Source organism: Anabrus simplex, chromosome 8, assembly GCF_040414725.1.
Source record: "Anabrus simplex isolate iqAnaSimp1 chromosome 8, ASM4041472v1, whole genome shotgun sequence".
Classification (NCBI taxonomy): domain Eukaryota; kingdom Metazoa; phylum Arthropoda; class Insecta; order Orthoptera; family Tettigoniidae; genus Anabrus; species Anabrus simplex.
In genome coordinates, this window is record NC_090272.1 from 96,910,109 (window position 1) to 97,054,287 (window position 144,179).

Below are 144,179 nucleotides of genomic sequence, written 5' to 3' on the forward strand. Positions count from 1 at the left end.
TCCTGGACAACCTCGGAAGAATACATACGGCTTAAAGAATCTGCTAACACATTATCCGACCCCCGGATGTGCCGCACTTCAAACTGAAAGGCCGAGATCCTGATCGCCCAACGGGCTAATCGACCAGTTCTCCGTGGTCTTCCCAGGACCCAACTCAACGCCTGGTTGTCGGTTTCCAGTTCAAATTTTACGTGTTCTAGGTACATCCTGAATTTCTCAAGGGCAAATAATACCGCCAACCCTTCAAGCTCGTATACAGAATATTTCGACTCTAGAGCGGACAGAGTCCTGGATGCATAAGCGATCGGGCGTCTACCGAATTCTGAGTCCTGTAACAATACGGCAGCCACGGCGGATGCAGAAGCATTGGTTTGCACAATAAAGGGCTTGGAAAAATCGGGCATGGCTAAGATAGGAGCGTTGGAAATTGCTAACTTAAGGTCTTCGAAAGCGGCCTGCTGAGATGGTCCCCACACAAATTTAACCCCTTTCCGACGTAGGGAGTTAAGCGGGGCCGCACGATTAGCAAAATCCGGAATAAACTTCCGAAAAAATTTATCATGGCCACAAACCGGGCTACCCCTTTCACATCTCGAGGAGGACAGAACTCACGAATAGCCAGGGTGCGCGAAAGGTCCACAGAGACGCCGTCAGGGGACACAACATGTCCTAGGAACGACATCTGGGGCTTGGCAAACGAGACCTTAGAAAGCTTGACGGTAAGCCCAGCCTTCCGGAGCCGCGTCAAGACTTCTTTAAGATGCAACAGATGCTCCTCAAAACTCTCGGAATAAATCACTAAATCATCCAAATAATGATATAAGTAATTGAAGTTGATATCCGAAAATAGTTTATCTAAAAGTCTAGTGAGGACGGCAGCACCTGTAGAAATTCCAAAGGGCATGCGACGAAATTCATATAAATTCCAGTCGGTGGCAAACGCTGTCAGATGCCGCGACTCGGGGGCAAGAGGAATCTGATAGTAGGCTTGGTTCATATCCAATACGGTGAAATATCTAGCCCTCCTAAACCAGGAGAAACAAGAGTGTATATCTGGGAGCGGGACTGACTGCAACACAATTTTCTTGTTTAGAAGCCTATAATCCAGGACAGGCCTAAACCCGCCCTGAGGTTTGGGAACGAGAAATATGGGCGAAGAATACGCAGAAGTAGAAGGTTGAATAATCCCCTGGTCGAGCATCTTATCGATGATTTCTTTCAAGGCCTTCATTTTAGGCGGCCACAAACGGTAAGGGGGAATTCTAACGGGAGTCGAATCAGATACTTCAATTTTGTATTCCAAAATGTTGGTCATGCCCAATTCCTCAGAGAATACATCCGAAAAGGTGTCGCACAGCTCCCTAACACTCTGCGCCTGATCCTCAGGCAGATGGCTAAGATCACTCGCCATCTCACTCTGAGGGCGCACAATCGAACGAAGGGACACAGAATTAGATATGCACAAGGGAATTTTTAATGACTGACAAAACTTGAACCAACAAACAGCATTCTGTAAGTCCAGAACTAATCCGGAGTAGGAAAAGAAATTACTTTCCAAAATAACGGGACACGACAAATCCTTGGCTACACAAAAGGAAAACTTCCACGAAAAATTAGAAACACGGATTTTACTAGTAAAGGACCCCATAACATCGACCCTAGAGGAATTGGCCGATACACACGAAACCGAGACCGGTTCTAAATCAGGAAATTTACATATCGCTTTATAGGCGGCATACCAGTTCTCGCTAACCAAGGATAGCACACTTCCCGAGTCCAGTAAGGCCGACACGGGTTCGCACCCCATTTCTACTTTGATAAAGGGGACACTCGCATTCATATCCGCGGAGATCCGTAAGCACTCCGATGGACAGGTACCCGATAAATGATGAATAGAGGCGCCATGAGTGCTATTATCCACTGGGGGATCGTGAGCCACGAAACCCCCCTTACCTAGTCAGCTGGACGCTGACATTTCAACACAATTCCTCACCAAGTGTCCCGCAAGTCCACACTTGAAACAGACGACATTGCCACTCCTAAGGGGGACTATGGCATTGGTTCCCCTGCCCGCTGGGCGGCTGCCCGAAGGCCGAGAAGGGCAACGGTTACGCAAATGCTCACGTGATCCGCACTCGTAACATTTCCTCTGATTACCTGGTTTTCGTGACTCAGGAGCGTCGGGTGCATTGGGCAATGACAAAATACTCCCCGTACGTAAGGTGTCCGCGTGACGAACCCCTTCAGCGGCGACAACCATCGCCTCCAATTCCGTAGAATTGCGGGGATGAGCCGCGAAACATAAGCACGAACGATACAAAGGGTTTATGCCCTCAACGATGGTCGAGACAATCTGTTCTTCTGAAAAATGGAGGGCGAAAACCCTGGCGTAACTTTTGATGTCCAAAATAAAATTGGCTAGCGATTCATCATTATGCTGGACTCTGAAATAGAATTTCTGGACAAACGAATGTAAAGCCCTAGCCGGGATGAAATGAGTTAATAAATGAGCGTGGAATTGTTGGAGGGTTGTTTGTTCAGCGATAGCCTTAACAATCCCATGAGACAAAACCCCAGTCGCCAAAGGATAAATGATCTGTAAAATATGGGTATGCGAAATACCAAAAACCAGAGCATGGTCCTGGAACTCCACCAGAAAGCGAAGAAAGGCTACCACGTCACCAGCAGAATTGACGGAATAATATGGGGCATCCTTCAACATTAACATAAAGGGATGAGAGATATTTTAGAAGGTAGAAATATTCGATGTTAAATTAGATTGCAAGGGTAACTGCTGTCCGACCTCCACATTCCCTATGGATTTACCAGAGTCGTCTCCACTTACAGAGGGGACCGAAGGGAGAGATTTATTTTTGACTAACAGCTTCGCTAACCACAAATCAACTTTCTCCAATAATTTAACCGCTTTCTCTTCCAAGTCTTTCATCTGGCCCCTCACCTCATCATTTAGCTCTAATGACAAAATATCCCCAATTCGCTGAACATAATGCATGAGCCGACCTTGAACCCTTCTCAACTGGTGACTGGATGCAAAATCGCTCTCCAAAAATTCCATAACCGAGATAATATCAGTTAAGTTGGTGTCTATCAGGGACGCGGCACCGCCCACCTCGCCGTCAGTATAGCGAGGCACAATAACAGGCTTGTCTAAATTAGATCGCAATAATGCCTCATCATTTTTGACGGTACCTCGAGACTCGAGGTTACGAATGGTCAGTTCATAAAGCAACTTCTCCTTTCGGAGAGACCCCGGGTAGGCTACATCACGGGTAGTCATTATAGCAGTGGAAAAAAACAAACCGAAGTACACCGTGACGGAAGGACACCGAGAGAACACCTCTCTAGAACGATCGAGTACATCCAACACTACACCAGCCCCATTCAACCACTCTCTGCTACCAGTTGTGTTCCGTAAATAATCTTCCAATAGCAGCGTATAAGAAGCGGTAGGCCTAGGGGCTGGATATTAAGGAGCCATGAATAAAATATGCTCAAAGTTTTATTTTACAAATAAATAAATTGCCTTCCTCCGTTTTCACAGAATTGCATCATACAGATTTTCTACACTGCACTGAATTCCCATTTAGTCCTTTGTTCAACTGTCTAATTTAACATCTTTAAACCACTCACATTTAAGTAATGCTAAAACACGATAATACATAAAAACCACCTTAAAACAATGAGGGAACCAGCCCTCATGAACAGGTACCAATAAACGAGGAAAAGGTTTCTTTCTGCGAACAATTAGGGCATACTCTGGCTATCTGACCACATTACAACAGAACTTACAAGGCGCTCCAAACTAAACGGAGAACACTAAACAAATTGCATACCAAAGTGGAGCCAGGGTTTCCACTGAACTAGTTAATAGCCTCCGTTTTTTGAACTTCAATTATCCAAGGTATAAATTTACAGTAAATAACATTCTACACTAAAAGGAACCTTCAAAGTTACACGACCTAGCAGAGGGTTACTCCTCTACACACGGAGGTTACGGATTGCCCATAGCACAGTCACTTCCCTGAAGGGGAAAACCTTAAAAATACCAGTTGTTTCTAAACACCAATGAGTTTACCCCGTTAGAGCACTGAAAGAGTAGGTAAAACGTTACCAGTTTACAATAGATACATGTTAATAAAGGCGTTTTCTAATACCTCAGGCCTATCCAATACGTAAACATTACAAGGAAGGAAACGAAGTCCCACTCTCTTACCTTCACGCTATGTGACCGGGGACGAAAGGCCAGAGAAAAGAGCCCGTCAAGGGAGCTCACAGCTCAGGTGCCAGCAAGCAATTGCACGAGGCAGAGGCTACACCACGAGTCGCCGGCAAGGTCAAGTCTGACCCAACTCCTCAGGGGGCGAGGAGAGAGAGGAAGAGCCGTAAGGCACAGAGAGGGGGACCTCGATCCAAGGGCGGTGCTTCAGAGCGAGAACTTTCTCGATTACTCTGAAGCCATGCGGGGGGGGGGGGGGGAACAAGGGCAAAATTTATTATTTAAAAGGTAACCGCATAGCTGAATAACAAATACATTTAAAATACAAACAACAAGTACACAATACACAAGGCAGCTTGCAAGCATTATAAGGCACATAAGAACAACCAAACGATGGGAGGGGAGAGTAAAAGTTTTTCATGGCACAAAAATCATTAGAGAATGCAAAAGAACTTATAAAGGAGGGTTTTACTGCAAGGCGTGGGTGGATAAGGAAATTTTATAGAAGAAATGGATTGTGCATATGAAGCCGTACATCTATTTTACGTCTCACTGGTGCCTAAAAAGAGAATTTGCTGTGTGTTTTGAAATACCACTAGACAGTACGGTTCACATTAAGAGTTCTAAAAGCATTACCATCTGAACAGGTGATAATGAAAAGCAACACTGCATAGTGATGTTATGCGTGATAGCTGATGGAACTCCCTCCATTTGTGGTTTAAAAAAAGGAAACTTGCCATCTGGTATTTTTGTTCAATCCAAGAATCCTGGCTGGATGGACAGAGTGCTAATTAAGGATTGGTGACTCTGAAGGAAATGTTAAGAAAAGGAAGAAAAATCTGATATTGCAATAATTCCAGGAGGGCTGACCTCCATGCTACAGCCATTGTTTGTTTTTGTGAACTGGCTTTTTCAAAACTGTATGAAAATAACTCCACACTGAGTGGAGGCGTCTGCCAGTGATCACACATTGATACCAACTGGACGAGTGAAACAACACGAAATGGAACTTCTATGCAGCTAAATAAAGATTGCATCCCCGACGACTTGGTGAGGAAATGTTTCAAGAAATGTGTAATTTCAACTTCTGTGGATGGTAGTGAGGATGGCAATGCCTGGGAAGGTGACAGTGATGAGAGTTCCGATAGCAGTTACTCTGATAATGTTTAATTGTGACTTATTTGTACATTGAACTCATTTATGTGGTGTTTTTATTACTCGTTAAGTGTTTGAAATGAGCTATTTTTTGACACATTTGCAGAAATTTAATCAAATTGGTAAGTAAACATGTGATTTGTTTTGCAAATTTTGTCATTAGAAATCATATCCAGTGGCAGGTGGTGGATTATATGGCAAGTCATCCTTGAATAACTTCAAGCTCTGTCTCAGTTTCTCTTTCGTGGAACCTTTCAAATGACTGCTAAACTTGTTTAGTGAATGCAGTGAACTTTTCTGCAAAGAATCTTTCCTTCTCTCCCACACTCTGTTAGTCCATAATTTCATGCCCTCATGTGAAATCGCACTGGTTCTGATGTGTGTAAATGATATTCCTGATGATATTTACAATAATATGCTCCCAAATTTTGAGAGTGTGTGAAGTGTGTTTGATGTTTCTGTAGTTCCCACATTCTCTGACGTCTCCGTTCTGTTTGAAGATTGGCACAAGGTAGCTTTGACAAAACTGTTCTTCAACTTCATCTTTGACATGGCTGCTTGGATTCCAGCTGAAGTGATTTTGGGTAAAGGTCCTCAAACAGGAAGCTGCGGAGTTGTTAATCCCTTGGAAATTATTCATTTAGCAACTCAGTGACGTAATTCTTCCAGCGGTTGTTGATAGTATTGTCTTGTATTTGCAGCTTCCCCTTATTGTCATGTATATATTTAGTGGTAACTACGTCCTTGGAGTGCTTGTCACTCTGGGTGGCAACTTTGTAGATTTATTTTGCACCCTCTGGTGTCTCCAGGTCTCTTGCACTGCTTCTCCTTTAGCTTCTGCAACTACTGACTTTGTAGCCTTGTACCTCACCATCACGCATGTCTTATCCTGGTATATTTCCACCCCTCCTTGAAAGCAATTTTATTTTCCCTGAGTGCCTCTTGGACTTTTTCTTTCCACCACCACATCTTCATGGCAGTCTTCAGTCCCTGTTTTGAGACCCTCCAGATGTTGGCTTATTTTGTCAGTGCAGTAACTATGGAAACAATCCAATTTATGGTTTGGGCTGTCTGTGTTATTTGCCTCCAGATCCTGGACAATATAGGTCCTGATGTCATTGCCTCTTTTAGCTTAAATTATTTGATCTTCTCTGGTAAGGTGGCTTCAGTATGCATACGGTATAGTTTAACTCCCCAATGAGGAGCGTATGTTATGATATGAGAGGTTCACCTGGAATTACAATCAACAAGCTGTTTGAGCAAGTCATGATTGCAAAAGATGTAATCGATCTGACTTGTTTTAATTGTTACAGTTTTATAACATTTTGTGGCAATAGCTCTGTTATTCAGTACATTATATGTCGAAGGAATTCTATCTATATTTACAATTTGTCTTAGTCTTTTAGTCCAACCCTTTGTAAGGGTGTAGTGGCATCATGCAACAATCCTTTTGGTGATCTTCCTCCAGGAGCCTCTGCTTTGGGCATGGTGACTTGCTTGCTGTAAGCTCATCCTGGTCAAGGTCTTGATCTGGTCCATCCATTGTAACGGTGCACATTCTCTAATATACCAATATACTCTTCATTAATTCCTGTCACTTAAAAGAACATTTCAGGTAAGTCACCTAAGTATAAGAGAATAAAATCTCCTCGGCCATATCAAATGTATTTGCACATACTAAATATGACTACAATACATTCTGTGGACAATATAGATTTTCTCATTAAGGTGTTATCGTTTATTTCAATGGTATCAGTTATCTCAACAAACAACTACAATCATTTCGGGACATTCTTACTGAAACTTGTCTTTTACAAGCAGTTATATAAGGCCCATGTAGGAAGTAAGTTCTAATGGTCTGTAAGGGGAAACAAGAACATTGAAAGATGATTTTTTTTTTTGTAGATTCAGTGATAAATTACCTACTTTTCTACTTATGCATACCCTAGTGTAAGCACTGGTAGCGTGGCACCAACTTTAGAAAGCCTGTGTCATATGAGTTTGCCACCGATGACCTGAACTACAATGTAACTGCTATCTGAACGGCAGCGTTACTGTCAAAACATTGTCTTTCCAGGAATCTCTTCAGTTGGAAAAAGAGATAAAAGTCACTGAGCACAAGGTTGGGTCTGCATGGGGTATGGTCAAAGATGCCCTACCCAAATTGCTGCAGAATAGGCTGCACGTTCCTCACTGTAAGGTCTGTGGAAGAATGTTATGCATGCACTCAGATTTTCACCTCTCTTATTGTATTGACCTCCGCAGTTTCCACACTGTGTCACAATAACTGTGGATACCTCGTAATTGGCAAGAGACAGTTTAAGAGCGGCAATCTTTACCTTCGCATAGCTCTATCACAACTACTGTTGCCACATATTCCTCCTTTACCTCTGCATAAGGTTGTCCCGTGCAGACTACCTACTTTGTCATCCAGCTCTTTCTGAACTTACTTCCTGAATGAGCACCTTAGTTGCTACTTAATGAATATGATTTAAAATCCATTTTCTTATCCAGTATGTCCTTTTCATTCCCAAATGTCTTCTTCTTTATCTTCACAATAATATAGGATTTAAGCAAGTAACAAACAGCACTGTGTTGTTAGGGCTGATGTCCCCGATGTGATGCACAAACAATATCAGATATGCATAGAGGTGAAAGTGTGGAGAATTGTACCACATACACGGCTTCCTGAAAACACTCACTGCAACATTTATTTGGTTGTGTCATGTTCTGTGTAAGCTACACAAAATTGTATGTTAGTTAAATTGCCTTGTAAACAAGTTCCATCAGGTTGGAGAAACCAAAGAATAGACTAGCTATAATGCCAGATTAAGAAAGAAATGTACTTTTATTTATTCGTATCTTCATTAGATTACAAACAATTCATTATTTCAAAATACATTTTAAAAACTTTATATACACTATAATAATTTACTTTGCACAATTTGGATTTATTTGTTATAAAATTGAGGACTAGTGTATAATAGTACACAAGCAACAAAACACTATAGGATCATGACTGGAATACTGAAATTTAATAAGACCTTAAATAAAATAATCTGCATTACCACTTGGTACGGTATATGAAGTGTATTGCCAATTTCTGAGAGGAATTACAACTGTTACAGAAAGGGGCAGGACAAGGAATGAAGACGTTAGGAATACAGTGTATTAAGTGTTACACTATTAGAAGAAATTGTGAAGAGGAAACATTACTGAGATATGAGCATGTGTTAAAAGTGAAAGATTACAGAATGTCTAATGGATCCTTTCAAAGAAAAGAAAAAAAAAAAAAAACTTTTTTAATGGCCATGGTTCAGATGGAAGGATCAAACGCAGAGGGATATACAGACCATTGATGCAGATTGGAGACTGATGGAAGTGAAGCTTTATGGTTGTTACAATATAGTATTAATCAATTTATATGCCGCAATGTTATGCAGTCATATTTATTGATCTTTTGTTTTAGATTGTATTAGCCCAGCTAACGTGGCAAACATATGCCTGCTGTGTCTGCTCGGGGCTCTCTTCGCATTGAACAGATAAAGTAGAGAGGGGAAGGCTGCCAACACATCAGGAGTATGGTCTGTTACTTTAGCCCACCTAACTTACTGAGCACCAGGCGAGTTGGCCATGTGGTTAGGGGCATGCGGCTGTGAGCTTGCATCCGGGAGATAGTGGGTTCGAATCCCACTGTCGGCAGCCCTGAAGATGGTTTTCTGTGGTTTCCCATTTTCATACCAGGTACCTTAATTCCAACCTTAATTAAGGCCATGGCCACTTCCTTCCAACTCCTAGGCTTTTCCTATCCCATCGTCACCATAAGACACCTATCTGTGTCGGTGCGACATAAAGCCACTAGCAAAAACAACTTACTGAGCTATACATATCTGAAGCATGCTGTACAGTTTCTGGCTGAAACAATTCGCAGGTTTGAATCACTAATTGTTTTCTGTATTCTGTACATCAGGTAACATGAAGGAGAGATGTTGAAGCATATTTATAAAAAACAGTGGTCTTTATCTGACGGTTTAGTTAGCCTTAGAGTATGGACAGCCTTGTTTGGTAATAATTGGAAATATCTATGTTGCTAAAATCAATGCACAAAAGGTGAAAATTACTCCATCACTGTGCAGTTAAAATACTGCAACTGTAACAGAGTCCATCATGTGCAACTGTCCTGTTTGTTAAATATTGTAGTACGACAATCTAATTTATCAGAGTATAATTTGAAAAGTATGAGTTAAATAATTTTATGAATTGAAAGAGACAACTAGCATTGTTGACAGGACTTCCTGCAGGCGTGCAACATATAGTTGGGGTTTGCTTGACACTGTCCTGTCTTTGCCCAGGCTGCACAGTATTTGTTCTTATCCACACAGTTATCCAACTCAGCTGGTCCTGTAACATGAGAATACACTTTTCTTTAGCACGAGATGTACATACACATTCTAATAACTGACTCATACTACTGGACTATTTTCACACAATTAAAACATGACAATTCAGCCCAACCTGGATGACAGTGCCTCTTGTTTTAAGCAGGTTAAGATATATATAATATATATATAATTATATGGTACTGTTTGTTCAAACTCTCTCGACTTGACCAATACAAACCTTTGTCATAAAGATTCTGTATTTCAGAAACTCTGCCACTAGGAGCCATCACAGGACTCCTAATGCCAGCCCAAGCATGGATAAATTAGAGGATAGGCATTAAACTCTGCAACAAGTCTACGGATTTCTTTGTCACACTGAGCACAAAACCCAAATAAGTTTGCAGTTAGAACATCTCGCAGAAGCAATGTTCTCTGACCTTGCTCAATCATGGTGAATAGTGGGCAAGGACTAGACCTACTTGCCCCAGCCTGTGAGACAGGCTGAAAAAGCAAGGCTAAATTGCCCAATTTGCAACCATCAACATCAGAACCCTGACTTGACAAAGTCTGAAGCTATCCAAAGTGTTTAGACAGAAACAGATTGGCTTACAAGGAAATATTTGAACCATATGCATCTGTTCTGCTGATGATGCAGATCAGAAAAAGAGTAGGGCGAGATGCAGGCAGGCAGGCAGACCCCACATCTAAGTAGAACAATGTGAGAAAGAAGAAGACGAAATATCTCACAAGCAAACCTTCTGATAAGGCAGATAAAAAGTATAAAATTTTACATTGTTTATTTCTACTTACATAGTATATCTATCTACACATTTTTGTAATGTAGAGCTGAATATTTTACAAGAAAACAGAATGAAAAAATTGTAAGAACATGCTTCGTAGTTTGTGAACATGTACCTATGTTATCAAGAGATGTTACATCTTGAGCTGCAAGGTTACTTGTATTTACATGGTGTGTTGGTTACCAGTGTATCAGGATGAGAGTCGGTGTGCAGTGGTGTAGGTGTTGGGGACAAAATGAATTTATTAAATATGGCTGGAATACTTGTAGAAAAGTTTGAAAATGAGGGTTATAAAAGTTCAAATGCTTCAGAGGCAGAAATTGAGGTAGTGAACAAAGTGTGAGAAGTGTTGAAAAACTGTTTCTGAAACAATGGAAAGTGAAATAATACTACACGTTGATCATATCGAGTCCCAGGTGATTCATGCTATTATTTACAAACAAAGTCGTCTTCCAAAGAGGAGTCCAGTAGCTGGCAATAGTCAGGGTCATTTTATGTGCCTTCTCTATATATATTAAAAAAAAAAAATCCTAGAGAAATATCTTTTGAAGAAAAAGAAAAATTGTGAAGTATTGGGTACTTCTAGGAACACCTAAACATCACTAGAAGAAATTTAATCATAGATCCTGGTCATCAATGAAACATATACATGGCTCACTAGTAGAAGGCTTTGTTGAACATGTAAAGACAATCAGGGATAAAATGAAGGAAATAAATTAACTTTCCAGGAATTCATGCAGCAACGATCAGAAAATCAAATAGTGATCAAGGCTCGTGAGTTACAAGTGGATGTGAATTCTTCCATTTTGCATTATTTAGTCATAAAATCATAATCTACATAATTGAAAGACAAGTTAAAGAAAATATCAAAGATGGTCAAGTGATTCAAGTATTTAAAATTGACTGCAATTTATTCATGAAGAACTTAAATGAGGATCAGATATACATTGTGGACAAATGTGGCTTTAATAAAGAAATGCCAATGGGAAGAGCTCTAGGGGTTAAAGACACATCTGAAGTAGGAGGTGTTGTACAGTCAAAGGGTGCAACCACACACTTGCAACTTTTGCCTAACTATTTTTCCTTTTATACAAGCCCTCTGATATAAATAAAAAGAGTTGAGGAAAATATGTTCAAGGCTGAAAATGTAATTGTAAAGTGGATTTAGTTAGGGAAGATGACAAAAGCATTGTTCACATCATTTTTGAAAGAAGCATTCCTCCATTATTCAAGTGCATGAAACTTACTCTTTCAGAACTCTTACAGTGCCCATAATGATGTTGAAAATTTATAAAAAATTGTTGAGGAAGAACATTACGATCCTGGAAAGCTAACAATACTGCCAAAACTACCCATGACCTTCAGTTTCTAGACACATTTTTTTCCATATGTGAAACTATCACATAATGTTGATTTTGATCTGGCAGCGGGCATTTTACAACAGTGGGACAACATCCTGAAGCTACAATCCTTGGCATTCCAGCAGTTCCTTCCTCTGCGATTTTAACCTGCACACCAGTACGGTTGGGTTCTGGTTGGATTATCAGGAAAGAACCAAAACCATTTCCAAAACACAATGGACTGTTGCTTTAAGAATTTGAGAGGTGTATGTGATAAATGTGGAAAAAATGGCAGTTATTAGGTGTGGATGGTACACATTGAAATTTCATACTTTTTTGTAGGATATTTTCACTGCAGGTGGAATGTTCAGAATGAACCACATTTGGAGATGTATTGTATTCCTGAAAAGCTTCAATTCACACTAGAAATTTGATTTCTTCTCACTTAAAACCAAACATCACCCCCTCTTATTATTATTATACAATTAAGTTGCAAAGAAACCATACTCACATTGCTAAAATTTGTATAACCACTTATTTTGACATTACAAACCATTACAAACATGTTTGAAGAAAACCTTAATTTTTTTTAATCTGCCCCATCAGAAGGTTTGCTTGTCAGTTGTTCCTGCAGAATGTACTCAGGCATAGGCAATTCTATGAATGTTATTTGTGACTTCTGGGCATTGGAGCTTAGGTCATATTGCATGATAGTACATGACCACACACTATTTTGTTGGTCCTGGAATCTCTTGCTAAAAACTAAATGGCATCTCTTCCATCTTCTCCATATTTTCCTGATATGTCATAATGTAATTTCTTCCTCTTTCCCCAGCTGCAAGGGACCCTAAAGGAAAGTTGTATAATGGAAATGCAGTTATTAAGTAGACTGCTGAAAAGTATACTAGAAGCAACTGCATTCAAAACCGTTGAAACTTTGGTGGCAATATTTTATTGCAGAGGAGACTACTTTGAGTTGTTAAGTTGAATATATTATTCCTTACAGTGTCTGTCAAGGAATTTTTATGATGAGGACTGCCCATACTGATAAGGTTTGGAGGTTTACATTGTGTTGTTAGCCTTACTTATACGTACTATCTCAGTGTTGAATTTACTTTTACTGACCTGTAGTACAGGTGTGACATGCAGCAGGGCAGAAAATGACCATGTAGTCTGGGTTCTTCTCACATTCTCTCAGTGCAGCCCACTGATTGCAGAGATTATTGTAGTTTGCACATGCTCTTCCTGGAAAGGGAAAAACTGCTACATTTAGATAGATCATCTTTGAATTTTGGCTAGGTGTATAATATTTTAATACAAATCAGTAAAGTGTAAATAATTAAACAATAAAATAACACAGTATAATGACTAAAATAAATAAATAAATAAATAAATAAATAAATAAATAAATAAATAAATAAATAAATAAATAAATAAATAAATAAATAAATAAATAAACAAATCAATCAATCAATCAATCAATCATCTTCTTTCTGGTCTTATTCCTAATTTCTTGGGGTTGGCACTTTGGTGTGGACTTGGCCCAGTTTTACAGTTGGATGCTCTTCCTGATGCCTACATACATGGGGGGATGTATTCACTATTGCATGGTAGTGTGGTGTGTTGTGTTTAGATGATGTGATGTGTATTAAGGCAAACTCAGACACTCAGTTCCTAAGGTGGAGAAATTAACTGCATATACACTAGTGTCCAAAAGTTAAGCATAAGTTACGAGTAAGCAGGGCAACAGGAAATAGACTGCAAATCGCACGACATATGCACCTACCAACCTTACGTGTTCACCCTGTATAGGAAAGGAGTGTTCCCTGCTTTGACTAGCAGCGTAACTGCAAGGTAAACACAGCCAGTGCCTGCGCCCCATATTCCCTCAGTCGTGTTTGCCCTGTTATAGTGTGCGGAGTGTAGCCTCGTGGTGAACGTGACAACATAATGGCACAACGACGCCATTTAAACCCCACTTTGCAGGGTAGAATACTCGGCCGTCTGGAAGCAGGCCAGACACAGACTGAAGTCGCCATATCCTTGAATGTGCCACAAAGTGTCATTTTCAGGCTTTGGAGACGATTTCGAGACACAGGAGATGTTAGTCATAGGCCAGTACCAGGTCGATCAAGGGTAACCACCCCACAGCAGGACCGATATCTGGCCTTAACCACCCGACGAAATCGGAGTGCACCTGCAAGACAATTGTCGGCAGAGCTTGCAGCCGTCTCAGGGGTTGCCGTTTCCCGGCAAACTGTGTACTGGAGGTTCAGAACAGCAGGGCTGTTTGCCCAACGACCAGCAGTGTGCGTTCCGCTCATTCCAGCACAGAGACGGGCCCGTTTACTGTGGAGCCTTCAACATCGAAACTGGACCATGAATGAATGGAGGCATGTGCTCTTCACAGACGAATCCCGCTTCAGTTTGCAGAACGATTCCCATCACACATTAATCTGGAGAGAACCGGGTAAGTGATACAACCACAGGAACATCGTGGAATGGGACCAGTATTGTGGTGGTGGCGTCATGGTGTGGGGCGGTATCACGTTGAATGGCCATACAGACCTGCACATCTTCATGGGTGTTCTGAGGAACACTGTTAATGCTCAGAGATACAGGACTGAGGTACTAAGACCACATGTTCGACTCTTCAGGGGTGCGGTTGGTCCAGACTTCCTCTTAATGGACGATAATGCCCGACCCCACCGCGCTGCTCTGGTGGATGAATTTCTGGCTGGGGAAGACATTCATCGCATGGAATGGCCAACGAGTTCTGCAGATCTGAATCCTGTAGAACATGCTTGGGATACAATGGGGAGGCGAATTACATCCCATCAGCCTCCACCATGGACCCTTCAAGACCTTCACATTGCCCTTTTGGAGGAATGGGATCGACTGCCACAAGAGCTCTTGGACCATCTGATAGAGAGCATGTCACGTCGCTGCAAAGCATGTGTGGCCGTTAGGGGTAACCATACACCTTATTAACAGCATATTTTGTTGTGGAAGACATTTCCAAGTTTTGTTAGTTGTTGTCAAAGGTGTACCTTAGCTATCAGAACCTTTCTGACACTGCTTTTTGGACAAGTTGTGTGACATATGGTGTGTGAGTCAGCTTCCGTTTGTTCAGCAATCCGTCTGACATTCCTATCAGGCAGTATGGCCTCATTCAGTGATTATGCTTAACTTTTGGACACTAGTGTAGTTGAAATCCCCAACCTGGCCAGTAATCAAACCCGGGGCTCATTGAAGCGAAGGCTTGTACACTGACCATTCAGCCAAGTTGCTGGACACAGTAAATAAATAATAAATTACAAAATTTTACTAATTACATTTCTTTTAGATTCGCACAATATAAAAGGGCAACGGATGAATATACATTGACCTCCCTCAGTGCCATCCCCTGTAGTTTGCATGAAGTTAAATAAATAAAGATTGGTGAATTGTACTGATAAGAGGAACATCGACCAATCTTATTTTATTTGCACACCATCAATACATAACAGAAGCTTATAAATTACAAAGTTTGCATGAAGGTCGTAAATCACTTGTGGTTCGTGAACCAGAAAATTTTAATGCATGCTATAGGAATGAATTGGTTTCTATTTCTCTATTCTGCCCAAGAGCTTTTGTTGTACTCTATTGTAATTTAACCTAGACTCATCAAACAGAGCCCATAGGTGTAAATACAGGCTGTAAGAGCTCTAAATTTCTGTAGCACATCTGAGTGAACTAGAGAGAGAATTTGCATATACACTTCCATCATACATCTTTATTATTAATAAATCAATAAGTAAATAAATAATTAATGGATCTGTAAGTAAATATGTAAATGGAATTAGGAAAGAAAGGCAGCCTTGTAGTTTTACATGACTGTGGGGTAAGTCTTTGGTCTTTATTTATTATTTTTATTTTATGCCTTTGTATGTGGCGAAGTTAGGGCTCACGGCCCTCTCTTACACTTAACCACTACGTACAGTACATAATCACATACTTAGGAAAATAACATTAGCAGAACCTAGGAGCTACTTAAATTTATGGAGTAATATTATAATAGATTATAATTGTTATTTTTAATGATTAATATTATCTAGCCTATCTACATCTACATCTACATCACCTAACAATAGTTCTAAATCATAATTGCACTCATACACACTAACATTCATACAAGCTGGTCACGTATTTAAGAGGAAATCTCGACAAGACCGTTTAAATGAGACTGTTGAAGTGCTATTACGTATACTGACAGGGAGTGTGTTCCATAGCCTTGCCCCAGACACTTGGAAAGAGTGGCTGTATACGGATGAATGATTAACAGGTATCATAAGGGTAGAAGTCGATCTGGTATTATGTTCATGGAAAGATGAGAGGAAGTTAAAATGTGAGGATAGGTATTCAGGTGTAGATTCGTTCAGAAGTCGGAAAATTAGTGTCGCAGTATGTAAATTCCTTAGTTGATCAATTTTCAGCCAGGATAGCTTCTCATAATAAGGGGAAATATGTGTCCTAAAGTTCAAAGAAAATATAAATCGTATGCAAGAGTTCATTGCCCTTTGAAGTTTCATAGTTTGTTCTGCAGTTGCATCGGTTAATACGACATCACAGTAATAAATTATTGGAAAAATGAGGGTTTGAATAAGTTTTATTTTCATGCTGTGTGGAAGAATGGATTGTTTCATTTTTAGGGGGTGAAGAGATGCATATACTTTTCTGCAGACACTTGTTATATGGTCATTCCAGTTTAATGAGTCATTCATGACAACGCCTAGGTTTTTTACAGACTTCTGAAAAGGTATAGCTTCACCACAGAGCATGAGGTTAGGCTGCTGTATGGTGTTTAGCGTATTTAAAAGTCTAGTTTGTCCTATTATGATTGCTTGGGTTTTCTTCGGGTTAATTAATAGGCAGTTATCTTTAGCATACGAGCTAATTGAATTTAAAGTCGAGTTCATATGGTGGATTGCTTTGTCAATGTCAGGGACCTTAAAGTGTGAGTATATCTGAAGATCGTCGGCATAAAGATGATAGTTGCAGTCGTTCAGATGAGAAGAAATGTCATTAATATAGATTAAGAATAAAAGAGGTCCAAGAATAGACCCTTGGGGAACGCCAGATAGCTTAGTCCTCCATTCAGTAGTCTTCATGTTTGATACAACTTTCTGTCGTCTATTTTTGAGGTATGAGCCCAAGAGCTGAATAGCAGAATGAGCCAAGTGAAGTTTTTGTAACTTAGCTAAAAGTATGTCTATATTTACAGTGTCAAACGCACTGCTAAAGTCTAGAAGGATAAGTATAGTCAGTTTTCGTTCGTCCATAGCCCGTCTAATGTCATCCGTGATTTTTATTAGTGTAGTTGCAGTACTGTGTCCTTTCTTAAAACCAGACTGTAAGGGATCAAGTACAGAATATTTTTCCAAGTATTTAACAATTTGTTTATGCATTATCTTCTCCAGAACCTTAGAAAGTGCTGTGAGGATGCAGACAGGTCGGTAGTCAGATGCATTGCTTGCAGGAGAGATTTTTGGGACAGGCACAATGAGTGCATCTTTCCATTTAATTGGGATTTTGCCGGAAGTAAGACAGGTATTAAGTAAATGCGTAAAAATGGGCAGTATTATGTCGATTATGTAAGTCACAAATGAAATGGGAATTTCATCAGCTCCTGTTGCGTGAGATTTTATTGAATTAACTTCCCTTCTTACTTCATGTTCTGTAACAATATCAAATTCGAATGCAGGACGGACTGGGGATTGTTGCCTTAATATATTGTCAATGGTGTTTTGTACTGTCGTTGTGTCAGGAGTTAGACGTTCCGTGGAGAAATATGTATTTAGCTCATCAAGGGACACCTCGGGATCAGTATGCTTCGCAAGTGGTTTGCCAATACCCAGTGACCGAAGTTGTCGCCATGTGGAACCAGTGTTAATGCTTTTGTTTAAATGCTGGAAATAATTAAATTTCTTGTTACGAATTACAAGCTTAATTCGGTTTCGAAGAACACGGTACTGCTCATGTACGTCAGCTAGTTGAGTCTGCTTATAGCGTCGGTGTAGTGCGTCTCGTTCTTTCATCATAGTCTTAACATCAGCAGTCAGCCAAGGGCAGGGTGGACGTGTTACTCTCACAGAACGCTTTGGTGCATGTTTGTTGTACAATTCATGTAAATGTGAATTAAATATTTCCACTTTCTCGTTAATGTCACTCTTCATCATTATGTCATTCCAGGGGCAGAGTTGTGCATCTTGTCTCAGTTGTATTAAATTCATCCTTTTAAAGTCTCTAAACGTTACATATTTCGTTCGGTACTTCGGCACGCGAAGAGAGTATGCTAAGTATATGAGGTCATGTTTAGATATGTCAGGAACAGATACTTGACCGTGGTGAAGGATTTTTTGAGGGTTATTTGTTATTACTAGGTCTATGAATGTATCAGCGGAAATAGTGGAAGTATGGACATGTTTATATGTTTATATGTTTTAATGTTTATATGTTTGTCCTTGTATTTTTTTTTTTTTTTCTGTTGCTACCTCTGCCTGTACTGGCCTTTCATTGTGAAGAGATGAATCAGACTGTTCAACGCATTATATTTGAATGTGGCATAAGAACTTCACTGGAAGTACTGATGACTTGGTCACTTTATATTAAGAGACTTGACAGTGGTTGGAAATTTTAGACTTGGGATTACAATGCTCAGATGATGTGAACCTTTTACTTTTAGAAATTATTGTTATATTTTTGTATTTGTGGGGGGAGGCAAGATTAGCAAGTGGCTTAGCTGCTAGTTTTTCAACAGAATGGCTGAGGTTTCAATCCCAGTCGATCCTGGGTAGGAATTTTCACCTAATAGAATCATTTGGTATCAGGAAGGGCATCAGGCCTTAAACCCTCCAGCTAAAACCAAAATTAGCTAGAGTGGCTCCAGCGCCTCCAGAAATAAGTAAAGAGCTGAAGAAAGTTTGATGATGATGTTGATGATGATGATGATGATGATGATGATGCTTGTTGTTTAAAGGGAACTGACATCTATCTGAAGAAAGTTCCTTTTTCACATTTCAATATATATACTTACAATTTTCAACTATTCATGTGTTTGTATACCATAAGACAGATACATGGGCAGATAGATAAATTTAGTTTATTCTTTTGCATTTTCATATCCTCCTTTGTAACTTCCTATCTCTGATGATTTACATACAATGATAGGTCAGTGTAGATACAGGAAGTCATTAAAGGAGAGATGAGGACAACTTTATTTCATAGAAGTACAGGGATTGTAGGGACTAAAGATTTTCATTAGTAGCTATTAGGTGTAAAAATTTATATTGTAATGTTAGGTATAGGAATATCTGTCAGCTCATACTCTTTGAAATTACTCCTAGGTTTAAGCATGATATCTTTGTACAAAGAACATAGAATAAAATTGTGTAAGTAAAACTTTTTAATGTGTGTTTGTGTTTCTACCCTGCAAATCAACTTTTTGGTGCTGAACACATGGGGAAAACAAATGGTGTTGTGAAGGAATTTTGTACAAAATGGATGGCGACTTCCACATCTTTAGCCAATCTCACTTTGAGGGAAGAAAACAGTATATCCTTACCACGACTTACCACCTCACACTGCTGAAGGAGGCTTGCTACACAGCTAAGTTGCATCCTCATTACTACTGAGGAAAACCAGTAAAATATATTAAGCATAGTGCACAAATGCAATTATCAGGAAGAGAAGTGATCAGTAGTTCATCATTTTCATCAGTGCTGTAGTAACACTGCCAATTACTAAAACTAAAGCATGAAACTAGCACAATGTAAGAGCATGCCTGTTATGTACTAATTTATTAGTAGTTACGCGGCAACACTAACGTCCTGCAGGAACTCCTTGACAAATTTTGCAACTGCTGTGCCATCCATCAGTATTACCTAATATTACACCACTATCCCTTCCCAAAGTCTTTCTGTGCCAACATCCAGCAGTCAAGAGTACTGCAATCCCCCTTATAATCCCCATACATTTCCAATGACATTCTGTCTAGCAGTTACCCGCACAGCCAACACTAAGATGGGAATCATTCACACCCCATTGGGTCTGACTCGTCTAATTACTATTTGAGGATATCAGCTGATCGATAGACCATGGCCCAACACCAGCCTGATTTATAACTGAGGAACTTGAAAAGGAAAACGGTGAGGACATAGCACACTAAACTTAGCATGACAATTAATGAGGCTACAGTGGACATAGTTGTTGACTATGAATACAGGAGACAAGACTTCAAGACACAATAGATAACTTCATCCTCTTAACTCTGCAATTCACATCTTCTTACCTGGCAAAGATTCTGATGCTGCCAGGTGTGACAAGCACATTGATACTGCAATCAGCGCAATTCTAAAAGAAACGTGCATGATTGATGAAAATCACTCCTGTTGTACCAACTCTATAACTCTAACACATACCATGATTAGAGCCATTTTCAGAGAACATAGGGAATTGCTATCAGTTTTGAAAATGGTTTCAATCCCTCTATCACTACATGAAGGATGAGCTGAAAGCCAAATAACTCTGAAGATAATTCAGGAAAAATATTTCAGATTCCCTATGGGAATCAATATCATTAACTCTGAAGAACTTAATGGAACTTGGGAAAAGAGTTGACTATGGATGGATGTTGGAGCCAAAGATCTTAATGATGTTTAAATGATGAAACAAACGATTTCATGGCATGGCAATAAGAACCATATCACTCAAGCTCTCATAGATTACCTGGAGACCCTTAAACTCATGTCACACATCTTAACTGATATCTTGAATACCATGTTTATAGAAGGTTACCGACACATCATACAGGCCTTAAAGGCTCTTGGTAAAAGAGTTGGCTATAGACGGATGTTGGCGCCAAAGACCTTAGGTGCCTTTCCAGAGGATATCGTCTGCTGATGGATAATCTACTCTAGAATAGAAAGGATTCCAGAGAGTCATATCAGTAAATGAATGTACTTCCTTAACGATGAGGTGGAAGGGGTCATGACTACACAAAAAATAAGGAGAGACTGTTTCACACCAGACACGTTCACATCCATGTATTGCTACTCTTTAAGCGGACCCAAAATCAGAGAAGACAGTAAGAAGAATAATGAAGGAGCCATCATCGTTCTGTGTTTCCTGAGATTCATGAATCCATTGTGCTCAAGACTGCTAAGGATAAGGGATGTATAGAACAAAATCGTTATTTTCTGAATCTTAACAGAGGACATAGTGTAAAGGTCTGTACAAAGAAGGGAAAAGTGTCATGTTCTCAGCACAGAAAGAACCATAGATGTACTTTTAACACTCTGGATGTTCCTACTTCCCCACAAAGTTCCACAGACACACTTCAGTCATAAAAGTAGCTGTCACATCTCCAGGATTTACCTATCTTCAAACAGCTAGAATATGGGTCATTAGCCTACTGGATTGTGCAAGCTTACTTGTTGCTTTTTGGATGGAGGCAGCCAGGCCAGTTCCATTGGGAATCATTTCTGTAACTGTTATGATTGACATATAGAAATCCTATTTACCATCTGATTATAAGAGGTACTCTTAATTTATATGTTCAGAATGCTTTGCCTACTGGGCCACCTCTATTTAGGGAAATCTGAATAACATGCTGCTGAAAATAATAGTACCTATATTTCAGATTTCTTTTAGGAATGAGTCCCTCAGAACCATGGACTGGTATCTGATTGATATGCATAATTTATTTGACCCAGATTAGGATTTAAAAAGCAAATGCTAGGAACATATGCTAGGAAAGAAGAAGAAGGATTTAAAAAAAAGATGCTGATGATAGTATGGACAAATCAACATTACCACATTGATTGCAAGAGTTGGCACAGTTGACTAGCATCCACGTAGGATTCTTCTGACATTCACCAATCCGTGCCCAGTACCGGCAAAATCTGTTATTATCAGAACATGCACCTAGAAATAAAAATACATATTAGAAGATCATTCAGGACTGAAGATCTCTTAATAGTCATAACCTAAGATGGAATGTAGAAAGAGAATATCCAAGTATGTTTTACAGTGTACTCACTAGGTTTTGTTGGTATCGGTTGAGGCGGCCTTGGATTTATCACATCAACATTTTTACACTCATAAAGGATGTTCACTTTCCTTAGATCAATCTGAAATGGATATAAGTTAAAGAATGAAAACTGTATTCATTTTTTGGTATTCTGTATTACTGACTTATTACAAAAAAGTTATTTCAATTCCAAAAGTCAGCTGGGGCAAATTTCACTACTAGACTCAGAACTGTTGAGTTATGAGATATGGCAGATTTTAGTTGCAACAGAAAAAAATGACTTTCTGTTGGAAAGGTAGGTAACTGGTAATGCTGAACTCCTCATTATTAATGGTAACTTTCTTTCTATTCTTCACTGGGCCTATACAGCGTCTCTCATATAAACTCAGACCAAATGCATGCTGTTTGTACTCTGCACTACAGCAGCTGCTTCAGCCGAACTTATGTCACGCATGGCTGCCCTACTGTAAGTGTGTATGCAATCTTATATAAAATCTTACCTTATAAAAGATGCTGGAAGTGTCGTCCTTCCTGGGTTATACATGCATTGTATCTGGTAACCACATTCTGGCTGACACGAGTGAGTTCTGACACTGTAATGTTTCTGATTTCATTAATAATGTTTTTGCAGTTCCTTCAATGTGTGAGGATCTCTTCAATTCACTTTTTCTTTCGGTTTATCCTACAAGTAAATATCACTCGCTATTAGATCTGGAGAACGAGGGGAAAATATACCAGCACTGATCACTGTGTCTGCAAACACTTCCGAGATTATAAGAAGAGAATCTTCTGCTGTATGAGCAGGGGCTGAATCTTGTTGAAACCACCCACACAAATTTTCTTTTTCCATTAACTGATGGAAGAACGGCGTGAAAATGTCATCTTGGTACCTTTCTGCATTTACTGTTGTCTCGAAAAAAGAAAAAAGGCCCATTTATTCTTCTTGCACTAACAGCACTCCAAACACCAATCTTCCTATCATAATGAGAGACTTTATAAACACCATTAGGATTTTCTGCACACCAATAGTGAAAGTTATGACTGTTCACATGACCATTAAAATGAAACCAGAACTTTTGTATATAAAAATACAGTGTTGCAATGATAACTGTCTCACCAAGTTAACAGCTGAGATTCAGACTGGCAACTCATGCTTGCCAGGTCGAACACGTGCAGGCTGCTTGAAAGGTCAAGAACTATGTGCGCGCCTCCCATTCTGCAGTTGCCGTAGTCCAGAGTACAAACACCGTGCGTTTGATCTGGGTTTATATGAGACCCTGTAGAACTCCCTCTGTGGGTCAATGGTAAATTGTCACCCTCCTGATCCCAAGACTGTGCGTTCAAACGTGGCGGATGTAGCCACGGAAACACATCACCGACCTACAGTCGTACAAGTATCCATGGCCAGTAAGCAGTAATGATTGGTCTTTGAATGTTAGAAACTTAGCGTAGTGTTCACAAAATGTCATATATATATATATTTACTCCATTATGACAAACCACACTAACATTCTTATCACAAGTGGCAAAATACTGGAAAGAATATAAGAGAGTGAGAAGAAAGGTAGGAGAGTTGTAAGAGGAACAGTATGGCTTTAGAAGTGGAATATCTACAATGGACCCATTCTTCAGCATGAGTCAATTAAGGGAAAAGAGTTTGAAGTATGCAAAGGATCTGCTCATGACATTCATAGATCTGACAAAGATGTACGATAGTGTTCCCAGGGAGAAGGTGTGGGAATCCATGGTCAAAAAGAGACTAATAATAATAATGCTATTTGCTTTACATCCCACTAACTACTTTTATGATTTTTGGAGACGCTGAAGTGCTGGAATTTAGTCCTGCAGGAGTTCTTTTATATGCCAGTAAATCTACCAACACGAGGCTGACGTATTTGAGCACCTTCAAATACCACCAAACTGAGTCAGGATCAAACCTGCCAAGTTGGGGTCAGATGGCCAGCGCCTCAACCGTCTGAGCCACTCAGCCCGGCCAAAAGGAGACTGGGTGCACAAACTGTAGAAATGGTGCAAGCAATGTACTAAAACTGTGTCAGCAGTGTACAGACACCATTTGAAAAGACAAAATGGTTTGGGAATGAAACTGGACTAAGACAGGGGAGTGTGTTGTTGCCTTTTTTGTTTCTAAATATTTATCGATGAAATTGTAAAGGAGACAAAGGAACCATATGGGAATAGGAAGATGAAGTTATTACTATTACCAGACAAAATTTTGCTCTGGGGAAGACAGAAGTACAAGAGCAACTTGATGCACTGAACATGAAAATTGAGAAGTATGGTATGACTATCAGCACAGAGAAAAGCAAGACCATGGTGATATCAAGAGGAGAAAGGCAAGGGAGAAGCATTGTGAAAATTGGTGGTCAAAGCCTTGAAATTGTTGACAGCTTCAAATACCTAGGGAGTGAATTAATGCAGAATACAAGGCTGTACATGGAGATTAGCAAGAGGGTGCAACAGGCCAAAGTTTCTACCAGAGTGTAGGGAGGAGAGTAGAATTCAAGCCAGTGAAATGAAATTCCTAAGAAGTCTGATAGGAAAGACAAGGAAAGACAGATTAAGAAACAAAAATGTGAGAAAGGAGGTCAGAATGGATAGTTTAAATGAGAGAATGGATAGGAGTAAACTAAGATGGTTTGGGCATGCAGAAAGGATGGAGGAGGAAAGAATATCAAAACAGATGATGGAGATGAAGTTCGAGGGAAAGAGTGAGAAGGAGACCTAGAACAAGGTGGTTTGATTCAATAGAGAGGAGTGCAAGAAGAAGAAACCTGCACTGGGTTAAAATGATGGAAGAGGAATGATGAAAGAAAAGAGGAAGGTGGAGAAGTGCCAAAAATGCCCTGACGTGGCAGGAGCTGGATGAGAGGAAAGGAGAATGATGATGTGGCAAACCACATCACATGCAAGTGTTAAGGTAATAGTTCTACTTAAGAATTGTTGGTAGATCTAAGACACTAAATGCAAGTTGAAGTTTAAAGCTTGACATTTTTGTCACCAAATGTACACGAAAAATAATTAATGCAATAAAGGGTTAATAAAGTGCATCATAACTGGACCTGCTTCCAAAAAGTCACAAAGTTTGCTTTTGTAGGAGCTTAAAGAATACTCCTCTACTATATAGAGATGCTCTGCTAGGGAGCTCCACAACTGCTTTCTGGGGAACGAGCTTGTCTCAACTTGTTGAGGAGATCAACAAATCTGCAGTGATTTGTCCTAATCCTGTTTAGAGTTGACCATGTTCTTTGAGGCAGTTCCAAACCACTTGGTTTTGTTATGATATCTGTGATACTTGGGAATTGAGATGGAGAAATTTTAGCCAATTCTTGCATCCAGGTCTGCAGAAGGTTGAATTCACTGTTTATCAGATTTCTTGCTGTTTTGACTAGTGGATTTGAGGATCGCAATCTGTTGATTTCGGTAGTGGTGATGTCCTGATGAACTGGCAGCTGGTCGTTGGCAGTTATCTTCTTATACTCTCCAACCAGGGAATATTTACATCTAAGTTCAGCTGGTGGGATGAGTCACACTGGAGAGCAATACTCAGCTGTTGAGAAAACCAGATGGAGGTTGTGGTATGTTGATGCTGCTCACGTCCATAGGTTTAACCCTAAGCTACCCTACACATGTCTCCTTGGTTGTGCTAAGTGAGCAACAAATTCCTGGAAATCAGACAATCCTTGTGATCTCCTGGCTAATATATGACAACCATGCAGATATATTTTCTATTTTTTAATTTTTTTAGAATTTGTTTTATGTCACACCAACACAGATAGTCTTACGGTGATAATGGGATAGGAAAGGCCTAGGAATGGGAAGGAAGTGGCTGTGGCCTTAATTAGGGTACAATTCCAGCATTTGCCTGGTGAGAAAATGGGAAAGCACGGACAACCATCTTTAGGGCTGCCGACAGTGGAGTTCAAACCCACTGTCACCTGGATTCAAACTCACAGCTGCACACCCCTAACCACACGGCCAACTCGCCCGGCACAGAAATCTTACATATGTAAATGATATGAGTAAAGAACTGGAATCACAGATAAAGATTTCTGCAGATGATTTTAAACTCTATAGAAAAGTAAATAAGTATGGTAACAGGACTGTGAGTACGAAAAGACCTAGACAATGTTGTGAAATAGACAGCAGACCAATCAACAGAACCCAGGAAATTGGAACTGTAAACTGATGATGATGATGATGATGATGATGATGATGATGATGATGAATGAGCTGCAATAATATGTTATTAAGGACAAATGTAGCCATTTATTGATGTTACTGGTTTAATGTGTCACTAACAGTTTTATGGTATCTAGAAATCCAGAGGTGCAGGAATTTTGTCCTGCAGGAGTTCTGTAATTTGCTAAGAGGGTGACATGTTTTGGTAAGCAAATACAGTACCACTGGACTGAGCAGAGATCAAACCTGCTATCTTGAGCTCAGAAAAACAACTCTTCCATTTGAGCTGATAAGCCTGGCATCTAGACATTTATTTCTAGGTGTATTTAATGTCAAAGACTTAAGAATTATTATTCTTTTAGATCCTTTGTACTAATATTAGGAAGCATAGATATATTACCTTGCTAAATCCTTTTCTTTGTCCAATTTGCACTCCTTGTTGTCTTGGAACTATTGTTGGCAAATGCCCATCTTTGGAAAAGGCTCTCATTCCATAATGCATTATAGAACCTTGAAAGAGAAAAGTAAATGTTCATCTTATCAAGATTGCTTCAACTCTAATGTAATCAGCTGTAAGTAGTCTGCAGAAAATAGGACTAAAACATTTTTCTTATTCTCCTTCCTGAACCCTTTTTTTATTTTATTGGGGTCAACACTTGATGCAGATTTGACTCACTTTTACAGCTAGATGCCCTTCCTGATGAAAACCTTATGTGGAGGGAAGTATTTACTATTGAATACTTCTGTGGTGGTTGGTATAATACTGTGTTGCATGTAGATAAAGAAAAGTATATTAAGGCAAACAAAAACACCTCCCCTCCACAAATCCAAAGAAATTAACTATACACAGTTAAAATCCCCAGCCTGCCTGGGAATCAAACCCAAAGTCCTCTGAACCGAAGGCCAGTACACTGACCATTCAGCCAAGGAGCCAGACAGGTAGAACTGAAACATAATACCTTATGACAATTTTAGATATGGAAGATCTTTAGAGAGTGGTTATAAAACTAAATTTATATATATTAGGAAAGCCGAGGAGAAATTCATGTGGGTTGGAAGAACAGCTTAAAAACACAATGCCACCTCCTCCACAAGGAGTAGCCATTAATAATATTCTATTGCTTGTTGTATTCTGATTTATTTAGTGACATGTTTGTAACAGACATGTTTGAATAAATACAGTATCTATACATGGCAACACCATCCTATCTTTTGATTGACAGCAATTCTCTTTATTAAATGTATTGATTGCATTTTGCATATCAAAAAATGGAGATGGCTTTGCAGGAGCATTATACAACAATAATAGTCTGTTTCTGTTTAAAATGCTCCAAAAAGTTTTCTGGCTTAGTGCACTTTTCCTTTTGCTGTGTTTATGTATGTGCATTATACATTATAAAGGGTACCATACAAAGCTAAACAACATGCAGTCAGCTATGTAAAAGCAACAAAAGCATGAAAATGATAATGTTGGATTTTGAACACAAAATGTGGCAGATCATTATCATGTACAGCCACCTCAGGTGCTGAGGTTTGCTTGAACATGATGAGGTATAGTCAGCACCAAGGAGTCCAACTTGTTCTGGGGCACCTATTCTTGGATAGCAGCTCACTCAGTTGCTGAAGGTGGAGGTGTAGGATAATGGACAATTACTATCTTCACACCATGCAAACTATGCTGGCCATACCATTTGCTGTATGCCACGCATCTCAAGGAACTCACTGACCACTCTGACTCAGTGGGCACGAGCGTTATCATCTACTAGTGTAAAGCATTTGCCCACAGTGGCAACAAATTCTGTGACTACAGGTTGGAGGATGTTGTCTCAGTATATCAGACCAGTGGTGTTACCCCAGGTAGGAATTAAAAGCATACGTTGATCAAACATGATCCTACAACAAAACATGAAGGAAACCCACTTGTTGCTGACGGTGCTCCAGGATGAAGGGCTCTTTCCATCTTTCAATGGATCGTCTCCAGACTCTAATACTCCTTTTGTATGGATGCACGCTTATGATTTATTTATTTACTTGTGTCAGAAGCATAGTTAATTATACAGTTAAAAATAAAATAATAATTAAACTATTTACAAAAATTAACAGACAAAGGAAATTGACCAAGATAGATGGTGTTTTTCCAAAACTGAGTCACACCTAGGGCGTTGTTATCAGCAAGCATTAAATCTTGCTCTGAGCATGAAAATGGGCAGAGAGGACATTGATATACATGTGGTTCAGTGTTTGCTCTTCACCACAGTCGCACTTGCTGTCCTCTCATGTGAAGCCTCGTAACTTAAGTGAGGACTTAGACCTGCTGACACCAGTTCTTAATCGGTTAAGGGACCTTCAAACACTCCAGTCTTCATTGTAGTCAGTCGAAAGTTGTTCATGCGGCTCCATCCATTCTTGCTGCTTAGATTTCCACAAAGAAAGTCTTGCCTTATCTGGTGGTCCTTTCAAGGGCTTTGATGTCTGGTGGAAGCTTTTCCTGGATTTCAGCCTGGATTGAGATTGTTGATGACCAAACAGCGGGTGAGCTTCAACGTTCTAAACCTTCAGTCGTTCTTGATCGGCAGTGACTTCTCGATGAATACTTGGAGGTGCAACGCCAACAAGACAGTATAGCTTCTCAACAGGGGTAGGTTTCAGGCATCCTGTGATTAATCTACAAGTTTCATTCAGGGCAGAGTCCACAGTCTTGGCGTGGGATGATCTACACCACACAGGGGATCCGTATTCTGCAGCAGAGTAACACAGAGCCAATGCAGTGGTTCTAAGAACTTGTGGCTTTGCACCCCAGTTTGTACCTCTCAGCTTCCTCAGGATGTTGTTTCTGGCGCTGACTTTGTATTTAATGTTGGAACAGTGTTTTCTGAAAGTGAGGGAGCGGTCCAGCGTTACCCTTAGGTACTTTGGGGTGAAAGAATGTTCCAAGGGGGTTCCATTCCAGAAGACATGTAATTTCCTTGATGCCTCTCTGTTCTAGAGGTGGAAAGCACAAACCAGAGATTTCGATGGATTCGGCTTTAGGTGGCTAGTCTTGTAATATGTGCCTAATTCCTTTAGAGTGCTGTCAAGAGTGAGTTCTACCTCTTCAAAAGTTGCACTCTGACAGACTAGTGCAAAGTCGTTTGCATATTGAAACAGGAACGCCCGTACTTCAGTTTATCGGAGAGCATGAGAAACGACAAGGCGTGTACGGCCCATGCTAAGAGAGTGAGAGAGAGAAGGGTAGTGAAAATTTTTTTTCATGATTAAGTGGATCCTTCAGGTTATTCAATAGATATGCAAAGAATTATGTCACCTTTTACAGCTGAATCGTGGAGTTGTCCTTGAAGGCGTGGAGGGGACGTCGTCCTGCGGCGGCTGCGTCGTCTTGCGGTCGGCGTCGGCGTTGTCTTCCGTCGTTGGTGTTTTCTCTGTATTAGTGTTGATGGCGACTCGAACCTGAGGCAGGAACGGGGAAATGTGGAGCTTCCACATCGGACGTCATGGGACTCTGGTGTGACACCTCTCTAAGGCGAAGCACACCGAAATAGTTCCCACAGTCAATGATATTGAACGCACTTTAGCAGCAAGGATAAAGTCAGAGTCACAGTTCCATGAGAATAAGATGGAAGGAATTATCGTATTTGGAATAATAAACAAACGAAAACAATCTAGGACCTTCCGAGGTGCAGTGACTAAGCACTTCACAAAGAAAATTAAATTCACCGGGTACAGTCTCTGCACTGTACACCATGAGCACAATATTCACACACTTGTTGAAATAAACGACAGTCCAAGTTCTGTTACGTCGTAATTTTCAGAAGATTATCACTGGTACTTAAGATCATACGTGATTCTGAACAGGTTATGATGGGAATTGGCATGGTCCCTCGGAAAGAAATTACCGTACGATACCGTATTCCACAAGTTAATACTATCTTTAAGAGGGAATGTTGGCACAGTTTATTACGAACACAGTTCAATGGATAGACACAGTCTTTAAATGAAATGAAGGTCGGCACAGTTTTATTACGAACACAGTTCTGAAAAATGGATAAACACAGTCTTTAAATGAAATGCAGGCTGGCACAGTTTTATTACGAACACAGTTCAATGGATAGACACAGTCTTTAAATGAAATGCAGGCTGGCACAGTCTATGCTAGAAACACTATCGCTGTTTTCACACAGTCTTTAAATGAAATCAAGGTTGGCACAGTTTATGCTAGAAACACTATCGCTGTTTTCACACAGTCTTTAAATGAAATCAAGGTTGGCACAGTTTATGCTAGAAACACTGTCGCTGTTTTCACACAGTCTTTAAATGAAATCAAGGTTGGCACAGTTTATGCTAGAAACACAGTCTTTAAATGAAATCAAGGTTGGCACAGTTTATGTTAGAAACGTTCATAGTCCACAAACGAAATATAATCGCCCAGTCGTACAGACTGATAAAGACGAAATTACGTTTTTGTTCATGCACAAAGTTCAAGCCCACGGAGAAGGCTTCCAACACTAACGTTTCCGAACTCAAGTACACAGCCGGACCGAGTGACAAATTATATCGCGACGTGCTTACTTGCACACACACACTGAACTCACGGCTTACTGCCGACTCCCCTCACTCTCTCGGCCTACGACACACTTCAGCTGCACACTACCCACACTCTCTGCTTTACCCCAGGCTGGCGATTCGCTTATATTGCCGAAGGTCGGTGGGCGTGGCTACACATGTGGGCCCCAAGAAAATTTTATATCTTGGCCATCTTTACACCGATTGACACGAAATTTCGGCTAGCAGCGTTCATTATTCCTGCCTGCAAGATGACGTTATTGAAATATTGATATTACATTTCGTTCATGCTGCAATGCTATGGAACACGAAAGAACCTTCTGCGTGACGTCGCTTGACCTTGGCCGGTGTTCTGGAACAGCGCGAGCTTGCTTGCAGTTCCCACTATGCCTGTGCGCTCGGCGCAAGTTTTAAATGCTTACGGCCGGGTGTTAGCGAGTTCCTCTTAATAAATGAATGAAACGTGAATGCTCGTAGGGCATTCCCGTTTCATCATGAAACTTATTGTTTTGTTAGGGAGTGGTTGGTCATTGGTATAAATATTAAATAGCAATGGAGCCAGTACACTTCCTTGGGGCAATCCATTTTTCTGTGATCTTCATCTCTTTCTTTGTCCTTGAAAGTCAACAAAAATCTTGCGGTTCTGCAACAAGGTTGACATCAATCTGGTAAGTTTTAAATCTTTTGTGAGTGTAAAGATCTTATGAAGCAGTACACTGTGGTTCACTGAATCATATGCAGCACTGAGGTCAATGAAAGCTACCCCTGTAATTTGTCGATTTTCAAAACCATCCTCAATGTTCTGCATGAGGTTGAGAACTTGTGCAACAGCATTCTTGCCTGGTCTAAAGCCTGCTTGTTGTGGAATGAGGTTTTAGTTGATAGTGTGGATGAGTGTGTCGAGTATCATCCTTTCTAAAATCTTATATAGGTGACACAGGAGAGATATTAGTCTGTAGTTCCTGGGGTCTCTGCTGTCCTTTCCAGGCTTCAGAACAGCAAATACATGTGCTTTGCTCCACAATTTTGGAATCTTAGACATCTCTAGGCAGTTATTATAAAACTGTAGCAGCCATTCTTTCGTGTTTCTTCCGAAGTTCTTTATTTGCTCAACTCGCATATCATCCAATATCACCCGCAGCTTTACCTGATTTGCACTTGATTATTGCATTTTCCAACTCAGTGAAATTGAAATGTTTCATGAGCTCAGATATTTCTTCATCCCTACCTGCTGGTACTTTCAACATAGCTCTCTGGGTTTTGGCATCTTGTTTTATTTTGCCATCCATGAGAAGTTGGTGGGCAATCTGATTGGCTGTAACAAAAGAATGTGTGTTACTCATGGTTGGATCTCTGCTCAGCTTCTTTAGGAGTCTCCAGGCCTTTTGGTTGCTCTGCGTCATATCCAATTCTTCCATTAATTTTGACCTGCTCTTTTTTCGATGAGGCTGTTAGAGAAGTTAGGGCGTGTGCTGCTTTAATAGTTTCCTTGCCCATTGGGTTCTGTTCAAATAGCTTGTAGTAGTCTTCTAATTGCGAGATTGCATCCATATGTAATTGGTGCAACATCCACGGGGAATAGATTTACAAGAACTTTTCTTAACAGCCACAGTGAAATGCTCATATGCTTCAGGAACTGGTTTGATGTTTTGGACCATATCATCCAGTACAGCAGATAATTTTGACCAGTCTGCTTTTTGAAATTGTATCTATGACAAAAGGGAATACTGAGGTCGGATAGCAGAGTAAAACTGGCATAGAATTGGTCTGTGTTGAGACTTGGGGACTGGGTTACATACTCTCTTGCTGCATTGTTGTGCTATGTTATTAGTGACAAAGATCAAATCTGGATTATATCTTCTTCTCCAACGGCCACTGTTAAAAGGTGGCAGTTTACTATATGAATAAGAGTTCCATAGCATCTGCTCAGTGTTGTAATAGCTCGCCATTGTCATCACTGTGTTCATATCCCCATTCGGTACTGTGACAATTAAAATTCCCCACCACAAAATTCACTTTCTGGTTTCTAAAGTTCACTGGTTCTTTGGAGGAGAAATTGGAGGCTTGTAGATTGATGTAACTGTACAGTTGGAAAGTTCATTTGTTATAATTTCAATCTCATTCTCTATTATAAATGCCATTGACAGAATCATGGTGTCAGGTTTTGTAAATATGGCACTTTCATATTTGCTATGAGGTATTTCAGCAATAAGTTGCATGCCATGAATTCTGGGTCGCACCTGGTTAATATCTCTGTGGGATTCTTGGACGCACACAAAGGCAACGTTTTGCTCTCTACAAACTCGGCTCAGCAACTCTTCTTTACAAGATGATATGATTTCAGTGTTAAAAGACATTATTGTAAAGTCCTGAAAAGGACTTACTTTGATATTTCCTTGCTGTCATGTTAAATTCTAGGTGGTCATCTGAATTAAATATGTTTACAAAACATGCTTCTGGTGTGAGAGAATCAGCCATCTAGGAAATGTCCTAGTCCGTTGCTCAGGGAACGCCCAGCTGAATTTAATTAATATTCTTAACATATCCTGCGGGGAGGCTTCTCTCTTGTTCCCCAAGCTTATGGTGATCTAATCAGAAAAGGGCATATGCTCCCACTGTTCTGATGGGCTGTGATTTGTTGTCCAACTCACACGAGGTGTCCTATGACATGGTTTAAGAGGGCCTCCTCAATATTAGCCCTCCATTATGCAGCTGATTTCACCCTGTTTGTTTTGATATATTCACTCCAATGGTCCTCTGAAGATCTTGGTGAAATACGGTGGCAGTAGTAGTGGGCCTACAATGTGCTGAAGGTAACAAATACCAATCCTCCCTCTGAGTTGTTGATCAGCAATTGTTTGTGTCCCTCTAAACATTTCTCCACACTCTGGAGACATCACTCTGATTCACTCCAATACGAGCGGCAACATCCTATTGTTGCCATTCTTCTTGTAGAAATGTCACAATTCTAATGAGGTCAGTAGCAGAAATGGGTATTTTTGCTATGTTTACCTCAGTCCTATGCATGCTGTCTATACTCCACTGACCTTACAAGGGATATTGTTAAACTGAGTGACACAATAAATGCCTTCTGTCGGACAGATATCAATACTTATCTGGGTTTAGCGTCACTGGCCTACAACATGTTTGAAATGTGAAATCTATGTGCAAAACTTTTTTTGAGCCCTGTACAGTCTTTAGTTGGTTTAAAAATGATCAAGAACTCTCCAGTGTTCAGCAAGGTTGTCTGGTATTTTTGTGTGATCTGCTGTTGTTGGCCTCCTAGCTGAGTCTGACGTTGCTTCTACATACATATGCCAGGCTCTTCACGTTCATCCTTCCTGTCTGACTTCCTTTGATAAATTCTCGTTCTCTTCTGACCAGTGGCATCTACTGGGGGCTACGAAGGTTATCGGTGAAGCTCAAATCTCAAATGAGAACGATGGACGTCTAAAGCACATTATATGTTTGCATGTATATGAAAAGGGAACACATGTTGGGTATTCAGATAAAGGTACTGTCGTTTTCCATAATATGTAACTAATATCATGTAAGTGAATTGAATGCCTCCGAAATAAATTAAGGTCTTAAATTAGCATGTAATGTTACAACATAACATTTCATTACTTTTCAGTAGAGCTGTTTAAAAATTTGGTTACTTTGTGACACAAATAACTACTAAACTATTTGGAAGTTATGCTGGCGTTTACATTTTCATGTTCACCAGTATTCTGACAGACTTTTTAAAACAAAAATTACCAGCAGATATTATTGAAGGACTAATTCTTTTTGTGGAGATCTATCTATCGATTTATTGAAGTCTCTGAGGTTTTATGACTTGCAGAAGGTCACTGAAGGCAACTAATTGCAACTCTACTGCAATTTACAAAAGTTATCACATACCTTAATGATCATCAATCACAGCCAGCGTAAGACAGGAATATCACTTATTCATGCTGAAGCCTGCATTTTGGGCATATTATGTGCCCTTTCACCATCTGGTCCTGATGCCCTGCCTCTCCACAGTAGCTGCAAGTGGGTCGAGACCTCTTCTTTGGGGAGAATTTTCTCAGAGTTAGTGGTTTTCTCTTCTTAGCCTTACTTATTTTTTTTTAGGCGTTACACTTTTTGAAGAAGATGATGATGATATAATTATTGGCAGAGGAGGAGAAACAGAAGCTGGCTCTGTAAGATTGAGGTAGTTGGTAAAGATGGACATTGCAGATCGGAAAAGAACACTGGAGGATGTCATTAACAATAGAACATATCTCAGTAAGACAGAATGGAAGAGGCTCGCCAACAGTACCCGAGAAACTGGAACTGTAAAATGATGATGATGATGATGATGATGTGGTTGGTGGCAGCGTTGTTGGAGCAGGGAAAGATTTTACAACAGTACAAAGTAATCTTCTGATACGAAGGGTCTAATTTTTTCATGGAGATACATCTTTCTGTTGATGCTAAGTCCTTGAGGTTTGATGACTTGTGGAAGGTCACTGAAGTCAGATGGTGAATCTTCCAGAAGGATGGTGTAGGGTACTTCATAAGAAACTATTGATTTCTTTGTCAGCACTACACCAAAGTGCTCTTTCATATACACAGAGTGATGTATCTGGGTTATTTGTGGAATGTTTATTTCATTCCAGCATGGAACTTGTTTTGCCAGTCATAAGTAGGAATTGTTACATTGCCAACAGTGACAGGAATAATAGAGCTAGAAACCTGACAAATTTTACGGACGACAGTAATTACATCTTCAATAACTTCATTTTCATTTTTCTGGAATTCTCTATTGAAACAACCAAAATACAAATCAGGTTGAAATTTCGTGTGTCCCACTGGCAAAAATGAAATTTTGCAACTTTCCTGTCATAACTCTCCACATGAGGTATCTCATAAGATGTTGTTTTTATCTTGCCCAACACAGTTATCAGCATGGAATTCTAAATGCTCCTCACCTTATGAAACATTTTCCAAAAAGTGATGTACAAGGGATAAGACAGTATTTACTCCTTTACCTGCAATACAAGCTTCTGGAATAATGTACAAAACAAATTTGTTAATTGGTTCACACGCTACATCAAAGAGACCCAGTTTGTAACCTGTAAGAAAGAAACTGGGTCCAACTTGTTGCGGATTTTATGGTAAGTGCACCTGTTGGGCAAAATCAGAACTATAATGTATTGTGCCTTTGTATGTGTTACAGATATGTGGCTCAAGAAACAAAGGAGTTTCCAGTTGTCTAATCCTTTGTCTACAATTGTTTATGGTGTTTTTATAAGCAGTCCGCTCTGCTTGGACGTGATTAAGATGTTGTATAGCTTTCTCTATCAGATTTCCTTTTTTCCTCCTCATTCATAATTGGCAGTTTCCCTATTACAGTTTAATTGTTTCTACAAGTCATACAAAGATCAGTCTTGGGTTTCTGAGCTACTGCGTTACTGCAAAATGTACGCCAGATGGAATACCAGGATGAGAGTGATACAGGAATTCTCTCTAATGATTTACAACTGTCAGAGTGTAATGTATGAACGTACTTCTTAGACATGCTGGTTGGGAAGATAAATTCTTCGTTGTGTAGGGATCCGGCCTGGCATGACAAGTGCATTTTGTTCATTGAAATTATTCATAAAGTTGACTGCATGTTTACGATCATCAAAAGGAATAGATTTTATCTGAGGAGTCTTTAATATGTTTTGGTGAATTCTAGGCTGCACCCCTTCTTTCTTGAATTGTTAATTTAATTTTTTTAGCCTCTTAGAGCCACAGGTGAATACAAATTAAAAGAATGACTGACACACCTCCTGCTCTCTGAAGTGATAAATTGTGTAAGTTTCTTTCCTGTCATAATTTTTTCTCTTTGTAGCTGCCGTCATTGGCTGGTTTCATACTAATGTGTTCATGGCACCCATCATTAATATGTGGTGGTGGTTGATATGTTCTCCACAATTGTAATCCAGTTCCTGACATTCTATTCTTGAAGAATAAATGAAGCTATCAGGAAAAAGACCAATGCAATTTCTTGTACTGCCACAAACCTTGTTTACAAATTCTTTAACCTCCTTTGTGTATTTGGAGGATGTTTGAACTTTGCAAACATCATGTAGAACACTTACATCTGCATCAACAGAGTCCTCCTGCAACTCATCTGTTACGAAAATTTCAAAAGGTTCACTTTCCTCAAAATCACTATCCTCACCAGAATATTCATTTTTCAAACTCGAGGGGTGCACTGAAGTATTCTGAAATAACATTCAATAGTTCCGGCGGCATGTCACTGCCTGCATATTGTTTTAAAGCTTTTGCAATAATATCTGCTGCATCATTAGGCCCTGCCATAATGAGAATGATTACTCTTTATTTTGGAACCTAATCTAGTTTAAAACGTTTTAATAAACTTAAATTCACAACTATACGAATATTGAGGAAAACACCACACTTCTCCACACTATGAAATACACTGAAAGACTGCATCGGTATTGGAAATGTTTGACGCAGACAGGATGTTTATGAAACCTATTGCCTTTAAAAGTGCCCATCTAGGGTTTGTTTATCATAAGATAAGCTATCCGAGTCATCATATCTTATGTTCGCGCAGCTATGAGCACGAGTGAGTAAGTGTGTGGAGCCTCGCTTATGATGCGAAAAGTGGTCCCTTTACTTAATATTAAATAAACCTCATGTTTTAGCAGTGATTATTGTCAGAGGGCTGTTAAATTCATGCAGTGAGTAGATGACGGTCTAAGCAATACATAGGTAAATAATCAAAAACGAAAAATCCACATTTTACTCCCTTGAGTAGTTTTTTACAACTATTTTGTGAACTTTACCGAGAAGTGGTCTCTTTTCTTATGCACGCACACATATGGAAGCATCTGACACATTGTTCCATTTACAAAACTTGAAAGCAATGAGAAAAAAAAAGTTGTATGTACTTCTGAAAGCAAGGCATTGGAGACTGATCTTGCAGCCAAGGATCTGCGTTCCTTTCTCCTTGACTCACCTCATGCGGCTTGCTTCTGTACGTTCGATAGCTGCGGGGACCGGGGGAGGGACAGGTGTGCTAAGTTTTGCTCCATCAGATTGCCACTGCTAACAACCATGTGTTCCTCATCGTATATACTTCCTCACCTCGTACTTCTGACTTAATTATATAGATAACAGAGTGCTGGTATTTCACTCCCATTTACTTCTACGTCCTTGCAGGAATACACTGCAGGGCTGCTTTTATAGGAGTAATATAGTTTTCTGTTTTACAGGTTGATTTGCTAAAATGAAATGCAGTCTTTCATGTTTACTGTTCTCTTTTGTTGTTTGGAATCGAATCCATGATCGCAAGTTGGACACCACCACTGATCTCCCAAGGAAGCTAATAAACCAGTGAATGATGGGTATGACTGCTGTAAAATTCAAAATGTTTAATTTATAATAATAATAACAATAATAATGGTGCATGACATCTGTATAGGCTTGGTGGTGACCTAATGAGGATGAAATGAATGGCTAAGACATCATAAACACCCAGTCCCCAAGCCAGGGGAATTAACAGTATGAGGGGTTTATTCAGAGAATTGAATCGGGGCCATCAGACCAAAGGCAAGCATTTTATCCATTTAGCTACAAAGCCGGACTTTAATCTGCTAAACCTTAGGCTATATCTCTACTGATCAGATGTTGAGTATTGGCAGTAGCAGAGGCCAGGGCAGTAGCTTGTGAAACAGCCTTGACAACACACCAAGCTTCACCATTGGCTATTGGCTGCAGCTTAAAACGTGTAATAAGATGTGACATTCTCTAAACCAACCATCGAAAAGGAGTGATCTGAGTGGTAGCCACATCTTGATCCCAGCACATACCACTGCTTCTGACCATTAGGTTTTCAAGGCCTAATGAGTCTCATTTTCTTGGACTTTGTGGCCCTAACCTTTCTTTTGCCAATATCTTTATTCTTTAAAGGGTCAGATCTTCCATTTTCTTCTCTGATCAGTGCTAAGGGAGGATGGTTGCTCAGCTGTACTTCCTCTTAAAACAATAAGCACCACCATCACCACAGTGTATTGTTTTGTCAAAGTATATTGTACATTTTTAATGACTGAGGCTAATATTAACTGCTAAATATTTTTGAGTGTTCAGTGTAGAAATTTCACTTCCTGAGCATCAAATAACCAGATCTGCTTTATATAATCCTGTTAATAACTCACCAGTATCATATGGCATTCCCAAGTTCTGTACTATATTCCAACTGTACTTTTGGAAATTATGCTCTGCTCCTGAAAAATAAGAAAAATGAAAAAAATGGATGTCAGAGTTATTCATTTTCTATGCATTGTCACTTCACTTAGGTATAGACTGTATAAATGAATTGGCTGTTCACTGTGCAAGATTAAATGTTACACTTTGAGAATTTGTAAATATTTTCCTTTTAAAATCATAACACTGTTAATTCAAGATTAGATAATTATGTATTGTACATACTAGTGGCTTGTTGAGGCAAGATCCCCAGTTTATTGAGCATTTTAATGAAATGGAAAACCAATTTATTTCAATGCATTGAAATCTTCTGCCATCATGTTCATATGCATCACTTCCTTGACCTGCTTGTAAAACTGGTCTACCTTCTCATCATAGTCCTTGTCTGCAGTTGAAGCATATACCTGAATGATGTTGACATTAACAGGACTATCAGGGGATATAAACTTCATGGTTTTGATCCGTATTGAATTGTCATCTCAGTAATAATTATAAAATTAACATCATAATGGTCTACCTTTTCAATACTATAATATGCAATATTTTGAATTACATTACTAAACTATTTTTGGCCTTGGCTGGCCATCATCAGCCTTAATGTAATACATCTAATAACTAAACAAATGTACAAACACATAATTGACATAAAAACAAATGTACAAACACACTATAGACATTAAGAATCTAGGATGAGCTATGTGTAAAATTTGAGGTACAAAAAAGTGGGGCATGCCTCCGCTGTCAATGGCTTGTCATATCGTACTCACTTCATTGCTCTCTGTGGTCCTTTACACTTTCATTTCTTTTTCTACATCTAATTTCTTAGAATACATAAAACTGTACGGCATATGCTAAGGGGCGACCCCGCGGTGTAGGCGTAGCGTGCCTGCTTCTTACCCAGAGGTCCTGGGTTCGATTCCCGGCCAGGTCAGTGATTTCTACCTGCATCTGAGGGCTGGTTCGAGGTCCACTCAGCCTACGTAATTACAATTGAGGAGCTATCTGACGGTGAGATAGCGGCCCCGGTCTAGAAAACCAAGATTAACGGCCGAGAGGATCCATAGTGCTGACCACACGACACCTCGTAATCTGTAGGTCGCTCGGTAGGCCATGGCCCTTCGGGGCTGTTGCGCCATGGGGTAAGTAAAAGTTCGCTGCACAAATGACACACTGGTTGCGGAACACTGCTCTGTCCAATGAACCAGCATTTGTTTTATCGATTACCGTTTGGGGTGTGAGATGAAGTACAGTCTTCACTACGGATGCCTCTTTCCGGCCTAAGCCTTGGCCGTACCATCTGACTTTTCAGATAGTGACGTTCGTGAATAATAATAATAATAATAATAATAATAATAATAATAATAATAATAATAATAATAATAATAATAATATGTTTTAGTTAATTGCACATAAGGTCACAACATGGTCTATGAACAGCCGAAAGGCGCATATAAACTGTAGATAAATATCTAGCTAGACTAAGCGCTCTCTAGCTAGGCTACTCTTAGTAAATGGTGATCTCACCTCGTTTTATATTTTGCCAGAGAACAGCAACGTAGTCCTCTCGATCTGCCCTGCTCTGCTCGTGCCAAAATCCCACAGCATGCATCAGTTCATGCACCACTATTCCCTTATAGACACAGCCGGGGCCTAAGGAAATATGTTGACCCATCCCACTGCGTCCAACTTGACTACTGCAACTGAAAACAGAGAGGTAATTGGTGAAAAAAAGATTGGTGATGTTAAAGTTTGAATGATAATGTATATGGACTAATCTTAAATATTACTAGCTGTAGTGCGCCTCTTTGACGGAACAATCGCTTAGCATGCGAATGATGACATTTGTGTCCACCCCTCACATTATTCCCCAGATTCTGAGGCACGTAAGTGGGCATGCCTCCCCTGTCAATGTCTTGTCGTATCGTACTCGCTTCGTTGCTCTCTGTGGTCCTTTGCATTTTCATGTTTTTCCTGCATTATTGCTGTTTTTAATTTGATATCTTCCTTACGATATAAAAGGCAGCCAAGTATCAAATATACTACCGACAGGTGTACAAAGCCGTTAAAACTTTGCGAAACGATCTTCATAGCAACTCTCTTTACAGTCCTCAGAGGTAGTCATCGGCTCTTGGGTTTAAACTTTCACATGACTGCCACTAATATTTTCTTTTTCATTGTATCAGAAAAAGTCTCTTCCTCTTCTTCTACCCCTTTTCCCACACCTAGTAGAGTTGTGGGTGCGAACTGTGTCGCACATGTGGATTTGGCCCTGTCTTACGGCCGGATACCCTTCCTGACGCCAACCCTGTGTGGAAGGATATAATTACTATTACGTGGTTCTGTGGTCGTTTGTATCAGAATTTTATGCTTTAGCCCCTTCTGAAACATCGCCACCTGGGGAAATGTTTCAGACAACTTATAGCTAAGATTTTACTCGACCTCATTCTAAATAGAAATGCCAAGTTTCATTAATAATAATGGCGTATGGCCTCCGGAGAGGCCTGGTGCAGGCCCTTTTCTAGTAGACGGCCTATTAGATGACCTGCACGTCTGTGAAGATGAGGGCCCTACCTAGGATGATTTCTAATGTTGAATACGCCACACACACCCAGCCCCCGAGCCATTGGAACTAACCAATTAAGGTTAAAATCCCCGACCCGGCCGGGAATCGAACGCGGGACCCTCTGAACTCATTCATTTTCCCGTGATGCTGTAACAGACATGGACAAATATTAAACTGAACTCGACATAGGTCATTACAATGTCGTCAGTATTCTTGTGAGAATACAATGCTAACCGACTGGAACGTAGCGGTTAAGAACAATGCTATCATATGAAACGCTCTATCAGATGAGAAAAGGCACATGTTCTCACTTTTTTACGAAGAGTACGACTCTGGCGTTTTATTAATTCGTTGAAGTCTAAACGGTCTGACACCGTGGTTAGCCGGTTCGAGTCCCTTTGGTCGAAACAATTTTCACCATAAGAATGTTGGCCGGCAGGATAGCGGAGGTGGTGATATACAATTTCTAATCACTAGATTGTTTGCAAAATCCTGGATTACCTTCCAACCCTCTCCACACTGCTTAAATGGAGTGAGGGCATATGATGCTGTTGATGGGGGTTCGTCTGTAAGATGGTGACGTTAAGCCTTGAGCAGACCCCTTGGTGCTATTCGACAGGAATAGGCTATGTGCTGGTTCCGGGTTTCACCCTCTCCTTTACTACTGCCATATATCACGTCATTCATTTCATCTCATTAACTCCTCTGATGAGGTTAACGTCAGGAAGGACATCCAGTCATAATAACCCGCCACTACAGATTCATTTCACCTCATACCCTACCCCGTAGAGAAACGGGAAAAGGGTTGTACAAACTACGCTGGCGTTTTAACAGTGCCAATTTCCAGAGCTGGAATATCCCGGCCACAAAAAAATGAAGTGGCATATGGCTTTTAGTGCCGGGAGTGTCCGAGGACATGTTCGGCTCGCTAGATGCAGGTCATTTGATTTGACTCCCGTAGGCGACCTGCGCATGTGATGAGGATGAAATGGTGATGAAGAAGGCACATACACCCAGCCCCCATGCCAGCGTAATTAACCAATGATGGTTAAAATTCCCGACCCTACCGGGAATCGAACCCGGGACTCTCTGACCAAAGGCCAATACTCTAACCATTTAACCATGGAGTTGGCCACCTGGCCACAGACAGCAGTGAACACTGCTTTGCCGTTTACCATTAAGTCTACACACTCCTCATTCGAATCAACGCCTCAGAGCAGGGATCGATAGTTGGAATACTATGATGAGCCGTGTGTCACATACCGGTAGTTATCAGAATGAGCCGGGCTGAGTGGCTTAGACGGTTGAGGCACTGGCCTTCCGACCCCAACTTGGCAGGTTCGATCCTGGCTCAGTCCAGTGGTATTTGAAGGTGCCCAAATACGTCAGGCTCGTGTTTGTAGATTTACTGGCACGTAAAAGAACTCCTGCGCGACGAAATTCCGGCATCTCGGCGTCTCCGAAAACCATAAAAATATTTAGTGGGACGTAAAGTAAATAACGTTATTATTGTTAGTTATCAGAATGCCAGAGGAATGGCACGCTAAAAAAGAACATTTTGTAACTCCCCAGCTACTTCCCGCTGATATTCAGGCAAGCTGTTTTACTCGGGACGCAGTAGTAATCCCTTCTATCGGAGATGACTGACAGCAGAAGAGACAAAGCACGTCGCAATGAGCAGTATTTAACAGGCATGTCAAACAGTGCTCGCATTAAGATCTGCCTGCGGGCAGAACTTCTCTTCTCTAGACGGAAGGGACGGGAGTTGAACTGACAGTACGTTCGCTCATTATGAGTGTATCATGCACATCAGTACAGGATAGGCATAACAGGTTTCAGGACCTTGATGTTGTGAAAGCAAAGTTGTAGCTCTTTTCCGTACCATTTAGCGTTCAGCCAGAAAACGCACATCAGAATTTACAACATGAAATTAAAGAGTTAATATGTGACGCGTGGCTGAAGCAAGAGTACAAAGAAAGGGAAATTATTAACTTTTACCGAATACTTGTCCCATTGCGCTTTCCACAACTCCGAAAGTTTGCGGCAGAAATCCAGTCAATCTATGGGAGCAGTTACAGATGTGAACAGTTCTTTTCCAGTATGGAGATAAACAAATCTCGATTCCGATCTGGGCTAACAAACATACATCTCAATGCAGTAATGAAAATAGTGTCTGCCAGCAACATCAAGCCTAACATTGACCGATTTATTGCCAGTAAACGTCAGCAGGGCTCAGGAAATCAGTGAACATAAATGGGTCGCTTTTAGGCAACTTATTTTTTATTTTCAGTGGAAGCGAAACCATGATACCCAGGGTGTAGACAAGTGCTCACCGGAATGCTTCAAAGTTATTGCACCACACCTTTGTTTTGTCAATAAGAAAACTCTTAATTTATTCATTTAATGTGTCTTGAACGTGTCAGAATTTGATTCTTCATATAATATTTGGTTAATGTGTGTAGTATTTATGTAGCCTACAGTCCTATTGTATTTGTGTCTATCAACATGCGTTTATTATTATTTCATGTAAATTAACAACTTACGGTGCCTTATTAATGATATTGGTGAAGGACAACTCTCGTATGGCTCTTCGTCCGCAATGAGGAAAGGAATACTGTGCACCCCTAACGCATCCCCTTCGAATTTCTCCGCTCGAGCCAGCGTGTGCCAGCTGAGATCGCACGGGAGTGAAGACATCCTGCACGCAGCTCGCCTAGGGTGCGCTTGACCTTGACATGCCTGGTATTCAATGTAACGTTACTGTTGATCTCTTTTATAGGCTATCAGCTTTTCAGCATGTAAACCAACTTCACCACCCGCATCCTGTCAAGATCTTGGAAAATCTTCAGTGCATTCCTTCCAGGTTGAATACCTCGTTGCTGCAGCACTTGAACACACCCCACACTACCCCCACTGAATTCCAACACTTCATCACTAACACCTTGAATCAGTGTCTAATACCCCACGAAGACCCTTTTTGGAACTTTCCTTTACTTGAACATTTTTGTTAGTCTGGACATGATAATGGCCGGCCCCGTGGTGTAGGGGTAGCGTGCCTGCCTCTCGCCCGGAGGCCCCGAGTTCGATTCCCGGCTAGGTCAGGGATTTTTCTCTCGACCTGAGGGCTGGTTCGAGGTCCACTCAGCCTACGTGATTAGAATTATTGAGGAGCTATCTGACGGTGAGAGGGGTCCCCGTTCTCGAGCCCAGAATAACGGCCGAGAGGATGCATCGTGCTGACCACACGACCCCTCGTAATCTGCAGGCCTTCGGGCTGAGCAGCGGTCGCTGGGCAGGCCAAGGCCCTTTCAAGGGTGTTAAGTACCGCGGGGTTTGGTTTTTGGACATGATAATGGGTTATATACAAATCACACAACCACGAGGATAAAAACAAACTGTAACCAGCACAGAATGAAGCATAGCGTCTGTTTATCACGCTGGTCAACACAAAAAACTCTACTAGAATTCACAAACCTCCCAAAGAAAAAGGAACTAATCCAAAAAACAGTTCTCAGGCCTGAAGGAACAGAACTAGAAAGTGGGCGTGGCTCTCTTATGTCACGTAACATTTAAATGGGTGTTAAATAACGTTTGGGGTACTTTTTTCAGCAAAAATCACACGCACATTAAAATGGACTTCCAGCTCCCAAAATCACAAAGTAGTCTAGACATGGATATTTTTCAACCCAAAATGCCTTACAAGCTCCCCTTAATTAAATCCAGAAGGGGGCAGTGTGAACACAAAGCCACACCTCCTGGAAGACGAATCATATAACGTTGTCTCCGCTTGTCCTTTCTCCATCCTCAGGGTTGGCCAAAATCTACACCCGAACGTTACCTGTTTTCCTTCCCAGCCGGAATTTTTCTGATCGTTAGTGTACTGTACTGTACATGCAGCTATTTCTTCCCCATTTCACCACTCTAGTCAACAGCATCGACGTAACAGGCCCCAAGAAACAGCTTTGTAAACATCCTCTACACCAGCAGCTAACCTCAGCGGGCATACATCCGACTAAATGGTTAGCGTGTTGGCTCTGGTCCAAGGGATCCCGGGTTCAATTCCCGGCTGGTTCGGGGATTTTAACTTGCATTGATTAATTCTAGTTTTTCGGGGATGGGTGCGTATGTCGTCTTCAACATTAGAATTCTCACAGACGCCCGGGTCACCTATCAGGGGTCAACTCGAAATACCTGCATCAGGCCTCTCCGGAGGGCACACGACATTATTATTATCCATATATTTAAAACACTAGGCCGATTTTTGTTACAGCGAGTTTGAGAGAACGACTGAACCGATGGACATCGTAAATCATTCTGACGAAAGCTCTTGGCCTGTACATTTGCATAGTGTCTTTAAAAGTATAAACATTTCTGCCATATACTGTATTTTTAAATTAAAATCGTACCTCTCTTCTTCGGACACTGTCGGTTCCGTGGAAAAATGCCCGTCACGAGAGATGTCTGCTAAAACAAGGTTTTAAAAATTAATCGAATATTTTAACGGCAAAGAATATCCACATTAAATATAAGCATATATCCTTATTTTTATAATTATAAATAATTTTAAGCTAAATATTTCCCTGGGAGATATGAGAAGTGATTTCACAGCCTTTACAATCATTACGGCTTCGGGAAGTAATCATTGAGCTGGGTGTACAAAGTTAGCACATTTATTTCTTTACTGCGATATTCTCGAAGAGGGAATAACGACCCAGCGTGACACACAATTTTTTATTGAATTAATCTCATCTTTCACATTATTTTTGTTTTCTCGCGCTTTTCCTTGTAACATTGGTCCTTCTTTGCTTGAGCAGATTTGAACCACTCCTACACCGAAACGTTCACTTCTGCCAAAACTGACTTCCACTCTCTTTTCACTCCTCGATTCCTATTTCCTTCCCACTCACTCAACATTTCGTGTTTATTCTTCACAAATTGTTTATTTGATTTTTCTCTCAGGTTTATTTTTCAGGGCGCTTACCTTACTGAAAATCCTTTCGCACTACATCTTTTCTTGCCTCGAGATCTAAACACGCTCGTCCCTCCTAATCATGTTTACTGGGCGATGAATTCCTATGGTATTTCTCTCAACAATCAGTACATGAATGTCTGTTTCTCCCTTGTCAAGTTTAACTGAACTACCAGACCTCGACCTAATCAGCAACAATCTGAGTTATGAATGTAATGATGCAGGTTGAAAAATCCCTTCGTAACAGCCACTGGCAGCATTCCCGGGCAACTAGAATCCTCATAATGTACACTAATTAGAACGCAAGACAATCCTAATGAAAGGCTTGGAAAGAGCCATATAGAGAACAATTAACTTCACAGCTACTTCAGCATTCCTATGTACGTTTCCTACTCTCTTTTCATTGGACTCGAAATAGTACAGACATTCAAAAGGAATTCCCGTATGTTTGCAGAATGATTTTATGAGAAAGAATCACATAGCCCTGTGTAAAGAACATGTCCTGGAACTTTTAAAGTGTCCGCTTAAGACAAGTGAACGAGACTAATGGCGACGTCTTCTGTCCAGAATTCGAGGTGTCCGCTTAAATGAGGATTATTTAACACGTGTGTTACGTAAAATAAAATCGGTTCTGTGAAAACATGCCCGTATAGGGAGGTGTCCACTGAATAAAGGTGTCCATTAGGACAGGTTCAACTGTATTAAAGAAAAATGTATCATTCTGATTGGCCAAAGCGCTCACCAGTACTTAAAGGCCACCTGCTGGTCCACTGCCGGCCATGTGCGTGACGGGAATACTAAAGGGCGCACACGCATGCGCCGTCTCGTATGACGTCTCCTCGATGTGTAGTCTACATAAGTGAACGATTAGTCGTGGACTCGTGGTTTGTCGAGAGTATTTCACGTTGACCACACAAATATTCATCATCATCATCATCATCATCATCATCATCATCATCATTTTCCAGCTGCATTTTTCCGGGTATGGTGTACAAGCGCTCACCATTTCTTTCTGTCAGAGTAGAGTTTCTATTCTTGTACATCTTCACATTTTGGCTTTCCTACTGGTCTTTTCCCTCTCACTTCTCTGTCACAAATATTGTCCACCTAATTTACTATCATGAAAACCCGAAGTATTCTACCTAAACTAGGCGATGGAAATTGCTTACTTAGAGCAGTTTCGTATTGTTTATATCAAAACGAAGAAAGTCATCATGAGCTGAGTTTGCACACTGTTTCAAAAATTGGTGCTGACTGGATAATTATAAGGATTTTTATTATTGGCGATCAGTCTCATGTCTCTGGACGGTGAATATGATTATTATTATTATTATTATTATTATTATTATTATTATTATTATTATTATTATTATTATTATTATATCCACACAGCTCATCACACTACTAACCACCACGGGATCACGCAAATGTGATTACATCCATCCACATGGGTTTAGAAAATATGTCGAAATATTTTAGTACGGTAATTATTAAAGTTTAGTCCGCCTCAGTGGTGTAGTGGTTAGTGTGATTAGCTCCCACCCCCGGAAGCCCGGGTTCGATTCCCGGCTCTGCCACGAAATTTGAAAAGTGGTACGACGGCTGGATCGGGGTCCACTCAGCCTCGGGAGGTCAACTGAGTAGAGGTGGGTTCGATTCCCGCCTCAGCCATCATGAAAGTGGTTTTCCATGGTTTCCCACTTCTCCTCCAGGCAAATGCCGGGATGGTACCTAACTTAAGGCCACGGCCGCTTCCTTCCCTCTTCCTTGTCTATCCCTTCCAATCTTCCCATCCCCCCCGCAAGACCCCTGTTCAGCATAGCAGGTGAGGCCGCCTGGGTGAGGTACTGGTCATCCTCCCCATTTGTATCCCCCGACCCAGAGTCTGAAGCTCCAGGACACTGCCCTTGAGGCGGCAGAGGTGGGATCCCTCGCTGAGTCCGAGGGAAAAGCCAACCCTGGAGGGTAAGCAGATTAAGAAGAAGAATATCAAAGTTTAAAGTATACTAAAAACAGCTTTGTCCAGTTCGTCCAGCCGTTATATTGGACTGGAATTCTCTCTGGAATTTCCCGCCAGTCATTGATAGGTCGCTAATTTCAGTCAACTTTGAGTCATCCTAAAATTAAATTACTAAATGACCACTGCAATAATTGCTGCCCTCTATTGCCCTCTGGCAGAGGCGGTAAAGGCGTGCTCGTTTGCCCCCGGAAGGACGTGGGTTCGAATCCCCGTCAGGAAGTCGTAAAGTTTAAGAAACGAGATATCCACTTCCGGAGGTGCACATGGCCCTGAAATTCACTCAGCCTACACCAAAAATGAGTAGCAGGTTAATTCCTGGGGTCAAAGGCGGCCGGGCGTAAAGCTAACCACTGTACCCCATCAAGTGCCGAGGTTACGGATAGTGAAATTCTTTACCTTCCAGCCCTCCTAGGCCCTTCATGGCCTGTACGCCGGTGGCTTTGCTTTGCTTTTTGAAGGATTGCCCTATCCCGCAATACATTCTATACTTAGCGGGTTTCACTGAGTTATGGAGTAACAACTTTACATAAAGACATCGGCAAAGCTAAGCGATTAAAACTGACAGGCATCTATAGGTAAAGCTGCCATTTCAACCAAACTTCGTACACATATGATTTACTATCTGGAGAAAAATACTGTGGGGGTAAGACACCCCTAGCATCCCTACTGTTGGAATTTGGGAAGCAGTGACATGAAAAAAAATCGAAATTGACCAATATTAGTGTGAAATCCATACTTTTTGGGATAGCTGAGATGAACAGTGACACTCTGGATGCCGCTTAAATCTCCATCGGTATTGGGAGTGAAAAGGGGTGAAGAAGAAAATGTAAAATGAACGGGATTATAGATGGGTATGTTTCAGCATAGCTCTCACCAAACTTGGTACACATAAATTACTTAGTATTTGGAGAAAAATACTGTTGGGGTGAGACATCCCCAGCACCCCTACGGTTGGGGGTCGGGAAGGGGTGACGTGTAAAAATCATCGAAAAATATCAGTGTCGGATCCATACTTTCCGGGATTGCTGAGATGAAAAACCGTTTAATTAAATGCAAAAGAAAATCTATATTTACTATCATACATCGTTTTCACTTTTAATCTTGGTCGTTTTCTATTATTTTAATATTACACCCCCTTTCCATCCCCGTTGGTAAGGGTGTCTTACCCTACAGTTTTCTTTCCCAAACAGTAAGTCATATGAGTATCATGTTTGATTGAGAGATATGCTGGAACATGCACACGTACATCCATTATCTCGGTCATTTTGAACATTCCTTTCACCTTTGGCTCAAACGGCATTCAGAGTGCCACGGTTCATCGCAGCTATCCCAAATACTATGAACTCGTCCCTAATAGCGGTAATTTATCGGATTTTTACATTTCACCCCTTCCTTTAGGGGTGCTATGTGTTTCTTGCCCCTGCAGTAATTTTTCCAGGTTGTAAGTTATATGTGTATCTGGTTGAGAGCTCTGCTGAAACATACGCACACATTCATCCGCAATCTCTGTCATTTTCGACATTTTCTTTCTTCAGTTCTTCTCACCCCCTATGCCATGGGGACTGAATATGGACTATTCATTTTTATGTACCGTTTATAGCAGAAAAAGAAGATGCAGTAAGTTTTTAGTTAGGCAACCCACTGATCAGACTTGTCATGCGGTTTACTTACCTTCCCCTATTTTCTTTTTTTCTTCTTTCAACCTTCTCACCCCCCCTATGCCGAACTACCCATCAGATTTCGTTCGAACCACTTCCTAAACCCTCCCAGGAGTAATAAGAACAAATTGTGAAATTTTCAGCCAGACCGCTCCAGTAGTTTATGAGTCCATGCGAGACATACATACAGACATTAATTTATATATGTATATATACAATCACTTATACTGTACTTATTATTTGTCTGACAGGATTATTTACTTACCAGACAATATGGGATGGAACAAGGAGAAACTTCAAGCGAGAAACAAAATAATCTAAAACTAAAAGTTTTAATTAAACACACAACAATAAATCTAAAACGACAAAATAGTTCGTAAAATATTAATCAACGTCACAATAAATAAATCTATAAAAATCACTTGATACAAAATTAACATGTAATATACACTGACTGACAGAGCAAATGCAACACCAAGAAGGAGTGGTCAGAACTTTATGCCAATTGCAGGGTAGACTGACGTCACTGAGGTATGCTCATGATGTGAAATGCGCCGCTGTGCTGCGCACGTAGCGAACGATAAATGGGACACGGCGTTGACGAATGGCCCACTTCGTACCGTGATTTCTCAGCCGACAGTCATTGTAGAACGTGTTGTCGTGTGCCACAGGACACGTGTATAGCTAAGAATGCCAGGCCGCCGTTAACGGAGGCATTTCCAGCAGACAGACGACTTTACGAGGGGTATGGTGATCGGGCTGAGAAGGGCAGGTTGGTCGCTTCGTCAAATCGCAGCCGATACCCATAGGGATGTGTCCACGGTGCAGCGCCTGTGGCGAAGATGGTTGGCGCAGGGACATGTGGCACGTGCGAGGGGTCCAGGCGCAGCCCGAGTGACGTCAGCACGCGAGGATCGGCGCATCGGCCGCCAAGCGGTGGCAGCCCCGCACGCCACGTCAACCGCCATTCTTCAGCATGTGCAAGACACCCGGGCTGTTCCAATATCGACCAGAACAATTTCCCGTCGATTGGTTGAAGGAGGCCTGCACTCTCGGCGTCCGCTCAGAAGACTACCATTGACTCCACAATATAGACGTGCACGCCTGGCATGGTGCCGGGCTAGAGCGACTTGGATGAGGGAATGGCGGAACGTCGTGTTCTCCGATGAGTCACGCTTCTGTTCTGTCAGTGATAGTCACCGCAGACGAGTGTGGCGTCGGCGTGGAGAAAGGTCAAATCCGGCAGTAACTGTGGAGCGCCCTACCGCTAGACAACGCGGCATCATGGTTTGGGGCGCTATTGCGTATGATTCCACGTCACCTCTAGTGCGTATTCAAGGCACGTTAAATGCCCACCGCTACGTGCAGCATGTGCTGCGGCCGGTGGCACTCCCGTACCTTCAGGGGCTGCCCAATGCTCTGTTTCAGCAGGATAATGCCCGTCCACACACTGCTCGCATCCCCCAACAGGCTCTACGAGGTGTACAGATGCTTCCGTGGCCAGCGTACTCTCCGGATCTCTCACCAATCGAACACGTGTGGGATCTCATTGGACGCCGTTTGCAAACTCTGCCCCAGCCTCGTACGGACGACCAACTGTGGCAAATGGTTGACAGAGAATGGAGAACCATCCCTCAGGACACCATCCGCACTCTTATTGACTCTGTACCTCGACGTGTTTCTGCGTGCATCGCCGCTCGCGGTGGTCCTACATCCTACTGAGTCGATGCCGTGCGCATTGTGTAACCTGCATATCGGTTTGAAATAAACATCAATTATTCGTCCGTGCCGTCTCTGTTTTTCCCCCAACTTTCACCCCTTTCGAACCACTCCTTCTTGGTGTTGCATTTGCTCTGTCAGTCAGTGTAAATCCTAAAAATAAACATTCCAGAAAGTACCCGGGCAATACATGGAGCAATTTAATATCAAGACACGTTACCTATTCATAACGAATGCTGCGGAGCAGCACGGGTCCTATTATTATTATTATTGGGCATACATTTCTACCTAAAATGAATGGATTAGTTCAGAAATGACAGTTGTACGCGTAATATTTCAGAGTTTTGGAGAAAAATAAAGAAAAGCGTTTTGTTCCACACTTTCTCGTACTAAAAACTAATACAAAATCTATATTGTGAATTGAAGATTCCCGTACTAATCTACATTTATGTCGTTTCCGAAATGAACGATTGAAGTAAGTTGTCTTGATGTTTTCCATCTCCTGTATCTAGTTGTTCAGTATAGATAGTTTTGCAACGTTTTGTGTATCTCGATATTCCGGCCCATTAGCGCACAATTATTTCCGACCTCCACCCCTCCTTCCTTTCGCCCTGTGCCTAACATAGCTCATTAAAAGCCTCTAGTATATCGGGACGATCTGAATCGAACCTAGTGTCTGTAGGTAAGATACTACTGAATCGTATCAACAGGTGATACAATGACGCTACTCCTGCACCACGGGACTGACAATTGCCTAACAACATAATATTATTAAAACTTATAATTATGACAATATACAAGTTAAACTACCAGTATGCTCTCCGATGTGGAATCTAATTTACACTTGGCACGTCGAATGATATTTGATTTCCGATGAAACTGTTAGCCATCTCTATTTAGAAACTTATTTACAGAATTATTTCACACTTATAGAAGAATTGAAGCTTACCCGGCTCCTTTTAGCAAGTAAACGTAATCCTGCTGAGTTGTTCGCGGTATGAACCTCACGCAAGTCCCACGATGATAGTCAAGAAAGGCAGCTGCGATCACACTACGTTCATAGATATCTGGAGGTAACAGACGGTAATATTAAATATCTCCTCGTTTTTTAGGCTGAAGAAACATTTCATATTTCATTGTAAAATAAATAAATAAATAAATAAATAAATAAATAAATAAATAAATAAATAAATAAATAAATAAATAAATAAATAAATAAATAAATAAATAAATAAATAAATAAATAAATACATAAATACATAAATACATAAATAAATAAATAAATAAATAAATTTTCATTAGAAACATTAAATCTCTGACATCGACTATCGAATGATTGAGGTTCAGATGAAATCCTGGTTGAAAGTACTACTTACTGAAGGAAGCAGAAATGACGTATGGTACAACTCCTCGGTACCAGCGCTTATGAAGATTTTTAATGGCATTCCTCTCCTGAAACAAGAACAGATGTTTAATATTAAATTAAATGATAGTGGTAAACGAATCCTTTATCTTAATATGTGGTTGACAGTGTTCTTTAAATCTTGTTATAAGGAAGATCGGAGAAGTATGAATGACTTCTGCAATGTATGTTAATATTTAGTGATGTCTGAGACTGGTCTTCTATCTGACTGGTTTAAGGTCACAGATTACAGTGTTTACCTGTTAACAGCGAGAATGTGAAGAAAGAATCAGTCGGTAGGACACAGTTTGTAATCTATGGGATAGAATCAGGCAGAGCAACCTCAGTTTTTGCCGACATCTGTAAACGGGTTGGACTCACCGCAAACATAGTCCGGCTCCATGGTTAAATGGTTAGCGTTAGGGGTTCCCGAGTTTGATTCCCGGTCGGGTCGGGTATTTTAACCTTCATTAGTTAATTCGAACGGCTCGGCCGGGGATTTTTCATTCATTAATGCCAACGGCTGGGTGTGTACGTCACCTTCATCATTAGAGTTCATCACAGGTAGGGCCTCATCCTCATAGACGCTTTAAGTCGCCTATACGGCATCAACTCGAAATACCTGCACCATGCCTCTTCGGAGGCTACACGCCATTATTATTATTATTATTATTATTATTATTATTATTATTATTATTATTATTATTATTATTATTATTATTATTATTATTATTATTATTATTATTATTATTATACCACAAACATAGATATAGATGTCAGACTTTCGTTTCTGAAAGCATTTATCTGGAACGTGGTATTTGGGTATAGCAGTGAAACATGGAAGACAACTACTGCAGAAAGAAAGGAATAGAGGCCTTTGAAATGTGGTGTTATACTGTAGAAGAACTTTTTAAGGTGAGATGGGTCGATCGGATCACAGATGAACAGGTACTGAACCAAGTAGATGTGAAGAGAACATTCGGTGACATTTTACTCGAAGGAGATATAAGTTGGTGGCCACATTCTGAAACATGCAGCACTTGTTCATTTAGCTTTGGAGGCAGGTGTATGGGATACAAATAGCCGAGGTAGATCAAGTGATCAGTATGACAAACATGTTAGGATGTGCTAGAAATGTACGTTGCCTATGCGATAGCTAGTGCGCATTGTTATGTAGCAGAACCAGAAAATGCTTCTAAATTACTCCCAGGTTGGGTGGAAGTGCATAGGGAAAATGCGTTTAATGAAAATGAAGAAATCGCCACAGAAAGTTGTGGCTCATATACTCCCTTCTCTATCATAACACTGTCCTTCTCTGTCATACCATTCTTCTTTCTTATATGCCCCCTGTGGGTGGGGGATGCAGATGAAGTCTGTCGTAAGAGGCGACTTAAAGGGGCCCCAGGGGCTCTCAACTTGGGAGCGTGGGTTGGTGACCACGGGGCCCTTAGCTGAGTCCTGGCATTGCTTCCACTGACTTGCGCCAGACTCCTCACTTTCATTTATCCTGTCCGACCTCCCTTGGTCAACTCTTGTTCTTTTCTGACCCCGACGGCATTAAAGCATTCGAGGCCTAAAGAGTCTTTCATTTTCACGCCCTTCGTGGCCGTTGTCTTTCTCTGTCTAGTACTTCATGTTTCGAAATGTCGGATCACTTATTTTTCCGTTTTCTCTCGATCTCTACCCTCTGTGGGCGGGAGACGCAGACGAAGAATACACCCACGGTATCCTCTGCCTGTCGTAAGAGGTGACTAAAAGGGGCGACTAAGGGATGATGACATTAGAACCATGAGATTACTTGTGATTCGTACCATTACGTGTGGAACACCATGGGCCGACGTTACTTGCGACTACTACCACCTTGCGAGGGTCTACGTTATATAGCAGCAGTACCATTCTGTGAGGAACATTATGGGTTTGAGTGTTGCTTGTGAAAGAGATCGTCATGTGTATTCCACTGGTCCGTTCCACTGTGTTCAGTATGGTCTGCGTTACCTATGAGAAGTACCACTTTATGTACAACACCATGGGTTTACGTTGCCTGCGGTTAGTAATCTTACTACTATGTGAGAAACACCACGGGAATAGCGGTGCCCGTGATTAGTACCACTATTTGAGGAAAACCATTGGTCTGCGTTGCCAGAGAGAAGTGTTATTATGTGAGGAACACGATGGGATTGTGTTGCCTGTGGGCGTTACCATAATGTGTGATGCGCCTGGATCTGCATTGTCTATGATTAGTTCCACTATGTGAGCGGCCCCATGAGTATACGTGACCTGTGATTGGTTCCACCAAGTGAGGAACACCACGGGAATACCGGCGCCCGTGATTAGTACACCTAGGTGAGGAGCACCATGGGTCTGCGTTGCTTGTGAGTGGTGCCCTTATGTGAGGAACACCATGGTTCTGTTTTACTAGTGATTAGTACCACTGTGAGGGGCCGGTAACCTGGATTTTGGACCCCTTTAGATAATAATCATCATCCCAGTAATTAAGACATTGTGAATTGGATTCACTGATTATTTTTGTTTCACGATCATTTTCTCATCACCATTCGTTTTAGATTCTAGTCAGTGGATACATTTCGAAGTTTTAATTTCCATTTCGTTACACCTCGTACCATTAGGGGCCGATGACCTAACTGTTAGGCCCCTTTAAACAACAAACATCTTCATCATTATTGTTCCGTAAATTAACTCTGGTTAACCATAAGAAGGTGCGGCCCCCATAGGATCTGGACTATGTAAGGATGGAAACAACCCAGAGGGCAAAATAGTGATACCGGCAGGATAACCGTATAACAAAATTTATTAAGCAAGGAAAACAAACATCGAAAAGAATAGGAAAAATGTTAAATGTTTCAAAAACTAACATCCCTGAGGTTTACATTGACACGTGGCTCGTACAATTCACAGGGAACCAGCCCTGTTCACCATATAACATACAGTGGACTCGAAAACAATAAATAACTTTGTTTACATGTATCATCAATAATACGCCACTTCTAGTGATTGAAGAAGGGGGAGGACAAGGTACCCCTAGCGACCATTCAATAGTTTCAAATGTTTCTTAAAAGAGCAAATGCTCTGCCCCACATCATTTCTTACACCTACCAAGGAGGTACAAACTTTCGAAAACATGCTCTAAACTGCAGGAATCAGAACCCATGGTTCACCGAGAACTTGCTAATATACACTTGCTAGGTTTTAAACAACTTGGCCTTTAAAATGCCTTAAACCAATCCTTAACGCCCATCAAGGGGCTTAGAAGAAAAGAAATGTCCTCCCATCATCCACAAGTTCAATGAAGAGTCAGACGTTTACCTCCCATACCCCAAGCGGTCCTGGGTTCGACGGAGCCGTGTGGTGCTCGAGATAGAGAGCCAGGCACGAAGTGAACAACTGCTCACAGCGAGTCCGCCCGACCTCGCCAAGCGAGGCGATCGCGCAAGGCGACTCGCGCAGGCGGCGTAAGAGAGCACGGCGCATCCGCAGGGGTAAGGGAGGGAAGCAAGGGAAGAAAGCATAGGGCAGATCGCTCCTAGGGCGGAAAGCTCTTTTACTCTAGGGCCATAGTTTTAGGAAGATAATTTCATTTTGCCCAAGGGCATTACACAAGGGGACAAATACCATAGTTATACATAAAATAATCAGCAAACATTAAAATAGACATAATAAATAGAATAAATTGAGAGGGGAAATCAAATTCATGGCACAATTATCATCTTTCTTATATTCACACTATCATTCACTCTCGAAAGTTTACTGGATCAGCGGAACAAAATCAGGGTTCGTCTCTGTTTAGTTAACACTTGAAAGAGGTATGGCATGAAGGCGGCGTGGGCAATAGCCGATTAATTTCTAAGAAAACTGTTCTCACTGTCACTAGTTGTTACAATGTTAGCAGACTGCTCCGCTGTGGTGCAGATCTTTGTTTAGTCGTGAAAACAGATGTTATTGTGAACATGTTTCATACTTGAGCTTGTAACAGTAACAGCCTAAAACGCGCGTTTTATAATGGTGGAAAACAGAGTTAGTGTTCTACTGGAAACTAACTTTTCAAGAATACAATCACAAAAAATAACTTGAAATCAAGGCTTTCGGGAGGTAGCGACACCATAGACTCAACATTTATGGCTAACGTGAATGCTTATTGTATCGTTATGGGTTGATTAGGCCTATGTGTTTGTTTTATCACAATGCTGTAATATCAGTGGCAAAAATGCTATATTAATGTTGTATATTTTAAAATTGAATATGTCAAACTCCTATAACGAAACTTTAGGAGCCGCTACTGCTGTGAAGTTCTTCAAAGGAAACAAAAGTAGCGAGAAGTTAAGTAGGAGGAGCAAGTAAATGATTTTAAATGTATACAGTAGAGTAAGGGATAACGGCCGTGAGTAAATAGTAGTCCGCCTCTGTGGTGTAGTGGTTAGCGTGATTAGCTGCCACCCCCGGAGGCCCGGGTTCGATTTCCGGCTCTGCCACGAAATTTGAAAAGTGGTACGAGGGCTGGAACGGGGTCCACTCAGCCTCGGGAGGTCAACTGAGTAGAGGTGGGTTCGATTCCCACCTCAGCCATCCTGGAAGTGGTTTTCCGTGGTTTCCCACTTCTCATCCAGGCGAATGCCGGGATGGTACCTAACTTAAGGCCACGGCCGCTTCCTTCCCTCTTCCTTGCCTATCCCTTCCAATCTTCCCATCCCTCCACAAGGCCCCTGTTCAGCATAGCAGGTGAGGCCGCCTGGGCGAGGTACTGGTCATACTCCCCACCTGTATCCCCCGACCAAGAGTCTGAAGCTCCAGGACACTGCCCTTGAGGCGGTAGAGGTGGGATCCCTCGCTAAGTCCGAGGGAAAAACCGAACCTGGAGGGTAAACAGATGATGATGATGATGATGATGAGTAAATAGTAGATGAAGTAGTAAATACAACCGCATGTCTGTGTACTGTTCAATTCATTTGCCAATTTTTCTCTGTCGGAACCTCATTCGATTTGTTCTGGGTTATTTCCGACAAAAGAGTAACGTTACAAAAATGTTTCAAAGTTTGGGCTGGGAAGAATTGGGAGAAAGAAGACGAGCTACTTGACTAAGTGATATGTTCCGAGCTGTGAGCGGATAGATGGCGTGGTATGACATTAGTAGACGAATAAGCTTGAGTGGCGTCTTTGAAGCCGGCCCCGTGGTGTAGGGGTAGCGTGCCTATCTCTTATCCGGAGGCCTCGGGCTCGATTCTCGGCTAGGTCAGGAATTTTTACCTGGACCTGAGGGCTGGTTCGAGGTCCACTCAGCCTACGTGATTAGAATTGAGGAGCTATCTGACGGTGAGATAGCGAATCCGGTCTAGAATGCCAAGAATAACGGTCGAGAGGATTCGTCGTGCTGATCACACGACACCTCGTAATATGCAGGCCTTCAGGCTGAGCAGCGGTTGCTTGGGAAGCCAAGGCCCTTCAAGGACTGTATGCCATGGGGTTTGTTTTGTTTGGTTGTTGGCGTCTTTAAAAGTGGGAAAGATCACAATATGAAGATAAAGTTGGAATTCAAGAGGACAAATTGGGGCAAATATTAATTTATGGGAAGGGGAGTTAGGGATTTAAATAACTTACCAAGGGAGATGTTCAATAAATTTCCAATTTCTTTGAAATCATTTAAGAAAAGGCTAGGAAAACAACAGGTAGGGAATCTGCCACTTGGGCGACTGCCCTAAATGCAGATAAGTATTGATTGATTGATTGATTGATTGATTGATTGATTGATTGATTGATTGATAAACCCACGAGTTTCTACAAACATCGCTTATAAGATCAGGGTACTGTGAAACAAGAATTCTCTTCCCTTGTGACGCTGGTCGATTTTTTACTAAATATTTCATTTCTCATAAATTTTGAATTCAGCGCAGAGAAACTGGGGAGGGGAAAGTAGAACACCCGTGTACCTTACGACTTGACGTAGTTCCGTGTATAATCGTGGTACCCAAGAATGTCAGTCAGTATCGCGTGATTGTTTGGTGTGAGCGAACTGCAAGTCGTATGCGGCAGTACAGTAGGTTCATGCCTTCAGGACACTAAATTGGAGGTATTCAGTATTGTTTCTTGTGTGCATTGTTCGGTGAGTCAAAATCAGAAATGAGATGCATACACGTTTTTGTTACAATTGTACATTTTATAGCATTTTTAAAAGATATTGTCTGTACCTTGGTGTAAACTTGGTAGATAAATTAGTAAATCATACGAACTGCACCTTAGTAAGCTTTAAAATGAGAATTCTGTTTCGATATCTTGTTTCTCATCTGTAGTGATGGGCAGTTTGAGAAGGGATCTCGAGATTTCTCGAGAGTAGCGCAAGTAGTGTTTCTCGCGAGAAATGTCGAGAGTGTTGTCCGTGCATTTTGTGGCGAGAAGCGTGTCGTAGGCCTACACATAGACGGAGCTGAATGTTACTTGTGCCGAGTATGCGAATTGCCAACCACGGACCTTCTCCATTCCGTAAATACGAATACGTGTCAACAAGCGACTAGGGTGTTTATTTCTTTCATTTCTACCGAGGTGTATTTGGACGCAGCATAATATAATGATAAAGGATATTGATTCTGGCATTGTATGCAGCGGTAGGTACACAAATAAATAGGCTAAGTACAGAAACTGTACATCGTTATCATTCATAATTTATCAGACCTCACATCCCAGTGCTTGTGTTTACCGACATTATCGTGACGACGGAAATATATTTTTTTTTTGCTAGGGGCTTTACGTCGCACCGACACAGATAGGTCTTATGGCGACGATGGGATAGGAAAGGCCTAGGAGTTGGAAGGAAGCGGCCGTGGCCTTAATTAAGGTACAGCCCCAGCATTTGCCTGGTGTGAAAATGGGAAACCACGGAAAACCATCTTCAGGGCTGCCGATAGTGGGATTCGAACCTACTATCTCCCGGATGCGAGCTCACAGCCGCGCGCCTCTACGCGCACGGCCAACTCGCCCGGTACGACGGAAATAATTCCTTACAATGTTATAGATAATTCGCGCGTATAATTGGATGTTTCGGCATATGACGATGCAATGAGTAATTGTGTCTAATTGTATGCGACAACTTTAAGACGATGTCCGAAATTCAATGTAAGTCGTGGAAATGCGATTATTTTGAAGAGATGCCACATAGTACAGCCCACTGTGTTGTTTGTTCAAAAGAAGTGAAATACGTCAGGATAAGTAATTCTGGCGTAGTGGTTAGCGTGATTAGCTGCTTCCCCCGGAGGCCTGGCTTCGATTCCCGGTTCTGCTACGAAATTTGAAAAGTGGTACGACCGCTGAAACGGGTTCCACTCAGCCTCGGGAGGTCAACTGAATAGAGGGGGGGGGGTTTGATTCCCACCTCAGCCATCCTCGAAGTGGTTTTCCGTGGTTTCCCACTTCTCCAGGCAAATGCCGCGGCTGTTTCCTTCCCTCTGCCTTGTCTATTCCTTCCAATCTTCCCATCCCTCCACAAGGCCTCTGTTCAGCATAGCAGGTGAGGCCGCCTAGGCGAGGTAGTTGTCCTCCTCCCCAGTTGTATCTCCAACCCAAGTCTCACTCTCCAGGACACTGCCCTTGAGGCGGTAGAGGTGGGTTCCATCGCTGAGTCTGAGTGAAAAACCAACGCTGGAGGGTAAACAGATTAAGAAAGAAAAGAAAGAAGAAATAATTCTGGGATGATCCGGCACTTAAAACACATACCATCGCTGAAGGGAATCATCACAGAGAACACATCGGCCCGGCCCGCATCACTAGAAACTACCCTATCTACAACTATTGGGAGGCATCTCATCTACAGTTGTTAATAATACAGGGTTATTCAGTTAAGATGTCCCCCTCAAATAATTAGTGAATCATTTAAGATACTACCATTCTGTTTTCACTTTCGTTAAGGGTATTAAAGGGCTCATAGTTCAACATGCAATACTTTTCCAGGCTTTTGACCGAATATATCGGCAGACACGATTCCATATGAGAAAGTTATTTCACGCAGTAACTGCTGATGATATACTATCAAGTTTAAGTCTGTTGTACACGATCAAATTTTTGTCAAATTCAAGACTTTACAAGTTTACTTATCAGATCACTTGCAATCCTTTGGGAAGTCTTGAAAAGTCTTCAAAAGTCGTGAACGTGAATTAGAACATGTTCTAATCGATCAAAGAATCGCCAAGTCTTTGACAGAATTGACCAATGGCATTCGAGTATTAACGGTGCGTGCTAGGCTGCTAGACACGTTGGGATTGCGGGGATCGAGATCAAAACAACAAAAACTGCTTCGTTTTCTTGACCGATAGATGTTGCATGTGTATTTTGTTAAGTATGAGCCACGTCCCTGTCTATATTCACTGGCCTCCGTAGAGTACCGCAAATAAATGAATAAAACGGCAGCGTACGACGAGAGTACAAGAAAATATCTCAAGGAAGTGGTCAGTTGACATGTTATTACCGTACGGTAACCTACAGTATAAGTAAACACTATCAGCAGTGTTCGACTTATGACGATATTCACATATTATTTATGGTTATTATTATTTTCTTGTAATAAGATACGACATTCCGTTGCATGCTATAATTTTTTTTCAATTAATGCGAGTAAATGAAAAATATAACAACCTCTTCAAATGATTTTATGGGCCGGGTTGAGTGGCTCAGACGGTTAAGGCGCTGGCCTTCTGACTCCAACTTGGCAGGTTCGATCCTGGCTCAGTCCGGTGGTACTTGAAGGTGCTCAAATACGTCAGCCTCGTGTCGGTAGATTTACTGGCACGTAAAAGAACTCCTGCGGGACTAAATTCCGGCACCTCGACGTCTCCGAAAACCGTAAAAGAGTAGGCTAGTTAGTGGGACGTAAAACAAATAACATTATTATTATTATTATTATTATTATTATTATTATTTCGTATGGCTATTTCTAGCCGAGTGCAGCCCTTGTAAGGCAGACCCTACGACGAGGGTGGGCGGCATCTGCCATGTGTAGGTAACTGCGTGTAATTGTGGTGGAGGAAAGTGTCGTGTGTGGTATGTGAGTTGCAGGGATGTTGGAGACAGCACAAACACCCAGCCCCCTGGCCACTGGAATTAACCAATGAATGTTAAAATCCCCGACCCGGCCGGGAATCGAACCCGGGACCCTCTGAACCGAAGGCCAGTACGCTGACCATTCAGCCAACGAGTCGTGTTACCTGCGTAACAATTTTTCCCCCTTGGGAAATATTTTTGAACTAGCCTAATGGCTGTGGAAAAACTGTGTTCTTAGAAGGGGTTCGCCTCTTCGTTATTTCTTCTTTTCAAAGCTTATAACTGACTGTATGCACGTCCTATCGGTGCCTGACTGTATTCTCCTGCACTCTAGTGGCGTAGGTATGTACTACCTCGCGAGCTACGTTACCACTCAGGCGCTTGCCCTCTGCGCACATGTGATCGTTGGGGCCGGCACTGCGGAATCTCGGGAAGTCGCCATTGCTGTTTGGTGAGAAGGAAGAGATGGACGTGTGTGGCTTCTCTCTCCCTAAGGAGATAATTTCACCGAAAATGTTCGAGCCTGGCTAAGGTTACATACGCGGGGCTTTTGCCCTGGGGATTTCTGCAAGTTTTCTGGTTTATTTTTCCTCGTCTGGAATTTGCATGTTATGTTTTTTTTTAGTAAGTAAGTAGCTTATGCTACCGAAGCTGTCCTCACAACTTTCATCTGGAAGAAACTGTAAGTGTTGTTACAACTAAACCTTTACTGATTTTTTGTGAAAGACCTGAAAATTTTCCTATGTGCAGAAAGTGCGCGCGGCACCATGTAACTGGCGTCATCTAAAAAACTAAGTCTTGCCTTGTGGAATTTTAAATTTTCGGCTTGTTAATTTGAAATTATAGCATGTGTAATTATGTCTGTTAAATTGGGGCTTGGGTACTGTGTGAAAGTAAGTTTCGGATTCTTCAAAAATGTAATTGGGTAACCTAGCGTTTATTAATGACTTTTCTAGGCCTAAAAGTTTTGTGCTAAAAAGCTATTATTTAACCTGAATAATTTAACAAGCGAGTCGCTTCAGGGATGTGGGTGTTACGTGTACAGTATGTCCCGGTTTTCTTTTCTTTTTTCTCGCTTCTCTGGTTAATTTTATTTTAATTTAACTTAGTTTTATTCTTCCCTTTTGGGTTTTGGGTTATTTTCTGCGTCAGTTTTCTTCGTCCTTTGTTAGTTTTCGCCTATTGTTGTTTGCGGCCTGTGATTGGCCCCTTCCCTTGACCGATTGTTGGTCGTTGCCATGGGAATGCTAATGTTGTTGATGTTGTTGTGATGGGATTGATGATTTGTATTTGATGTGCCGATGATGAATTCTACCTTCTCCGCGGATTTCCTTGGTCCATTTAATTTTTCTTTGAGTTTTTAATTTTACCTTCCGCTCATTTCTCCTCCCGGTGTTTCGGTGCTTATTATTATTATTATTATTATTATTATTATTTTAATTTCTTGAAAAAGTGCACGTAATACCTACCCATCTTTGAAGGGGGTCGTTTGACACATCCTAAAAAGGGGTTTTCTGTATCAATATCAAATACCTTTTCTGTCAAGGTTGTTTCTCACGGTTGAAAGGATGTTTAAAAAAGAAAAACTTTTGTACTGTACAAAGAAAACCTTTGGTTGTAAGAAAAATTGAGAGTTGAGGAGCGGTTTCATAAATCTACTTTATCTTGCTAAGTCTTTCAAGAACTAAATAATTATTTTCTTTATAAACGGTCGACCGTAGGGTTTTGATTTGAGTTTAAATATTTTTAAATTTTTAATTTTATTATTTTCCAGCGAGGTTATTCCTTCCTATTTGTTTATCACTTAATTATCCTGATTAAATATCTTGTTCCCCAAGGTGTTGGTGTTTTTCTTTAAAAGGGGTGATAATTTGATATGACCAGGTGTATTTTATCCGCTCCTTTGGGGGCCCCGTTTTATTTTCTCATGGTAAGTGCCTTTTTCTTTCTTTAATTTGTCTTGTCTAGCACGTTTCCACGTATCTGAACCGTGCCTCTGGTACACGGTCAGACCCTTGGTGCTGTCACTTGGGGTAATTATGCCTTTTATTGCTCTAAGTGTTACAGTTCGTGGTAGCAGAGCGTGGTTAATTGATTTGTGTGCCTCTTACTTGGATCTACCTGTAGGTCTGTTGCATCCTCATTAAATTTATTTTGGCACTGTGTACTATACGCTTTATCTCCCTTTCATTAATCTTTTCTATTTTGTTTGTGCCAACCACCTGAGTTTTTTTTGCATTGTCACTTTAAAAAACCTGGTCATCGGGGAACTTTAAATTATTTGAGGTTTCAAAGAGTGTAAAAAACTGAAACTTGTAAAGTATCTTACTGTGAAAGGAACGCTTTTATTTGGATTAATTATTTTTGATTTATTGTTTCATGTACATCAACTATGGCGAGGGCTGTGCTGTTCCCATTCCAACTCAGGAAATCAGAGCTAGTTTATGAGCTCACTATCAGGGGTATCAATCCTGCTAATACTGTTGCCGAGTGCGCTGCTTTGCTGACATCGCATGTCCAGGTTCCTATTAATCTTGATTCTGTAAAGATGTGCTGCAACTTTGGTGAGTCCTTAAATTTAATTACTGACTGCCTCACTGAGATAGAGGTTGTCAGACAAGAATTCATTGAAACTTCCCCCACTAAGGGGCAGATTAACAGACTTAAGGCTAGGGTGTGGCATTATTTAGGCCGCATCCAAGATTTGATTACTATGTGTCCGCAACCTAGTCTGGTTTCTGAAAGCACTAAGCTGTTAACAATTGCTTCTAGCATTTCTGCTGAACTAGATATTATGCTAGCAAGTAAGGATATGGAGAATTTATCAGTTGTTGAGAGGGAAACCTCATTGCCTTCTAGTCATGCTGATGCCTCACTTAATAATCAAGCTTCACGTTGTGCTGCCTCCCCAGTTCTTGAAAATTTGTTAGCCCGTTTAAATTGTGCTCCCTCTCACTCTTCACTGAAGGATCTTTTCAACGGAGTTAAACATTTCTCCGTCAATTCTATTGAAGAAAGTACCAGGTTTCTGAGGTTCCTGGTAGAAATGACAGAGTCAGGTAGCGTGTATTCTGTTGATGACTTGGGAATTTTCCGAGCCCTATTCTCTCATTGTGAGGGAATTTTGAAACGTGAAATTTCTGAAGCAATTTCAAATAATTTAACCATTATGGAATTTCATGAACTCGTATTGTCTAAATTTATTCCTTCATTGGCATTGCAGAGTTTGATTCCTCAGTATTGCTTTCGGACTCAATTGCTCCATGAAAACCTTTTGAACTATGTACTAGACTTGCAGTTTTATTGCAAGGTATTTAGAATTTCGGTGCCAGAAGAGGAAATGGTGGCCCGTATTTTGAAAGGTATTTCCCCTGCCTATCGTTCATACCTCTCCCTCACAAAGAGTCCGACTAATTTTCTTGAATTGGAAGCTGCGTGTACCTTTGCTGAAGATGTAAAGCACGGAGATGCTGCAAGACCTATCTGCCACCCTCCTCCTACTGTGAACCCTGTTTTGCCTCAAACTAGGGATAGTGGGTCTTCTAAACAATGTTATAATTGCGGGTCACGTGATCACCTTAGGAATACTTGCCCCTCAGTCAAGCGTGGCTCTGGTCCTTGTTGTTATTTGTGTGGCTCTAGGCAGCACCTTAAAAAGAATTGCCCTACTTCGTTCCGAAAACGCAGTCAATGACTAAGGCCTAATGGTAATTCTGGTGAATCGCTTGCGCCAGAATTTTTCGTGGATTCTGAAAAGGTTATTTGCCCGCGGGCATGCAATAAGATTTCTGCTTGGGTTGAGTCTAAAAGTACCTTCGCGAAAGTGGAACTGAATAATGAACCCATTGTTGCTCTTATGGACTCGGGTAGCGTCGTCACCTTAATTGATGCTAATTGGTATGATGAAATGAGGTCCCCTTGTAAACTGCCTGAGTTGAAGAAGGTCTATGTTGCATGTGTTACGGCTAATAAGCATAATATGAAAATTTTAGGGTCCGTTGATGTGAAATTGCGTATTGGTAATTTTACTTGGAAGGTTCTTTGATTGGTCTCCGTGGGTTATTATGTAATTATTCTGGTCTTGTATGAATTTAATCATGTGATATTTTTCTCCCTTTTCTCGTGTGCTGTATTTATTTTGAGGAGTTTTGGTGTTGCTTGTCGTTCTTAACTTCTTTTCCTGCCAACCATGGTTGCTTAGTTGGGTGAGAATTTTTACCACGTGTTTAAGCTTTGGTACCTTATCTGCTGCGTTCACGCCTCCGGTGATTCTTGGCATGACCATGTAGTACTTTCTAGCGTGTACTTGTTCTAAACATTGTATTTTGAAAAGGTAATTGCGGTTTGCGAGAAATCTGTGTACTTTCTCTTGCTCTATTGGCACCCGATTTCTTAATTGTTAATATCTAACTACTCTTTGGGTCTGGGTGCAGGTCTCTCCGTCTATCATAATTCAATTATATCCGGATCATTTGCGTTTGCAAAATTTCGATAATAAATTTATTTATTGGCTCTTGTACTGCTGTTGCCTTGGTTTGGTACTCATTTGGAAAATTCTGGGCAATTTCTGCTCTGTGCGTTGTTGTTAATCCGGTAGGAAATTTGTTAGTCTCCTAACCCCTATTTATCTTGCCCTGTCTTTGTCTTTGGTCCTAGTTCTTGTTATCTGTTTCCTTGCGGGTAATACTTCGGTTATCTATTCCTATTGTGGTTTGTTAGGTGTGCTTTGTTGAAACGAATTAGCTTTTGGTTTCCTTGTTGGTGTAAGTTGACTGGGATCTGGACATACCCGGTATTATGGTCCTGTTGGTTATGTTTTGGATTGGATGTGGGTAATGGCAATAGCGGAACTCTGTCAATTGGAATCGGTGGTGGTTGGTTGTTTGTCTCTACGGCATGGACTTCTCAGTCTTCACTGCCTTCTATCTCCAATTTCTGGTGACACGATTCCCTAGGTTGCGAGTGCTCTGATGTCCTTCTCTGGGGCATTTCTGTTATCTGTTCTGAATTCCCGGTTTACTGAGTTATCCTTTCCTAGTCATTCTTGTACCGTTGGTTTTCAAAAAAATACCCTGCCCCGGCTAACCTATTTTGGGTAAATTTTTCTTTGGGTTTTCCTTCCTGGTTGTGGCAGTTAACTAGGTGGTTTCTTAATGTATTTCTGCTTGCAAGTGGTATTAATTCTAACCTCTTCTGAAGTCTTTACTTCCCTGGTTTTAGTCTCTAATGTGGTGTATTATTCTTGTAGTATGTTATTTAAACGAGTTGTAGCTCCATGTCGTCCTGCCCAGTCTATTTGTTATTGTGGTGTTTTGCATGTGTTGCACTAATGGATCCTGAACCTGAGGAGTGCGGTCTCCTTTCGTGCCTTGTAGGTTTTGGTTTCGGTCCTGTCTTAGTAATGTTGTAAACGGTACCGTGGTTTGGTTTTAGGTTTGCCTTGTGAGGTAGAATGACGGCTTCACGACATGTTGTTGAGGGTAGTTGCTGTTTTCCTCCCTTTTAGCTAACGCATGTCCGTTGTGGTCCATTTTGTTGTATTGTTGTCGTGTAGTATTGGTTACTTATTATGGCGCTTCGGTATGGGCGGTGTTGCCTTTTATTTACCCTGTGTCCCGGTAGATTGGGAAATAAACCCTGGCATGGATTTGCTACTCTCTGTAGGTGTGTCTTATCTGCTTGCATATAATGTGTGATTTCTGTACGACCTGGTCTATTTTTAATTTTAATTCTCTGCATACCCTAGTAATCTGACGTCATCATGCAATTATCCTATACTATAATGTTCTTCTCGAAATAACCTGCCAGCCTATTGGTCCTTTTCCTTCTGAAGTGTTTGAAAACCTTGGCTATCGTTCATCATCTTGTCGTCCTACGGTGCTCCAGTTGAGTATGGGATCAGCTGGCGCTTCATAGGCGGCACTGAAACCTTCCCACTATCTGGTGATGTGTTTGGTTGGTGGTGTTTCTTATTTCTCTGTTATTTGGAGTGTTTTCTAGTTTCCTGGTTCGTGACCTACCTTTCATATCTTATTTCCCTCGTACTATTGTTGGCGAGCTACCTGTGACTGGGTGGCCGCAGCGTGAGTCTCGGATATCACCTTGTTCTAGTCTGGATTTGTCCGAGGTTTCTGGTGGATAGCCGGTAGGGAATCTTGTCAGATCTGTGCTCCCATATTCAAAGGCGTTGGCTTGATTGAGGTGCTTTATTGAACCTTTTAATTGATTGAGTCGCCCTTGGTTAAGGTATATTTTTGTATGTGCAGTAAAATTGTGAGAAATGTGTTTTTAGATTGGGTAACACTCCTATTTCCTTTCGGCCAATTTCTGTCCCGTTTCATCATGGTGTTAAAGATTGTGTTTCATAACCTCTGCTACCCTCCTATTACTCTTTGCTTGGTGTTGTTTTGGCTCGTTGCTGATGACCAACTATACGCGTACCCTCCATCTGAAAGATCTTGAAGTCTCCAACCGCAGCCTGTACATTCATCTTGTCTTGAGTAATTATTTACTGTAACCCATGTATTTTGATTCTTACCTAGTATCCTATTTCTGGGAGTTTCTCTTAATGGTAATAAAGAAAATAAGGGGTAAACTATATCCAAATCCTGTTTCTTGTTTAGTTGGGTTTTGCATGGGATGTATACGTGGAATTAAAATTGATTTATTGCTAAATTTATTTCTTGTCCTTGGGCATGTACTTAAAGGGTTTAGTCTTGTTAATTGGCTCACTGATTGGTGGTTCTATTCCGTTTTAAATTTAATTTAAGGGAGGTTGTAAGCTTAATTAACTTGTAGTTCAGTGTAACGTTTTTCAACATCCTTTTCCTTGGTCTGGGTCTTGGTTTCGTTATATTATGTATGGACGGGAGTTTCTCTTAGCTTTTCTGTTATTGCAATTACTCAGCACCCTTGAGTTGGTGCTTGTCTGTAAGTTTTTGGGCTATGTAACGTTTGCCTCCTGGTTTCTGTTTGTCTATGGTGACGTTATTGTGTAGCCATCCTGGTAGGATTGGTTGTATGCATTGAATGGTGTTTTGTGGAGATAACTATCTTGGTTTCCTAGGTTATTGTTTTCCTTGTGTATTGAATATTGTATCCTTGCCTATATATTTTTGTTGGCATGATACCTTAAATGTAATGTAATTTCGTTTTTGGGTATGGATTGTTTAAATAATTATCGTATTCTGTTTCTGTGCCATACCGTAATCTTAAGTCATGTTAATCTAGTTTAAGGTTAGGTTAAGTATTTTCCGGTTGGACCTTGTGATTGTGTTTTACGCTCACCAATGTTGTTTCTCTCTCTTCCCTTCCCTTTCTGGGCGTTTTTCCTTTTTGGGGTTGTCGTTACCATCCAACCCTAAGGGTGGAAACCAAATGAAGGCGTTTCTTATCTAACGCAAGTCCTATAATATTACAAGGTTAACAAACATGTAGTAATTTAAGTCTAGGTATGTGATCTGGTGCAGTTAAGACCTAGGTCTAATGTTCTGAAAGCGAATAGTTATGAACTTTACCTAAAGGTGTGTATGTACCACAAGGTAGCGTAACCTCCGATCAGATGACGCATACGAACTTGCGGAAGATAATAGTTCGCATTAAAGTTTAGCAAGAAATCTAGAGAATAAGTGTTCCCTGTGATCTGGACCATTAATAATTTGCCTGCGACTTGGGTGTTGCACAGTTTGGTGCATGGAACTTCAATATTATTGAAAGTGGCTAGACATTTGGTGTCGTGTAAGTGAACTGTACTGTTTCTTTAATTTAAATCACATGTGTTTGGGTTCTTAGTGACTGTTGGACTCGTTCTGCTGGTGGTGCATAAACTGAGGCTGGCGATTGGTGGTCATTTTCATATTCGGACTATTCTACCAAAAACTTTGTTTGCTTCAAGACCACCGCCTTATGATGGTAAACATGTGCTGGACATGTCAAGTTTCGGGGAGGGAGACTGTTACCTGCGTAACAATTTTTCCCCCTTGGGAAATATTTTTGAACTAGCCTAATGGCTGTGGAAAAACTGTGTTCTTAGAAGGGGTTCGCCTCTTCGTTATTTCTTCTTTTCAAAGCTTATAACTGACTGTATGCACGTCCTATCGGTGCCTGACTGTATTCTCCTGCACTCTAGTGGCGTAGGTATGTACTACCTCGCGAGCTACGTTACCACTCAGGCGCTTGCCCTCTGCGCACATGTGATCGTTGGGGCCGGCACTGCGGAATCTCGGGAAGTCGCCATTGCTGTTTGGTGAGAAGGAAGAGATGGACGTGTGTGGCTTCTCTCTCCCTAAGGAGATAATTTCACCGAAAATGTTCGAGCCTGGCTAAGGTTACATACGCGGGGCTTTTGCCCTGGGGATTTCTGCAAGTTTTCTGGTTTATTTTTCCTCGTCTGGAATTTGCATGTTATGTTTTTTTTAGTAAGTAAGTAGCTTATGCTACCGAAGCTGTCCTCACAACTTTCATCTGGAAGAAACTGTAAGTGTTGTTACAACTAAACCTTTACTGATTTTTGGTGAAAGACCTGAAAATTTTCCTATGTGCAGAAAGTGCGCGCGGCACCATGTAACTGGCGTCATCTAAAAAACTAAGTCTTGCCTTGTGGAATTTTAAATTTTCGGCTTGTTAATTTGAAATTATAGCATGTGTAATTATGTCTGTTAAATTGGGGCTTGGGTACTGTGTGAAAGTAAGTTTTGGATTCTTCAAAAATGTAATTGGGTAACCTAGCGTTTATTAATGACTTTTCTAGGCCTAAAAGTTTTGTGCTAAAAGCTATTATTTAACCTGAATAATTTAACAAGCGAGTCGCTTCAGGGATGTGGGTGTTACGTGTACAGTATGTCCCGGTTTTCTTTTCTTTTTTCTCGCTTCTCTGGTTAATTTTATTTTAATTTAACTTAGTTTTATTCTTCCCTTTTGGGTTTTGGGTTATTTTCTGCGTCAGTTTTCTTCGTCCTTTGTTAGTTTTCGCCTATTGTTGTTTGCGGCCTGTGATTGGCCCCTTCCCTTGACCGATTGTTGGTCGTTGCCATGGGAATGCTAATGTTGTTGTTGTTGTTGTTGTGATGGGATTGATGATTTGTATTTGATGTGCCGATGATGAATTCTACCTTCTCCGCGGATTTCCTTGGTCCATTTAATTTTTCTTTGAGTTTTTAATTTTACCTTCTGCTCATTTTTCCTCCCGGTGTTTCGGTGCTTATTATTATTATTATTATTATTATTATTATTATTATTATTATTATTATTATTATTATTATTATTATTATTATTATTATTTTAATTTCTTGAAAAAGTGCACGTAATACCTACCCATCTTTGAAGGGGGTCGTTTGACACATCCTAAAAAGGGGTTTTCTGTATCAATATCAAATACCTTTTCTGTCAAGGTTGTTTCTCACGGTTGAAAGGATGTTTAAAAAAGAAAAACTTTTGTACTGTACAAAGAAAACCTTTGGTTGTAAGAAAAATTGAGAGTTGAGGAGCGGTTTCATAAATCTACTTTATCTTGCTAAGTCTTTCAAGAACTAAATAATTATTTTCTTTATAAACGGTCGACCGTAGGGTTTTGATTTGAGTTTAAATATTTTTAAATTTTTAATTTTATTATTTTCCAGCGAGGTTATTCCTTCCTATTTGTTTATCACTTAATTATCCTGATTAAATATCTTGTTCCCCAAGGTGTTGGTGTTTTTCTTTAAAAGGGGTGATAATTTGATATGACCAGGTGTATTTTATCCGCTCCTTTGGGGGTCCCGTTTTATTTTCTCATGGTAAGTGCCTTTTTCTTTCTTTAATTTGTCTTTGTCTAGCACGTTTCCACGTATCTGAACCGTGCCTCTGGTACACGGTCAGACCCTTGGTGCTGTCACTTGGGGTAATTATGCCTTTTATTGCTCTAAGTGTTACAGTCGGACGTTATTATTATGATTTTATGGGAATAAATTCATTACAAAAATTATTTTAAAGATAATCGCATTAATATTTTCCCCATGTAAAGCATGGTTTATTGCGCGTTTCTCTTCTTTTTAAGAATACATCCCACTGCTGCTTGCTTTACCTCCATATTAAAACAAAATGCTATCAAACTTTGCCAAATCTTTTGAAATCTTATCAAAAACCTTCAGCAATGTTGAACAATCTTTGACAAGATTTGACAATTTTTCTTGTGAAATTTTGAACTGAAAGAGAAATTTGATGGTGCACATTAGGCATTACGTTCGTAGTTACTGAGACGTCACATAAATCGCAGAATAGGTCTCGAGATTCTCGCACTAAAAACCATACGCCATTTCATTTCATTTTACCTACTTTTACGGTTTTAGGACACGCCGAGGTGCCGGAATTTAGTCTCGCAGGAGTTATTTTACGTGCCAGTAAATGTATGAGGCCAACGTAGGCCTTTCTGAGCACACTCAAATACCACCGGACTGAACCAGGATCAAACCTGCCAAGTTGGGGTCAGAAGGGCAGCGCCTCAACCGCCTGAGCCCCTCAGCCCGGCTGTAACAAGTTTAACGGCTGGTTTACATGAGTCGAATAGCCATTCTTGAACAAGTCAGGTGAATTAGGTGTTCGAGTAGTGAGAATTAATACAAGTAGGCGTTTACATTTGCTATTTTTATTCAAGTGACAGGCCCATAGGTGACGTTCTGTTGTGCACACTCTGTGAAAAATGTTACTAGAGGAATTAAGCAAAAAAACAAAGACTTTAGATTAGAGAATGTTTACAACTAAGGGTTACTTGGGTGGCTTCAGCTTTACTTCTTTCTGAGCTCGCGTTGGAGGATTGAAAGGCATACCATTCTTGCATGAATTTGACACCTGCGATTTTTTACCATTTGTTGCAGATAATCACGACACATATACAGCGATCAAAATCTTCAATGAAGGACGCTATACCGGCAAGAGTAAAATTAGAAGTGGAATTATACTTTTTGGCTATGGTAAGGAGTAGATCATTTCTTATGCAGCCAGTCCCTGTTATAAATGGTATGAAAATATCACTCATAGGGTCGGCTGGTGCATGCATTTCAGTGGGCTTGGCAGACTGATATGTGATAGCAACTTCTGGCTCGGCGAGGAAAGCAACGGGAAACTACCTCACTCCTCATTTCCCTAGTATGCCTCTTCAGTGACGCCTAGGCTATTTATGACGGCTGTTGGCGGAACTGTGGAGGATCAAACCAGCCTTCGGGCCGAATACCCAACATACATACAAGGAGTAGATATGGAAGTCACCATAATTATTAATGCTGCAATTTCAAATTTTGTGCTAGACGTATTTGAGTTACTTGTAAAAAGTATATATTTTTTGCTATTTGCTTTACGTCGCACCGACACAGATGGGTCATATGGCGACGATAGGATAGGAAAGTGCTAGGAGTTGGAAGGAAGCGGCCGTGACCTTAATTAAGGTACAACCCCAGCATTTTCCCTTGTGTGAAAATGGGAAACCACGGAAAACCATCTTCAGGGCTGCCGACAGTGGGAATCGAACCCACTACCTCCCGGATGCAAGCTCACAGCCGCATGGCTAACTTGTCCGGTAAACAGTAAATTGATCGACCTACTCGACCCATGTAAATCAACCTTAAGGCTACTTCTTCTCAAGCTAATTCTTGACTGTCAACCTTGCAGAGTATTTACAACAAATCTTCAGATATTCAGATTGTTATTTAAGGATACAAATGCAACGGTCTATTTTAGTGCATAAATCAGGTTTCTAGTTCTACCTGCTAGAAATAAATGTTTTAAAGAATATTTTTAGAAGTAGAAGGAGCTGTATTTTAAAAGGGGGAAAATATAACACAAACAATGCTGAATAATTGTTCTAAAAATGTGTCAAATTTCACTTTGGGAAAATGAAGTGATCATAAACGTGTCAGATGTCTCTCTGTCATATACGGTTGCTATGGTTCATTCCACGTTAAGAAAACAGTATTGCTCTTATGACAACAAGGTTGCCATATCGAACGGCTGTGCGCAACACTATCACGGGGTAATGGCGGCATATACATCTGTGAAATTCAATATTTAACTTCAAGATAACAAGCGGAATGAACTAAGTTGAAATTTTTTTGTATGAAGTAAAGGGAACGGTGAGTTTACAGGGGCTATTTTTGGTTTGTACAGAATCAGAGGTTAACTACGGCACATAAGAAACCTTAGCATTGAAGTGTGAGGTGAACCAGCGGAGAAAATATACAAATAATATTTTTATGGGCTCGAAGGGTGAATGATGCATTTAATTGCATTTAATAAATTTCCCCAGACGGACTGAGTGGCTCAGACTGTTGAGGCGCTGGCCTTCTGACTCCAACCAGGCAGGTTCGATCCAGGCTCAGTCCGGTGGTATTTGAAGGTGCTCAAATACGTTAGCCCCGTATCGGTAGATTTACTGGCACGTAAAATAACTCCTGCGGGACTAAATTCCGGCACCTTAGCGTTTCCAAAATCCGTAAAAGTAGTTAATGGGACGTAAAGCAGCAATTATTATTAAATTTCCCCAGGCAACGCGGGGTTCTACTGTGCTGTCGTATCGCTTAACAAAAGACAATAGTAAAGATTAAAAGCGGTCTTAAAGAAAACAGCGGTAAATAAAATGCGCTTAAGAAAGAACGGCTAAATAACAAAAGCAAGCACAAACAAAACACATGGCAAATTTTTATATCGGTACAAGTTATGCCATGACTTTTCACTGCACACCACAGCATCAAAATCTTCAGTAACAACTTCTGTACAGTACGAAAATAACAGAACACACACAAATACTATGAAATATACAACCAAAGTAAAATATCTGCCATTAGACAACAACTTTATGGTACTCACAGAATGTTACTTCCTTGCCGCTGCAGGCTGAAGTCCTCTATCAATCTGAATCGGACGAAGATTCACTGCCGACAGCAATGATGAAGGGCTCCATTTCGTCCTGGATCAAATCAGATTTCCACATGTCCGCTTCAATATTTTTCACGTGTTTCACGTAGTTCGCCCAGTTTTCAGTAGACACGCGTAGGAAACCTTCATCGACGAGTCTTTCCATCTCTCTTGTTTTGAACGTGGTGTTGTTCATAGCAACATAGTGCTACACTTGCGCCCAAACAAGTTCAATAGGATTCAGCTCACAATGGTATGGTGGTAAACGAAGAACCGTGACACCACTTTCTCTTGCCATTTCATCGATTCTGTGGCGATCGTATTTCCATCGCACACTGTTTACGAGGGCCATCAAGTCTGTTTTCATCATGTTCTCATCATACACTACACCACGTTCTCGAAGCCATGACCGCAGGTTCTCTTTTTTCCATGCCTTCGTAGGCTGAGCTTCTTTCTTGCGGCTATGATAGGAGGCATTGTCAAGAACAATAACAGAGTTTGGCGGCATGTTCGGTAGTAGACGTTCTTTAAAATACTCTTCATAACAATCACCGTCCATTTCGTCGTGAGCATCTGCGGTATTCTTCTTGCACTGAAACACGTACTTCACCCCTGGCACGAACCCATTTTCGTTACCGGCATGAGCTAACGCGAACCGTGGACCACGACCTGTAGGTGACTTCAGACCGCAAGATAGTTCTGACAGAAAAGCATCCCGTGGAGTTGAAATGGTCTTATCTTTCCATTCTTTCCCAACAGTGTGCCCTGTGTTAACCCACGACTCATCAGTGTAAAATATGTTCCTTCCCTCGTCTCGATATTTCTTAACTGTTGACAGATACTTGTGACGCCAAGATATAATGTCCTCTCTTTCCGTCAAACGAGATGAATTTCCTTTCCTTTCGTACTGGAAACCCATGTCTCCCAACAAACGATACAAAGTTGTTCTTTTGAACTCGGGAAGGTCTTTATCATTCTTCACAGACTGTAGGACTTGCTGCAAGGTTGGAGGTTGGTTTTTAAGGAAAAACTCGTGCACCTTACGCCTTAAACCACTGCGAACAAAATCATGGAACTTGACTGACCTGCTGTCTTTCCGTGGTGCTTTACGTTCTCTTGTTTTAATCGGAGAAGCGAAAGGTCCTGTAGTGGCTGCTGATCGCACTTTATAAACAGTCCTCTCAGAAATGCCTGTTGCTTCAGCACTTTCTTTAACCACCCAGCTGAGACTTTTATCTGGATTCTTTCGAGAAAGGTAATTAAGTACGTTAAGCACAGTTTGCTTTTGTTCTTCCTCAGTACCTCTCCCTGTTTATTTTTATGGACGTTCTCAACCATAATGCAAATAAATCACTATTTATGATCACTATTAATGTTTAAAGAAAGAAATCACACACGTAGGCTAATCACATAACACTCACTCAAAAGAATACGATTAGGCATCTACACTGATATAAAGGCTGAAAAACACACGCAACAAATAAATACCGTAAACGACATCTCTACAAAAGAAATCACAGTGTTAATGTTAAAAGAAAGAGATCACACAAATAGGCACACAAGACAAGTACGCACTGATTTACAGCCTAAAAACATACATGCAATAAAGAACTTAACTACAGAAGTGATCTGACCGCGGTTCACAGATGTTTGTATCAGAGCAACATAGAAGGCAAATGAAGCGAGGCAATGAAGCGGTGGCTGTTCCCGCCATTGTACTTCCTCTCTACGAATGTATTTATAAAAAATAAAATATTATATAGTTATTTTAATATCTCACGGCAAAAATGCCTCATCCTTTTTATCTCTTTTTCATAATACATTAAAAAGTACAGTATACTATCCCTTAATCACGATAAATTATGGGTGTCTCAGGGGGGGTATGTTCACTCGTTGTAGGTCCGTAAGAGCAATACTGTTTTCTTAACGTTGAATGAGCCATAGGTAACATCCCGTCACACATTTTTTAAATCGCTAATTTCAGATGATCTCCAGCCAAAAGACATATTTATGTCAATATCATGTTGCTAGGTTTACTACAGGGCTTCCAATCTCTCATAATAAAAAAAAATAATTAGAAAAATCACTGCTCATGTTTTAAGAAGTATAATGCCGGAAATAAAATAGTGGTGCAATTGTTTGTTATTTTTCTTCCTTGACATAATTCTCGTCAGGCTGAGAGGGTCACTTTTCACCATCTTGCCCTCCACTTCACCCGATCTACAGCGTCGAACGGGGTAGACGACTTCATGTCGCATATCGTCGCTGCGCGAGCAATACCGCGCATCTGACAGCTTAATACAATTAGACATTTACATTTGCTATTTTTATTCAAGTGGCAGGACCGTAGGTGACGTACTGTTGTGCAACACTGTGAAAAATGTTACTTATGAGTTGACGAACTTGATTGAAGAGGTATTATCATCCAATCCATTAATTTCCTTAAGACTCATCACGCCTGATCGCCTTACCGTACCGCACCATATGCATGTTTGTCTGCATGACGTATTTACGCACTCCTACAGTATACCGTATTTACGGCTCTTTTTCCTTTATAGTTTTGCATAGGAAAATGAACACAACGAAAATTGTTCGGATGGACTGCATATCCATACTGTATGTAGCTGAGAGGCGTGACAAGTCCCATTATTGGGTATTGCTTGAGGGAAGGTAATACCCGAGGGGCATAGTCACTGGGATTTCATCAAGGCGACCGTGGTTCGAATGCCGACCAATTCATGTGATTCCACGTAAAACAGGATGTCAAGTGGCTATGATGACAATATCAGTGGTAAGCATGCTTCCGTCCATCGCTGTTTTCTTTGTTTTGTGTGTCCTTTGGGCCGCAGTCTGTCAGGGCTAAATGTAAATGTAAGTGCTCATTTTGTAACCAGATGTGCATGCTGTTTCAAATATACCACACTGGTATGTAAGCACATTCAGTAGGATGTTGGCAAGTCTCATGGAAATAATGAAAACTAGTTTCATAGTGAGTGTAGCCCGTTTCTATGAAAATCTTCAAACAATGACGTACAGTATCTGAACTCACTTCTTCGAAGAAACAATTTTGAACGTAACTTCTTTTCCTATTGTTTCTGGAATAATGGGTCACTTAGAAGCAACTGTTAATGCATGAGTAAATGAAGATGATAAAACTGATGTGCATAAAAAATAAGAGCCTTGAGAATGATGTTTCAATTACTTAGTGTTTGGTAAAGCTTATTTAGAATGTGCTCAGTCTAACAGTGCTATTAATTAATTAATTAATTACTTAATTGCTTGTTACCTGATTGAAGTTACATTACCGAGAAGAGTGATGTCATGACCAGAGGGAGGACAAATAGTTTCGGAACAAAGTGCATTACCCTCTTCTCCCTGAGTGCGAGCGCTCGCAAGACGTACTGAAGTTCCAGACAGTAAACAAATAAGGTCGATGTGTGATACACAGTAGGGTGAGGCACGTCGAAAACACAGAGCACCAAAGGTTCACTGCAGTACAAACTTGTAGGAGAATTCAGTAAGGAGACAACACTATATTTTGCTAAGTTTGTCGGAAAGATGTAAGTTGAGATAAAATTCGGTTCTTTACAAAAGCAATGTAATAGAAAATGATACAAAGAAAATATTAAATCTCTCAAAATTTTTCTAAGAGGACCATAGAAATCAGATCAAGAAAAATAAAAAAAACTTTTATTTGTGTATGATGTTGATATTGTTTATGCCAAAATCCCTATCAACAAGGTAGAAAATAAATATTTTCGAGTTTTTCTTCAAAAGATTCTAAGACAGTATTATCAAGATTTTGCTATCGTAATGTTTTGAACCAGATAAGTGACCCAGTACGCAACCAGAAAATACGGTTTTCACTGGACCAGACGACAGATATTTGAGGCAGATTCGTAGCAAACATTACTGTGGGAATTTTGGTGCCTGATCGCGTTGGAAAGAAAATGTTATTAACAACTGACGTAGGCCTACTAGAAAAAGTGAACCATACTACAATTGAAAACCTCTTTGAAAATTAGATGCATCTGTATTTTTTGTCCTGTTTTACTTGAATGGTAACATGCTTACGGGCGAAGGCTCGCCCTCTCACCCTACTCTTTTGCAACGACCAGCACAACAGGGTCGTCTGCGTGCTCCTGACTTAAAGTGTTTTGGTTACCCTGTAGAACCCTCCTATATTTTAGAAGATAAAACTTAAGTCACTTCCCACCGCTATACTAATTTGAACGCACGGCATAGCCTTAAAGTCACCTATCACGTGTCGACAGCGCCTAGGATCCGCAGCTGTGATATGTGTCCTCAAGGCAATGCCTTGCGTTCAAACCAGTGTAGCGGCAGGAAGTGACCTAAGTTGTATCTTCTGAACTATAGTAGATAAATATTTAAGAATCACACTTATCGAGCCCTGCGAGAATCGGCCCACCCCTTTACCGATAATTTCTTAAGTACGAATTAGAGGGCGACATTTAGACGACTATCATCCTTGACATGGAAACGGGAAGTTTAGCCAACATGTGTTTAGTAGCTGTGTATTGCGATTAGTTACTTGCATAGTGCCGGTGGGATATTGTTTCATGGAGTGAGCTTTATTGACAGTATGTCATGATGTATTCCGGGCAAAGAAAAGCACAGTGCTTAATTTGTATGCCAAAAAATGATTGATTAACTTTTGGACTGCTTCCAATAAACAGGCTTGGTTTGCTTTCAGCAATTATATCGAGTGACAAAGGGGGCTTAAAACAACGCCATTTGAAGAAACATCTTCAGGTACCTTCTAAATTTAGTAACATTCGCATTTTTATAGGTCAGAAACTTCAAATGTTGCTTGAAAAGCATTTTGCATGTTTAACTTATACATTTATTAACATTCATTTGAAATACTGTAATTATTAGCAGAAAGCGAAAGTTCTTTAAATAAAATGCTAAATGATATGAACGAAGCTTGCGAGGAGTATGTGATGAGAATCAATACGTCAAAAACAAAGAGTATGGTGATCAGTAAAGGAAAACTGGCAAATATCAAGATAGAACAAGTTAATATCAGTCAAGTACAAGAGCTTTCAAATATACCGGGCGTGTATCCGGGAGATAGTGGGTTGGAGCCCTACTGTTGGCAGCCCTGAAGATGGTTTTCCGTCATTTCACATTTTCACACCAGACAAATGCTGGGGCTGTACCTTAATTAAGGCCACGGCCGATTTCTTCTCACTCCTAGGCCTTTCCCATCCCATCGTCATCATAAGACCTATCTGTGTCGGTGCGACGTAAAGCAAGTTGTTGTTGCTTTCACATATCTCGCTAGTAAAATAAATGAAGACATGAGATGCTATTAGGAGGTGAAAACTCGCATTGCTATTGCGAAGGAAGCGTTCAATAGGAAGAGGACATTATTATGCGGCAAATTAGATAAAGGTTTCAGAAAGAAACTCGGTAAGTACTTTATTTGGAGTGTGGCATTATAAGAGTTGTGGACGTTGAGAAGGGAAGATGAAAAAGCTAGAGGCGTTTGAAATGTGGACGTGGAGAGAATAAGCTGGGTGGAAAGAGTGAGAAATGAAAACGTGTTGGAAAGAGTTGGTGAGAAGATGATGTTTGTTGTTTGAAGGGTCTAACAGCCAGGTCATCGATCCCTAAGATACGAGCTGCAATGAAATGAAACGATAATTCGAGCTTCACAATATATTCACTGAGTAGAATCTAAAAAGAACGATGATGAAAAGTGACCATGAATACAAAACAATCAGTGGATCCAGTCCACAATGCCTTATTTTCTGTAATGATGCTTGTATTCCAAAGGGGTCCAAAATCCAGGTCACCGACTCCACATAATAGTACTAATCACAGGTAACACAGACCATGGTGTTCCTCACATCTTATTGAGACGGGAGTGTTTGTTAACGGAAGCACTGGAAGAATTAGTTTGCGGAAGGAGACTGAGAGGAAGGAGAAGGTACAGGATGTTAGATGACATCAACGAATGAGGAACTTACAAGAATGTGAAGACAGGAGATGAAGGAGAACTGCCGTGTGAAAACCTGCTTGTGGGTGGAACGCATGATGATGATGATGATGATGATGACATAATATTCAGATTTGTAAATAGCCTAGTAAGCTGCATTTAAAAAAATCAACTCTAAATATTAATGTTTGCATCTAATTGAAGTTTTCGCTACAAATAGCACAGTGCGAGCCTCAGTCGAGTTGCCGGTTACTCCGTGTGGCGTGTCTGAACGAGTGCATGATGCAACAACCGCCCGACCCAGCGTTGTCATGGTCTAAGCTGATCTGTGATAAGCTTGTGCACAGCGTACAGCGTGATTGCTTCTTATACAGCAGTAATTGATCAGTTTAGTGTGTTTCAAGGATTCTCAATTAAGTGTTGTACTGTAGATTTTTAAATGAAATTCGCACCGAAAATTTGAATATTTAATTGTAGTGAGTGAACCGGAATATCATCACACGCCACAACGCTAGTTTACAGGATGAAGGAGAGCATTTTAAACATTTAATGTAATTAGAGCGACCAGCTGTTGAAGAAGGAATGGACAAGATAGTAAAAACAGGGAGACATTCCACAATTTTGGGGGGCAACTAATTTTTATTTGTAATTTTAAAACGACAAAAAAATGGTAACATTTTCAAAAGTATTGTGCAGCGACTTTCCCTCTTTTTTGATCAAGAGTACTCTTACTGAAGTAATAAAATAGAAAAAAAAACATTTCGCTCATCTTTACAATTTCTTTTCCAGTCTGTGGGTTGAAGATCCTCCATCCACGAAAAACACTGAACGTCTTCTTGCAAAGTTTACAAAATGCCTTGTGGACCTTACTTCGATCAGGAGATACGTATAGCGCGTTGATTTCCCACTTTGCCTTATATGCTCATACGCGTTTATTTTTTCCTCTTTTGCCTTCTCGGGTTTAAATGATGGCTTTCATTTTTGTGACGAAATAGAAGTACAGTCATCGCTATCCGAAACAATCCATTTCAAAAATCATAAAAACTTAAAGACAAACACCACTTTAAGAAATAAATTGACAAGAGGGTCCATCTTTTCAATACAATATGTCAAGTAGGCTAAATAAGACTGATCTAATATTATTTACTTGATATATTGTATTGAAAAGGTGGACCCTCTTGTCAATTTATTTTTTATAATAGCACTTCAATACGGAACATAAATGAAATTTATAACTCATAATTAAACCCCACTTTACACATCACGTCTATGTTGATGCTCTTCGTGCTACAGAATGGCCACACACGTCACGCCATGGACTGACGGTAACTCGGAAGACGGAAGTTACATCCGGAACGCTTCACCAAAGATGATATAACATGCTTCTTTGCACTTTCAAAGATCATACTGTTGGCAACGGTTATGCTATGTTCAGTTGAAGCTAGATGGCAGAACAGTTGGGTATTGGGAAAATTCGTACCGATGACAATAACAAGATAATTCGTTAAGGTAGAAAACGAAACAATTGCGGGACAAATGATGATGATGATGATGATGCTTGTTGTTTTAAGGGACCTAACATCGAAGGTCATCGGTCCCATGCGGGACAAATGACGTCTCCCGCTGGACATTTATAAAATACCATAAAATGCGGGACTGTTGGTCATTCTAACTATAATGGGGTAGGTTTATTGTCTTTTATATGTTTTTCAATCTGATTATTCATTCTTTGAAATTTTTGGGTTTTCTACGGGCGTATAAGAACTGTAGGACGGCGACCGTGCTCTCGTTTACCGACACACGGCATGCAGGAAGCACGGCAACCCTTGTGGGGCTCGCCCTGTACAATTCATAGAATACATACATAATTCTTTTGTTTAAATGATTGAATGACTTTTAACAAGGACATCAGAGCCTTGTACCAAATAAACTGTATTGCTAAACAAATTAAGGCAATTAGTTTGAAATATGAGCGCTAAAATTTTTGACATCAGTTCCCTGCACAGTTCATGAATATTTAAATTAATTATGAACAGTTTATCAAACAGTTTAGGTTGGTACAGTATTTTTTTGTCTGTGTACTTACCCCCGCATAAGAATCATATAGAAGAAGAATTTTTTATTAGAACAAGGGGGAAATTTTACTTTTTACATGTAATATTGATTGAAACTTCCTGATATACATAATGTGATACTCAAGAGTAAGCTGTTTTTTTGCTATTGGCTTTACGACGCACCGACACAGATAGGTCTTATGGCGACGATGGGACAGGAAAGGCATAGGAATGGGAAGGAAGCAGCCGTGGCCTTAATTAAGGTACAGCCCCAGAATTTGCCTGGTGTGAAAAACCACGGAAAACCATCTTCAGGGCTGCCGACAGTGGGATTCGAATCTACCATCTCCCGGATGCGAGCTCACAGCTGAGCGCCCCTAACCTCACGGCCAACTCGCCCGGTAAGATTAAGCTTTAAAAATCCTGTATTGATTTCAGACTTTTACATGCCCTGGTTTAAAGAGATTTTACTCCACTTCTTATTAGAAAATGAGCTAACTATGTCCTCAAAATATATCTTTCTTAAAATGCCATTTTCTAAGCTCTTACTTTTTTAATTTCTATGTGGGATGCGTATCCGGTATCCCATTGTTGTGCGGGCCTCCTAGGCTGCAGCCTAGTCAATGTACTCCAAAATCTGGTCCTGTGGAATTACTACGTTCTTCTTTCAGAAGATCATTCATTGTCTTTCATACAAATTTTTCTAATATTTGCATCGCTAATTATTTTTAAAATTTAAATTACTTGTGTTAAAGAAAAGAGCTTAGAGCATGTATTTCATATAAGTAAAATTTATACCACCATGCAAAATTTCATGAAAAATATTTTCAATAGTGTTTACACTATCATGAAGGCAATTTGTAAAAATGAGTGTTACATACAATAAGCACAAACATGTGACAGAGTGAGACGTATCAAGTGACATGCATGGGCATTTACAAACATATCTTTTGTAGTGGTGGGAATAATTAAAATATGTTTCACCAGATGAAAGAGGAAAAGCTATTCTGTAAAGAAAAGGGCTAAACTGAAAATTGTAAACAATAGCGGGGTACCTAAATCGAACCAAACCAAACCAAATCAAGCCAAACCCGTGGCACAACAGCCCCGGATGGCCATGGCCTACGAAGCGACTTCTGCTCAGCCCGAAGGCCTGAAGACTGTGAGGTGCCGTGTGGTCAGTATGACGAATCATCTCGGCCGTTCTACTTGACTTTCTACAGTAGAACGGATAACGGTATATCTCCCTCCTTAAAACTCCCGGTAAGTCTTTAGACGGTGATTTTGGACTTTTTGGAATTCTGATAACCCGATTATTCTCTCTAATGTCCGACTCGTTGGCTGAACGGTCAGCGTCCTGGCCTTCGGTTCAGAGGGCCCCGGGTTCGATTCCCGGCCGGGTCGGGGATTTTAACCTTAATTGGTTAATTCCAATGGCACGGGGGCCGGGTGTATGTGTTGTCTTCATCATCATTTTATCCTCATCACGACGCGCAGGTCGCCTACGGGAGTCAAATACAAGACCTGCACCTGGCGAGCCGAACCCATCCTAGGATATCCCGGCACTAAAAGCCATACGACATTTCATTTCATTTCTCTCTAATGCGTTTCCTATAATTTTCATACAATTTGTCTTGGCATTCAACGAAAGAAAGACATTTTTTGCATTTCTGCGCACCACAATTTCCTCAAATGTTCGCTATTTGATTTATTTTTGCTGTATACGCATAGAACCTACTGAGATGAATCAAACGACTTTTCCCCGTGGGAAAATGGTTTGAATTAATCATTGGTAATGAAGCACTGGTATTTGTGAGCGACATGAGGACCGATATGTGTTCATTATTGTACCTTTATGATGTCTGACGCATTCACTCCCGCAATATCACCCTCGAAGAGACCGGCAACTTCTAGCGGGTCTGGAGAATTCTCGTCCTGAGGTGGCACCAGCAATTCTGAAAAAAAAAATGTGAATGGATTGCAATGCCTGTACACAAGTGGTTGGTCTGACACACACACACACACACACACACACACACACACACACACACACACACACACACACACACACACACACACACACACACACACACACACACACACACACACACACACACACACACACACACACACACACACTGAAAGTGTCATAGGCGCGGCACAAGGCAAGGCGTACCGCATTGTAACGTTTAGAGAAATATAATAGGTAACACCAGATCATCAAATCTGGATAATAGTTTCTTGTCAACTCCGCGTGGAGTGACGCACTAGGTTGCGATAGTTTGTTGTAATGTTATTGCATATTTCAGAGGTTCTATGTTAGTGATTAGGGTAGTAAGGAACTCATGTCGTGAAACTCAATTGATCAAATCATAAAATAAATATGAAGTGAGTAGCAACTTGAAACAAATAAACACTGCACTCCAAAAAGAAAACTGACAACTCCGCTTCCACTTTGAATTGCCGGTTGTTAACCTATAGAGAATATCAATAATATAAGATCTGTTTTTATTACTGGTCACCTGTTTCATGCACACTTCGGGTTTTGGAGGTTGTAACTGCTTAGCCTTGCTTAGCAAGGGGCGAGCGAGGTGGGCGACGGACAGGAGCCCGCGCTTCGCGGATTGTAAAAAGTAAAATAAAAGATGAACAAATAAAACGAACTAAGAAATGCAGCCCCTCACAATGATTGCATTAAAAGACGAATGGAAGATAAGACAGTACGCAAAATTTTCCCTCTTATCGTCCTACTTGCGTTAACTGATCTACGTCAGTCGCAACACCCTACTTCGTGTGACAAATCAACAGTTGGCTCGTGTCTACAGCCACACCGTTCATTAGCTCTTTGTCTGTTCTCACAAGTCACCAGAATCTGTTGAGAGTGAGTCGCGGATTCCTTTGAAATCGTGAGAAGGCACTGCACTGGGTAACTAAGCATATTTTAACTGCAGTACAGTTCGTTTATTCGAAGAGGACAAAGTTGCGTTAGTAACATATTACTTCTTCATCATATCGGGTCGAGATTGAGATACGGGTAGAAAGTATCAATCTGGCGCACTTAAAAGAAAAGAGGAAAGGGAAAGTTGAGTCAGAAAAGCAAAATAATAGCTTGAAAGGGTCACTTATAAAATATTTCAATACTAAGGACTTCAGTGCGAATGTTGAAATTGCCTGTGAGTCACGAAGGCAGTGGAAGTACCTGCCCAAACCCAAACGTCATCAAATGATCATAAATATATCTTCCAGTCATGGCCGTTCATAAACGGCTGCTAATTTCAGATGGTAAACAGCCATAAGACATAGCCTGCACGGTTGCTAGGTAAACGTTGCCTGACCATCCATCCATACCTTACATCACTGCATGCGCGGTTGCTAGGTAACGTTGCCTGACCATCCATCCATACCTTACATCACTGCATGCGCGGTTGCTAGGAAACGTTGCCTGACCATCCATCCATACCTTACATCACTGCATGCGCGGTTGCTAGGTAACGTTGCCTGACCATCCATCCATACCTTACATCACTGCATGCGCGGTTGCTATGGTTACACTTCCGTCACACATTTTGTCGCGTTACGTTACACAAAGTTTCGGATGACCCCCGGCCATAAGACATATTTATGTCAAAAGTTGAAGCGACATTCGTGTTTGATGGTTACGTCCAAACGAATACAACGTGGTATGATTCAATTATTGTGCAAAGAAGGTGCTTTGGTCAGGAAAACTGTCACGAAGTGCACTTGTGCTTCTCGGTAACACACGTCAACACGCCGCCAACAATAATGGACAGTCGTCGCTGTTTCCGCTGGGGTGTTACAGACAAGAGCTCTCCAATTACAACATGTCTTTGGTTGCTGAAGCACGGCCGACTTGATGCGTCGCTCTAGGAGTGCAGCGAGAGATCCAGTCGGCCGTGGCTGAAGAAAGTCCTGAAGGGTCAAGCGGTTCCCAGTGTTGTGGAAGAGTGGTTCAACAGGATTCAAGCGTCAACCAGCGAACTTAAATGCGGAGGGTAAACAGAAACCAACTTGTTCAGCCTTGGAATTCTGCTATGAGGAAGATCTCTTCAACTCCTCAACTCTTTCAACCCTGACACCCTGAACAACCTTTATGAGAGGCAAGTCACCACTGACACATCTTATGCTATGCGACCGAACCAAATTCAACAAGTACGAGCTCACATGTCTCACGACGAGGGCGAAATCATGAGAGATTTTCACATTATTCTTCAGACCCATGGTAACATTTGTGGATCAATATAATTGTACATTTATAATTTGCAAGAGCGTAATTCCGCTTATACATTGACGTGAACTTAGTTAAAATACCAGTTCACATCTCGAATCAAACTATCAGTTTATGGCGTTTCCGCCATCAGTATAATTCGGCCAGTACATCACAAAGGCAGTTGCTCATAGTAGAGAAAAACTGGGCAGGAGTCTTAATTTAAACCTGAAACACGAATCATTTAGTCTCGTTGAGATCTGAGCGACAGCTACCGGGGGCTCTACCTTTTTTTTTTTTTTTTGCTAGTTGCTTTACGTCGCACCGAAACAGATAGGTCTTATGGCGACGATGGGATGGGAAAGGCCTAGGAGTTGGAAGGAAGCGGCCGTGGCCTTAATTAAGGTACAGCCCCAGCATTTGCTTGGTGTGAAAATGGGAAACCACGGAAAACCATCTCCAGGGCTGCCGACAGTGGGGCTCGAACCCACGATCTCCCGGATACAAGCTCACAGCCGCGCGCCTCTACGCGCACGGCCAACTCGCCCGGTTCTACCTTTTTAGTAGCAAGAAATTCAACAAGACAATGATAAATGGAGGAGGGAAGGGGGGTTGGATAATCATACCAGTTCGTGAATAAGAAGTGGACTGCGACTGTATGTAAGGGGCTCTGCCTGATGAGCTCTCTCGCAGAGCGCGAACCTGCGACAACTGTTTTTCAGGCGAGTTAATGGAAGTTCTCATTGTTTCCAGAGCGAACAGAGAATGCTGTCTTCTTGTAACTTACGTCTAACACGATGCATTTTTTATCCAGTTAATGCTCAGAGTGAAGGAACTTATCTTGTTCAAGCTCGACGTTATATCCATTGGCGTGCTGTCTTGTTTACAGATCTGAATACTAAAGCAAGGGTGTTGTTCTACGTGACTGTTGATATCATGCTCGTGAAGGGGAACCACCTTTCATCTAAGCTTAACCCTTAGGAAATAATAGAAGTTTTGTTGTTCACAATCTCAGTTCGCTTGGTGGCCATGATCGTTAAATGCATTAAAGTCTAAACGGTCTGACACCGTGGTTAACCGGCTCGAGTCCCGTTGGCCGAAATATTTTCATCATCAGAATGGTGGCCGGCAGGGTAGAACAGGTGCTGGTACACAATTTCCAAAAGCTAGTTTGCAGTGTTCATTTAGAGCAGGGCCTCTCAGGGTGCATGCGCCGTGCAGTGCACGGGCGCAAGGTGCAGGAGACGACTTCACTAGGTTGACCGGAGTGCAAACTCCCACTCCACTTCCCCTACACCTGTCTCACCCGTTCGGCCTGTCTTCACCTTCCCCGATGATCCACCCCTCACTGCGGATGTTTATGTGCGGTGAGTGGGGACACTGTTGTATGGGACAACGTTACCGGTGTTAAAACACTCTTCTTACAATTTGGTTTGAGCAGACAATTTATCTTCTCTAGCTCTTCTTTTCCTTTATCTTTGCAATGATACCAGTTATGCCTGGAACAAGGGACCGGCTGACAGCAATTTGAGAGCCTTCTTTAAATTACAATCAGAAATAAGCCTACTCGCACACAATCTAGTTTTCGTACAAGTCAAAACAGGAGAAAATACCTTTCACATATGCATGTGGAACTAAATATAGAAATAATCTTAGCTGCTTCTCGATGCAGCTTAGGAAAATCTTCCTTCGACTAATTCTCGTAGAATTTGAGCTAAGCCTTTGTATTGGAAAATCTTTTTGATTAACTTATCACATAATTACTGTCCCACGGATTAAGCATTTGGCTTTATCGTCACAACTGGCAAAGAAATACGGAAGTTCCCAGTTCGATTGAAATGGACTTTCGGAAGTCTTTGCTTTCTTTGAAACAGGTCGCCCCATAGTCCGGCTTGAGCTGTGGCAGGAGGCGGTTCGCGGGACTCTGCCTCATTGCGTGTGACGTGTAGTGTTCTATTATTCTATAGTGTAATTACGTAAAGTGAAAATGGCAACCAACGGCATCCGGAAAAATACAATTAAATGTGCTTTCCCTGACAAGGCAAATAAACCCGGCCCTGCGAAAATACACGAGTGGATACAGCAAACTTTAAAGTTGAATGTCGACCAACTGGAGGCCATACAACTTGACAATTTGGAAACGGCAGTCTACATCAAGTTAACCAGTAAACTGTTAATGGAGAAGATCCTACTCACGACCAATGGACACTCACAGGTACGAAAATTTAATGGCTCTATATCTGATGTGGTGATAACATGTGCAGACGTGGATAGCAAATTAGTGAGAATAATGAACCTCCCCATAGAAATGCCAAATGAAAGAATAATGTCTTTCTTTAGCAAGTATGGCAAAGTAAGAGAAATCCGGAATGAGAGGTGGTCCTCCACCTATATTTATAATATATACAGTGGAATTAGGGCCATGCGCATAGAGTTAAAAACTGCCATACCCCCCATTGTATCTATAGAGGGATACAGGGCGCAGGTAGTTTATGAAGGGCAACCGAAATCCTGCTTTTTCTGTAATGCTACAGATCATTTTCGACAGGACTGTCCCATACGGCGCGGAGAGAAAGAAAATAAATCGGGGCCTGGACTCCTTAGTGAGATAGTTGCCGATAATGAATGTCACAGTGACTCCCTGGCTGTACTAGAGTCAGAGCGGATGTCCACAAGTACCACACACGTAGAAAACCCGGTCCCGGTCCAACCACAAGTTGCAGAACAACAACAAACGGATGACTCACCTCACGTCTCGCAGACACCAGTCAGCCGAGTCGACTCCCCAACTGCAATATGTACACAGCCACAACCACAACAGTCAAAGCTGGACACACATGAGCAATACCAAACATCTGCCAATACTCAGCCACAGATAGACAGCCTTGTAGGAACAGACAGCTTGATTATAAACAACATTCCAGAAGGAACTAGCAGCGCAACTACCAACAATGACGTGGAGAGTGTATTGCCTGCTACGGTACTAGAGACAGCTGGGGAGGGGGACATAAATGTCCCACCCACGAATCAGAACCCCACTCCCGATCCAGTGACCACTAGCATGCAGTGGGTTGCAGAAACAGAAGACGATACCTCTACCCTTATAGAAACTCAACACACGGGGTCAGGGACCCCAGCAAGCAAACAGGTCGATGAACCACCACTAAAAGACGCCGCCATGGCGAAAATCACACCAAAATTGAAAACACAACGACACTCGCGGGAAGAAACCCACAAGCCCTACACGACAAGAGATCCGCGTCTACACGGGAGTAGAATTGCAGAAAGAAGATAGTTTCTCCCTGACACCCCCCCCCCCCGCTCACCCCTCTGTTCTTTTGCCCTATCAGGAATGTCACCTCGAATGCTGAGGCTATCAACCTATACAATGAAGGCAACACTACTGAATGGGACGCCAGCTAGTAAACATTAAACACAACGGTCCAAGACTGCGATGAATACTCGCCACTTTTCTTCCCATAATTACTAGGAAGACGACATACAATGGTCCCCCTCAGGATCATGCTGCTGACTTACACGATATTATCTTTTAACATAAACTGTATCCAGGCTCCTTGTAAGCAACTTCTGTTCCGGCAACTTCTGCGTGACCAGGATGTTGATATTGCCCTTCTTCAAGAAGTAGCTACGGAGGAACTGCAATCAATACCTGGATATGAGGAAATCTTAAATGTTAACGAAGACAAACATGGTACTGCTATATACATCAAAGACCACATCCAATACACCGATACAGTTCTGCTTCTAAACTCTCGCGGAATTAGTATTCGTATTAACGATCTATTAATAGTAAATATTTATGCACCATCGGGCTCGAACGCAAGACTCGAACGAAGGACCTTTTTTACGACAGAAATATTACCCCTTCTTCAACAATTTAAGGGTAACATGATCCTTGGAGGCGATTTTAATGCAGTACTTTCGCCTAAAGACCAAACAGGTAACTTTCAGGGCTGCCCTGCGTTAGCTGCGCTGATACAAGGTTTACAATTGAAAGATACGTGGGAACTGAAGAAACACCACAGCCCTGGCTACACATATTTTTACAACACGGGAGCATCTCGCTTGGACCGCATTTACATAAGTACACAGTTACAAGACGAGCTACGTGAAGTTGATTTATGCCCGGTGGAATTTTCGAATCACTGTGCTTATATTTGTAAGGTCAGACAGCCGGCTATGGGGCCGGCACGTGGAAGGGGTACATGAAAATTAAACTGCAATATTTTGCGTGAAGAGAAGTTACAGGACCGCTTCTCCACTGAATGGGAAAGATGGAAACGACATATACACCAATATCGAGATATATTAGATTGGTGGTTGTTATATGCTAAACCTCGAACAATAGGGTTATTGAAGGCCTACAGTTCCCAACGTCGACGGCTACTCAACCAGACTACGGACTTTTATTACAGATGTTTACGGCAGCTCTATACTGCAGATCCTACCAACCCGCGAACGTACCAGCGCATTAAGCAGGTACGAGCCCAGCTATTGGCACTGCACAGGCGATACCAAGAAGGTTTGAAAATTCGCGCTCGAGACAACCATTATAACAGCGAAGAGGCTCCTTCCATATATCACTTCCTTCGAGAATGTCGCAGGGGGCGACAGAAATATATTCATCAGCTTACTACCCAGGACGGCCAAATTGTTCAAGACCACCCACGAATACAAGCAACACTTGAAAACTTCTTTCAAGACTTGTACGGAGAAGGCGAGGTAACCCATCTTGATCACCGACACAAGTTTTTCGATGGAATTCGTGGAAGGATTCAGCACCGTGAACAAGACAGTCTGACGGCTGAGTTAACGGAAGACGAAATATATCAAGCAATCAAGCAGAGCGCATCCCATAAATCACCAGGAATAGATGGACTGGGGAAGGAGTTCTATGTACAGCTATGGCCCATCATCAAAGCCGAACTTGTGCTGATACTAAATAACGCCCTGCAACCTGACAGGAACATTACAAAGATGAAGGAAGGTCAAATAGTTCTAATTCCAAAGAAAGGGAAACCAACGACCCCAGCCGACTTTAGACCTCTCACACTCCTCAACTTTGATTATAAGTTACTTACTCGCTGCTTGAAACAACGGCTCAACAATTTCTTAGCAGACGTAACCTCCAGCCAACAGTCAAGAGCTGTTCAGGGAAGAAGTATTTTGAACACTGTCTGTGCCATTCGCGATATGATTAGTAAGTCACTCGTAGAGAAGCAACGGCGACAGCTGCTCTCTTTGGACTTTGATCACGCATTTGATAGTTACCCATGGTTATTTGATCGAATTGTTTAAAGCATTAGGTTTCACTATGCCTTTTACCACTCTGATGGCTAAGATACTGACTGGCGGCTCTTCTAAAATAACTGTGAACGGTTACCTTTCAAACCCTATCAAAATTACACGAGGAGTACGGCAAGCTTGTCCCTTATCGATGATGCTTTTTGTGCTATCCTTGGAACCCTTTATTGTCAATGTATTACGTACCTTCCCCCCTGGTATGATCGATGTCTTTGTCTACGCTGACGATGTCACATTAATTCTGGATCGCAATGCTGACTACCAGCGTCTTTTCACCGAGCTTGACACTTATGGACACTATTCCGGTGCACATCTCAACTTCCAAAAAACTAAAACTATGCGGATAGGGTATCGAAGCAGGACTTCCGAAATTGTTCCCTCATGGATGCAGGTAACTGATGAGATTAAGATACTCGGCATCCAGTTCTGTAATAGCATACATCAGATGATAAAAAAAAAAATTGGTCCCTTGCCCTTGCATCGGTGAAAAGTATACTGCACCAAGTTAAATATAAATTCGTGGTGTTACAACAACGAGTGCAATATGTCAATATGTATGGTCTAAGCAAAATCTGGTATCTAAGCCAAATTTTACCAATGCCAAGAGTAGTTGGCATCCGTATAGTTTCAGCAGTAGGCTGGTATATCTGGCAAGGATCACTTTTCCGCGTCGCACGACCTACACTCATGCTCGCTAAATCTGAAGGAGGTATTGGTCTTATTGATGTACAGCTTAAAAGTAAAGTGCTCTTCTTGTTACGGAATCTCAGAATGATGCAAGCAGCAGACAACCGCAGATCCGGCAATTTTTTACTGGGAATGTGTAACCCGGAAGAGATTAAGAACCCGCCAGCATTTTACGATGTCCACCACCACGCGCCACATGCACGATATATGCGATGTGAGATGAGCTGCGTTCCTCGTAGTCTCCTCCTCTCTCCAGACATAACAACGAAGAAACTTTATACATATGAGCATACACAGCAATATCAAGCCCCGAAAATAGTTCGGACAGCGATGTTAATAAACTGGAACCGCGTCTGGCGGAACATCTCAAATCACATTCTCCCTCAGATAATATGTGATACGTGGTATAAGGTAGTTCATGATATCATTTCTACAAATAGCAACCTCCATCGCATCCATATGCAGGACAACGCCGCCTGTGGATTTTGCCGAGCTCCTAGGGATACAATCCAACATAGACTGACGGAATGTGACGTCACCCAACAAGTGTGGAGTGAATTTAAAGTGAAACTACATTCCATCATAAATCAGCCCAAGATCTATATTGCCTCTGAGTGGACAATTCGACCTACCTTTAGCTTGCGACCGGTTCAGTTAAATAATACTGTAGTGCTCCTCTTAGGCCCTTATGTACATTGTGGGTTACAAGCCAAAAGACCCTACACCAAACATGAGCTCTTCGCAGACATCAGTGTTAGTGTATACAAAGCCCTCGCGTCCCCCCAGAAGAAGCTCTATATTGGAGACTTTATTAATAAACTGGTAGCAGTCATCTAACTATGCAACTGTGTAAATGGTGTAACTACTAAATCTTCTCTCTCTGTCACAAGAGTGTCGTTTCCTACGCGAACGTACACAGTGGTGCACGCGTTATATGGGTCAACTTGTGTTATTTTTTTTACTTCTTTAGCTCCGATTACTGTGACGCTGGTTGGTTGGTGTGTATTGTTGTAGGCAGGGAATGTGTATCTGATGTAAATTCTCGCTCCTTTATTCACTTATTGTATAGTATATTGTGTTCGCTGGCATATAATACTCCAGTTAGTCATTGACTCACAAAAGGTGTGTGTTTGTTGTTTAGCAATCTTCTCGTTTGAAGTATATTGTATTTGAATTATATGTATTGTAATATACTATGTTGACCATAAAAAATATATTAAAAAACATTATTATGTTGTTGTCCTGCGCTTATCTATTTCACTGATAAACAAGCCGTCTATCACCGAAGCTTCGTCGCTCTCAGCGCACTACACCATCCGAGTCAAGCCGAGTTGAGCCGAGACGGAACGATGCACAGTGCACGGAGTTTCTACGCCTCGATATGCACGCGTAAGATTTTGAGCGTTTGAGAGGCTCTGATTTAGAGTGATGGCATATGACGCTGTCGATGGTGATTCGCCCGTCGAATGGAGACGTAAAGCTTTGAGCAGACCCGTCTGTGCTATTCGACAGGAGTCAATTATACATTATATTCGGCACCAATTATAAGAAAGCAGGAAAAATGTGCCGACATGGGGTTTCACCTTCTCCCTTCCTACTACTGTATCATATATCACGTCATTCATTTCATCACATCAATTCCTCTGATGAGGTTGACGTTAGGAACGGAATCCGGTCGTAAAAAGTCGCTGCGAAGTTTCATCTCGGTTCATACCCGACCCCGTAGAGCAACGGGAGAAATGTTGGATACACATTACTCAGAATCTCAATATATTTATATTTACTATTGCAAAATTATGCCGGCCCCGTGGTGTAGGAGTAGCGTGCCTGCCTCTTACCCGGAGGCCCCGGGTTCGATTCCCACTCAGTCTACGTGATTAGAATTGAGGAGCTATCTGACGGTGAGATAGCTGCCCCGGTCTAGAAAGCCAAGAATAACAGCCGAGAGGATTCGTCGTGCTGAGCACATGACACCTCGTAATCTGCAGGCCTTCGGGCTGAGCAGCGGTTTCTTGGTAGCCCAAGGCCCTTCAAGGGCTGTAGTGCCATAGGGTTTTGTTTGGTTTTATTGCAAAATTATTGACAGTGACCAATAAATTGCCTATTTAGCGTTTCTTTTTAAACTTAAAACTACGGTATATTTATAATTATTTTGATAACTTTTTTTTTTTTAGTGGCTTTACGTCGCACCGACACAGATAGGTCTTATGGCGATGATGGAAGAGGAAAAGCCTAGGAGTTGAAAGGAAGCGACCATAGCCTTAATTAAGGTACAGTCCCAGCATTTGCCTGGTGCGAAAATGGGAAACAACGGAAAACCATTTTCAGGGCTGCCGACAGTGGGATTCTAACCCACTATCTCCCGGATGCAAACTCACAGCCGCGCGCCTCTAACCTTACGGCCAACTTGCCGGGTGATAACATTTTAACAGGTATGTTTGGTTATCATTGGCTAGACATTCTGCAAATTGCTGATATGCAACCTTCAAATTTAATTTTGTCTATCATTCTGCCTTACCGAGCTCGATAGCTGCAGTCGCTTAAGTGCGGCCAGTATCCAGTAATCGGGAGATAGTGGGTTCGAGCCCCACTGTCGGCAGCCTTGAAGATGGTTTTCCGTGGTTTCCCATTTTCACACCAGGCAAATGCCGGGGCTGTACCTTAATTAAGGCCACGGCCGTTTCCTTCCAATTCCTAGACCTTTTCTATCCCATCGTCGCCAGAAGACATATCTGTGTCGGTGCGACGTAAAGCAAATAGCAAAAAAAAAAAAAAATTCTACCTTAACTAAATTTATGTTTAATTTATTGCGCGTGTCAGTCCACACATTGGACATCAGAGAGAATACGCGCTCAACGTAAGCATTGCTAACTGGTTTAGATATTATACTACCGAGCTCGATAGCTGCAGTCGCTTAAGTGCGGCCAGTATCCAGTATTCGGGAGATAGTAGGGTCGAACCCCACTGTCGGCAGCCCTGAAAATGGTTTTCCGTGGTTTCCCATTTTCACACCAGGCAAATGCTGGGGTTGTACCTTAATTAAGGCCACGGCCGCTTCCTTCCCACTCCTAGCCCTTCCCTGTCCCATCGTCGCCATAAGACCTGTCTGTGTCGGTGCGACGTAAAGCAACTAGCAAAAAAAAAAAAAAAAAAAATATATATATATACATACTAGATCATTCCATGTTAAGAAAACAGTATTGCTTTTATGACAATAAGGTTGGCATATCGAAGGGCTCTGCTCAACAGCATCACGGGGAAACGTTGGCACATACACATACATATTGGTGAAACTCGGTACTTAAGTTCAAAATAAAATAAGGAAGAAACTAAGCTGGAAATCTCTTTTAAATCTAAGGTATAGGGGTTGTAAAGGGGGGTGGGGGGCGGCTTATTTAGGTTTTAACAGCAACATTTTTTTTAACAATTTGTTTTACGTCATAACGACACAGATAGGTCTTATGGCGACGGTGGGATAGGAAAGGGTTAGGAGTGGGAAGGAAGCGGCCGTGGCCTTAATTAACGTACAGCCCCAGCATTTGCCTGGTGTGAAATTGGGAAATCAGGGCTGCCGACAATGGGGTTCGAACCCACTATCTCCCGGTTTCAAGCTCACAGCTGCGTCCTCCTAACCGCATGGCCAACTCGCCCGGTACACCAACATATATGTTCGGGGTGGGCGATGCAGTTAATTGCATCTAATAAGTTTGCCCAGGCACCGCCGCGTTCTACTATGCCTTCATATCGCCCCCCGAAAAGAATGGTAACAATTAAATGTGCTTGTAAAAAGTGTTAAAATCGTGGCAAAAATAAAATACGCTTAAGAAACAAAAGCTAAATAACAAAACCAAACACAGATGTAAAACATAGCGAATTTCTGCATCAGTACAAGTCATGTCGTGATTTATCGCTGTACACCAAAGCATCAAAATCTTCAGTGACAACTGTTGAACAGAACAAGAATTTTAGAACACACATACAAATAAATATATGACTTCTCTTCAACAGAGATATGCTGCGGGACGAAAGAATGAGTTTGTTGTTATGTGGTCCGCGTGCTGTTAACATCTTTCTGTGCCTAGTTTCATTGGTGTTGTAGGCCGCGTGTTTTTTCTTGTGGTTCTGTGCTTTTTTCCCCTGTTAAAGTCGTAATAATGTATGATACATATTGATCTGTTTTGTATGTGGTAGTTTCGCGTAAAACAGTGCATTTATATTCATTCTTACTGACTGGGCGAGTTGCTTGTGCGGTTAGGGCCGCACAGCTGAGAGCTTGCATCCGGGATTTAGTGGTTTCGTATCCCACTGTCAGCAGCCCTGAAGATGGTTTTCCGTGGTTTCCCATTTTCACACCAGGCAAATGCTGGGGCTGTACCTTAATTAAGGCCACGGCCACTTCCTTCCCACTCCTAGGCCTTCCCTATCCCATCGTCGCCATAAGACCTATCTGTGTCGGTGCGACGTAAAGCAAATAGCAAACCAAAAAGAATATGCTTACTTCATAATTTTGATGACTTGAATGTATTTCAGGGAGTTGTGTCGGTGACAATTTCTGGTATTTTCTCTTCACGTTATGGCCACAAAACATAACAACCGTTATCTCCAAGTGTTCAGAAGTAACTATAAAATTGAATTTACGTTCATTTTACAGTCTAATAAAGGAAACTATTATGCATTTTATTCCGTATGTCGGTGTGATACAAATATTATTATTCGTATGTGTGTGTCATAAATGAGAATGATTAGATACATTTTCTTATAACCATTTTTATTTTTTTTGTTTAAATTTTTAACTTTAATGGTCAAGTTGCATTGTAACTGTAAATATGTATGCCTTTTTTGTTGTCCTTTTTCATCGAGACCGTGGCGCAATATACGTGATGTACTCCAAGAATTAAAAGTTCTTCCTATTTTGATTTCTAAACGTTGGCGGGTATGTGATATCAATTTGACATTTCTTCATTACATTAGACTTTAGAATATGTTTGCATTGTTTTTGTTGTCCTCCCTCATTGTATTACTGATCCTTAATATGAGAATATGGTTTTCCGTGGTTTCCCATTTTCACACAAGGCAAATGCTGGGGCTGTACCTTAATAAGGCCACGGCCGTTTCCTTCCCAGTCCTAGCACTTTCCTGTCCCATCGTCGCCGTAAGACCTATCTGTGTCGGTGCGACGTAAAGCCAATAGCAAAAAAATAAAATGAAAATGAGAATACATTGCCTTTGGCAAAGTGAGATAACCCTTCCTCTACTAACTGCTAAAGATATCTGTATGACTAGCTCATGGCTCCAATAATCAATCCGTTATAAGAAGTTCAGGAACTTCTATCAGTCAACAGCTCTCTACCACCACTATTTCATCATTTTCCTGTTATCACTTTCATTCTGTCACACCTGTTTGCACTTGCTTTTATTGTAATTCATCAGAACAGGACACTGAAACATCTTTTCTCTTATCATACATTTGAATAGGAATAACTGCGTTATTCTGATAAAGACGGTAAATGACATACTGAGAGTTTAAATACAAAAATAAAACACAATATTTTAATTCTGAAAGCTTTGTTCTCTGTATAATATTTTAATTTTTTTATATTTATTCACTTTTATTATCATTGCTTGTTTAATTGTGTAATTATTCGCCATGAAGTCGAACTAAATACAAGTCGAGCTCCAGATTCTCTTTAGATAAATCCTCTCATAACTTTGTTGGTCGCGAATTTATCGAAACAAAGGACACTAGGAAAATCGAAACCGACTTTCAACCTATTAGGTCGTGTTACGTACATTTAGTACGTGTTGAAGAGATGATAGAGCAAACGACTCGAAATCGGGAGGTTGTGGGTTCGGATCCCACTGGTGCCCGATTGGCCATTTGTGTTCTGTACTTAACATCTCTTCAACACGTACTAAATGTACGTAACACGACCTAATAGGTTGAAAGTCGGTTTCGATTACAATGCGGTCGTGAAAATTCTATATTCATTGACTTGGCTCTCAACGGGCGACTTAAACGCACTCTACAGTGTGATGGCAGTAGTGCCAGATCTGTAGCTTAGATCCTTTCCAACAGAACAAAGATGGCCTAGGCCACCATAGCTCAATTGGTAGAGCAACCGACGCGAAATCGGGAGGTTGTGGGTTCGTATCCCACTGGTATCCGGTTGGCCATTTTTGTCCTGTACTTAACATCTCTTCAACACGTACTAAATGTACGTAACACGACCTAATAGGTTGAAAGTCGGTTTCGATTACAATGCGGTCGTGAAAGTTCAATATTCATTGACACTAGGATAGTTTTGCAATATGCGAAAACGGTTGGCTGGGCATCCCTGTTATGGTGTTGGGTGAAAAGAGGGGCGAAAACCGGTCTAGAAGACAGCAAGGCGCGACCTTCACACCAGTTGTTACCAAGCAGTGGGATTGAAAGCAAGGTAAGATGTCAGTGTGGTCTAAAGGTGAATATCGCGCAATTATCCGTTACAATTTTGCTCGTGGATTAACTGTTGACCAGTGCCTGGAGGAAATAACTCCTGTGCTGGGGAAAGACTGTCCACATCGGACAACAATTTTCCGCTGGTACAAAGAGTTCCAGTGGGGAAATTTTGGGGTTGAAGACGATCCTCATTCTGGGCGACCGTCTGAATCAGTGACTGAGGAAAACATTGAAGCTGTGAGGAAAATGTTGCAGCAAGAGAGGCGGTTGACATATCGGCAGGTAGAAAAGACCCTCCACATCCCTGCACCAGCTATTCATTCAATTCTACACTACGATCTCCATGTTAGAAAGGTTTGTTCCCTTTGGGTGCCCCATTCACTTTCAGAGGAACAAAGAGCACATCGAGTGAAATGGTGACGAAAAATGCTAAAACAGTTTGGAAATGGGACTTCGCGTTATGTCAATAGCATCGTTACGAGTGACGAAACTTGGCTTTATTATTACGATGTCCCAACAAAATCGCAGAACAAGGTGTGGCTGTTTGAAGATGAGTGTACTCTTGTGACTGTGCGAAAGTCAAGGTCTGTTAAGAAAAGGATGATTGCAGTGTTCTTCACTAAACGGGACATCCTGACTCGGCTTGTGCTAGAAACACAAAGAACAGTTACTGCGAAGTGGTACGGAGAGACTTGTCTGCCTCAGGTCATCCAGGCTCTCAAGCAGATCCGTCCAAGGTCACGGCTCAACTCTTGGCTCTTGCATCACGACAATGCTGCAGCACATCGTGCTAATGTAACAGTAGATTTTCTTGCCAGATCAGGGTTGACTGTGCTTGATCGCCCGCCATACAGTCCTGATCTTGCCCCATATGACTTCGCACTCTTCCCAGAAGTGAAGATGAAGCTGAAAGGGCGGCGTTTTGCATCCGACGAGGAGCTTCTGGCAGCATGGGATCAAGAGTGTGAAAATGTACCCGAAGAAAAGTGGCAGAGTTGGTTCAGTGACTAGTTTCGACGTATGGAGAAGTGTATTGAGTGTGATGGAAATTATTTTGAAAATCTAAAGCGTTCACTCACATTGCAAAACTTTTCCTAGTGCCCTTTGTACAATCTAGAGCTCTTATTATATTACTAAAGCCCGGATTTTCATGCAGTAATAGGTTAGATTGCAAACTAATTTGGTTAGTAGGAAATGCCGGCCACCCGCTGTTCCATAGTGTAGAAAGAGTAACATAAACTATAGGGGTTCTGATGGGCCGTACCCCTAATGTTTATGCAAACCCCATAGCATAATCGTTGTGAAGGTAGACTATACGTGCTTCTCACTTCAGTAAGTTTGCATTCTAACCTATTAGTGCATAAAATTCCGGGCTCTATATATTACTATATTTCGCTCGTGCTTTCACTCGGAGACTTGTGATTTTCACCAGAACATGATACTGTTGTATGCTGTACGCTTCACTAACTACATTTATGGTTTTCGGAGACTTCAACAGATCATTCATTATGTTAGGAAGTGCACCTTCACGAGTAAAAAGTGAAAAATAGCTTTACACACAGTAATATATCAGGTTTGTGTTCATAATACAGAAGTGACTTTTCTCTTGTTGACGCGAGAATAAAGGCGAGTTCACGTTACATGTGAAATAATGTGGAGCGGAACAAATGGTTCTCTGTGACAACTTACCAAGGTTCTCCGCGTTCTCGAAGTCCTGAGGAGTTAATGGTTCGCCTGGGACATTTCTCTCCTGCAACAGAAAAATGAGGTATACAGTGAACTGTATTAATATGTGAGACATACAGGTCGTTCATGTTAAGATTCAATGGAGGAGGTTTGCTCTCCCCGTGCGGGAATTCATGCAGATAAATACTCTTCATTGTCTCTTCCATTTAAGTGCAGAGAGAGTCGGAGAGACATTTGTTTAAATGCTACGAGTAGGGCTTGGAAGTTGAAGACCTATAAATTGCCAAAACGAAGACCTGAATTTGGCAAAAGGACGTAAAAAATGCGATCCAAATTCATTCATAATTTAAGTTTTAATGATATATTTAATAAAGGAATATAATGTTTAAAAATGCAAAGTTCTGGTATTCTAATATAGTGCAAAAATATATCAGTGAAATACTTCATCTTTCATATATTATATATTTTTAGATTAACATAATTTAAAGAAAGGAATTCCGTATTTCTTAAAAATGTACTCGCAGAATTTAGAATGCAATGTTTTCTTCCACCTAGAATGAATTCAGCGAACCCGCAATGGACATTGTGGAGAAATAAATTGACATTAGTATAACTGGAATCATATTTGGCTTAACCCCACTAGGGTTACAGAGCTTTGAATTCGTAAACCTTATCTCAGCTGGCCTCGCAGTATATCACAATAGTCATCTCCAGGTTCTTAGGTGTGAAGGATCGTCGGTTTTCAGACAGCTCGTTGCGAAACATCGACAAGCTTATCTCCACATCAGTGAATATTAAGGGTTCATATGTGAAGCAAAAACACTCACATCAAAATGTTCTACTTTCAATATTTCACTTAGACTAGTTTACTCATAATTTAATACTCCTGTTTTTAGCACTAGTTTCATTTTTCGTTTCATTTTCATTTTGTCTCTTTTCAGATATGGTTCAAATACATGTATTTACTAGATACATGTTAAAAGAGGTGATGGATGAACTAATGATGATTCGAATTGAGAATGGGCAGTACAAATGTAGTCGAAATAAACTGTAGTTGCAAAAGGATCCCGTAAGACCTAAACGGAAAGCCAGAAAACGCCTAAAAAGGCAAAAAGCACAAATAAAATCCACTATTTCTGGCCTACAATAACCCAGAAATAACAATATACTGTATTATGTTGGGTTTCGCCTACGGTCACTTGAGGAAAACGGATTTTCTAGAAGGGTTGTAGTAAGGATATAAAGGAGAGGACGTGTTAGTCTCTGATAAAACAATTAGAGCATGGTTCCAGTGTACGGGACCAACATCAGGATTACTTGATAACGAGAACTGGAAAAGATACAAAGTATAGCAGCACGATTTGTTTTGGGTGATTTCCGACCAAAGTGTAGTGTTACGAGAGTGTTGCAAAGCTTGGGTTTGGAAAACTAGGGAGTAAGGAAACAAGCTGTTCGACTAAACGGTATGTTCTGAGCTGTCAGTAGAGAGGTGGGGTGGAATGATATTAGTAGATGAATAAGCTTGAATGAAGTAGCATAATACGAAGGTAAAGAAGAATTCCAGAGGACAGATTGAGACAAATATTCTTGTATAGGAGAATGCTAATTGTAAAGAAGGCAATATATTGTCAACTCTACGGAATGTTCGAAAATGTTAACCGTAACGTTGACAAAGACGATTTTGACCGTCGAGTGATTCAAGATATAATTACCGACTGGGTTCATTTCTGTCGCGTAGTTGACGAAAGAGAGAAGTATTTACCTCTTGGGCGAAAGACAGTTTAATGCAAGACGAATTAGATTCTTTCATTAGTAATCTATGAGAAGATTTGTTTATGACAGTGACAATGCAAGGCAAGCGATATTTTCAGTATTGAGTACCGAGCAAGTGGCTACATGGTTTGGGCTACGTAGCTATCAGCTTGCATTCGGGGAATAGTGGATTAGAACCCCACTGTCGGCCGCTCTGAAGATGTTTTTCTGTGGTTTCCCATTTTCATACCAGGCAAATAGTGGGGCTGTAGGCTACCTTAAGTAAAGCCACGGACGCTTCCTTCCCACTCCCAACTCCTTCCCTATCTGTCATCGTCACCATAAGACCTATCTGTGCTGGTGCGACGTAAAACACATTGTAAATAAAATACAATAAAAATAAATAAAAATGTCGGTACAGAACAAACTGCTTACTGCATTTCCACCCAATTGAATTCGCTCTGTGACTTTATACCTCAGATGGCGCAGTTTTAAAATTTTGCCGTTGAGTCCAGTTTAACAGCTCTGTTTCGAACAGGGTTGAATTGGCTTTTCGAGTGAATTTCAGTTATTCCTATTGTGAGAAATGTGTATTTCTTTGACAAATAAACTCCTTTCTGAGTTTGTTATGCCGGGCGAGTTGGCCGTGCGGTTAGGGGCACGCAGCTGTGAGCTTGCATCCGTGAGATAGTGGGTTCGAACCCGAATGTCGGCAGCTCTGAAGATGATTTTCCGTGGTTTCCCATTTTGACACCAGGGAAATTCTGGGGTTGTACCTTAATTCAGGCCACGGCCGCTTCTTTCCCACTCCTAGCCCTTTCCTTTCCCATCGTCTCCATAAGACGTATCTGTGTCGGTGCGACGTAAAGCAAGTTGAAAAAAAAAGAGTATGTTATAACTCTTTAAAACTGTGAAATGAATAAATACACTTACCTCGTCAGGTATACCAAGCGGAAAATCTTCTGGAGATAACTGTTCTTCATCAGCATTCGTAAGAACAGTTTCAATGGAGGGCTCCTTTAGTAAGTAATCATTTGAAGAATCTACGTAATTCCAATCTCTGTCTAATGGAGATTCAATCTGATATATCGGCATGATATCTGTCGGGAACATGAGGATGCCACGGGTCATGAACATAAACACCAGATAAACTTCTGTCTTCATAGCGGCCGTTGTGTCAATGTTGGTACGAAGGAGGCCTGAAAAAGAATGCGTTAGGCTTAGAGAACAAAACAAAATATACGAAGGACAGTCCACTTAAGATAAATACAACACAAGGCGATATTCAGAAGGACGAAGCTTTCTTATATTTAGGAGAGTGGCTAGATTTGAGGAATAATGAAAAACAGGGTGTGTAGGCGAGATTAATTAAAATGAAGGCAGCCTACCTAAAGACTCTTGAGACATACAATAAGAGGGCACTATCATGGGGAGCTAAGCTCTGACTACCGCACAGTTGCAAAACCAGAAGTGAGAAACACTGAGCTTCAGAAATAAAATCTCAAAAAGAGAACTGGAGAAACTAGAACGAAGGATTGGAGAAAGATATGAAGACCCATTAAAAAAGTAAGGAACACGGAAGTTCGAAAAAAAAAATGAACTTGGGAAAAATAACAGACGTCGTAAGGAAAAGCAAGCTGACTTTCTTCGGTCCGCGGGGCCTTAGTGGCTCAGACGGTTGAGGCGCTGGACTTCTGACCCCAACTTGACAGCTTCGATCCTGGCTCAGTTACGTGGTATTTGAAGCTACTTAAATACGTCAGCCTCGTGTTGGTAGATTTACTCGTACGTAAAATAACTCCTGAGGGACTACATTCCGGCACCTCGGCGTCTCTGAAAACCGTAAACATAGTTAAGTGGGATGTAAAGCCAATAGCATTCTTCTTCTTCTTCTTCTTCTTCTTATTATTTGCTAGTGGCTTTACGTCGAACCGACACAGATAGGTCTTATGGCGACGATGGGATAGGAGAGGGCTAGGAGTTGGAAGGAAGCGGCCGTGGCCTTAATTAGGATACAGCCCCAGCATTTGCCTGCTGTGAAAATGGGAAACCACGAAAAACCATCTTCAGGGCTGGTGACAGTGGGATTCGAACCCACTATCTCCCGGATGCAAGTTCACAGCTGCACGCTCCTAACCGCACGGCAAACTCGCCCGGTATTATTATTATTATTATCATTATTTTCATTTCTTGGATCACGTGTTCCATATGTCTGATAGCAGGCTGACGAAAGAGTTCCAAACACAAGTTTGGAATCCGAAAGGTAAACCCAGATGGCACCAAGCAGTGGCTGATGATTTGAGGCTGAGCGAGATAACGGAGCAAGATATCCTAAATAGACACATCTTTAAACTAAAAATCCAGGATTGGAGAGTATCTGAAGATGAGGTCAAACCAGTGAAATGACTTTCCTAGCCAGAAGACGTGGTTGGGAACATAAATAAACATGGTCCGGTGAGGCTTTACCCTAGCTTAACGAAGTTCGAAAGAACCTTAAAAACGTAAACATACGTTCAACAGACATTCTAGGAAGAGACATCTTTTTTTTTTTTTTTGCTAGCTGCTTTACGTCGCACCGACACAGATAGGTCTTATGGCGACGATGGGACAGGGAAGGGCTAGGAGTGGGAAGGAAGCGGCCGTGGCCTTAATTAAGGTACAGCCCCAGCATTTGCCTGGTGTGAAAATGGGAAACCACGGAAAACCATCTTCAGGGCTGCCGACAGTGGGACTCGAACCCACGATCTCCCGGATGCAAGCTCACAGCCGCGCGCCTCTACGCGCACGGCCAACTCGCCCGGTGAGACATCTTTAGACACAAAGCAAGCAAAGCTACATCAGAGCAGCCACAACAAAAAAAAGTACAGACCAAAGAAGTTGGAAGAACGTAAACAAGTCTTCTCGGAAAGAATGAAAACCTATTGGAACAACAAGAAGAACGCACAGAAGATTTGATTGAGCTATTAACTAAACGTCTAAAAACATTGGGAGAATTCGCTACTACTACTACTACTACTACTACTACTACTACTACTACTAATAATATTTTTCAACCTTAAAACTATTCTTCAAATTCGAAAAACCAGACAAACAATAGTCACATTTATTGACTTCATAAAGGTATACGACTCCGTAGACCAACAGACAGTGTTTAACATGCTACAGGAATTCTAAGTTGACAGGTAAACAAGATAATTGATCAAGCAAACATTGACCGACACAACATCGAAAGTAAAATTTTTAGGATACATTTTTGAGCCATTTGAAATCAAAACTGGAGTCAAACAAGCTGTTTATTTTAGTTCTGGAGAAAGTGATTAGGATACGGCAAAATGAAACTAAAGGTATAAATATTGATAGATGAATCCAAAACAAAATTCACCTTAATTGCCTAGCATTTGCTCATAACATTGCTAACCTACCCAACAACAGACAGGAAGCAATCTAGTCTGTAGAAAAACCACATGAAGTGACCAAAACAGTACTCCAAATTTATTATGAAAAGAAATATCGCTCAAGTAGACAAATTTAAGTATCTAGGTGAAATCAGCAGGCTAACAAAGAAAGAATAGCAAAACTTCAAGGAGCATACAAAATTTCTTGGAACATATACAGTAAAAGAACTGTATAAAAATGCGAAATTACGACATTATAACACAGGAGCTGAAACAAAAACACTTTATGCATCTGAAAATATAACTGGTGGAAAATCTCGAATAAAGATGATCGAAAAACAAGAAAGAAAAATCCCGAGGAAGATCTTAGGACCAAAATGCGAAAATGGGATTTGGATGAAAAGTAAATCACATGAAATCTATCGAGTTACATAAATAATCACAGATACAACCTGGAAACGGCGATTACAGTTTTATGGTCTCTTATATAGAATGTATAATAACAGGCTCACGAAGAACATTTCAAACTTAGCCTTATCTTGATTAAAAGAAACCGGTGAAGACCTAAATGGAGTTGGAATTAGTGAAGAAACTATTGAAGATAGAATAAAATTCAGAACTTTAATTCACAAACATAAATTTTCTGTAAAGCCCACCTGACTAAATACAGAATGGACTGAACAACGTAAAAGGCAACACAGCGAGAGGATGAAGAGATATTGGGAAAGAGAAGAAGAAAAAACAATAAAAAGTGCTAATACTGTTGGGCATAACGAGTCAATGATAATAAAACAACTAAGCCAGTACAGAGCAAAGTGGTCGGAAGAACGCAAACAACCCTTCTCGGAAAGAATGAAAGCCTATTGGAAAAACAAGAAGAACCCACAGAAGAATTAATTGCGTTATTTGATTAACGTCTTCCAATATTGGGAAAATTCGCTAATAATAATAATAATAATAATAATAATAATAATAATAATAATAATAATAGTAATAATAATAATAATGTCCGGTTCCATGCTAAATCGTTAGCGTGCTGACCTTTGGTCACAGGGGTCCCGGGTTCGATTCCCGGCAGTGTCGGGAATTTAAACCATAGTTGGTTGATTCCGCTGGCACGTAGGCTGGGTGTCGTCTTCATCATTATTTCATCCTCATCACGAAGCGCAGGTCGCGTTCCGGTGTCAAATCAAAAGACCTGTATCCTGTATCCTAGGCCGTGAACCACAAGCAAAGGCTGAGTGGCGGAATAGGAGTGACATCTCGGAAATATTTCGAACCATGTGCTCTCCCTGTGTTCAGGCGGCTAGAAATTTGCAGTCCACCAGTGGCCCTTAACTTGTTAAAGCAGAGATTCTTAATGACCGAGCTCGATGGCTGCAGTCGCTTAAGTGCGGCCAGTATCCAGTATTCGGGACATAGCGGGTTCGAACCCCACTGTCGGCAGCCTTGAAGATGGTTTTCCGTAGTTTCCCATTTTCACACCAGGTAAATACTGGGGCTGTACCTTAATTAAGGCCACGGCCGTTTCATCACCTTTCCTAGCCCTTTCCTGTCCCATCGTCTCCATAAGACCTTTCTGTGTCAGTGCGACGTAAAGCAACTTGCAAGATTCTTAATGCGACTACAGTATGTGTAAGCAGGGTAGTATCCTGTTTCACAGAATTTACCGAGCTCAGAATATGTTAAGGAATCCTCGGACCTATGAGAGTAACGGAGTTCCACTCCCATTTAACAGGCGAGGGACTCCTTGGAAACAACCTGGCGAACGAAATCGAATTCGATTGGGAGCTATCAATATTAATGTGGCTTATGAAAAAAAAGTAGAACTGGCTGAGTCAGCAAAGAGGATTCCTCTTGATGTGTTAGGAGTTAATGATATTCGTGTGAGGGGACATAACGAGGGAGAGATTATAAAGTGTTCTTAACAGGTGCTAAAACGGGAGGGCAGGGTATAGGGTAGGACTATACATCAGGAATACTATCACACGAAATAAAGTTTCTGTTATACACGTAAATGAGCGAATGATGTGGTTTGGCAGTTGAAGGAATCAGGACGAGAACTGTCTCAATCTATTCACCATTTGAAGGTGCAGATGAGGATGCAGTTGTCAAGTTATATGGAATACTGAGTGACACCGTAGTTAGGGCCAACAGTAAGGATAAGATAGTACCTACTAATGGGCAATTTCAGTAGGAGGGTTGGAAATAGAACGGAAGGATTTGAGAAGGTGACTGGGCAAACGGGGCGAAGATATGAAAGCTAATAGGTTCGGGTAGCTTTCACTGGACTTGTGTGCTAGTGCGGGGTTAGAAGTTACGAATACATTCTTCAAGAATAAAGCTATTCACCGCTGCACATGGGAGGTTAGGGGCACCAGATCCATAATTAACTCTTTTTACAATTTGCTTTACGTTGCACCGACACAGATAGGTCTTATGGCGACGCTGCGATAGGAACGGCCTAGAAGTGGGAAGGAAGCGGCCGTGGCCTTAATTAAGGAACAGCCTCAGCATTTTCCTGGTGTGAAAACAGGAAACCACGAAAAGCCATCTTCAGCGCTGCCGACAGTGGGGTTCGAACCAACTATCTCCCGGATGCAAACTCATACTGTAGCTGCGTGGCCCTAACCGCACAGCCAACTCGCCCGGTGATAAATAATAGAAAATATCATAATCTAATTTACATTCAGGAAATCTGATAGAAATGTGCGGAAAATCCGGGGATTTTTCGACGATACAGAGTTGTATCTGTACTGCTCTGTGTTGAAGTATCTCTAGGTTTAAGATAGAGAATGTGAAATCTATCTGCAGGTGGAAGTAGAGAATCTCCAGGACGAGGAAAATTTCAAGTCAGTGACATGTTTTGATAAAAATGAAGAAAACAATTTCGGCTACACAGCGCTTTTATAGATACTCTAATAAACCCGATACAAAATCTTAAAGAGAAATAGTCTATCTTATTCTGAAAGCAGATTTTTTCAATGAAGTACTGCGAAAACGTTCAAACCTATTTTTGATTTTTGTCTTTATGAATTTTGCTGCTAAACTCACGATATGTAAACAGGTTTAACTCTTAAACTCTGAAATTACACGGCTGTCGATAATCTTTCCATGTGTCGCTTTTGACGAACTAGGTCCTACAAGAACAACGCATTCTACGTTGAAAAACAATCGCCTTTACGAGACAAATTTTTGCGTTTCCCTTTTGGCACAGGATAAAATAAATCACTGATTGTCGTTATCATTTATAGCTATGACATATCTCAATTTGTGAAATATAGAGAGTGCCGAGTAATTCTGGACATAGCCAACACCGGTGCATTACATGCAAAGTATCACACTTTTCTCCGGGATGGGGGTGGTGCAGGGTAGTGGAGCTACCACAGCGCTTTCTGACTCAGTGCGGAGAGCACACTTTCTAGTCACCTTGTCCGTGCTCCTTATCATAATACTACGTTTAATTTTTGAGATCATTTTTACATCAACTTGCTGCGGATCTCGCCTGCTTGTGAGCTAATGTTCTGACAGACAGACAGACAGACAGACAGACAGACAGACAGACAGACAGACAGACAGACAGACAGACAGACAGACAGACAGACAGACAGACAGACAGACAGACAGACAGACAGACAGACAGACAGACAGACAGACAGATGAGGATAGTAAATAAACAAAAACATTTCTCTTTTGTCTGTGTTCGGAATTTTTTTTGATTAATGAACACATACACTCCAGAATGAGAGTTCAATACACTGGCATTAAACATTAATTGGGAAATACACTATTACTACTACTACTACTACTACTACTATTTTCGTGTGGCTATTTTCATCCTTGTGCAGGCCTTGTAATGTAAAACTTCCAACGAGGGTGGGCGGTGTCTTTTGAGTAGGCCTACAGGAAATTGCATGTTATTCTGGTGGAGGGTAGTCTTTTGTGTGAAGTGTGTCAGCTGCAGGAATGCTGGGAACAGCACAAACACCCAGTCCCCGAACTAAGAGAAATAACCATTCCCGATTAAAATCCGATGACCCGACCAGGAACTGAACGCAGGAACCCGAGACTCGAAGATCAAATACACTGATAAGTCATCCACACAGCCAGCTATACGACTACTGTACTACTAATTTTATCAAAGTGGCTTAGCAGCTGGCATTCCTAGACGATTGAGGCTCGATTCCTATTAACTACGGGGGCATTTCACCTGAAAATTAACGTACCAACAAAATGGGATAGTTGGCCGTGCGGTTAGGGGCGCGCAGCTGTGAGCTTGCATCCGGGAGATAGTAGGTTCGAACCCCACTGTCAGCAGCCCTGAAGATGGTTTTCCGTGGTTTCCCATATACACAGCAGGAAAATGCTGAGGCTGTTCTTTAATTAAGGCCACGGCCGCTTCCTTCCCACTCTTAGGCCTTTCCTATCACATCATCGCCATAAAACCTATCTGGGTCGGTGCGACGTAAAGCAAATTGAAAAAAAAGGGGTATCCAGCCCTAAAACCTCAGTAAATTGTCGAAATGACTCAGAAAGCTTCCAGCAACCCCAGAGACAGGATGAACATTATTATTATCATCATTGGGATTGGCATACTGATATGTAATAGCAACGTCTGGCTTGGCAACGAAAGCAACGGGAAACTGCTTCGCTCTTTGTTTCCCTAGTATGCCTCTTCAATGACGCCTAGGTTATCTAACAGTTACAGGCGGTGCTGCTGAGGATCAAACTAGCCTTCGGGCTGTATACCCAACATACATTATTATTATTATTATTATTATTATTATTATTATTATTATTATTATTATTATTATTATTATTATTAATTAATTAATTAATTAATTAATTAATTAATTAATGCTCAAGGTGCAAATGCTGTCTCGTACCATCTAACTCAGTGGTCTGGGAGCCGTTCAACCAATGCACAATGGCTTCAAAACTTGTCCAACACTTTAATGGCACGCCTGCCGGTTACTCTTTGATGGTATCTATAAAATACAAAGCTTTCCCAGTTTTATGGAACCCTGTGATATCGAGCGTGAGTTGACTGGGCAGGGAAAAATAGTGTAGAGATAAGAGTTGCTGCTGGAACAGTACTAACCTGTGCTGTTGCGTCCAGCGGTGATTACACGCAAACTGTCGACCTATGCTAGGTGCTGGCCACATTTATGAGGCTTGGTAAACCCCGGCAGGTGCTATGAGGGGTTTATCAGCTCTGTATTACACTCACGTTTCGATGATATATTATGACAATCGCGCTACCTCTCAGCCATATTTTTTTTTGAACTTTCAGCTGTATGATGGTTATTACTAAAGCCCGGATTTTCATGCGGTAATAGGTTAGATTGCAAACTAATTTGGTTAGTAGGAAATGCCGGCCACCCGCTGTTTCACAGTGTAGAAAGAGTAACATAAACTGTAGGGGTTCTGATGGGCCGTACCCCTAATGTTTATGCAAACCCATAGCATAATCGTTGTGAAGGTAGACTATACGTGCTTCTCGCTTCAGTAAGTTTGCATTCTAACCTATTAGTGCATAAAATTCCGGGCTCTAGTTATAACGATATGATGATGTCATTTAAACTATACAGATTTTAGCGCTACTTCTCGCTCTAGTTTGTTCCTGGCGTTTCTTTCCCAATTGCCTGGGTGTCTTGTGTGGATTCAGCCCAGTTTTAGAGACGCCACCCTAAGTGGAGGGTTTATTCACTATTGCGTGTTCCTGTGGTGGTTGGTAAGTTGGTATGACGCGTTGTGTGTAGAAGAAGATGCGTTTTAAGACAAACACAAACAGCCAGAGGAGTTTTAGACCCCGTGTAGAATAACTACACGGTATCACCTGCCTACCGTTAGAGGCGAATAAAATGGGGACCAAGGGCTCTCAACTTGAGAGCGTGAGTTGGCGACCATTGCTCCTACATACTTGTGTTACATTCCTCACTTACATTTCTTCTATCCGACCTCTTTTCGTCAACTGTTGCTATTTTCTGACATCCATGGTGTTAGGTTTTCGAGGCCTAGGGAGTCTTTATTTTCAAAACTTTTTTTACAAGTTGCTTTTCATCGCACCGATACAGATAGGTCTTATGGCGACGATGGGATAGGAGTGGAAAGGAAGCGGCCGTGGCCTTAATTAAGGAACAGCCCAGCATTTGCCTTGTGTGAAAATGGGAAACCACGGAAAACCACCTTCAGGGCTGCCGACAGTGGGGTTCGAACCCTCTATCTCTTGAGTGCAAGCTCACAGCTGCGCACCCTTAACCACACGGCCAGCTCGCTCAGTCTCAGTCTTTCATTTTCACGTCCTTCGTGGCTCTATCCTTTCTTTTGCCGATGATACCTTCATTTTTCAAGGTGTTGGACCTCTTTCATTTTTGCCTTCTGGTTATTGTTAATAGGGGATGGTTGCTTACATGTTCTTTCTCTTAAGCCACCAACCACCACCACCAGGAATTATATGTAAAGCTTCATGGTCTTCTAAAATATCTAGTTCTTCCACGTTGAATCGTGTTGTTGCCTTATGTTCCTTCCGTACAATTTGCTGACGTTTCGAATACATTGCAGTATTTCTTCTCAAGATGAGTAATAAGGTGAGTAAGTTAATCCCTGTTCTTGTCTCGAGGTGGTGCTCTTTTTAGGCATATCACTAGTGGAGGTGAGCTGCACGTACCATTTTAACCACGAGGACAGCAACTACGGAGATGGACGTCGAGATAATTGATGTTCCTCTACTGGATCCGAGGTTATCATTTTCCCCCGGCAGTTGATTTTAGCTGAAAAGCTGAAAAGCTGTAAAGTTTGTTTTGGGTATCCACAGGGCTTGTATCAATATGAGAAGTGAATTTTATTTTGATTCTTTCTTAATCCGTTTACCCTCCAGGGTTGGTTTTTCCCTCGGACTCAGCGAGGGATCCCATCTCCACCACTTCAAGGGCAGTGTTCTGGAGCGTGCGATTTTGAGTCGGGAGGACAAAACCGGGGAAGAGGACCAGTACCTCGCCCAGGCGGCCCCACCTGCTATGCTGAACAGCGGCCTTGCCGGGGGGGGGGATGGGAAGATTGGAAGGGATAGACAAGGAAGAGGGAAGCCACTTCCAGGATGACTGAGATGGGAATCGAACCCCCCCCCCACTTCTCAGTTGACTTCTCGAGGTTGAGTGGACACCGTTCCAGCCCTCGTACCACTTTTCAGATTTCGTGGCAGAGCCGGGAGTCGAAGGGTGGCAACTAATCACACTACTACACCACAGAGGCGGATACTTCATTTTGATAATAATTAAAATTAAGTTTGATAAAATGTGCCGGCCCCGTGGTGTAGGGGTAGCGTGCCTGCCTCATACCCTGAGGCCCCGGGTTCGATTCCCGGCCAGGCCAGGGATTTTTACCTGGACCTGAGGGCTGGTTCGAGGTCCACTCAGCCTACGTGATTAGAATTGAGGAGCTATCTGACGGTGAGATAGCGGCCCCGGTCTAGAAAGCCAAGAATAACGGCCGAGAGAAACCGTCGTGCTGACCACACGACACCTCGTGATCTGCAGGCCTTCGGGCTGAGCAGCGGTCGCTTGGTACGCCAAGGGCCTTCAAGGGCTGTAGTGCCATGGTTTTTTTTGACAAAATGTGATATTTTATGTTCGTTGCATTTATTATTTTGTCAGCATTTTAAAATCCAGTATTATCAAAATATAGCTCACGTCTCGTGTAGAGACAAGGCTTGTGGATACCCACAAGGAACATTATATCCATAGGTTTAGTTGTTTCTGAGAAAAGTGTACCCACGAGGAAATACACGCGCTCTTTCTTTCTTTCTTTCTTTCTTTCTTTGAGCGACTGTATGTGTTCAGCATTCTCTAGTTGGACGTGTTGTACGTGTTGGATGTAAGCACTGCCAGAACAACAGTAATTCGAGACAATAAGGTCAAGAATACAGTGTATACGGAGGTGTTATTGTAATTTTAAACCTAGACTGAGGTTTCTCCCTAACAAACCCCTACTTTAAGAAACACAATTTGTATGATCAGAGATAGGTATATAATATTATTGCATATAAAATGATGATAATATAGAGATTTTTTTGAGCCTGGTTCAACGAAGCTGTATGCCAGTTGTAAGAATTCGCTAGAGAAGCATAAAGGACAAACGTACATAGAGAGACATCGGATGATACCCTTATATCTTACAAGATCATGAGATGTATCATGTCTTTGAAATTATATGCCATGAATTCTCAGAAAATCTTGGAGCAGTCGGTAACAAGAATGGTGGACGGATATGCCAAGGCACTTCTAAGAAAAGGCTGTTAACTGTTGTTGGAGAGATAACGCAATGAAAATGCGCCAAAGACTTTACTCTTCAATTTCTACGAAATAATCCTTCACTCTGTTCTGTAAATAAAGTTAATATTGTGTACTCTAAGCCTGAGCTACTCAGACTGAATGGTTAAATTTTAAACAAAATCTGAATTCAGAGTGAATGTTTATGAGTAAAGTAATTGACATGAATCTCAAATAAATACAGTACAACCTCGTTAGTGCGTTCCTCATTAAGACGTTTCCTCGCATCACGTATTTTCACTATTGCTGCTTACAAGGGAATTATCAATAAGTATCGATAGGTAGGGAAACGGGATGGTCTAGGGAGCAATGATAAGGGTACAAGGATCTGGAAGTCAAGTAGGGATGTCATAAAAATGTTAGTGTTGATTTGTAGAAGTATTGTAAAGAAAGGAATAGAATTAAGTAATTTAATAGATATACAGTATATGTATCATTATCAGATATTGTAATAGGAGTTGAGTCATGGCTGAAAAATGAGACAATTAATGCAGAAGTGTTCTCACGGAACTGGAGTGTGTATCGTATAAATAGGATAGGAATGGTGTTAGGAGGAGTATTCATTCTGGTGAAAGAAGAATTTGTAAGCTACGAAAAAGTTTAAGATGTCAAACATGAAAGTCTAGGTGGCAGGCGCATCTCTAAATATAATAGGCAACTTGATGTCTTTGGAGTGTACAGACTAGGAAAGGGTAGTGCTAATACTGATTCAGAATTATTTGATAAGATAATCAGCTATGTGGGAAACGATATAGAAAGGAACGTGATTGTAGCGGGTAATATCAATTTACCAAATGTCAATTGGGAAGGAATGGCAAATAAGTTAATAAGGGAAGGATAGCTGATTCAGAAAGTGACGGAACCAACTAGAGGGAAGAATAATCCTTCTTCCCGTTACTGAAAAATAAATAAAATGAGAATGGCCATTACAGCTTCTAAGTCGACCTTTCCAACATCTCAGTTACGAACTTTCTCCTGCTCAAAATTTTCCCCCAGTCTAAATCTACATTTCGTCAGCAAAAATCGCGTTACTCAATGCACACAACACCACCTACCTACCAACCTACCTACCAACCTATTTACTCTGGATCGGTAGAAACTGGCTAGAAACTACCAGGATTTGAATCCGGGCCTCTTAGACTAGAGAAACAAAGTGTAAAAGGCATGTTCCCAAAGCAGAGAGACAATGACGTAGAGCAGAGGTCAATTAAAACGAATACGGTTTATTAACGTAAGCTTAGCAAGACAAGATTAAGATATGGGCATAGAACAAGCAAAATGGGGAAACACCGGGAATCGAATACTCACACACATAGTTTGTGAAGATATATCAATTGAAATTGCGTCATTTGACTCATCAAACTGGATCTCATGAAATTTTACACTGTCGCAAGAGAGGTATCATGAACAGTGCTACAATTATATTCAATCATTACTAGACAGTTATAATTAAAACGCGGTCCAAAGTATTTCTTTCTTAGGGAATAGATGTCATAAAGAGGTAAAAGTATCAGATTTCACAAAAGAAAAAGTTATCACAGCTCCCCAGATAATGTCAAGGCTTTCATTTTAAAAGAAACATGACTCTCAACAATCTCCATAGAGACTGTATCCCCAGAAATCCAAAACGCCAGTGAAGCAATGCTGGCAGGAAATAAAACAAATATGGAACACAAGGAGGTTACAAAGGAGTTGCCATAGTTACGGAAACAAATAAACATGAGTAAAATGAAAGAAGTAAAATGAGAGTAAAATCCCGAAATAAGCGTGTAAATAGGCTGAGCAAGCCGAATACAAAGGCGAGATAAAATAAGAATGATGATAAAAAGCAAATATCCATAAGAAATTGAAAAAATAACGCAGGTCCGATAATCATACCACACACACACACAGTCAGAGACCAAATATGCGAAGCAATAAATAAATAATATAATATCAAGACACGTTACGATAAGAATCGTAACAGCATGACAAAAATCAGCCGATGGCTCGTGAGTTTGATCTGAGAGCACAAAACAGATGTCTGGGTCGCCGCAAATAGGCCTGGCTCACCCAGTCGACACCATAACCAAAATAACTTACACGCCGCATGATACGCATTCATGTCACACATCAAGGCGAACATGAATCGTGCAGCATCAGCGTTAAACCATATTACAAACATAAGCTCAAGCCAGACGCCGAAGAGTTATAGAAGGTTTCCAATCAAAACCCACTAACAAACTCATCACACACACGAAACAATCGGATCAGTGCTACCTTTCGCTCAACATAGGAACGATAACATAATAAGTAGACATGAAGAAAAAGGAAGGAACAGTTCGTCCCGAGTTCCTTGATGTTTTCATTTACGTAATCATTTCTGTCTAAAGTCTCACTAGCATCTCACACTGATGTTTTCACATAGTATTCAAAGCTACATGAAGTTAATAGAACTTAAAAGTGAAAAATTCTAACCCGCAACATATTCCCTGTAAATACAATTATCAACAATAATAACTGCCGTCATTGTTGCCACTCATAATGCACCGTGTACTCAATGACACCCAATGAGTCTCCGTCCATGCCAACCAAATTCAACGTACTTATTGAACCATATTCATGAACCCGGGACTTCAACCAGACAACTTCCAGTATAACTACGCCTCTAGAACCTCATTTGACATTCTTGAATAAACGGTGTAATATATTTTGTCCCTGCCCCGTATGGTTATAAACTGAGGTTGGACCACTCTGCATATTACTGATAGTGTTAATTCTGCAATCGTCAACCAACGGCTAAAACGACGGGACGCACTTGATACCGGACATTTGTATCCTTTCTCCCCAAGCTGCCCTCTTGTAAAATATGTATTACACTGACTGACAGAGCAAATGCAACACCAAGAAGGAGTGGTCAGAACTTTATGCCAATTGCAGGGTAGACTGACGTCACTGAGGTATGCTCATGATGTGAAATGCGCCGCTGTGCTGCGCACGTAGCGAACGATAAATGGGACACGGCGTTGGCGAATGGCCCACTTCGTACCGTGATTTCTCAGCCGACAGTCATTGTAGAACGTGTTGTCGTGTGCCACAGGACACGTGTATAGCTAAGAATGCCAGGCCGCCGTCAACGGAGGCATTTCCAGCAGACAGACGACTTTACGAGGGGTATGGTGATCGGGCTGAGAAGGGCAGGTTGGTCGCTTCGTCAAATCGCAGCCGATACCCATAGGGATGTGTCCACGGTGCAGCGCCTGTGGCGAAGATGGTTGGCGCAGGGACATGTGGCACGTGCGAGGGGTCCAGGCGCAGCCCGAGTGACATCAGCACGCGAGGATCGGCGCATCCGCCGCCAAGCGGTGGCAGCTCCGCACGCCACGTCAACCGCCATTCTTCAGCATGTGCTGTTCCAATATCGACCAGAACAATTTCCCGTCGATTGGTTGAAGGAGGCCTGCACTCCCGGCGTCCGCTCAGAAGACTACCATTGACTCCACAGCATAGACGTGCACGCCTGGCATGGTGCCGGGCTAGAGCGACTTGGATGAGGGAATGGCGGGACGTCGTGTTCTCCGATGAGTCACGCTTCTGTTCTGTCAGTGATAGTCACCGCAGACGAGTGTGGCGTCGGCGTGGAGAACGGTCAAATCCGGCAGTAACTGTGGAGCGCCCTACCGCTAGACAACGCGGCATCATGGTTTGGGGCGCTATTGCGTATGATTCCACGTCACCTCTAGTGCGTATTCAAGGCACGTTAAATGCCCACCGCTACGTGCAGCATGTGCTGCGGCCGGTGGCACTCCCGTACCTTCAGGGGCTGCCCAATGCTCTGTTTCAGCAGGATAATGCCCGCCCACACATTGCTCGCATCTCCCAACAGGCTCTACGAGGTGTACAGATGCTTCCGTGGCCAGCGTACTCTCCGGATCTCTCACCAATCGAACACGTGTGGGATCTCATTGGACGCCGTTTGCAAACTCTGCCCCAGCCTCGTACGGACGACCAACTGTGGCAAATGGTTGACAGAGAATGGAGAACCAACCCTGAGGACACCATCCGCACTCCTATTGACTCTGTACCTCGACGTGTTTCTGCGTGCATCGCCGCTCGCGGTGGTCCTACATCCTACTGAGTCGATGCCGTGCGCATTGTGTAACCTGTTTATCGGTTTGAAATAAACATTAATTATTCGTCCGTGCCGTCTCTGTTTTTTCCCCAACTTTCATCCCTTTCGAACCACTCCTTCTTGGTGTTGCATTTGCTCTGTCAGTCAGTGTATAAGCTTGTAATTTCTCAAATGTTCAATTGGATATTGTAACATTACTGTATAATTACCCTGACAACCTGTAATCGTCCAACCAACGGCAGTAATTAGTGTATGGACATTGACGCCAGACACTTTATACCCTTTCTCCCCTAACTGTTTCTATGTAAATATATATGTATAAACTTCATGTGTATGAACATTGACGCCAGACACTTTATACCATTTTTCCCCTATCTGTTTCCATGTAAATATATGTATAAACTTTATAATTTCCTATGATTTCCTAATAGAGTAGCGTCAATTATTCTTCGGACCACCACTGCTGGACTCTGCTAAATACCCTGTGATTTTACGCATTGGTGCCGACTACTGTGTCTATAAACATATATTGTTTAACTGTATCATCACTGAACATGTTTTTCTTTTTTCTTGACTTTCCCATTGTAACATGTTAAGTTTGTATCTTAGTGTTTGCAATTTAATTACCAATCAGGTGCCTGATTTGTACCTTGAGGAGGTGCTTTGACTGATGATGCCCTCAATGAAGGGCGAAACATGTCTCAATAGAAAATAATAATCAATTCCTAAGTGTTCAAAAATGTATAATGTATTGAATAGGTAACACAATAAACCCTTTATCATCCTACAAACACACTACACTTCCAACCACCACAGAAACATGCAATAGTGATTGCTAGACCTCGGAATTTCCGGTGCTAAATGTTATTTTAGCTGTCTAAAATAGACACTCAAATAGGTTCTAAAATATTTTTACGCAGATTCAATTTTACATATTTTAATCGGCATCCAATTAAAATACCATGCTTATTTTGCTAAATTGATAATAACTCCTTAGGGGTAAATATAAAACAAGTTTCACTCACCACTTTGCTGCAAACATCACAGAATATAATTTTACCATCCGATGTGGAATGGAGATACTCCTGTAATCACTTTTTAGTTAAGGACGTCTTGGAACCTGACATTTTCGGCATAATTCATAGCGTATAGTGTACTTGTACACTCAGTTTCAAGGGCGTCTCGCTAAGTGCGCTGGGAATCAATGTCTTGCGATATCTCGTAAAGTGGCACGTATTCTCTATAGTGTATTCGTTGACAATATCGACTTGTTAACGTACTGGTAGGTACAGTACATACTAATATTTTTTTTAAACTGACAGAAAGCCTTGTGGAGGGATTTTCATGGCCTTAGTCCTGGGAATTACAATGGAATAGAAGCCATGTTGTGAAGGCATTTACTATGTTAAGTATACGTACGCCTTTATGGAGAGTGAATCGTATAAATCATCTCCGTCCTTCCCACACGAGTGGTGGTAAACGAGAGTGTTCGGGCCGATAACGCGCACCCGAGGCAAAAAGCCATCAGCTACTGCAGGTGAATAAATCAAATAGAAAAACATAATGCATAAAACACACCGCGTTGCAGCAAGTGTTGGATGTGCTCTTCATTTGCCTGTTAGCAAGCGCCGTGACGTTAACCTCCACTATTTCTCAATCTCCTTTTCTTAAGGTCCCTCCCCCCAGTTTTACGGGTAGATGTTTTTTCTGATGCCAAATCTGTGTGGACGGATGTTTTCTCTATTGCGTGATTCTGTGGTGGTTGGTAGTGTAGAGTGTTGCATGTAGATGAAGAGGAGTGTAATATTATAAATATTCAGTCATCGAGCGAGAAGAAATTAAACATACGCCGTTAAAAATCCACGACTCGGTTGGGATCGAATACGGGGCTTTCTGAGCCGAAGGCAATTACGCTGACCACTCAGCCACGGAGTCAAACCTCCTATTTTTCCATATTTTCAAGACGCCCTGTATAACGCTTTCGATTAACTTTTTTGAAACTCGCAGGGTCAATGTTATGTTACATTCGACAAGTTCTCGTGCTTTGTTTGAGCTACTGTGCCAAGTCATATGGACCACTCAATGTGAATGGATTTAAATGGCCAGGTGTCACGGGATAAGGAGTATGTTGAGTATCGTAATGTAACACGCTCTTTGAGTTATTTTATCTCAAGTAATTTTAGATAACATTGGTTTGTTTTTCTTTCTTTTGGCGGAAACCTGTAATTTTAACAAGTGGTTTTCCATTTTCCTGGCTTTTTCCCATTTACCTGGGATCATCATTTTGTATCGACCTAACTCAGTTTTACGGCCGGATGTCTCTTCTGACGCCAACCCTATGTGGAAGAATGTACTTACTACTGCGTGTTTCTGTGGTGGTTTGAGTGTGGTATGTTCTACGTCTATGTAAATGAAGATTTGAATTAAGGTGAACATAAAAACCCAGCCTCCGAGCTAGTCGGATTCACAACGAGGGAGTGATTTGTGTCACGAAGCTGTCAGCATACATTCAGGAGATGCTGATTTCGAACCTGTTAACAACCTTGAAGATGGATTTCCATGATTTCCCGTTCCTACACCAGACTGTACCATAAATAAGGCTAGGGTCGGTTCATTAACACTCCTATTCATTTCCTATCTCATCGTTACCATTAAACATATCTCTATCGGTGCTATGTAAAACAAATTGTAAAAAAGAAAGAAAGGAAAGAGGAAATAAAATCAAGTTAAAATCTCTGACCCGGTCGGGAATCAAATCCGGTGCCTTGTGAATCGAAAACCAGAGTCGGATTCATCACTCTAACAAGAGCATGGTGACACTTTGTCTTGTTGGCATATTTCCAAGTCTGTCGATCTTGTACGAATGACGTAGTGCATTCTGTGCCACATGAGTGGCTTCAGATGTGTTTCCAAACAACTGGGCATCTCCCTCTGGGACATTTATAGTGGTGGGGATAGAGTGCGCGGTCAGGCAGCGCAGTGAGCATGGTTAGCGGTAAGTGTACAGAATAAGAGTTTACTTGACGAGTGGAAATTTTGTTGAGCCCAAGTAATTAGCATTATTCATAATGCATTCCTAAACTTGTTGTTAAACGTTATTTGAGTTAGCTATCAGTGTGATAACTTATATTATTATTATTATTATTATTATTATTATTATTATTATTATTATTATTATTATTATTATTATTATTATTATTATTAAATGAAAAGCGCACAATGTGCAAAAACAGCTTTTGTACAGATGGTCAACCTATGCTAATGCCATTCTTATTATTGAGGTTGTCCTCATTTTGCTGTTTTGTGCATGGTATCTTTCACAATGATCGTTGCACAGGTTACATGTAGGCCTACAGTCTTCGTTCGGCTGGTGGAAGTTTTTGGTTTGACAGAATCTGTGGTGAAATCCATGAGTGGCGTAACGTGTAATTACGTGCCGTAGCTCGTAATTTGTTTGCTTCCACTCTTCCATCATTATGGCGTCTGTGGAATAGAAGTCGGACCAAATAGCATTTCTTTTCTCGTTTAAAGTTTGGCGTGCATTCTCGTAGGGCTTGGTGTATGGTAGACAAAACTGTGTTTTGATTTCGTCAATGAAGTAGTACTCTTTGGTTAGAACATATGTTAACCTTGAAGGGGCTGACTTTCCTATGCCTAGAATTCTCTTGAGATATCGGGCCTTGACTTTTTCTATTGTCATCAGGTCGCTGAGTGTGAGTTTTTCTCAGGTGATGTTAATCCCATAGGTTGCTATTGGTGATATAGCTGTCCTGAACAGTAGCATTGCTGTATCCAATGATATTTGTTGAGGTTGTTGAATGTTGTAGATGGCTTTTATTGCTGCGGCTGCTCTTTCTTTGACGTGGATATTGTAGGATGTTAGAGTAGTTTGGAGGGTGACTCCAAGGTACTTGAATTTCGGCACTACTTCTAGAGGTTTGTTGTATTGAACAACGGGTACTTCTAGTTGAGGCATTCCTCCTAAAGAAGAAATCGTATGACAGAGTAGACGGATCCCTCCTTTCCCACGATTTAAGTGTATGTGGTTTTTATTTTTGGGAAACTTTAAAAGAGAAAGTATACAAGAACAATGCACGAACTATTGAAACCCTGGAGGATGGAATCAGACCACTGATACGTGAAATTTCAGAGACGGAGACGCAACGAGTGTTTCGGATGTTTCTTTACGCTGATGCAATGTTTGAATCGAGAGCGGTTTGAAAATCTTTCAAACAGCTGCTTTGATGAAAGGAAAGATCTATATTAGTTATAAAATTCATTCATTATTAACTCGTAAGTAATAATTTAACCTTCATCCACTCGCGCGACCTGGCGTCACGTTCACGCTCGCGCGGAAGGCAACTTGACTTGTTTGATCATTTCCATTAAATTTTCTCCACTTTACCCGCACCGCTTCAACATATTCAGGACTGTAATTCTGACAAAACTCCACAAGCACAATTTTGACCAAACATATTTATTGAATAATTCACGGAATTATGTATTAGGTACACCACAGAAATCTTCAAAATGAATTCAGTCTTTTGGTTAGTAAAATGATAACCCATTTTCAGTCCTTCAAGTTTATTTTTCTTTACTGTTTCACCCAAAAAATAGGTATTTATAAGAAAACATATATAAAATCAAAAATAGGTTAAAGTCCATATATACCGGGCGAGTTGGCCGTGTGGTTAGGAGCGCGCAGCTGTGAGCTCGCATCCGGGATATAGTGGGTTCAAATCCCACTGCCCGCAGTACTGAAGGTTTTTTTTACCGTGGTTTCCCATTTTCACACCAGGCAAATGCTGGGGATGTACCTTAATTAAGGCCACGGTTGCTTCTTTCCCATTCCTAGGCCTTTCCCGTCTCATCGTCGCCATAAGACTCTGTGTCGGTGCGACGAAAAGCAAAATAGCAAAAAAGTCTATATATTTACATTTTTTTTTACATCTTTTCTGTTACTTCCTCTTCTTTCTTCCCCAGTTCCTCCAGAAATCGAAGAATATCTTGAAAATCGCTGTATCGCTGAACCCTGAACAAAAGAGCAGGTAATGAGGTCGGTAACTCATCGTTAGTATTTTCTTGCAAAAAATCTATATTTCAACGAAGAAATTAACACGGAAAATGTTTATGCTACAGTACACTAATCTACAGAAAGATGAATATAATTCCGAAATACTAGCAAAAATAAATAATCGTTCACTTACATCTTCTGTTGAGGGATGGAAAAATAATTGTCACTTCCGCTCGCAAGACGGTAGCTTGGTTGTCACCGTCAGCTTTGGGACTGTACTGAGATGGTAGGGAGTGGTGGACGTTCTGAAATCGAACTCCGGCTAGCGACGAGTTGTTTAACTAAGTAATACCTGCTTCTGCCAAGCCTTTCTCCACTCTCTGGCGAGAAATGTGTGACATAATACAATATGCGGCCAGTCTGCCGACTGCGTGAGCAGGTGAAGGTTAGGCCTATCGTAATGAACCTGAACGCCCGCTCGCGCTGCTACAGCGTACCGGTGAGTCTAGCTCTGTAATGCGGGCAGTCTGCCGTCCGCGCGTGTGGATGAAGGTTAGGCCTATCGTAATGAACCTGAACGCCCGCTCGCGCTGCTACAGCGTACCGGTGAGTCTAGCTCTGTAATGCGGGCAGTCTGCCGTCCGCGCGAGCGGATGAAGGTTAGGCCTATCGTAATGAATCTAAACGCCCTCTCGCGCTGCTACGGCGTACCGGTAAGTCTAGCACTGTATTGCGGGCAGTCTGCCGTCCGCACGAGCGGATGAAGATTAGGCCTATCGTAATTAACCTGAACACCCTCTCGCGCTGCTACGGCGTACCGGTGAGTCTAACACTGTATTGCAGGTAGTCTGTTCCCCCGACATCCCCTGTATAGTGCCGTGAATCTTCGCTGCCTCTCCCTGTTTTGTACAACCACATTGCAAAAATACATCGATTTCTTTCTGCGACTGGTTTTCACGGTCCAAGTTTATAGGCACACGTGGCTATGAGAAATATACGTGTTCTTATTAACTTTAATTTATTATTTTGTGAGATTCATGGGTTTTTTCATATTCTAGCTAGTCGAAATGGTTGCATCTCTTTGTCGGAAACTCGCTGTCTTATTAGTGTTCCAAGGGTCACAAATGATCTGTCTGCTTCAAAACCATCAGTTCCTTGATAATCGAAGGAGCAGGAAGGAGCATGGTCTGTTATCATTAATTTGGTCTTATGTTTGTTAATTGGCAGTCCATAATCCTTTCTTACCGAGTTCAGTTTGTCCACGATGTTTTGAAGCTCTGTATCGCTGGATGTTATAATAAATATATCATCAGAATACCTCAGATTTTTCAGTTTGTGACCACCCATGGAAATATATTCATTCCAGTTATCAGTTATCTCGTGAAAAAACCTACAACCTGTTTTTCAGTCATTGTCCGGGTCAGGGATGTAATGAATGAATCATTTATATATACAGTACTTAGTACGATGGGGTAGCCACTCCCAAAGTGATTTAGTAATGACTGATAGATGCTATGAAATGAGAATGTAGAGCGTTGCTGGAATGAAAGATGACAGGGAAAACCGGAGTACCCGGAGAAATACCTGTGCCTCCGCTTTATCCAGAACAAATCTCACATGGAGTGACCGGGATTTGAACCACGGTATCCAGCGGTGAGAGGCCGACGCGCTGCCATCTGAGTCACAGAGGCTCCCATTATCTCGTATCACGACGAATCATAGTAAGCAATAAAGAGCGGTGGAGATAAAATCCCCCCTTGCCGCACGCCATCTCCTACTTCAGAAAAACCAGATAGTATTTCGTCAAATCCCACGTTTGCATGGCAGTTCTCATGTAAGTTCTGTATCAACTAGTCATGATGTTGGGAGATTCCCATACTTCCAAAGTATTGGACATAATGTATACTACTACGCGCTGTCAAAAGCTTTAGTATAATCTTGACAAAACGCAATTCAATAATTACATAATATAATACATCGCCCTTTAGTGAGTCACAGTGGAAAGGAAATAAATATCCTACAATATTAATCCTCAAACACTGCTGTTTACATTAGGCGTTTATAACTGGAATATTCGCTTATATGAAACAGGTACGAAATTTTCGATGAGAAAATTAAGTCACATTGAAATGTATTAATATATAGGCCTACTTAAGTTACAGATAATCTGACCCACTGTGCAATCAATGTTCAGGTTACGACGGTCGTTGTGATCTCAGTAATGTAGTTTACTTTTGGACTTCCTAGCACGAGAAAGCATTTCTAAAAACGAAACATGACTGCTCATAATAGTTCCGGGGTATTTCGAAAATTGCATTCATTTGCGGTACTCTTTGAAACATCCTCCCGACAAAGACCGGCCTCGTAGTCAGGACTCGAATAAACAGTTCCTTTTCTCTTGTTTCTCACGTTTTTTTATAACAAGCTACACACCACCGTGTTGACTTGCCTTCTTCTCTGTTAGCGAGATTCTTTCAAAGCAGTTAATAATAATAATAATAATAATAATAATAATAATAATAATAATAATAATAATAATAATAATAATAATAATAATAATAATAATAATAATAATAATAATAACGTTATTGGCTTTACGATGCCGAAGTGCCGGAATTTAGACCCGCAGGAGTTCTTTTACGAGCCGGTAAATCTAACGACTCGAGGCTGATGTATTTGAGCACCTTCAGATACCAGGATCGAACCTGCCAAGTTGGGATCAGAAGGCCAGCGCATCAACTGTATGAGCCGCTCAATCAGACGTGCACAGTAGTCTTAAATATGTCTTCCTTCTCCAGTACTCCAGACACGTATCCTAGTAAGAGGCCCTCCACCATTTCAACTATGGTTATTATAATAACATCACTTGATAACTCGTCTTTGCTCATGACCCCATTTCTGAAAATGTGCACACACTTAGAAAATGTAACGATTTCTTAAAAACCAGAAGCGCGTGAAGAATTGTTAGCAACACAAGAAATGAAAACTGACCAAGTAACTGGGGGGTTTGGTTATCAACTTGCATTCGGGAGAGAGTGGGTTTAAACTTAACTGTTGGCAGCCCTGAAGATGGTTTTCCGTGGTGTCCCATTTTCACACCAGGCAAATGCTGAGGCTGTAGCTTATTCAAGGCCAAGATCGATTCTTTTACATTCCTAGCCCTTTCCTATCCCATCGTCGCCAAATGATCTATAGTATATGTGTGGGTGGGGGTTGTAAAAAATTGAATGATTGTAATTTCCTATAGCTCTCCAAGAAGAGATTTTTGATGCAATGTCAGGTTTATAGGAGATGTATGTATGTATGTATGTATGTATGCATGTATGTATAGTATTAAGCGCTAAGGCTGGTTTGATCCTCCACAGCTACGTCAACAGCTGTCATAGATAACCTAGGTGTCACTGAAGAGGCATACTAGAGAAATGAGGAGATATGTAGTTTCCCGTTGCTTTCCTCGCCGAGCCAGAAGTTGATATTGCATATCAGTCTGCCAAGCCAACTGAAATGTATGCATCATCTGACACTATGGGCAATATTTTCACACCATTCATAGCAGGGACTGGCTACATAAGGAATGGTATTACAAGCATCGCTCATGCCTCGGTCACTTTCATATTGTAAAAACCAAGGATGAGACAGACAGGTAAGTAAAAGTAACAGATTCATTCTTGTCCATACCAGAACATATAGTGCACTGTAAACACTACATCTTGCCAGCAAAGGCTCTTATAAGAGATATGGAAGCTCAATATAATAGAACATCTGGTGTTACTCCGCGCTGGTACATTACTGTTCCACGGCGTTTAAAGAACGTCAATCAGTCCTGTCGAATTAAAAGGATGATCTGAATTTCTCATTTCGGTGAGAAGTTGAAATCTTTTTTTTCAAATCAACTGATGAACAATACCTGAATACATATGGAACTTTTTGAAGTTCTATAACACGTAACTATGCATCTTTAATGTGGCATTGCCGCTCGTTCTGTTCCCAGCATACACATATGAGTGTATTCTGTTACTAAAATTTTGATATATATATATATATATATATATATATATATCCTATAGCTGGGGATCATCCGAAAATTAGTGTAACGAAATAATGTCATCATATGCTAGTAAGTTTCATTTTTGATCCGTATTGACACCAATTACTTGGTTTTAAGTGGTCCACCTATTCAATACAAACACATGTGAACACAACAAGCCTACATTTTAGTATCAGTTATATCCTCATTAAAAAAATGGTGCTAGTTTCGACCTTTTTGGTCATCATCAGCCGTCATAATCATTGGTACATAGAGACATACGTAACGAAATAGTGTGATGTAACAAAATGTATGACGCGATGTTACCTAGCAATAGTACCTTGAGAGCTGCACAGGCCGTGGGTCTGTATGTCACGGCCATCTATCAATACTTGACATCACAGCCGGCGCGGTTGCTAGGTAACATCGCGTCACACATTTTATTGAAAGACAAATTTATTATCATTTGATTTCCCGAAGAAAATTTAATAAATGTTTTTAAATTTACCAGGCGGTACGCGTGCGCCGTACTTTCTACTTACACATGTTCCGCATGCAAAAATGCTGAATGGGATGCCTACTAACTGATTTTCACAGGGAGACTACTGCCAGCAGGCAGGTTACGTCAGAATATGAAGAGATAACAACCGGACGGTCGCTCGCAGCATGTTCCTCAGCGCTACCCTCTAATGCAACCCCCTGCATTAGTAAACCTCGTTTTCCACCGCATTGTACTAGACTGGTGTATGGTACAGCAGCACCACTTGCTGTCTGCATATCGGTAATGGCTAGTGCGTTCAGCAACGACAGACACCATTTTAATCCATGTGCAATCTGGTCGGAATGCAGCCGAAGCTCCAAACAGACGTCTGCCTTCTACACATGTATTTCGTTCGACTGCGGCTAAGGTTGGTAGAATTTTGAAGATGGGGAAATTCATAGCATATCAATGTCGACATGTAAATTAATTTCCTTTTAACACTATTCAGAATGAAACCAAAATAAGTCCTACGCTTCAAAGAACGAAGGTATCGGCCAAAGAAAGTGTAGGACAACGAAGAGCGTGAAATGGAATACTCGTAGACCTTGGAAGCTTATAACCATCAGATTCGAAAGAGAACAAGTGTTGACAGAGAGAGGTCGTATAGGGAACTTTAAAGCGGGGAGCCTGAAATTAAGTGAAAACAATGCCAGTCCTAGCTAGACGACCCGATATTGCCAACTCACACTGTGAAGTTGAGAGCACTTGAGCACTACGATGTCAAGAGATTTGTTGGTGAGAACGGAACGTCGTCGTATTTGATGCTCAATTAAATCAAGTGGTGTCAACTCAGTGCCTTTTAGTAGCTGAGACCAAATGATCGTTTTGATGTGAATATTAGAAAAAGATCAGTTCAAGGCATGCGGTGCAAAAATCTGACCGTTACAGAAGAGGTCAGGTTTCAAGCATTCACCTCTCAATATATATACGACTTAGGGGGAAGTTAACGGTGTCAGTTGATTCAGGAAAGCTTTAAGTTTTATTTAGGTTGCACCAGCCACATCACTCATGAGAAGATTATGTAAGCGGTATTAATTGTCGAACTTATTCAACATTTGGACGATATGGCTTATCAATTATAAGTCCGATCGAGAGGAAAGCTGTCCTAAGCGATAGCTTACAATCTCTGTACGTAACGTGCAATTAATTCCTTGAGATACATGCTTACATACTTCGCAACTGAATGGGTGGTCTACCAGGTCCGCTGCAGGGGCTATCATTGAAGAGAACGGAACGGCTACACCCAAGCAGAAAGTCGAAGTTGCCGAATGTGAGAGGGGTTGCAGACTAACCGAGAAATCAAGAAGAGTCTTCGGTCGGAATGTCGTGGCACAAAAATGCACGTGGGGCGAGCTAGGCTAGCTGGGAAGAAGAGGAATTGGGCGAGGGGTTATCATCAGAAAGAGTGAGGCAGCAAACTCCGCCTTCTACATCAGAAGTTACCAGCTCGACAGCTTATTACTAACACACCTCGTGGGAACTCTGATGGACCAGTCTATTTCCAGACCGAAACTAAGCCCGTTAACTGCCCAACGGTATACCGATGACATTCTTCGAGCATTTGTACAGCCCATTTGGGTTGAATTTGGTGCTGAATTCATTTTCGTCGACGACAGTGCTCACTCTCATCCAGGTACTGTACATCAGTGAGGAATTTCATGAGAAAGGCATGTATCAACCATATGAATTGGCCAGCTAATTCACCGTTCATGACCTGCATTGAACATGCATGGGACAGGTTGAAAATGGCTGTTTTTGATCGTACCCAACCCATAGGCCCTTGCAGACCTCATTAGAGTTGTCCAGATGGAATGGGACCTTCTTCCTCAAGATAACGTCAATATATTGATCGTAAACGTACAACAGTGTGTCAGAGACCTGAACAATGCCAGAGAAGGCCATACGCAGTACTAAAGCAGTGTGAAAAAAGGACAAACTTCACTAAAAAAACAAAAAGAAACACAAATTGTAAACTTTTTATTTGCATTTGCATTTCTTTCTGATGTTAACCCATCGCCCAATTCCTCTTCTTCCCAGCTAGCCTAGCTCGCCTCACGTGTATTTTGGTGCCACGACATTCCTACCGAGGACTCTTCTTGATTTCTTGGTTAGTCTACAACCCCTCTAACATTCGGAAACTTCGACTTAATGCATTAGGTAACGGGAGAAAAACATTTGAGTTTTTAAATGTTTAAGTTCCAGGTTGTGTGTTCCTGTGAAATGATAAACAAAATTCTGACACTTTATTATTGCTTTGCATCCTTGACATTCCAAAATTTTCTGTGGTGTATGTATATTTTAATTTAAGAGATTTCAAAATATCGCGTTTCACTTTGAGTTTCGTCGAGCGTATTTCTTCTGGTGAATGCAGTTTATGTCAATATAAACTCTAGTCTGTGTTACTCTTACAATATCAAACACTGCACATATGTGTGAGTGTGGGCTGGTAAAATTCAAGAGGTACGTGTTTAGTGCGGTCACATCTCGAACCACAAGGACATTACGAACTTAAGTTAAACAAACTACATGCCAACGAGAGTTTCACAATGTAGGCCGATGGAATGGACCTCCTAGATCGACATGGATTTAAGTGCGGGTAGTGGTTTCTTACCATTGTGCTTCAACACACATCACTTGCTATATCGAAAGCAGCGACTCTATGATTCGAAAGTTCTCTGCTCATTATTCTTACTCTGTGTGAGGTTCAGGACACACCAACTAGTGCAGTCTGTTCTAGACATTATCTAGAGTATTCAACTCGTATTTACAAACTAAAACTAGTATAAGAAGGATACTGTAATTTATTATGTTTTGTGTTTTTGTTAATCAGGCAAGTTTTTGTTTTCTTGAACGTTGATACTGTGATCGTTAGCATAGGGCCTCCAGTTTTACGTGAAATTTTAACCATGGAAACGTGAATTTTTAATGTTTTTTAAAATCCCACGTGGATTGACTGAATTTCTTCGAAGCGTGGCCATTTTGGTAAGGAGCCAAAGACAGTGACACTCGACTCTCACACTCCCACGTATGTTTTGTTATCTGGCCCTATGGTATAGGGGTAATGTGCCTGCCTCATACCAACAAACCCTTTGTTCAATTCCCCTCCTGGCGAAGATATGCTGGGTTGGTAAATACCCCTTCTCTTCCTTGACGGTTACTGCTTGTTTTTCTGTTTTCGCACAGTTGGATCTAGGATGAATCTTCTTTGCTCCTTTACCTTAATACAAACTATATCGAGTCCGTATCCTTAGCTGAATGGTCGGCGTTTTGACCTCGGTTCACAGGGCTCCGAGTTCTATTTCTGGCCGGTCGAGGCATTTTAACCGCTTCTGATTAATTCCTATCATTCGGGGGCTTGGTATTTGTGTGGTTGTCTTAACTCACCTGTTCATTTTCATGTAAACCACCTCACAAAGACGCAGTGGTGAATATATTTGTCCGTACAGGGCTGGTATCAGGAAGGACATCCGGCAATAAAAAGGGGCCAAGTCACTTTAGTGACGACCCCAGATGTCTGAGGAAAAAGCCAGAAAAATGAAGAATACAAACTATATCGGATTGACGATTTCTCCCGTGTTCAGAAAGGGAGAGAGAAAACTGACTGGGTGTGGATCGAATTTCGGTCAATCATGTGTGATAAAAAAATAGAAATAAAGTCCCTGCCGTTTGAATTGTACGTAAAACTGAAGGAACCATGAGTATGATCAGTAGGGTTTGGAAGTTAATAACCTAAAGAAGTATAAAATATGCTATAAAACTAGATAAATATGACCTAAAACGTAAAATATCACTTATGTATTTTAGAATTAAGTAGCAAGTATTAGAGTATTACTAACATTGAACGTGCTAAGATGTTATTAGCGATAATACAGCCGACGCATTTAAATCATACAAACCGACATAACTACTGTAGGTACGTTAAACCTTTATACATTCATTCAGTAGCATAGCCCTAAGTTCTCACTCTGTTCTCCTAAAGAAGGACCAAATAGATGAAGTATTTAGGATGCTTTTTGGTATCTGTCAGTGTATGTCTGTACAGCATCACGTTCTCGGAATGATGTCTTCTGAACCTGTTACCTACCTGTTTTGGAAGAAGAAAGAAAAATAAATCTACTGCAGTATTTTTGAAATCCTTTGTTTGAAACTCGACGCAGATAACATGTACCTTGTTAAAAACGATGCCTCAATTTAAACAAGAAAGCTCATAATATAACCAGATATGACCTTATATAACTAAAATGAGCAAAATTGCCGATATATGCATTTATATGTAACATTGCTTGAAATGGGGTCAAGGACCCATCATCATCATCATCATCATCATCATCATCATCATCATCATCATCATCATCATCATCATCATCATCATCATCATCATCATCATCATCATCATCATCATCATATTCTAAAGGCTAAGGCTTGTCGCTGCAGCCACAGTTGTCTATCTTGAGCCAGTCTTTTCAACTCAGAGTAGGTCTTGCACTTCATCCTCAGAAGCAGGTTCTTGAAGTACGACACTCTGGGTCGTCCTCTTCCTCTCTCTCCAGTAATTTTTCCTTCAATGATATTACAAAGGAACTCCTCATGCCGCAGAATGTGACCAATAAATTTTATTTTCCGTTTTTCAATTTCGGTTATCAGACTCAGTTCTTCTCTTATCTCTCTGAGGACTTCGGTATTTCTCTTATCGTTCATAATTTTTGTTCCAGATTTCCTGTATTATGAACTCAGGAAAGAAATATGACTTTTCCTTAACATCCGAACCTTATTGATCATTATATCAAAAGTCACATAAAACCGCAGGTCCCATGACAATGATCACAATCACGTATCTATTCATACGCTCTATGCTTTCAAAAGAGGTTAATTATGTAACACAACAGAGTCTCTTTAGTCTGACGCTTCACCAGTCCGACACAATCAACTCCGGAGATTGCAAAAGAAAGTTGTAAAAACCCATTTAAAAGGAGAAACAGCAAGTAAACGTACTCCTTTTCTCATTTTAAGCTAGAAAACCTTATTCGTGACAGTTGATATTTAATAAAGTCGTTTTAGATAAATCCTTATGCGCAGGTCATGCTCAAGTTCGGTGAATAGACTTCTACATATTTTCGAGCAGATCAACAGAGTATCACGCTATTCGTAGACACCACAGAAAAGATGGACGATGTAGAATAACTTCTGTATGTCTGCAATGACTCCACATTCCACCTAGCCTCATTGCTCGAGCGTTATTTCATATTTTCTTTAACGTGAGTGGACAAACAGAAAAATATACGTAAAATTTTCAAAATCATTTCTTGAAGATTGCTCCCTTACTTGATGTAAATATAATAAGACATTTGTCAGTCCTGTGCGGTCTGCATGTGATATTTATGCTGGACTGTAAAGGGTTGACCTCTACCTTCTATGGTCTCTGGTCTGTTGTGCTGCTCTCCGAGAGGGAAACCATTATGTAATATCAATATTTTTCTTTTATAATTTATTAATTCATACGCTATATGCTTCCATTAGAGGTTAATTGTGTATCACAACAAAGTCTCTTTAATCTGACACTTCGCCAGTCCGACACAATGAGCTCCGGAGATTGCAAGAGAAAGTTCTAAAAAGCCCTTTGAAAGAAAATAAAATACCCAACAAACAACAAAACAAGAATGAACAATTTTATTTTTCAGGATAGTGGTGTTGACGTGGAAGATGGACTTTGAAGAAATGAATAATGGTTATAAATTGCTCTTCATTTAATAAAATGTATGTAATTTTCATTTAATATGTCCTTATAAATACAGCATTGTTTTTCTCTTTATGTTAGCTCTACACAGTATTGTTTTTTCAATAAGTTAACGGCTTTCATTTAAATAACTCTTTTTTTCTCTGAACATCCAGTAATTCAACAGATCTCCATAAACCGACAAGACCTGGTCCCATAAGTGTCCGACTAGAGAGGCTGCCGGATACAGAAGAGAAATAATGGACTTACGATGGCCTGGGAGGGGGACGCTGTTAATTAGTAAGGTAGATAATTAATAAAAATGAAAATCCACAGCCTGTTTCAAGTTTCAACCGGGTCAGGAATGAAATGAACGAAGCCCCTATCTTGCGGCGAGGATAGGAATTGTGCCGGCTGCCGAAGCCTGTCGCACTCCTCTAAGGCAATGATTAACGACTTACAGATGAAATGATATTGGAGAATGTTGCTGGAATGAAAGATGGCAGGGAAAACCGAAGTATCAGGAGGAGAATCTGCCCCACCTCCGCTTTGTCCAGTATAAATTGCACATGAAGTGACCGGGATTTGAACCAAGGAGCCCAGCGGTGGGAGGCCGGCGCGCTGCTATCTGAGCCACGGAGGCTCTTATGGTAGACACAAATAAAGACAGATATATTGTACACCGCTGTCGGCGGCCCTGAAGATCGGTTTCCATGATTTCTTATTTTCACACCAAGCAAATGATGGGGCTATACTTCTCAACCCTGGCCCTGCCCTATCCCATCATCACCTCTATCAGTCGGAGCGACGTATAAATAAATAAATAAATAAATAAATAAATAAATAAATAAATAAATAAATAAATAAATAAATAAATAAATAAATAAATCAGGCCTGGCTAAACAGCCCATATCTCATTTAGCTTCACACTTAAGTTAAATAAGAAGACATTAAGTCTACGTTTAACAGTAGATTGAAATGTACAGTGACTTGGAATTATGACACAATTACACAGAAAAATACAGGATATTGGAGTTCTTCATTTTTGGCAATAGGCTCTCTGTCTGGCTTTACGTCGCACCGACGCAGGTCTTATGGCAACGATGGGATAGGAAAGTCCTAGAAGTTGGAAGGAAGCTGCCGTGGCCTTTTTATTAAGGCCTGGTGTGAAAATGGGAAACCACGGAAAAACACCTTCAGGGCTGCCGAAACTGGGACCCACTATATACCGGATACAAGTTCACACCGCACGTCCCTAACCGCACGGCCAACTCGCCGGGTACTCTCTGTTTTAAGCACAAAGCAAGCTCGTAGTGATACATTCCTCATATATTGTCTAGGTTTCCTTGTTGAGGTGTCAGACATTGAGTATACTGTTCATTAAACTTCTGTAACTGTTACTATGTTTCGTTAATGAGTTGGTATCCGGATGTTTTTCTACCAACTTCAACAAAGTCTAACAGACAGGGTAGCGTAAATTGTGAATGTTGCCCGCAGAAGTTGAATATGAACACGGTATCTCCATTAATTGACAAGTTTACAAATGTAACATTTCAGGCTTACCCTGAGGCGAGCGCTACTAAATGCTTAGTGGAGTGTTTCAGATTTTGGCTGCAGGCAGCCAACCGGATAGCTTAAAATATGATTTAACTTCTGACTGATGGTTGATGGTGTTCCATTTATACCAGTTCAATGCTAAAAGTAACAGCTCGTAAGTTAATATTACCTAATCATTCTTCACCACGTTTTAAATAATAATAATAATAATAATAATAATAATAATAATAATAATAATAATAATAATAATAATAATAATAATAAATAAATTCCAAGATAAAAGGCATCTGCTGGCCAACAAACATATAGATATTCAAACTCGGAAGGCCTTTGCAAAAACCTTTGTATGGAGCGTGTTTCTGTATGGTTGCGAAAGCTGGACATTAGGAATGCAAGAAAAGAAAAAACTAGAGGCAGTTGAAATGTGGATCTGGAGAAGAATGCAGAGGATAAGTTGGACGGAAATGAAGAGCAATACCGAAGTCCTCAGAGAGATAAGAGAAGAACGGAGTCTGATAACCGAAATTGAAAAACGGAAAATAAAATTTATTGGTCACATTCTGCGGCATGAGGAGTTCCTTTGTAATATCATTGAAGGAAAAATTGCTGGAAAAAGAGGAAGAGGACGACCCAGAGTGTCGTACTTCAAGAACCTGCTTCTGAGGATGAAGTGCAAGACCTACGCTGAGTTGAAAAGACTGGCTCAAGATAGACAACTGTGGCTGCAGCGACAAGCCTTAGCCTTTATAATAATAATAATAATAATATTGGTTTTTACGTCCCACTAACAACTTTCACGGTTTTTGGAGACGCCGATGTGCCGGAATTTTATTCCACTGGAGTTTTTTACGTGCCAGTAAATTTACTGACAGGAGTCTGACGTATTTGAGCACCTTCACATACCACCGGACTGAGCCAGGATCAAACTTGTCAAGCGGGTAGTAGCTCTACCGTCGGAGCTATTCACCTCGGCCGTTTTAAAACATGCCTAGTCTAATGAGGCGGTGACGACCTAGTTCTACTGTATATTATTTATTTATTTATTTATTTATTTATTTATTGGGTCCTTAATTCGAAGGCTGACTGGTTCGCTAACAGTACCACAATAAGCCATCATAGAAAGCCTCGGTATCCCTAAAAAGGCATACTAGAAAATGTAGGTAAGAAGTAGTTTCCCCGCTGCTTTCCGCTCTCATCCCAAATATGGTATGATATACTAGACAGTCAAGCCAATAATAATAATAATAATAATAATAATAATAATAATAATAATAATAATAATAATAAATGGTATGGCATCAGCTGCCTGTGCATCAATTTTCACGTTTCGTTCCAGGATACCAAATAGCGGAGAAAACTTAATCTCTCTTGGTCGATCTATGGTTAAATTTTAGTTAGTTTTGTCGAGTAAACATCAAATGTCTCACCAAAGTTGTTTTAAACGCTAAAATCGTACGATATGGATTGTCCGATGAACATTTTTCGATAATTCATAAATCCCACTACCTCAGCTCCTGCGATCCGGAGGCGATCACCTGCCACTGATGCATAGGAGTTGTCAAGTCCACTGAGACAACTGTACATTATATACGGACAGGCATTCAGGCTCCATGGCTAAATGGTTAGCGTGCTGTCCTTTGGTCACTGGGATCCCGGGTTCGATTCCCGGCTGGCTCGGGAATTTTAACCATAATTGGTTAATTCTGCTGACACGGAGACTGGGTGTATGTGTCGTCTGCATCATCATCATCATCACCACCACCACCACCACCACGACGACGCGCAGGTCGCCTACGGGAGTCAAATCGAAATACCTGCATCTGACGAGCCGAACTTGTCCTCAAACACTCCCGGCACCAAAAGCCATACGCCGTTTCATTTCATTTTTCAAGGACAGGCATTACTACCATCGCTCAGTTCTTAGTTGCTTTCATATTGTCAAAGACACGAATGAGAATGAGATAGATCAATGAAAGCAATACAATATTGTTCTAGCCTGCACGAGAAGACATTTTGCACTGTAAATACTGTAATGCCTTTCATTGAAGATATCTGGGATTGTCAACCGGGCGAGTTGGCTTTGCGATTAGAGTGGCGCAGCTGTGAGCTTGCCATCGGAAGATAGTAGGTTGGAATCTTATTTTCGGCAGCCCTGAAGATGGTTTTCCATAGTTACCCAATTTTACACCAGGCAACTGCTGGGGTTATGCTTTAATTAAGGCCACGACCGCTTCCTTCCTACTCCTAGCCCTTTCATATCCCATCGTCGCCATATTCTTTCTTTCTTTCTTTCTTTCTTTCTTTCTTTCTTTCTGTCTTAGTCCGTTTACTTTCGAGGGCTGGTTTTTACCTTGCACTCAGCCAGGGATCCCACTTCTACCGTCTCAAAGGTGGTGTCCTGTAGTGTGAGACTTTTGGTCGGGGATACATCTGGGTAAGAGGACCAGTACCTCGCCCAGGTGGCCTCACCTGCTGTGCTGAACAGGGGCCTTGTAGGAGCATGTGAAGATCGGAAGGGATGGACAAGGAAGAGGGAAGGAAGCGGTCGTGGCCTGAATTTAGGTACCATCCGGGCATTTGCCTGGAGGAGAAGTGAGAAACTATGGAAAACCACTTCAAGGATGACTGAGGTGGTAATCGAACCCTCCTCTACTCAGTTGACCTTCCGAGACTGAATAAACCACGTTCCAGCCCTCGTACCACTTTTCACATTTTGTGGCAGAGCCGGAAATCGAACCCGGGTCTCCGGGATGACAGGTAATCATGCTAACCACTACACCACAGAGGCGGACTTTATTATTATTATTATTATTATTATTATTATTATTATTATTATTATTATTATTATTATTATTATTATTATTATTATGATTATTATTAATAATACTTATGTGTTCCTGGGGCTCTTAAAACGAAGAAGGAGGTTTGTTGGGCGCATGTACAGTACAGTTCCCTTATGGTTAATGGTTAGAGGCAGAAATAGAAAGAAGCAAGCCAAGATTGCAGTTTATTAACCAAATCATTGATGATGTGTCGGGCTCCACACTTAAATGGTTAAAATGCTCCCCTTTGGACCAAGGGGTCCGGGGTTCAATTCCCGGTTGGGTCAGAGTTTTTAAACTTAATTGGTTAACTCCTTTGGTTCGGGGACTGGGTGCTCGGGCCATTTTTAGCATCGAAATTCATTTCACGTATGGCCCCATCCTCACAGATGCGCAGGTCTCCTACAGGGCGTGTACTCGTAAGACCGGCACCATGCCCCTGCGGAGGCCATACGCCATTATTATTATTATTATTATTATTATTATTATTATTATTATTATTATTATTATTATTATTATTATTATTATTGTTGTTGATAATGATGCGAAAGCAAAATCGTATTTTGGAATGGAACGACTAACAGAAGAGAGGGGGATATGGAGAAGAATCGCAGCTTGACGAAGCAGGAAGATCAAGTCTTGAGAGCTGTGAAGACCTTAGGTTTCAATAACATCTCTAGCCAATTTACTTCACGTTAGGATCTCGTTAACTACCAGTACAATTTCCGGTTAAATAGCAGGTGAGATTGTAGGCAGATGTGTTATTTACACTATAATATACGGGTCCTCATAAAGGTGATAAAGACCGCCCACATGAGGTAACAGGTTTTATCAATTACAAATGTCATAAAGGTTCATATGAGTGAGTGAAATAAAATGAAGTGATCTGTCACTGTCACGGTTACGACAATGGCAGTGACATTGACCCACACGTGTGAAGTAGTTAGTGGTCAATGCACTATTCCTGAAGGCACCCGGATTTTGAGGCTAGTCACATGTTACATGTACTTCAAGTAGACCCATGTTTAGGAAGCTTTTCGAGCAGAACTGAACTTCATTCCAGGGTATTAGGGGCTGAGTTTGGATTATCAATTAAGAGGATGACAGGTGCTTGCCCGTCGTCTCCCATCTCTGACCGTGACATTTTGTTAGAAGAGTTTGGCGAACAAGGGCCACAATAATTAAGTTTTGTATCTTTTTTGCTCACTTATATCTGGCTACTCCTATTGTGTTTTCTGTCCGTCCCCAGTTGATCAAGACTTTCATGGTATTATTTTATTATTTTAGTACCGGGCGAGTTAGCTGTGCGGTTAGGGGCGCGGAGCTGTGAGCTTACATTCGGAAGATAGTGGGTTCGATCCCCACTGTCGGCAGCCCTGGAGATGGTTTTCCGTGGTTTCCCATTTTCATACCAGGCAAATGCTGTACCTTAATTAAGGCCACGTTCGCTTCCTTCCCACTCCTAGGCCTTTCCTATCCCATCGTCGCCATACGAACTATCTGTGTCGGTGCGGCGTAAAGCCAATTATAAAAAATTATAGCCCGGCTGAGTGGCTCAGAAGGTTGAGGCGCTGGCCTTTTGACCCCAACTTGGCGGGTTCGATCCTGGCTCAGTCCAGTGGTAATTAAAGGTGCTAAAATACGACAGCCTCGTGTCGGTAGATTTACTAGCACGTAAAAGAACTCCTGCTGGACTAAATTCCGGCACCTCGGCGTGTCCGAAAACCGTAAAAGTAGTTACTGGGACGTAAAGCAAATAACATTATTATTATTATTATTATTATTAAAATTGTATATATTGCCTTTCTTGTATCGCGGGGCTCTGGCTATGAAGCATGCTGTATATACCAAACTATACATTTGAAATGCTTCAAGGTGGTCAATTTCTGCCTTGTGTAGTGCCCAGGCTTCAGAGGGATACAATGCAACAGTCCATACAAATGTGTGTAGCATCTTACTTGCGTGTGGAGACGTAATTTACTGCTGCAAAGCAGCGCGTATTACTTGTGCATAAATGCAGCCTTGGCTTACCCAATGCGGCACCTGATATACTTCTATATATACACTGAGTGACCAAAAGTCATGGAAAGGCACTGCATGTGGTGTTAATAACGAGTTGCTTCTCCGCGAGCCCTCAAAACGGCGAGGCGTCCGCTCTACAAGGTGTTGGAATAGTTTTGGAGAGATGTGGACCCACGCATCTTGCACTACTACCCACATTGGTCTTGTGTAGTTGGTGCGGTGTTCATGGCGCGTACGCCAGCATCGACAACATCCAATAAATGCTCGATTGGATTAAGATCAGGGGATATGAAGGGCCAGTGCATGGTCATAACTTCACTGGGGTGCTTCTCCAACTACCTGCATGCCACTACACAACGGTGACATGGCGTATTGTCCTGTTGGAACATGGCATCTCCATCAGGGTACTCTAGGGCCAGAAAGGGATGCAGATGGTCTGAAAAAATGTCCACATAACGTGCACCTGTCAGCGCTCCCTGCATCCGGACAATGGGGCCTAATTGCGACCATGAGAACGCCGCCCAGAGCAGAACTCAGCCACTTCCCGCCTGGACACAACACACGCAGGATCCATAGCTTAATGGAGCATACTCCTCACTCTCACGCTCGATATAACTGGAACCGTCGGACCATACCACACGCCGCCACTGGTCCATGGTCCATTGCCGATGTTCGCGGGCCCATGCACCTCGCTGAGCTCTGTGTCGAGGTGTCAACAAAGGGATACGAGTTGGTCGTTGGCTGGGGAAGCGTATGTGGTGCAGTTGCCTCCTTACAGTTCTGGTAGAAATGAGTTCCTGACTCCCAACATTCAACCTGGCGGTGGTCTGACTCACAGTAGCTCATCGAGCGCCCAGTATGGTTCTGCGGAGGTGACGTGATGTCAGTTCTTTAAACACCTGTGGTCTTCCAGTGCGGCGGTTTCGCGGGTGGTAACATTCTCTCTGCGATATTGAAGATGAATCCTCGACACTGTTGGCCTCGGAAACCCGAATTCGCGTGTTATCTCCGCAACGCTATGACCCATACGCCGTGCGCCGATGATCATCCCACGTTCAAAGTCGGTTAACTCGCGACGTGTTGCCATCTTCACGACACTGGTGTCTGTGACAGGCTGCTCAGCTACGCCGCAACTAGCCACGACGCTCAGGGGTCATACACGGCACATTTTCTAATGGGACACCCCTTCCCGTGACTTTTGGCCACTCAGTGTATATATAATTTGAACGTGAAACACACTATTGTGAGAAAATCGCAATGCTATCGTCTGTGTGTTATACATAAAAAAAGATCTCTATCTCAAGATTACTAGAAAAATATCACTTATTTCATTAAGGCCTTTATTATGGTAAAATAGTCATTTATTCGAAAAATACGATGCTTTGTTTGTTTTAATTAATTATATTCGCTGGTGAAATTTGTCTCCGCTGATATTTTTATGCCAACCGATAGAGAGCACTGTGAAAGTTGTCTATGCAGATTTTTCTATTTGTCCGAGAATTGGCTGTGTGAAATCAACTTATTGGCAGAATGTAAGTTGTTGCTCCACTTTGATTCTAAAAAAGCGACGTATGGCAAAAGTATAAAGTTAGAAATCGTTACAGGTGCTTCCAAGAATCAGGTAATTTATCTAAATAGGACTGATTTGGTGTCCGCTGGCAGTAACCTGCCTTTCAAATTTAAAAGGGGGCAGTTCCTGTTACGTCTTGCTTTCGCAGTGACTATTAACAAAACACAGTATCAATGTTTTGACAAAATAGGTATTTAAGTAATGAACGTAGGTTTTCGTGGCTCATAGTATTAACGTAAATAAGTAAATGATTACTGGATTAAAACCACTATGTTTATTTAATGAAGCCGAGCTTACAGCCAAATTGCCCTGATGAAGGGGTCCCGGGTTCGATTCCCGGTAGGGTCGGGAATTTTAACCATAATTAATTCCGCATCACGACGCGCAGGTCGCCTAAGGGAGTCAAATAAAAAGACCTGCATCTGGCAAGCCAAACTTGTCCTCGGACACTCCTGGCACTAAAAGCCATACGCCATTCCATTTTAACTCCATCTATACTTTACTAATTTTCTCGGTACATAGTTAAGATGATGTTTTTCTTTCGGTTTACCTTCGTCTCTCAGTAATCGAATGGCAGCTGGGAAATGCTGAGACGCTGTCCTATTTGTTTACCTGAATGCCCTTAACACAAGTTAGAGCCTCCCGTGATGCCAACACTAAGGCTATAGCACTCCCTCCTGACTCGACTATGTACGTTAAGTTTCCTGATTCATCCCCCACCCAGCCCACATTCAAAACGTACAATTCTTCTATCGCGCACATTTCCAGTAATTTCTCACCATTTCCGTTATAGTATTTACTTCTTCTTCCTTCTACTAATATTTCATCAATTTTTCTATCGCCCACCCTTGCATTGAAATCTCCCATTATAATTATTCTCGCTTCTTCATTTTTAATTTAATCTGGTTACACCTTCAATAAGATCTTCAAAGAAGTTTTTTTTTCGCAAAACCCATGAAAATCTCCTTCCCACTCTGATTCACTTTATTTTTATCCAAATTATTTCCTCACATCCCGATTCCCACAGCTCTACCGGAGTGCACATTTCATCTTTTACGGTCACTGATATCCCTCCCAAGTAACGCCCTTTCAGGCTCCTTATATGTTTCGTTTTACTCCAGACCGTAAAACTCAGTATTTGTACATTGTACACCCCCTCCCGGCAACCATGTCTCAACCACCCCAGTAATATCATTATCTCACATTAGATTTCTAACTTCATCATTTTCCAGTTTACTCAATATACCCTCGATATTTATAAATCCCACGACCCAGTCTAGTTATTTATTCGTGGGGATATCTGCTGAAGCCAAGCATTACTTCTCGTCATTAGTGATTTTGCTAACTGTATAATGGATCCACTTTGGGAGCTAACTTTTCCTCTTCCATCCTCCTGGCTTCCTAAGATCTCGTCAACCCTCCTTTTTTAGCCCAAATATATTTCAAATTTAGCACTGGCTTACGTTTATTTTCTTATTCTCTCATTGGGCTGTCTTGCCTCCTGGAGACCCTTTATTCTTCTTGAGTTATTTTCCTGGGTTGAGGATGTCTGGTGTCGAACGCCGAGTCATCCAGTTCACTGTCTCTGGTTAATTCTGCCGCTGGCTCAGATCTGCTGTAGTCCACGGATAAATGCTTTCAGACGCGAATGCCGCGCCTTTCCTTGCTGAAAACGTAATGTTATCATATTTTCCACTTCTTC

The 144,179-nt window shown here is 41.3% G+C and overlaps 1 protein-coding gene across 1 annotated transcript; it reads right to left on the minus strand.

The window, feature by feature from the left end:
- Positions 1 to 9,665: 9,665 nt before the first annotated feature.
- LOC136879312 (hatching enzyme 1.2-like) lies at positions 9,666 to 88,289 on the minus strand. The gene is made up of 12 exons (XM_068229055.1): positions 88,274 to 88,289; positions 85,122 to 85,216; positions 60,611 to 60,622; positions 53,299 to 53,374; positions 52,872 to 52,989; positions 40,518 to 40,693; positions 38,945 to 39,013; positions 26,584 to 26,693; positions 21,993 to 22,083; positions 21,767 to 21,877; positions 13,040 to 13,159; positions 9,666 to 9,793 (listed from the first exon to the last, which is right to left on the minus strand). The coding sequence occupies exons 1-12, from the start codon at positions 88,287 to 88,289 to the stop codon at positions 9,666 to 9,668; spliced, it is 1,122 nt and encodes a 373-aa protein (XP_068085156.1).
- Between the last annotated feature and the right edge of the window lie 55,890 nt (positions 88,290 to 144,179).

Excerpts from the sequence above, each read along its gene's own strand:
- LOC136879312 (XM_068229055.1), bottom strand. Across the intron at positions 52,990-53,298 it reads CGTCATTTCTGCTTCCTTCA|ATATCTATGAACGTAGTGTG; the intron begins GTAAGTAGTACT and ends TGTTACCTCCAG. Across the intron at positions 39,014-40,517 it reads CTGGCAAAATATAAAACGAG|GAGCAGAGCATAATTTCCAA; the intron begins GTGAGATCACCA and ends CTTATTTTTCAG.